The sequence below is a fragment of the Eublepharis macularius genome, chromosome 6 (assembly GCF_028583425.1).
Source record: "Eublepharis macularius isolate TG4126 chromosome 6, MPM_Emac_v1.0, whole genome shotgun sequence".
Classification (NCBI taxonomy): domain Eukaryota; kingdom Metazoa; phylum Chordata; class Lepidosauria; order Squamata; family Eublepharidae; genus Eublepharis; species Eublepharis macularius.
The window spans coordinates 36,041,997-36,163,892 of NC_072795.1; the positions used below are offsets into that span (position 1 = coordinate 36,041,997).

Here is a 121,896-nt window from a genome sequence, read left to right on the forward strand (position 1 = left end):
GGACAGGTTTTCCACAGTCACTTGCATCTCTGGCTATCCATCGTGCTTCATTTTTTATGCTCCTGACATTATCAACTCAGTTCTAAAAACCCCCCTGATTAGAAGAGAACCAGCCAGGCCTGTTCTTGCACGAACAGCCCGGTGAAGCTTTTCATGGCCTGCATGTAAACACTGCTGCAGATCAAATTGCTTTTAAAGGGACCTTTACAAAGGCCAGTTTAAAAGCTGACAAAACTAAATGCTGTATTTTGCATAAATGTGGCCATTATCCTTCCAATACATGTAATGAGGAGAGGGAGAGTTTGGGTTGCCAACAGCAGCTCAATCTGCAGAAATTAGTGGACAAATACATTTAGTTGTGGGCCATGCAAAGTCATGTACACTGATATCTACACATCAAACCTCTGTAAAAAGAAGAGAAGCAGGCCAAGCTATTTTTTTTTTGCCAGTTGGCAGCCCCAGTATGATGGAAAAACTTGAAACATGCCAATAAGTTATGAGATTTTTGCTAAAATAAATTAATGAATGTGTGTGTTGGTACAAATTCACAATTTTTTAAAATATGCAATCATGATAAACTGTGAAACAATGACCAGAAAGAGAAATGGTGAGAAACTTCTGTCTGCACCAATTCAGCACAGATTGCATTTCTTTAATAAGTACAATTACTTGGAAGCAAGTTCTACTGAAATCAGTGGAACTTGCTTTGATTATTATGTGTTGAACACATAAAGCTGCCTTATACCAAGTTAGACTATTCATCTATCTAGACCAATATTGCCTAGTATGACATGCAGTGGTGCTCTAAAATCAGCACAGCAGAAAAGGTTTTTTTTTCAACACCTCCTGAGATACCTGCCTAAAGAGGTCAGGAAAACTCCCACTCTCTGGGGTTTCTACAAACTATGCAAAACTGAATTATTCAGGAGGGCTTTTAACTCTGGAAATAGGTCTGTCCTGTAAGAAATTGATCAGACAGCTGTCTTAGTAAAGGGACAGGACCTATAGACCACACTATTGGGTACTATCTGTTGGTATAGATATGCTCCTACTTAGAGTTTGTACATCGTTTAATATGTTTGTGTCAAATTGCTTACGTTTTGTTTCTCCTATGTTTCTGTATTCAGTTCTATGTTTGTTTTCAATTTTTTGCAATCCATAGCTCATTGTATTGTTTGTTGGGTTGACCAGCTGTTGATCGATTACACTGTGTAATCGATCAACAGGTGGACTATAAATAACAAACAAACCTGAGAACTATCACATGCAGGGCAGTATATCTGAAAGCTTCCTTCTTACCCCAGTGGACATAGCTGTAGGAGCATCCAGAGGCATGTATAGTCAGTTAACACAATTCTAATATTTGTTTTAAGAAGGAATGTGAGGCTATGTATCACCCCCACCCCCAAACACAATAATTTGCATCCCATTCTGTTTGTGCTATAACTACCCATAGTGATGAAACACAGTATTACATCAGTCCAGTAAGTTGCTGAAACAACAGTGACTCATTTTGTGATACTGGGCCTTTTTTTAAATTCACCTGTATCTCAGGTCATAATCTCAGATTGTAAAATTGTAGGCAGAGCAGGTGTGTGAATAATGCCTAGCAATTTCAAACCCTAAATAATAACCTTCAAATAATTCATTGCAAAAGTAATTACACTGGCTGCAAGGAGAAAGTTTTGCGTTTGGGGATTGGGTCTTATCCCTCAACAGGGAAAGCTGAGGTCGACACTATTAAATGCTCTACGAGCAAAGGAGAACAAAGTGCTGGCTCAGCCTCTTCTACAAACACATTCCGCATTGTATTTCTACTGGTACATCTTAATCTGCAAATCTCTGTAAACTTGAGCAGAGTCCAGGCTGCCTTTAGATTTGATTGGAGGGAATCTGACACAAGCAAAGAAAAATAATATTAATACATTCCTGGCATTGAAAACCAAGGCCTCACTTAGTGGCCAACTGATTGGCACTCAGATACCTCACAACTGTGAGTGTACCTCCACACCAGATAACTGAAATTTGGCACACACCTAGTCCAATACATCCCAATGACTCCAATGCTAAAATACAACATGGGATACTTCTTATCTGCAATGTGCAGCACAATGTCTATCCCCTAAAAACAGACCATAAACTGGAATACTCCTTCCCCACATACATTTCAACAATACTTGGATCAGAGAAGACAGGATTTGCAGTGCAAAATGTAAACTGTACTAGAAACAAAGCCCATTGTGGGGAAAAATACAACGGGCTCTAGAAAGGGGTTGGGCGGGCAGGCGGGCATTCCCTCCTCCTCCATCACTGATCCTGGCCGGATGAAGGCAGGGGGGCGGGCATGACTACCTCCTCTGCACCTGATCCTGGCCAAGTGAAGTGGGGCGGGCATTGCCTCCTGCTCTGCACCTGATCCCGGATGGATGAAGGGGGGCAAGCATTACCTCCTGCTCTGCACCTGATCTAGGCCAGGTGAAGGGGGGGCAGGCTTTGCCTCATGCTCCACTCTTGATCCTGGCCGGGTGAAGGGGGGAGGCATTGCCACCTGCTCTGCTGCTCCTGATCCTGGCTGAGTGAAGGGGGGAAGGCATTTCCTCCTGTTATGCACCTGATCCCAGCTGAGTGAAGGCAGGGGGTGGGCATTGCCACCTCCTCTGCTCCTGCTCCTGGCCAGGTGAAGGGGGTGGGCATTGCCACCTGCTCAACTCCTGATCCCAGCCGGCTGAAGGTAGGGGGTGGGCATTGCCACCTGCTCCGCGCTTGATTCCGGTCACATGAAGGGGGACAGGCATTGCTGCCTGCTCTGCACCTGATCCTGGCCACATGAAGATGTGGCGGGCATTGCCAGCTTGCTTTTCTCCTGATCCCAGACGGGTGAAGGGGGGAAGGCATTGCCTCCTGCTCTGTGCCTGATTCCAGCCAGCCGCCTGCTTCATGCTTGATCCCGAATGGGTGAAGGGGGGTGGACATTGCCACCTGCTCCGCTCCTGATCTCAGCTGGGTGAAGGCAGGGTGCGGGCATTGCCATCTGCTTTGCTGCTGATCTTGGCCAGGTGAAGGGGGGAGCAGGCATTGTCACCTGCTCTGCTCCTGATCCCAGCTGGGTGATGGCAGGGGGGGGGCATTTCCAGCTACTCCACTCTTGATCCCAGCTGGGTGAAGGCAGCGGGTGGGCATTGCCACCTGCTCTGCTCCTGATCCCAGCTGGGTGAAGGTGGGGAGCGGCTTCCTGCCAAGGCGTGCTCTCTGGAGATCTGGCTGCCTCATCTGGGCTTCCCTCCACAGCAGCGCCCTCTGGAGGCACACCTGGGTAGGAAGTGAGTTGTCTTGAATGCTCTTAGTGCTTTATATAGTAGGATTTACTAATTCTTAAACTGGTCCATATTTATGGCGGATTATGGTGGTCAAGTTTTAGAAATTTGCTTGTTCTAAGGTTGCAATGAGAACTCCTGGAGCTGAGGAACACTCATTTCAGACCCTGTTTTCTCCAGAGTTGGGGAAGGGATAGGTATTTTGCCCTCTCCTGTTTACTCTTTGACCTACAGGCTTGCAAAATGGAAAGTGTCAAAACTGCGTCCACAGGTTCAAAGACTAGTTTGAGGATAATGGCAAATCTCCCTAACATGCTAGTTTTATGTGTAGGGAGTTATTTAATATGAGAGATCAATCAAATATCTGATTCCCTTGACTGTGGCAACATGAAGCATTAACCTAGTAACAGATACTTTGGTGAGGCTCCTGGCTGTGGCTCTATTATGTTCAACCGTATTCTGACATTCTTAAATAATCCTCAGTTTCTTGGGCACCCTCCTTCCCCTTATAATCCCTCCCTAGCTGCCAACAAACCATTGTTTGCTCTTGCATTGGAACTGGCAAGTGGCAGCTTGTGGTTCCTCACCAAATAAGAACTACAGAACACAATCAAAGCTTCTGTTTTCCAGTTTGTTAGTTTGGTGACAACCAGGAAGTGTGAGGACGTGAGAGAGTGTTTGTGTGTGTGTGTGTGTGCGCGCGCGCGCATGCGCACACACGCATGCCTGAGGATTAATCATGTAATATCAAACCACAATTTAATATCTGTTTGACATTTGAACCATCAGTATCTAGCTCAACAGTGAACATTCAGTCTATAGCTTGATAAAAGGGAACCCTTTCCCTAGAACCATTCATTCATCCTTGCAAAAGCCCTTTTTGTGCAATAATAGAAATGTAGTCCTAACATTCATCATCTTTTTCCACAATACCCATACTTCATTACATAATACAATGTGGCCAAAGCTATCTGGCAATTATACATTAAATTGATTTATTTACTTCATTTATAGCCCTCCTTTCTCCCCAGTGAGATACTGAAGTGGCTTAGAGCATTCTCCCCTCCTCCATTTTACCCTCACAACAACCCTGTGAGGTAGGTCAGGTTGAATGTGTGACTGGCCCAAAGTTACCCAGCACATTTTCATGGTAGAATGGTAATTCAAACCTGGATCTCCCAGATCCAGGTCTTACACCCTCAACATTACACCACACAAATCCTAACTTCTGAGTCTTTTGAGTTAGATTATAGTCATAAGAACACTTTTCTGGGAGTATGACCCATTGAATAAAATGGAGTTTACTTATGAATAGACCTGTTTAGGATTGCTCTCTTAGTTATCTAAACAGTAACCTATGTTACTGTATGTATCATGACACTACGCAACTTCCTAATTTTGTTCTTCCAATGAATATATATGCTAGTGTATATGCTGCTGCTGACCGCAACCACTAATGCATAATTACAGCTATAACTGCATAATTGTTTAGAGTAAAACTACATATTATCTTGGCAAATGAGTTTTCCCAGATACATAGGATTACAACAATGTGGGAATGCCATGGGGCAACTGCATGTCAATCAGTGGACATCAAATGTTTGCCTCTTCCCATGTCCACCAATTTTTCCCTGCAGATGATTAGCAAATGTTCACCAGCTGAGGACCAAAATTGACATTACAATGACCATGGGTTTCCCCTGTGGTCACCAAAGCCATTTTACAAAAGAATTTGATCTTTTAAAACTGCAATGAGGGCCCAGTCTTAATCAGGCCTATGTGCAGAGGGAACAGCAATCTTGATCCTCTCCCTCTATACCTTTTCCAGTACTGAAGCAGCCAATGGGGGGGGGGGCTGTTTCAGCTCTTGAAAAGGTGTGTGGGAGGGGGAACAAGATCACCCGGCTCCCCCATGCCATCAGGCCCTCACGGCATTTTTCAAATGGTCATATTCTTCTGTGAAACGGTGTCAGCCGCCACAGGTAAAACCTAGTTTGGACCTGACTTTCCAGTTTTAGAGCCCAGTAGGGGGATAAATAGAAAATTCTTCTTTGTGTACATATAAAGAAGAATTTGTGGAGAAGGTAAAGATGAAGCAATATGTCTTGAGTCCATTGAATCTGCCCTGGAACTTCCTTCTACTGCCTGTTAATATTATAAGGAAAATAAGACATGTTCCTCCTAACACCTAGATCCACTTCAAGACTATGCTTGCTATTACTTCTCTCGTACTTTTGTAGTGCAAACCTTGCTGAATTAGCATTCTTGCATAAAATGGGACATACTTAAGACTTCACTCATGAAATTCTATAAACTGAGCATAATGCTAGTGTTGCAGGGATTTTACAACAGCATCATGAGTAGTGCAAATCAGTACCCAACTATGCACATATTTTAGTTAACCTTTACCTTAGAATATAAAGCATCAATGGAGATTTTATTTAATGCAAAAGATGAGCAAATCAAAACAAGACTGAAATAGAATTAACACTCATTTGTGAACAAGCAAATTTCTTACAAAACAATTTCCCAAAACAGTTCCACAATAGGACAGAAAGACACACATAAACATGCACAAACAAACAAACATTTTAAATAGGATATGGAGATCATCAAACAACTTGCACTGCCAAGTCTTGTATCCTCCTTGAAATTGTAGATCTTTTCTTCCTCTTATGTTTCCAGTGAAAAGGAGTAGAAAATGAACTAAAAAGAAAAAAAAAAGGAAGTCAAATAAAGCTGACTGTTTTTACTTAATCGTGCATGGTGAACAATCACTAAACTTGTCAAAAGGACATTTTTGAGGTACACAAACAGAAGAGCAGGCTCGACACGTTACAGATTCTCTAACATGAATATTTAACTCATTTTAGAAGTACATCACCTTTCCTTATGTTTTATATATTTTATGTGGTGAATATTTTGTTCCTATTGCTTTCAACAAGCTAAGTGGACTATATTCCAAAATCCTGAACCTACTCACAGATTCTGTATAGATTTTTTTTAAAATGCGGCAAAGCTGAGTCTTAAACTACCGCAACAAAAGTTCTCCGAGAATCATAAACAAATTATTATAATCTGCATTTGAAGCGATGTCTGTTTATAGGGTTAGCATCACAAAGAGGTATAATTGGCAAACTAAAATAGTGGGCTGGATCCTGTCAATCATTTCTGTGTGTGCAAAGGGGGCGCAATTCCCCCCTCCCATGACAGATGCCCCCAGCTCCCCCCTTGTGCTGTCCCTAAGGTCACCTATCCTCAGGAACAGCACTTTGAAGGGTATTTGGGGCTGTAGCAGGAAGAGGAGTCAGAGAAGTCACACTTCGCTGGCGGAAATCTTTCCAGCAGTAGTGATTTCCAGCCAGATCCAAGCCATTACATACAATGTACTCCAACCCATACATAATGAAGAGTCCAAAAGGATTCAATACACTCCTACCCTAACTTAGCTATTTCTACCACACACCTTTGTAATCATGAGTATATATATGAACTACTAACTTGTAAAAGGAGGATCACTTTACAATAATGAATATCAAAGGGGAACCATTTAATAGTATTTTAACAACATCCACAATGGGAGATAAACTGTAAAAAGTACCATAGCAGGTCACATCATCAAATAAGCCAATAAAGATCAAATACGTTTTATGTAGAGTATTCTGCAATTTTCTTGAATTGTCAAATGTGGGCATGTTCTTTGATATTAACCACAGTATTGGAGGTTTTCATTATTTTGGTTTAATTATTCTTTTAAAAGTAGAGACTGGAAACCACTATAGTCGCTACTGTAGGAAGAGCGTGGGACATAAATACTTTTAAATAAATAAATATGCGTACAGGAGCCTTAACAAGAAGCATCAGCGTTTTCATGCTCCCCGTTTCCCGTAATTCTCTTTAACATATGAAGTGAGACTTTCACATCACTTCAGGCAGTGAATTACAGAGTCTTCCCCATCACTGAACACTTGCACATTTCACTGAGGAGCTGATGGAAGATGTCAAAGGGCCACTTTAGATGTTTAAACAAAGCACAGGGAGAACAGGAAGCGAGAACACTTCATGTTTTCCCTTCACCACCATATCTTTGAATGGCTGGTCATTTTATAGTTGTGTTCCTTCTTGATTTTCACTACAAAATGGCTCATCACTGCATTTCAGTACAATAAAACATGACACGTTGCCTTTCAGGCCCAAGAAAATGCTGCAGCCAACCTATGGATAATGACTGGCCCTTGGTTTCCCTGCTCAAAGATGCTTTATGATACATGGGACAAAAAAATTATGTATTATCATGATAATCTGTACATGGTATTCACACCAATTCTTACATGGTTATCATGTGCACCATAGAGAGGCGATAAAGTGCAGAAGGAAACGAAGTACAGTTTCTCTTACAGAAGACTGCAACTCCCACACTGTTTGTTCATGTGAATGTTAGAAAAGTAGGACTTCTTGTTCCCTGTTATCCAGACAGTATGGTTACTGTGCTGCAAAAAGCAAAGCTGATGAGTCCTACATACGAGCCTCTTCCATTAAAGAAAAAATAAGTGTATATTCCCCCATACTTGAAGTGTGAAAACAGTAAGGGTGCAAGGGAATAAATACTATGGAAGCCTATGGAACATACTTGTTCCCATGTGCAGGATTGTGCTGCAAGACATGTATTCACAATAAAACCTGTACACATCACCATTTGTTTATGCCCAGGCAAATGCAACCCAGATCTTCAAGAGGGGAGATGATCAATCAAAGAAGAAATTTCCTGGTTGACTTGTTATAGACTGGGCGGTGGGGGGAGGGGGGCTGCACTACCTTAAAAAAAGAAAGGCTATAGGTGTGAGAAGGCCTTTTAATGGCCCCTCCCATATCTTCAACAGCACCAAAACCTAGAGACATAAAATGTCTGGAAATCAGGGTGGGGGTGGATTTGGGGGGAAATTGAAATATATGCAATTCTTATTTTACAATCAAACCTAAGCTTATTTTACTGCTTTAAACAACAATCCATCATTTATAACATAGTTGGCATATACAATTGCACTACTTAGCATATTTATGAAATTTAGAAGTAAAAATGTCTGTTTTCTACAAGCAAAACTGCAAATATACCTGATGCTTCAGAGAGAGGGGGAAGGGAAGTGGGGGAAAGAGAACACTGCAAACTGCTGTACACTACTCGGTATGGCACATGTATCACAATTTTTTGTCACTTGATAGGGGAGAAAATAAAAGTTTAAATTAGAAAATAAATTTTTGGTAATCAAAAAAGAATGTATTATTTGGACAGGAACAGTCTTCTACAGTCAGTATAGGTCTACTAGCATATTTGGATATCAAAGAGAACTTTATAACACTGAAAATACTGAACTCTTCAGTAATGTATTATCAAATACATTATAGCATACTGTTGCCCAAATTATTCCCATTTAAACAATGAACGCATCCTTTAAGATATATTCTATATACCTATGGCACATATAGAAATTCTCATTATCTAATGCTTTAGGTTGTCTTACACATACTTTCTTATGTTACACATTTTGAATGAGTAACACATTGTCATAAAAATATTTTACTTATTCCAAAAGAAAACATTTTTTAAAAATATTCCATGGGCTTTTTTTAGTGCTTTCCAGAAATATTTAATTTTTATACTAGAAACACTGAAAAAAATCTTGAATTTTTTTCCCTCAGAATTTTTCCTGTCCCCCCCCCCTTCCGTGCTTTCATATCATATGTCTACCAAATCCTACTAATGTTGGGGCCCATTGTTAGAGTATTTCCCAGGTCACTTACAAGAGACTTACCTGTCCAAAGCAACTATCTTTGAACGCATCAAACTGTAAGAGTCTTGTTCATGAAATTGGATCTATCCAAGCCATTCCGCAAGTAATATATGGCAAGTGGGCAGGAATAAAATGGCCGGACTCCTTTAACAAATGGTAGGAAGCATTTTCTGCATATGCTGTACGTGTATGTGTTAAAGGGCCCAGGAGCTAAAAGAGGGACCACATGACTCTTTGTGCCTTCCCAACTGGTGCTGTGAAGGTGCTCACCCATCCGTGTTTAATTGTACAATGGGAGTAATGTTTGTCTAATATTTATGCTTTCCTAGATTTTTTCCCCCTCTTTGGAAGAATGCTTTGCCTCATATTGCTCCCTACTCTGAGATACAACTGCTGCCTCGCAGGTTTGAATATTCTAACGAAGAGACACCCACAATCCTGTGTACATTTCCTTGGGAATAAGTCTTGTTGAACTCATTGGAAACTATTTCCAGCTAAATATGCAGAAGACTGGTCTGAAAGTCTTAGCATCAGCAGAGAGAAGTGAATTTTGCTCTGAACGCCAATTAATTCAAATGGAAATTTAGAGCACTCAATACACTCAGAGTCTCACTGTAGAGAAGACCATGGAGATGTAACATGTGGTCTTTATTATTAAGCTCCATTTTATTCCAGCCACAGGAGAATACGCCTTGTGGTTTAGCCCAAGCAGAGATCTCCTTGCAGGCTAGATGTAACCATTTAATAAAATGGAACGGAAACAAGGAAGAAACAGACCAGAGCAGCAGACTAAGCGTTCAACACCCCTATGACTGGACTGTGATTCCAGCTAGGCTAGCTTTTCATTGCTTGACATCATTCAGCCAAATACCACAGCTTGCAACACTGCTATGTGGAAGTCAGTCCGAGGGGGTACTGATTGACAAGTACCAAAAATCTGTGTAGCCATAAAAAGTTACGTATTATTGTTGTTCTTTAAGCTAATGTGCTTTGGGGCTGTTGAATGACTGATTAGAGATGAATTGGTGGTTTCAGCAAGTGTGAGCAGAACTGCATTAGCCATGGTAGATAAGCATAATGATGCTTCATAAAAAATAAACAACCCCTTCCTCTGAACTGCAAGCAGAAATTCTGATTGGAATCTGACATGACCCTTGTTCGATTAGGCTTAATTACACATCCAAGGAAGAGTGGACCGCATTTGCTGTTCATGTAATATACAGCAAGCGTTTCTCATGAGCAGACAGGACACAGTGAAAAGAACACAAGTTTGTGTGATGGAAAAAAATTAAGCTGAAGACCAGCCTGAGAAAATCTTAATTTCACAAGCATTATTGGCAATAGTCAACCTGTTGTTCATATAAAAGTAAGATTCATGCATCTATTTATTCACCCTAAACAGTGGGAAGACGTAATGCACAGCAGGCATCTCTGAGCTGCAGCTGGCACCAAGAACATCCGGTTCATTATGGACCTACAGTAGCAAACTTTTGGAGAGGGGGGGGGGAGTGTCATTTGAGATGTACCTTTTTCCTGCACTTCCTCACTCCTTGAGTTTTGACAGTTTCCCACTATTATTTATTATGCCTGAAACTCACTCTTCTTTCAAGGAACTCAGGGTAGCATATATGAAACTATATTTTATTGATGGCACGTCTAGGACTTGGGAGGCTCTTACCAAGTCAACCGCAATGGTTGTCTTAACATGAAAGGGGGGGGGGTGCAAGCTGACAATTCTCTCGTTCTCTCATCTCACACTCTGGGATGTTTCATATAAAGTGAGAATAATTCCGCTGCTAGGCCAGTGAGATCTCTGCACTGAGAAGACTTGGTTCAAATCCCCATTCAGCCATGTAACTTACTGGGTAGCCATGGACCAGTCTCTCTCAGAACCTACCTCAGGGTCATTGTGAGGATGAAGCGGAGGACAGGATGACCATGTATGCTGTCCCAAGCTTCTTGGATAATTGGCTGGATAAAGCTCAGGGAGAATGACAGGCCTTTACTGGACTCGAAGGCCTGGGAAACACCTAACCCTCACCACTTTCTGGAACCCACCTTGCATTTTTCCCCACACAAGACCCTGTGAGATAGGTTAGGTTGAGAAACGACTGGCCCCACTGTCACCCTCATGTCATTATTCGCATCCATCCAGCCCAGCCTTGTCCCACACCGCCTGTCATAGGTGCTGCCTTTTAGAGCCAATCTGTGAATCAGCTGTCTACTAATAAGTCTCTTGTTCATAAGTGTCTTGGTATTATTATTATTACAAATCAGCCTGTCAACATTTGAAAAGATTAACTTGGAGATCAGGGAGCTGGATCAAGCATAGCATTTCTGCTTGCGCTAGAGCTCTTGCGTAAGCAAAAATGAAGAGACCGCAGTAGCCACCTGAGCTAATTCACTTTCATTTTGTCCCTGTTATGCTTCTGCTTGCACAAGATCTTGTGGAACTAATTCCTGGGCACTGCTAGGAAACTGCTCGTGTTGCACAAGCTCTTGTGCACAGAGAACTGTGCTGAGTCTGTTTATTTTATGACTCATGCACTGTCCTGCATTCAACATACAGTTATAAAGACTTAAGGACATTTCCACCTTTGATAGAAAGGATGTAATTTTCCGACTGTTCTCCCTTGGTACTGCAGATTTCCACTTTGGCTCCTGTGCTGTTCCTCAATGCCCGCAGACCTCAAGGAACAACATTTCAGCATGCCCAGCAGGCTGCAGAAAGAGGGGGAAGTTCCACTCTGCGAGGTTTGCTCCACAAGCAGGTCTCACTGGATAGCGTTTCAAACCTATTGCTAATACCCTCATCGATAACATGATCTAGAAACCTACTGCAATTAAAAAAGAAAAAGAAAGCTAAGGAGAGGTTTAACGTACCACACTGGTGTCTGAGGATGAAAAGGGTGCGTGAGAGGGCACATGACCTGCCCCATGTCATTGTAACAGGGTGTTCCAAAATTATCATAGTTCCTACAAAAAAAGACTGCACAGCTCTATTGTGCAAGGAAGCGGCAAGAGTTCCTCTAGCAATGACCCTGTCCAATGGCAGCTGTAGTCACTGTGCCTGGGAAGTGAATATTGACAGAGCCCCTGCTTTGTTCTCAGCACTTTTGCAGCTCTGTTGACTTCAGTGAGGTTGCTGGGAGAGAAATGACAACAGAATTTGATCTTAAGAAAAGAACCCTACTCAGTATGCACAAAATACCTTTCAAACACTTCCCATTTAAAAGAACAAGCTACCAATGATAGTGGGGGGACTTGCATGATTCCTCCCCCTGCCTCATAAAATGTATTTACCACTACCATTGGCTATGAACTATTCCATAATGACAAGGGCTATTTTAGTAGTAAAAAAACATCTTGCCCCATGACATATTTTATGCTCTATGAATCCAGCCAAACTCTAGAGAATCTATTAGCTAATGTACTCTGCTCAGTATCTCAATGGCAGTCATAATCAATTATTAGAACTTTAATACACTGTAATTGTACTAAACAAGCTTACTATGGCAAATTGTTTATACCAGAGGGTGGACTGTGTAGCAGAACCCAGATCTCTGGTATATGAAGTGGGTAACTTTATTCAGCATTTGATCAAGTGTTATCAGTAACCATATCAATGCTGTCATTAACTTGCCTCACAACAGAATCAGTCATTTATACAGATGTTTTAATAGGTAAAGCGCTTTTCAATCTTTTATCTTTTTTTCACAACACTATGAATTGGCTATGAGAACAACAGGCAGCAAATGGTGCCCTATATCATTCCTGGCTAATAATACAGCTGAGGTTCCTCATTACATAGTCACCGAGTTCTTGAGCTGGATGATGAAAACAGGGTTGTATGTACCTGTAACTATTGTTCATGGGGTTCTTCTGTGCAGGCACACATCGGTCTTCGGTTTTGACACAACTTGGTGCTTAGTGGTCACATTTTTGTCTGTCGCAGAATATGCGCCTGAGAAGACTCTCCCACAGGGCAGCCTCAAGCCTTTTGAGCTCTCTCATTTTGAAGCTTTGGGATGAATTGCTGACAAATGGAGCAGGCGCCAACCTTATGCCCTTCACCCAGACACAGATCATGCTGGTTAGAGTGTGTCATTCATTTTCATCTCACATTGGGAGCTCTTTTTAAATAGGGCCTTCTACACCATAGCGATGGAGCCCACAAACAGAACCACAAACTCAACTGGAACAGCTTGATAAAGTCCAGTGTGGGACTGCACAGAAGAACGACGAACAAGCCTTCTTTTAGGAGACAGCCCTGTAAGCAGTTTAAGAGCACAGTCATGTCTCCCCACAGTCTTCTCTTCTCCGGATGAAACAGATTCAGTTCCTACCTTTCCTTGCAGGATTTGTTTTTCAGACTCCAGAGCATCTTGGTAGCTTTCCTCTGAACTCATTCCAATTTATCTGCATTTTTCTTAAAGCTGAGTACCCAAAACTGAACACAGTAATCCATGCTAGTCAGATCTTATTTGGAGTGCAACCATTATTTCTTGTGACCTGGATACTCTTTTTCTAAAATAGCATTAGCTTTTCTTTTCTTTTCTTTTCCAATTATATGACACTGTTGACTCACTACAATCCTGAGATCTTTTTGTGTGTACTACCTCCAAGCCAGGTATCCCCTATCTTATACATATGCATTTGATTAGTTTTGCCTAAATGCATTTGTTTTTGTTGATTTCATTTTGTTAATTTCAATCCAAGTTTTCCATCCTTTCAACATCATTTTGAATTTTATCCTCTAAGGTGTTTGTTATCCCTCCCAGCTTTGTGCCATCTGCAATTTAATAAGGATTCTCTCCATCCCTTCGTTCAATACACTGATAAAAAGATTGAAGAATACCAGGCTCAGGATAGAACCCTGCAACACAACACACAAGACCTCCATCCAGCCTAATGAAGTGCAATTGCTAAGCACTCTTTGAATATGGTTCTCCAGCTATGATCGTGTTATTGTCTGACTCGTGTTTATCAGATAACTCTGTGAAATAGATTATCACTTGGTCATTCCTCTACCTCCCTGGTAGAGGTTCTTTCTCTAGGCATCTCATCTAGTCTGCTTGACTCCCTCTCACTGCTGCCAGCTCCCCTTGCTTCCCTAAAAGCACTCCACAGCCAGAGGGAGCGGAGTGCACTGGCAGCGGCAAAAGGGAGCCAATTGTGCCGGTGGTGGTCAGAAAGAGCTGGCAGCGGTGATTGGCTCCTTGTCCTTCCCATTGCCACCAGCATGCTCAGTTCTTTCTGGTTGCGGAGTGCTTTTAGGGAGCAAGGGGAGCACACTAGCAGCAGAGGGAGCTGGCAGCAGCAAACGGCTCCTTGTCCTGCTTGCCGCTGCCAGTGTGCTCGGCTCCCTCTGGCTGTGGAGTGCTTTTAGGGGAGCTGGCAGCGGAGAGAGGGAACTGAGCAGACTAAACGAGAAGCCCAGAGAAAGAGCCTCTGTCACTACACTTCCCGTGGAACCTTGTGGAAAACCAATGCGTATCCTCCACGCGTCAGGCATCTTGTCTGTTTTGGCTCTAAGCTGCTAACACTAATTCCTAAAATGGCCATCAAGCACCAGCCAGCAGGAGAGCCCCAGCTGGGCACTAGCATTAAAAAAATAAAGTGCTGCCTGCATTCATTTCATTTCCCTAGTCTTACAGTGACTGAATTTTTTTAACCCTTTGACTGAAAATTCTGCACTTGCCACCCTCCTTGTTGCAGTTTGTGTCCTTTTAGAAAGTGAGAATGGCTTCTGTTGCAGACCTCCCACCCCATCGGCCTGTCATTATTCCCTATGGAGAACTTTCTCAAGGGGGGGGCGGAGTTACCATTTTTCAACCAAATGACACCAAAATTGCAATGGAGCTTCTTCTGCCTGTCTACAAAAGTTTCAAGCAAATGAGACAAAGGGGGTTAATTTTACAGACCCCAAATTAGGTCACTCTCTGCACAGTTACACTAAGTTTTCTTCTGCTGGTTCCTAAAAGGCCCATTAAGCAGCAGCCATCAGAGAGCTCCAGCCGGCCACTAACATTTAAAAAAACCCTAACCTGTTGCATTCATTTCGATTTCCTACTTTTACAGTGACTGACTGAAATAGTTTTTATCTTTCTGCTGAAGACTGCATTTGTCATCCTTCCTTGTTGTGGTCTTCTTGGTTTTTCCCTGCACAGTGAGAGAGGCTTTCTTTGCAGGCCCTTCCCTGTTAGTTATTCCCTGTGGGAATTATTCCCTGTGGGAAGCTTGGGTGGGGGACCTGGACTCATCGTTTTCCAAATGTTATCAAAATTACAGCAGAGCCTCTTCTGCCTGTCCAACAAAGAATCCCTGAGTTTCAAACTAGTTGGACAAAGGGTTTGAATTTTATGGGCCCCTGAACAAGTTCAGGCTTCCTATTTTCACAGGGGGAAAAGAAACTGCTATTTTCAGGGGAGGGGAGCTGCTCATGCTGCAGGGTGATAAGCATCAGAACTTGAAAAAAGGGGGGTATTTTCAGGGAGGGTGTTTCATTTCCCCAAACATCTTAAGATTTGTGTTACCATTCCATAAAAACCAAGGTAATGATTTGAAACAGTAATTTCTATGTACATGTCCAGGAATTCTGTTACGCACACTCCTAGTTCTAACATCAGCTGCACTCACAGTTGGGTTTTTAGAGAGTAAAGTTCAAAATACATGGGTTGCATCTAACAAATCAAGTTCTCAGGATTAATTTTGTCCATAGGATCCATCCCAATGTAATGTGATAGGCAAAGTCAAACCTCTTGAACACTGTGATTTACTTTTATTTTCCTTTATAAATTTCCAAAATTGAATTTTACAAATGTTGGGAAGTCAGAAAATGTCTTTTCCAAAGCTTTGCTTCTACTTGTAAAATAATAGACCTCAATTATGAATTCAGAACTGCAGAATCATCATAGTTTTATTATGAGTGCCAATGCACCATTATTCTTAGTTCTTGCTCAAGATCTTATTCACCCAGACTGAAAGCACAAACTTGTAGTCACTTAAATCAGTTTCACTCTCCACTTTTCTAAACCACAAGTGGTAAAAAGAACAGCGGAACAGGAAACACAATGTGGTTGACAAAAAAGTTTCTAAAGCAATTTCACAAACGAATGCAGGAAATAATGAAGCAAAACTGAATGTATGTTGGTTTTCTGGTAAGACTGGGAAACTTCGGGACCAGGGGTCAGATAGATTCGCAATGCAGTCCTAATTAGAGTTACTCCTGTCTAAGCCCACTGACTTCAATGAACTTAGAAGGGTGTAACTGCTTAGGATTGCACTGTAGGTGTTTGTTACCAGTAAATGTAATGATTCATATTCCTATGACCTTACTATGCCTCCTGGTTGCTTCCTGGCCTATCTCCATGAGCCAAACCACTCAAAATTGGTCTTTCAAAGTGATATGGGAGGCCTGATTCTACAGGGAAAGAATAATAGGGCTTTTCAATACACTCCTGGTTTTCTTAGCAGTCAATCTGCAAGAACTGGAATTGGTTTGGGTACAGTTCTTTTGCGCATCTGTCCTCCCATTGCATTTTTACAGTTGTAGAGTTGGTTAAGTAATCAGGGTTTTCAAATGAGAGTGCTGTCATCACTGGTGGCATCACACACCCCTTTTAGGGCTAGTTTAAAAAAGAAAAAATGAACACATGGAGAAGTCTTTGCATGGGGAAGCCTAAAAGAGAACCAGTCCCACCATCCGTACTTAAGGTCCATTCACTCCCCCCACCCCCCAGCCCCCAGCCAAAACTGAAAAGCTCTCTTCAGGCTGATCCAGGGCTAGGAGGTAGAGGCTGGCACCGGTGTGGCAAACCAACCTCTGTTGGGATGGAGCCTGGAGCAGCAGCTATATGCTTTTCAAACAGTGCTGCTTTTTCTGGTGCCAGAAGTGGTCACGCCCCTGTCCCCTCGGCCCTAGTGCTTTTGAATTATTTTAAATTCATCATTTCATAGTGTTATATCAAACTATGGTTGTAATGATACATGCAACAGATTCTTTGAATTCCAATCCTTCATTAAAAAAAATATTAAGTCTCTAACCCATTCCATTGCAAATATAATGCCTTTTTCCTTATATTTTTGCAAAAAAAAGGGGGCTAGATATTTACTTTTCTAAATGAAAGCTGGGAATTAAGAGAATCTGTTGCATGTATTGATGCAATGGTAGGTCATATGTTGTTATGAAAATGACAATTAAAAATGATAGAAAACAAAAATGGGAGGGGGGAAAGGAGGGTGGGAGATTGTTTCAATGATCAAAAAGTAGGTTGGAGATAGTGGGGGGGAACAGGCTGGACAAATAAAACTGGAAGAAACATTATGCATGAGGAAAAAGGCTCAAAAATCAGTTTCCAGAAAACAATTAAGGTAAAAGTATTCTCAAAAGAACTGGAAAAAGAGAGGGGGGGAATAAAAAAAATTGAAGCAAAAACTGAAGCAAAAAAAGTGCACACGGAAATCAGGGGATAAATTGAAGCAGTATGAGGTCAGAACTGATAGGGGGAAAGAGTATGGAAAACTCCATACTAGTGAAAGCAGGGGATGAAACCATTATAAATTTGGATTCACTTGTAGTTCGGGTCCATCAGTATTTTGTAACTCTGTGGTTTGGTTCCAGTTGAGCCAGGCTGAACTGGTTCAGATGCACTTCATGTATATGTTATAAAGCCTTTTAACTGCAGTGAACTCGCATAAAATAAATACAATGATAAAATATTTAACTTGAGAAAACGTATATAGCTTTCCACCCACAGGCTATATCCATGCAACAATGCCACTTCCAAAATGACGGTGTGTGCGTGTGCGTGTGCGTGCGTGTCTCTCTCTCTCTCTCTCTCTCTCTCTCTCACACACACACACAGGGAAGAGCAGCCATGATGTAAACCAGTGATACAGCCATATTTTTAAAACTTGTACAGTACCAGGCAGCTCATCATATATACAAAAAAACCCAAAAAACAGAGCTGGAATGGGTTTAGAAAGGTGGCTAACACTGGTATGTCTTCCTATGAAGAAAGGCTAAATATATGAAGCGTTTTTATTTTAGAGGAACAGAAAAAAATGGGGGATGTGACAAAAGTTCATAAAATGGAGGAGGTGGAGACAGCAGACTGAGAACAGCTGTTTTCTTCTTTCTTAATACTTAGAAACAGCCAATGAAGTTGATTGGCTGTAATCTCCAGAGAAGTAATTCATACTATGCATAATTAACTTATGGACCACCAGATGTGGTAGCCAGCCACTAGCATAGGGCTGAACTAGACATCCAATTCAGTTGGGCCATTACAGTGCTGTGGAAGAGTTCCCAGAAGAAGCTTGGAGAAGTACTTTGACTGCTAGTCCCCCACTGTGATAATTTCAGGTAGGCAGCCATGTTGGTCTGCAGTAGAAAAGCAGATTGAGGATATGAGCTTTTGTTGACTCCTGGAAGCTCATGCCATGGACATCAAAGGTGCTACCGGACCTGAATCTTAATCCCATTACAGTCACTTTGTAGATGTCACATCTAGGTTGGTACTCAGTTGGCTTTTATAAATTTAGGGATTATGGTGATCTTTGTCTGGAACTGTACTGCAAATGAGAGCTCATGTGATAGTATGCTAAACCCCTCCACTTGGCTTAAAATCTTAGCCGATCCCAGCTAGTGCCAAGTTATTTTTGTGCCAGCTTCCGAACTTTTTTTTTACCCAGGATTTTTGTTAGTTTTGGAATTGAGCTTTTAAAATATTCTGCTCCAATTACTTTGCCCTTCCAAAATTTATATTGGCACTGCTTAGAGATTGCTCAGTATTTTTATTGCTCTTAAACTATCTATCATTAGTTATGTATAGCTCACCTTTATATTACTGCTGGTGCTATTCTTAAGATCCAGTTATTTATACTGATTGCTGATTGTAAGTTTAGTTTTTAATTGTTCTTTAATTGCAGAAAGTTGGCCTTCAGTACCACTGGCAGTGAGAAGTAGACCAAATGTATGGTGGACAGGTCTCCCCTTATCTCTCTTCTTAGCTGCTCCCCCCCCCCGACCCCATGAGATGGCGGAGGGAGAAGTAAGGAAACTAGCCACTAGAAACCTATAAGAGGACATAAACAGCCAATGGAGAAAGGTCACATACAGATTTCTATCCCCCTTCAGCTTACCTTGTTCTGTTGGGGGAAGGGGGGTAACCTTCAAAATTTTCAACAGGTGCAAGATTCACAGGGTTAAGGTCCAGTAGCACCTTAGAGACCAACTAGATTTCCAGGGTATGAGCTTTCAAGATATGATGAAAGGAGCTTTTACTCTTGAAAGCTTATACCCTGGAAATTTAGTTGGTCTCTCAGGCTGGCTGTGAATCAGCACTCTGCTAGTTCAACTCCTACTGGTGCCATGAATTCTGCAGGTGGCCTTAAGTTACTCCTCACAGCCTCAGCTCCTCCAGCTGTATTGTGGGAATAGCAACAACACTGACTTGGTTCACCATTCTGAGTGTGGTACTCATTTGTCCAGAAGGGCTATATATAATCACACTCTAGTTATTAAGGTGCTAGTGGACCCGAATCTTGCTCTTCTACTACAGACCAACATGGCTACCCACCTGAAACAACATTCACAGGGGCCAACTGGGGGTAGAACGGACTGTGTCAGGGGAGAGCAATTTTCAAATGGTTTCCAGGCGCAGACTTTCTGCAAGGGGAAGGGGGGTAGCTGAGCATGGGAAAAGATCTAGCCCAACTGCATCTCTTTTGTAAATTCCTACTGGCACAAGTTTTTCAACATAGGGAAACATTTGTTAAAATAAATGATTTCCCTACCTGCACTCTAAAGCGGCACTATCTATTAGCCAAGGAGCCTACCATTTCATTCTGTTGCATGTGGAGACCAGGCCAGAAAGGGGCTGCTCTTACATGGCAATCATGTAACTCTGAGAAGGAGCTCAAGGACATAATTTGGACTAGCTGAACACTTTCCTCCCCTGAACAAACAGCTGATACAGGGGGAAAGAAACAGAAGGATGGGTATGTCAATGGCTCCCTTTCCTCTGTGCTGCCTACTATCCCCTTGACCATTACCTTGCTTAATGCTAGGGGAATTTTAGAATTTTCCAGTCACATCATGGCTTACATATGGCTACTTTCGATCTAACAGTGTAACACAGCATTAAATCTTTTGAAATTCCAAATTTGCTCAACATTTCCTTTACTTTTTTCTTGATTTTCATTTGAGTGAACCAGTCTGAATACAGGGCCAAGAAAATGCAGGAAATAGAACTATCAACTCGCCCTTCTCTCTTTTTCCTCCAGTGGGGAAACAAAATGTCTCTTCCTGTGCCTGTACTTAGATGGACACTCTTTTTACCATCTTAAAAGGATGAGCCTGAAGCCTGATACTGATTGAAACATTTTTACCTGACCTTTCTTTGTGGTTCATGGTAGCTTACAATAGTAGATTAAAAACACAAACCAAAAAATCCTCCCAAATTCCTCCTTCCCCACCTTAAAAGATGCCTACTGTTCAACAACCCCCCCCCCCCCGGCCAACAAGCCTTGCAGCACCTCTTGAATATCTTCAAGGTGGGGGCTCCCCTGACCTCCTCAGGAAGCCCATTCCATAGAGCAGGGGCCACAATGGAAAAGGCCCAGGCTCTGGTCGATGACAAACAGGCTACCCTAAGAGGTGGGATCACCAACAGATGACTGCCTGAAGACCGTAAGTGGTATGCACAGGGACTTAATGGAAGGAGGTGGTCCTTCAAATATAGTGTTGGATTAGGATACTTTGGTTCAATCCCCATTCACTCATTCAGCTCACTCCAGGTGAGCTGGCAACAAATGGCCACTTCATTCATTCAAGGGCTTGTAGAAACACAGGTTACTCGTGCTATACCAGCTTCTAATGTATAATTTCTGCAAGTTCTGCAACTAAAGACTCCGGAAATTGGCTTTAGGTTTCAATATTTTTGTCCAGAGGGAGTGGAGCTTCCCACCTGGACTTGCCACCCCAGGGCCCCCTGGACGCCACTCCAAGCTGGTGGGGGGGGGGGAGGCATGACAACCGCCAACCAGGCCAGCGCCAGGCTGGGAGGGCCAGCAGGAGGTGCTGGTTCCAGTGGCGCCGCAACTCAACTCCCAGCTGGAGTGGGGGGAAGGCCCATCAGCCTACCGCTCAACTGGGTTGGGGAAGGCCTGGTCGCCACTGCGTCCTGACTGCCAGTGGGGGTGGGAGGAGACCCTGGCAGCAGCTTCAGGATTGTGGGCCCCGCAGAGCGGGGGGGGGGGAGGCTGTAAGATGCCCTCAATGAAGAGAGAGCAAGAACTGCTCAAGGTCAAAAAGATTACAACAGGAACAAACACCTTCCATTTTCAGTTTCCCACCCTGGGTTCAAATAACAGAAACACTCCCAACAGCATCAGCTTCAGCTGCAAGGGGGTATTGAATATGACAGTAGTTCACCTGGCTGGCTTCATCAGGGAAGGTGTGGCCCCATTCTCTCATGAATTCTGCTGCTTGCACTAGGAAGTACCCCAACTCATCTGGGTCCCCTTCAAAGCAGGCTTCTAGTTTCTGTAGGCCCCACAGCAGCTGCAGTGGAGGTCCAGGGATCAGCCCAGCTGGGTGTACAGGTTGGGCCAGTAGGCCAGCTGATACTGGTGCTTCTTGCCCATCTGGGGAAAGGATGGGCAGCTGGTCTTGTGGCACTTGTGCGGCTTGACCCAGGTTGCCGCCTTGGCTTCCCGGCGGTGGACCAGGTTGGAAGGCCATCTGCATCATCTGTTGAATATTCTCCATGAAAGCATTCAAGTCACACCTCATCTCCCCCAACTCGGCTCAGATCTCTTGCACTTCTTCAGCAGAGGGTGCTTCCAGTGTTCCTCTCCCTCCTGATTCCTCATCACTTTCTCCTCCTTCCTCAGGGAGGAAGAGAGGGAGAGAGAGAGAGAGAGAGAGACACCAGCGTATCCATCCCAATGGAGTGGGGGGGAGGGAACCCAGGGTGTTGTCAACCTCCTTTCTGAGGCCAACCTGGGAACCATCCTAGAGGTAGCCAACCTGGAGAGCCAGACCTCCCAGGCTCTGATGTCCCCCAGGGAGAAGCCTGGCAATTTTCAAGCAAGGCTCTTGAAAAAATGGCTTCTGAAGATAACCATGGCTTAAGTAACACCAACTTTTGCCTAATATTGGGAAGGGGAACAGATGCTTCTATAATTACCTTAAAGTTGAGTAGGGCAGAGTGCATGCATATGTATGGGTTCCAGGGGAATGAATGCAGGGAAGCATTCAGATTTGCATGTTCATATTCTTGCATTCATATGGATATGTATAAAAAGGAAAATGTTTAAGTTGGAAATTGAGCTCAAAGTTGTGTTTTCCCGCTGCCCTTAGAAATCAATATAGAATTGGCAATGCGACCCCAGCTCAAAAATAGTTCCTTTACGCTCTTAAAAGCATTTTGTTATAAAACGGAAAGCAGTAACAGAAACAATGTTGTAAGTGTGGAATTTCCTGCATTCCTTTCTGTTAAGAGTCTGAATCTGTAGTTCTCTTTTAAATTAGAGTTTTTTTAAAAAATAAAAGTTAAAACAATTGAGATTGCATAGTTGGGGGGGGGGGGGACAGGAGCCCCATGGCACAGAGTGGTAGGCTGCAGTATTGCAGTCTCAGCCAGGGACTGGCGAAGGCAATGGCAAACCACCCTGTAAAAAGTCTGCCAAGAAAACGTCGTGATGCAATGTCCCCCCATGGGTCAGTAATGACTCGGTGCTTGCACCTTTACCTTTTAGTTGGGGGGGGGGAGCACAATGCTATTCCAGAATGGCTTAAATAAACACATATATGTGTCCAATGCAAGTTAGTAAAAAAGTGTATTACTCTGGTTTTGGTTTACTTTTGAATGTCAGCGGCATTTTGTACATAACCTACTGCAGTGTACTGTAGATTTGCAACACTTCTCTCCTCTCTCTTGAACTGGATCTTGGCATCACTCTCAAAAACTGCTTTCAGGCAAGTATTCCTTTATGCATTTCTGCACTCCTTTAGGCAAACCACTTATGCACTCTCTCTCCCAGGGCAGGTTTGCTTTCTCTTTGAAGTAGGTTACTTGAATAGCACACTTGCAGAAGCATGCTTTTGAAAATGACTTTTAAGAAAGACTTTTCTTTGTACTATAATGATACATAGTGCCATCCAGAACTAAAATGACTCAAACCCAAAATAAACAAAAACACACCCAATATGATTACACACAATTATTCTAATAGTGGCACACGTGTGGGTCTGGCATAGGCACAGATTTAAAACTCTGAAAAGTACCTTTCCAATGATACTGTTGAAATAACTGTACCAGTAAGAAGAATTAGAAAGAACTATTGTAATACAGACACAGCCTCTCCCTCCTTTCCCATGCCACTTTTCCAAAGTATGGGTTGATGCATTATTTTTTCAGGGACATCCTCTAAAAGATTTTGGTATTTTCCCCTTCATTGGCTTTCACTGCTTCCTTTTCTTTATAGATCCAGAGGAGTTAGCCGTGTTAGTCTGTAGTAGCAAAATCAAAAAGAGTCCAGTAGCACCTTTAAGACTAACCAATTTTATTTTATTGTAGCATAAGCTTTCGAGAATCAAGTTCTCTTCATCAGATGCCTGATCCGAACTGGTCAAATACAGAAGAGGAGGGGAGGGGAAAGAACAGGACATATATCACAAGAAGACAGAATGCAATTAGTGTGAAGGCAATCAAAACATTCCTTTGCTTGTAAATGTAAACATCTCCTTTTGGTGTGGAGTCAGTTTGCCGCAGTGAAGGTATACAATTCCTATGTAGTATAAGCCCTCGATAACCACAGCTCTCCCTGCCAGCTGCATCTGACAAAGAGAACTGTGGTCCCCGAAAGCCTTCAGCCCCGAAAGGCTGCTGAATTGGAATTCATATGCAAATTTGACTCTGTCAAGCTGGGACTGAATAGAGACTATGAATGGTTATCACATTATCACAGGTAACAGATTTCCTTTACAGAGGCGTGGTCTGGGGGAGCCCAGAGACGCCTGGTGTGGGCTTTGTTTGTCAATTATCTCAGCCTGAGTGCCTGTGGGCTTTCGGGGACCACAGTTCTCTTTGTCAGATGCAGCTGGCAGGGAGAGCTGTGGTTATCGAGGGCTTATACTACATAGGAATTGTATACCTTCACTGCGGCAAACTGACTCCACACCAAAAGGAGATGTTTACATTTACAAGCAAAGGAATGTTTTGATTGCCTTCACACTAATTGCATTCTGTCTTCTTGTGATATATGTCCTGTTCTTTCCCCTCCCCTCCTCTTCTGTATTTGACCAGTTCGGATCAGGCATCTGATGAAGAGAACTTGATTCTCGAAAGCTTATGCTACAATAAAATAAAATTGGTTAGTCTTAAAGGTGCTACTGGACTCTTTTCCTTTTCTTTAGAATCTCAATAAACGGAAGACTCAGGTGCCCCCCTTGGTTGAGATCTGAGACACCACTCCTAGATTTTACAGTTCTGTACATGAAATTGTGGGTCTCCTCCAGTTTTTCTTCTAGGAACATCTCTTCCCAGTTCTGTTGCAGGACACAGAACTGTTGCTGCGACTTCTGTCTGCCACCTTCTTTCAAGGCAAGCAGAGGATGGAGATAGAGGACGCTTGCATTATGCCACCTACTCTGCAAGAGAGGGAGGGAGAGCAAGGAACCTTCCCCTGGCCCACTTGTGTTTTATTTTATGCTTTTGTTAATCATCTTGAGTTTCTTTTTCAACAAATAAACTCAAGGCAGTTAACAAAATGATGAAGTATAAATGGCTCAAGGGAAGGGTCCTCCCTTTCCTGCAGAGCAGCTGGTATGATAGAAATACAAGAAGCAAGGCTTACAGTGCAATCCTAAGAACACTTTCCTAGTAGTAAGCCTCAATGAACAGATCTGAATAGGTTCCTAAGTAGATCTGCTTAGGAATAGCAATGTTAGCTTAACTGAGCATAGATTTAATGCCCACAAGGCTCAACTGAGCCATGTTCTCCCATTCCTCACACAAGAAGCATGCGTGCAAACAGTGCAAGGAGAATAGAGCCACATATGCCCCTTATCTACATCCAGCTCCTCCTCCATGTGCTCTGCAATTTATTCATGGCTCTGGAGCACAAGTAACTTGATTGATACATGGAGGGAAAGGCTGGATGGGGTTATAGAAGACGTACATAGGCTTTCCATTCCTTGCAATACTTACTTGTCCTGCTTACCTGCCGTCTGGCTGGCCTACCTCTCTGCACGCACGCACGCACGCACACACACACACACACAAGTGGGGAAGGGGTAGGAAACCAGGGTCCACTGCGCTTTGTGGAACTCTGTACGGAGAATGCTGACTGGATCAAGTCCATAGTAATTAGCTGCTATAACAGAAGCAAGCAAGAGAAGGAAGGAGAGATAATATTGTATTTATTTGGGGGCCAATGAAGAGGCAAACTTCAGAAAATGCTAAACAAAGCTGTATTTATTCCTTTACTGAAATATTCCAGATTATTACCTGCCTGATGTATTTTGAATATTTTATCAATGGGAAGAAGTCACTTTCTTGTCTCCTAGATAAGGCTACTTCTTTTTTCTTGTGAAAGAACACTTATCTTTTCCTTCCTGTTTATTTCATGGCAAAACAATAGATATCTATCAGCATGATTATTCTCAAAGACTGATACATGCAGTCATCCATTGACACACATCTCATTTCTGACAGAGTCATCCCACAAGGTAACTCAGTTTCTGTGGTCGCCGCTGCAATAAGTGGGCTACTTCATCATTAGGAATAATTTCAGCTCTAAACAACGGGCAGAGCTAGAGTTGATCATGATTCCACAACAGCAATACAAATATTTGGGGTGTTTTTTCACTGTGCTATCATGAGCAGTTCTAAGAGTTCAGGCAGCTTAGGTATTAAAGGGCTAAGTATTGTGTGTGATCATGTGAGAGATGCCCCAGTGGCTTTTTTTCAAAAAAGAAAAATTATTTGGGAACAGGGAAACCTACGGAAGCAACAGGGGAGGAAAAGGGGTGTTTAACTGTAGCTGTTTCTTTACTCCAAATTGCCTCTAAAATGTACGTTTCCTTTCACACAGTTCAAAATGCGCATATGTGAAGAAAACACAAATTTAAAAAACTAGAAGGGGAAGGAGAGCCACTTTAATTAAAACTGGAAGCATCTTCCCCTATCCAAAATTTGCCCTTCTAGAAACAACTTTTCTGGGGGGAAAAGGGTTGTGTACTGCTACATACCTTTGGGTGGAATGTGTAATTTGCTCTTCAGAGAGAGTGAACTGGAAAGTTTCTAATTTCACCCCAGCCATGAATTTATTAAGTGGCCTTAGGCAAGCCACTGTTCTCGAACTTCAGCCCCTTCCCTCCTCTGCAACACAGGGATAATACTGGTCTCTCTCATAGAGCTGTTATAAAGATTACTGAAAGTAATGCTCTGAACCCTTGATATATACTCTATTCAATGCTACTGGTTTCAATGAAATAGCAAGGTTTGATTCTATCAAAGTCAGCCATCAATGGCAAATAAAACCTAGTTCTTTTTCAGGAGATCTTTCCTATGAAAACAAAACCATTCTTTATAAGACTTTAATCACAACCCAAGGTTAATGTTGCAATGATGAACAGTCAACAGTATCTTGTAAGGGGTGGGGGGGGGGGAAGAATTGTTATCGTGAAGATTGCTGCTGGTGCTCTAGATATGCAATGTGGTTCTTTTTTGCATATTCATGTTTTCCTTGGATCAGGGCCTTAATCCACAAACTATAAAGATCAACATATTTGTTTCAATTGGTTTAATCTCTTTGGCTTTAATTGTACTTTCCTAGTTTGAGAAAATCTGTATTTGTTTTATTACGTGTCAGTTTGGATTTCATTTGAGACATCTGCAACACTTACCTATCTTTCTTTGGCTACACTCAGACATCACGACACTACGCTCTAAGGGAAATGAACACAGCTTCTTGCTCTGCTCTTGTCCTGCTCTCTCCTCTCTGTGCACAGAGTTTAATGCAAAAGTTCCCAGTCTGATCAAGCTTCACTCACCATGCAGTCTTGAATGCAGGTACCTCAGGGAATTAGAGTCTGTTTATTCCACACATCCTGGCATTCTAAGCTAGGATCATGTAGGAAACCACGATCCACAGAAATGCTTGAATTCAGACATTTTATTTGATTCATTTATTTATTCGATTCATTCATTCATTTATTTATTTAAAACATTTATTATCTACCTTTCTACCATGCAGGACTCAAGGTATTTAAAACATTTATTAGCCCCCGTTCTACCATATACACTAAAAAACAATTTAAAACACAGTTTATGACTGCCAGTAACTAGAGAAAGTTAATTAGATGCAGTCCTAAATAACACCATCTTCAGCTGCCTCCTAAGACCGACAGTGTGGGGGCCAGGTGCATGTCCCTGCTGAATTTGTTCCATAATTGTGGAACTGCCACAGAAAAGGCTCTCAAGTAACCACCAACCAACATTCTTTGGTTGACAGGACAGTTAGGAGGGCCTCTCACTGTGATCTTAACTCCTGGGCAGAAACACATGGGAGATGGTGAACCATAGCTTGATCAAACTGGAAAATTTTATATCAAGATCAGTGAACAACATGAAAAACAATGAGTACACATAAGTGCGGCCACAAGCTGTGTTTGTGCCTAAGTGGAGTTTAATTGCAACTTGTCTGATATTTAAACACAAAACTGGTATCATCTGCACATCTGTGAAGATGCATCATGCTATAAACTGAAAAGATGCCCTATTTTAATGCAGACCAATGAAAATTTGGACAAAAATAGGGCACTTGTGACTATTATTGTTGCTAATGCAACAGATTAATTTATTTCCTTGCTTTCAGAACCTGAAGACAAAAAGTCTGGGGAAAGTCAATGGATGGTCTTCTTTAAACAGGTCCCTGTAAAATATTACAAGCATTCAGAATTCTGGATTGGTTCTTGCTTATGTTGAATTACTTTTCTGAACAAAACTTGTAACACTTCATATCCTGGAGCATCTCATCCCAATGATCCCATTCAAGGTTTACAAAAAGATCTCTCAAGAAAGCACCCACCAAACTTATTCAGGATGGTGCCGTCTCCTGCACTGTTCTGAAGTTCTAGGGCTCTCCGGTGAATTCAGCTAAGAAGCTGAGATTCTAAGTCACAAAGCTACTTGTTTTTTGGAACAAATATCTGTGAAGCTTGACAGAAAAGACTCCAGGATGCAGGACCGAGCTCAGGGATGCACCCCTAAATTATAGTTGGAAACAACTGAAATAATTCAACTTACCTTTCAGTAAACATGCATAAGGTTTCCAGTGATGCCTGCAATCTGCCGTTAAATCAATTGCTCCCAAATAAACGCGCTTATGAGATCAGACTAGAGAACAAACAACTAACAAATGTACATCTCTATTCCACTCCAACTCGCAGCCAAGCGAGTTCAGGTCGGATCCTCCTGAACAGCCCAACCCCGGGTTCCAAAGGGCTTGCTCCCAAGCACACGTGTACAAGATTACACGCTAAAGCAACGCGAAACGCCCTATCCCCTTGTGCTTCGAAGGATGCAGGCGGGCCACTCAACAGGTGAAGCTTCCTCCATCCTCACTGCATTTCGACCTACCCCACGGCTGCGAGGGGGAGAAAGACCAAAAGAAAGGAGGGAGGAGGCAACCCTGAGCAGAATACGAAGCGTGAGGACAGGCCTGAACCCAGGCACGGTAATCAGTCAAAGACACGACCTCTCCACCCCTCCCCACGCACGTACCCTTCGCTTTCCGCAGCTGCCGCGACGCCTCAGCCGCCGGAGCCCACCGCGCAGAAGGCGCCAGCTGGCGTCCGGCTCCCCTCACAGCGGCGGCCCATTCCCCTCCTCCGCGCCTCCCGGCCTGTCACTAGCGCAAGGCGGAGCGCACACGTATCCCTCCGCCCCAGCAACAACGCCACTAGCCTCAGCAGCCGGCGGCAGCGGCGGAAGGATACTCGAGAGCTTCCAGCCAAGAGCCAAGGATTTTTTCCCCTCCGCCGCCCTCCCCCTCTCTAGTTCTCCTCACGCCGCTCTCTGCTGCGGTCGGGCGCTGCCCAGAGGCCTGGCTTTCCAGTGAACGAGCAGGCGGGCGGCCATCACGGTAGTTGCCAGCGCCTCAGGTGGACCCACCCCCTTGGCCCCTTCCCCCGCCCGCCCGCCTGCCGCCGCCGCCCTTCCTTCCTTCCCCGCCCGCGGGTGCTGCTCCTCGCCCCTTCTTTTTCTCTTTCCCCTCCTTCCTCTCGTCCTCCCTTCCCTCCTTCCTTCCCGCCCGTCCTCCTCCTCCTCCCGCCGCCTGTCGTAGTCCCGGCTCCCCTCCGCCAGGCGCAAGCCGAAGATGGCAGGCTGGCAAAGCTACGTGGATAACCTGATGTGCGATGGCTGCTGCCAAGAGGCCGCCATTGTCGGCTACTGCGACGCCAAGTACGTCTGGGCAGCCACGGCTGGGGGCATCTTCCAGAGCATTACGGTAAGGGGACCAGCCCGGGGGTGGGGAGAAGCGGTTGGGTTGGAGGGGGAGCGGGGATCCCCGGGTGGGCGCCCAGGGCGGCACCGCGAGGGAGCGGGCGACGAGCCCGCAGCTGCAGGCGGCGGGAGTGAAAGAGGCGCTTAAATCCCACACGCGGGGTTGCGAGTGTGACCCGTTCTCGCCGCTATGCGCCCACATGGGTACGAGGACAGGGTCTCTCTCTCGCCTCCTTTGTAAAACCTTCTCCCCACCTCAGCAGGAGTGGGTCGCGCTGCCTCGCTGCGGCCTGCCCTTTCCTAAACGAAAAAGCGGCTGGAGGGTCCTGCCTCCGCCTAGGAGCCGAGGTGGGCGGGGAGCGGAGGAAAAGCAAAGAAATCTCGGAGCTGGAGGGAAAGGAGAAGTGTGCGGGGGGGGGGGGCGGTGAAAGAGCCGGTGCTTTCCCGCCCCCCGCTCACGCTGTGAGCCCTGGGCTCCTTATCCCCTCTAAAGGTGGTAGGGGGTGGGGGAGAGGAAACCGAGTGGCGCAGGCGAAACCCCGCTGGGCACGGGCGGGTGTCCATGGCTGCTCTCTCCTTGCTGCCCCCGGTGAAGATTATGACGGCCGTAAAAGCGCTTTTCATAGGAAGGCTGCTGGGAGAAGAGGGCAGCCTGCATTGGCTAGGCCTGGGAGCTGCTGGGGCGCTCCCCCCCAGGAGAGAGGGGGGGGAGGCTCTTTATCTTTCTAGGCAGGACCTGGGAAAAGCCGGGCGCGGAGCGGCTTGCGTTCAGCTCTCGAAGGCGGGAGGGGGGAGTTAACTCGGGGCTCCCTCCCCAGCTTCACATGTAAGCAGGGCTGGTCTGGGACCGGGATGTCCACAGGCCCAGGCTCCTGGGGGACCATTTTGCATGCCAGGCTTGGGGTGCTTAATTGTGTGCGGGGAGCGCGGGGGGCTGGGTGGGAGTGAAGCACGAGCCGGCAGTTCGGCCGGAGGAGGAGAGAAAAGGCCGGGCACAGCGAAAGGGGGGAGGGGTGATTCTTGGAGAGCCTTTGCGTAGGGTTCCTTCCACTCAGGTCCTCGCTGCTGGGTAGGGATTTACGAATCTAGCGTAGGAGGCTTTTGTGAATCCGTTCCTCGCCACTGGCTCCATGTTTTTCACCTCCAAGATGGCGCACTGCCGCTGATTTTTTTTAACCCCTCCTTTTCTCCCTTATTTCCCGCGATATTAATCACCTCTCTTTCTGCACTGCAGTCTTTTCTTTTCTCTTTCTCTCTCCATCTCCGCCCCCCCTCCCCGAGCTTGGGTTTGCCACAAAGTATATGATCCTGTGAGGAAGACGTTAAAAAATAAAGGTGGGGGGAGCTTTAGACGGTTCCTTGTTGAGTGTTCCCTTGGCTATATGGCACTTTAAGCCTGTAGTGTTGAAATGCATATCGGGATTATATAACTTTCTATAGGACTCGCCCTTTCCTTGCCAGTCCATCAGATATCTAATATGAACTTTGCATTACAATTGGGGTAGTTACTGGCAGGCTCTTCCTTCACCCAATGCCATTTTGGCTAGCTGCCTACTTGTCTGTTTATGCAGGCAATTTTCATTTGGAAAAGCAAGCTCTGTCTCAGTAAAAGGCAGGCAGTTCTTTTCTTGCCAGTAAGTACCCCTTTGTGGGAGTAATGTGAGCACTGCCATGAGTATGAGTTGAGTTGAAGCATGGCTTACCCTGTCTTACCTGCAGCAAGCATAGGACTAGGTTTAAAAAAGCGGTGTCCTTGGTAGCTGCTGAGCTAGTCTGTCTCACTACAGCTGGGATGTTAATAGGCAAGTGAGCTCCTGGCTTATGGTTGGGAATGGCTGAGGCCTGCTATGACTCTGCAGTTCTGCTGGAAGGAGACGCCTCTTCCATCACACAGTGTTGGAACTCACTTTCTTTGGGCTGCCTTGCTGCTTTCCCTCTGTTTCTAAGACCTCTGTTGTATCAACAATTGTTCGTCCCAAAGAAAAGAGGATTAATACTCCTGCCATTACTCAGCTGCTGCTACATAGGGAGTTTCTGAATTTTTCCTTGACTTGGGAAGCAGTGCTGTCTGTCCCCCCTCCCCCAACCCAATGTTTTCTGTCTAAATGGCCATGATAGCCTTGGAGTAACTGAAATCTGAACTCATGCTGTGCTATCTGCTTGAGAAAGCAAAAACAGACAGGACAATCTTAGCTACACGTTGCTTCAGAAGCATGGCTTTAATAGCATCCTAAATGCCTCCAGGCAGCCCTGTAACTATAAATGATAGAGATATTTGGCATTTTATGCCAATATTTCATTTGAACCAGCGTAGATCCTTTACAGTTCTGTTTTCTTGGCCTTATCAAGGAGGGTCCTGCACAATTCTCTCCTTTGTATATTAACCCAACTCCAAGGTCTGTACCCCCTTCATCTGTTGTATATTTGGTCAAAATGGCATAGTTGGATGCTGTTTTAACTAAATAAGGACAGTTTGGGTGTCTGTTAAGCATTAGTTTGAGTTGCTCATCACTTTTCTTAAAAACTAGCGTCTGAAGTTTCTTGTGCTCTTTCTGCTAGCCAAAAAGGAACAGTAATCTATGCTTGTTCAGTGTATATGCATGTAGAGTCTTGAGAATCTGTGTAGGAGACTTGGTCTAAAACTCTTTGGACTTCTCTTTTGACAGCCTGTAGAAATAGATATGATTGTAGGAAAAGATCGCGAAGGTTTCTTCACCAACGGTCTAACTCTTGGTGCAAAGAAGTGTTCTGTGATCAGAGATAGCCTCTATGTGGACGGTGACTGCACAATGGACATCAGGACAAAGAGTCAAGGTGGCGAGCCAACATATAATGTTGCTGTAGGCAGAGCTGGCCGAGGTAAGCTTAAATTCTTCTAATGGAAAAACATGTTGGCTTTAAATAATTTCAGTTGCTATTGACTTCATTAACCCAAAAGATCTTTCTACAAAATGATCTTGGCTGTCAAAGATCTTTGTGAGAAGCAAGACTGCATTCTTAAAGGGTGAAATAAATATACAACAAGATGCAATTTGGCAATCAAAATAACAGCCAGTATGTCCTTGGACATGCGTAGTGTAGTTGCTGTATGTCCAGGGAGGGTGTGTACTTGCTCTGAAAGTTTGTTTGGTTGTTTTGAATAAATAGTTCATAGACTACTGCTTAGTTAAAGGGATTAGATCAAGATGGGTAGCCACATTAGTCTGTAGTAGTAGAAAAGAGTACGAGTCCAGTAGTGCCTATAGGACTAACAAAATTTGTGGTAGGACATGAGCTTTTGATCGTCACAGCACATTTCTTCAGTTGTGGCTCATGAAAGCTCATACCCTTGCACAAATTTTGTTGTCTTATAGGTGCTTCTGGACTCTTGGGCTTTTCTGCTAGTTAGAGTTATTTTTAAAATATAATTAATTTATAAATTCAATGTTTGTCTTTTCCTAACCTTGCACATCAAATTAACAATTTGAACAGATGTTCTAAAGTCTGTCTGACATAACTCTTGTGCATTTCTGCTATCAAACATACATGCAAACTGGATAATGCTTGAAAGGAAGGTTCTCTAACAGCCTGATTCTGCACTACTTTTATTGTTCACTATTGTTTTCAACATAATCATTCCAAGAAGTGCAGTCAAGATTGTGCTCTGAACTTGGACACTTGACTGTCCTTCAGCATTCTAACTTACTATGGGGAGAAAATGGTATTTCTTATTAAATGAACCCATTACTCAGATAGTTTTGAAGATTGAGTGTGAAGTCAATTACGTTGTATAATGCAAACTATCAGATTTTAGTTCTTGCAGTTCTAACTCTAGTAGATAAAATTTTTGCAGTTTGGAGTTGGATTAACTTCAGCTACAACTGGTGTTTTAAGGCACATATATTTTGTGTGTTTAACCCATGTGGAAAATAGATATATCTACCAATATATAGTGAGAACATAGGATTGTCTTCAGCACAGAACCAATGTATATCTTAGTGACACCTGCTGGCATGTTATAGTAGGTGCAGGTGGATGTTTTAGTAAAGGTCTTCAGGACACTGCTTATCCTGGCATAAAAATACATTTGGGTTATTTTTGTACTATGAATAATCGTTGATTGACGTAAAAATATTGGACCATGTAAAGTTGATGTAATGGGTACATTCCAGCTCTAAATGCTGTACTAGAATATGAGCTGCCATCTCTCACCATCTTTGCTTTATTTACCTTGATAGATACAGAGGTTTTTTTTCCTGGCCTGTGAAATGCTCTGTGATGCTTATTAAAAAGCTTAATGGCTGTTTTGTTTGCCAAACACTTGTTTGTATAAAAGCCTCCCCTTAAATTAAGACTATACGGAACACTGTCTTAATAATTGTTCTAATATACAGTATTGGAATATGCTTGTTGCACTGCTTTATTAAATGGTGAAATACTTCCTTGTCTAACACACTCCTTTTTAAAACTTCTTTTTCTTTTCTCTTTCAGTCTTGGTCTTTGTAATGGGCAAGGAAGGGGTCCATGGAGGCGGATTGAATAAGAAGGCATACTCAATGGCAAAATACTTGAGAGACTCTGGGTTCTAGTTGCTAGGCAGACTGTTAAGTATTAGGGAAAATTGCTATTAAACTTTCCTGGCAGCAAGCTACATTGTGGAAACTTTATTAGCAATGCAGGGTGATGGGGTATGAACCTGTGTCTCCTTTGTATCCCTCTGTTGGTGGGGAAAGGTGTTACTCTTTCTTTAATTATGTTCATCCTTGTTTCCTTGTGTACTCCAGCATTGGTTATGGTCATGGGAAAGGAAGGTGTCCATGGAGGGACACTCAACAAGAAAGCATATGAACTGGCTTTATACCTGAGGAGGTCTGATGTCTAAGCAGCCTCTCCCCATCCACATAGCAACTGTCTTCATCATCACCCTGTTGTGTTCACAGTACTACCAGAATATAGATGGTGGTTTATTTACACATCTTTTCCCTAATGTCATGGCTCCAGTTACCCTTTTTTGTTTGTATGTTAATCACTGTTGTACCCATGTTCTGTATCTGGCACCATTATTGCAACACCAAGATGATATGCATGATATGTTGAAGCCTTGGAAGGGGAATCATGTCAAGTCCAGGCTTTGCTTTGTCTTAGCAATTAAAGTGACATTGAAAACTAAACCAATTAAAAAAACTAAATAAGGTGCAGATTGTACAATCCAGATTGATCAATGCCTCTTCAGCACTTTGAGCATTTACACAGCTCATTAGTCTTCCTTCTGTAGAGCATGGTTGGGAGGGAAAAAGTGCATGCATATCTCTACTTTCTTCCCCCCTTGTCCTCATCTTTCATCTACTTTTTTGTTTGCTTCATCTATAAATATATATATATACATATTTTTTTTAATACAGTGCCTGGTTTGTTTAACCAATTTGCCGCTTGAAAGCTTTTAAAAGTGTTGCTCTAGTTTTGTTGTTGCTCTTCTGTGTAGACTTGCAAAACTCTTCATGTGTCTGAAGCACATCCTGCTTTTTACAAGGGTAACTGCAAAACTATGAAAGGTGCCGATGCATTTCTCCCCTCACCTTATCACCACCATCACCATCTTGAATGAATCCCCAGGGACATTCCATCACTGCAATAGCTCAGGCACGTAACTTTTTTTTTTTGCCAGCTCCTGTTCTGTAGTTGAACTGTATAAAAAAGGCTGCCATCATGGACTTTAGATATCCCAGTGTAACCATCTGGAGTGTGTCCGGTTTCAGTTTTTCATAGGACCAATTTTGATTTGCAGCATGGGGGGTTTTATATGAAACTGCAGTGTCATTGTAGAAAAACTGCCACCTTCAGCTATATACTGGTAGCCTAGACTGACTTCAGTCTGGCAGATCATTAACTGATAAATAAGACTTGCTGCTCAGATACCAATGTGTTTTGAGGGTTGGTAGCTGTAAAATAAAATGGTCCAAACGGATACCATTTCAGATCTAATTGTCATTTGGCCTGTCATGCCCTTGCTGCAGAAATTGTGGAGTAACCTGCCTTGTGCACTAGTTATTTAAAACATGTGTAACCAAATTGTCAGTTTGAGCACGGTACTAACTTGTATGTCCATTTAAAAGAGAACTGCAGAACTCTGTATACAAATGAGAAAACGGGAGATGGTCTTGGTTGGAATAACTGAGTTGGCTGTCTTGTGATGAATTTTTAATATGTATTCTGTGCCATACTAATGTTTAAAAAAAATGGAACTGTTGCTATTGTGAGATGGATTTTAACTGACAAGAATGGTTTCTTCTGAATGGCACTACTTTAGGGACACTCTAGTATTTGCTTCTATTGTTTGGGCCTTGTGGATAATGTACAGACTTAAAACAAATTCTTGTTGCTGATTTGTCCATTTCTTTCCCTGCACTTTGTTACATCTGGGATACAGTCTAACTCATCTGATTTAATATGCATTTCAAAAAATGCCATAACTATTAAACACCTTGTTTACAGACAGATGAAATAAATTTATTCCAACCAAATGAACTAAGTGTGTTTTTGTGATTTGTTCATTCTCCCACCCCCTCCAATTTTGGAAGACTTTTATAGTCGCCTCTTTTCTATGTTTGTAGTGCTATCTTGTTCGATGGCATGGTGTACATAACCTTGGAGCAGCTCATTGAGTGTAACAAAGCTACTCTGAACTAAGTCTTTACAGTGTAACCTTTAATGTAATAAAAAGCTATTACCAGGACTGTGAAATAGTTTTTCTAGATTTTGATAACAACATATGAATCCCTCCAGTTTTGAGAATTCTGTGTATCTGGATTGTATATTCATGCAAAATAATATGTCTGCTATTATACAAAAAGTATTTCTGAAGTATTCCCTTTTTTGTCTACAGTGTCTTGTGGAGCTACTATTCTTGTTCTTATGGGAATCAAGTTGAGTTTTCTGCTAGTGAGTTTTCTTTGACCTGTACATTGGAACACAAAGCTAATGAATGCATGAATTATTGAATTGAAGGCTATCTTCTAGTTTAAATGGGAGATAGTAAAACTCAGCTTGGGTGGATATGAGATTTGTAGACTGCTAGCTGCAGTGGTGACTGTCTTCAGACTGATCAGTTGCCTCTAAAGATCTCGTTATCTCCCAAGGACCGTCTCTGTAAATCTGTAAAACCCTTGATGTATTCTTTTCCAAGACTGCAGCTTTATCTTTGTTTCTCACATTGATAAGTGTGTTAGTCTCCTGTATGTATGTAAAGCCTGTTAGTTTTTTCAAGTAAAATTTTCTTCCACTCTCCAAAAACTGCTTAGAGGCAGACTGCCTACTTTAAATAAACAGGCATTTATTTAAATACTTTCCTCATTACCACCAAAGTGGTTCTAAATTTGCCAGTGGAGCTCCATTATCCTTCTAGCCTAAGAGATGCAGAGAAATCAAGTGTTGTTTGTGAGTTCTTGCAAGTACAACTATAGTTAATAACAGGGCAATGCTTAAGATGGCTGCAGGTGCTGGTAGCTTTCTCTAATAACAGACAAATTGCAGTGCTGTTTGATCTTAGAGATTCTCTTCCTTCTATAATTCCTGTAGCCTATATTCCAGTCCAGACCAAGAAATCACAGTGTACGCATGTATTATGACATCCACTACATACTGTAATCCCAGTTCTTTAGTTATGTCAAGACCTGCTTCATAAGATGTTAAAGTTGGATTGTCAAAGTTGCCTCTTGAACATTTTTGAGTGGCCTTATAAAACAAGACATGCTTTTAAAAAACCTTTCAGCCCTCTCTTAAAAGCTATACTTGTAGTTTATTGAAGTTTGTAAATCTCACCTAATTGAGATTTGGAATCAGATTAAAATGGAAAGAAGGAATCTAGCTAGACATGAGCAACAACACATGAAATACTATTTTCCCCACGTCCTACTCCAAAATGTAAATGAGCTTGTGCCATTCTCATTTGAATCTACCTGACTTCTCAAGATACCTTTTCTCCATTTCCTTGTTAACAAATCATCTGTACTTTGTGAAACTTGCTGTTGAGATTTAAATGATACACTTTTCTGGCATGTTTTGCAGATAGAGATGCATTGATGGGAGATCATCTTTGTCGATTACTAGCTGATCAAAATGAGGTTGTTTGAGTTGAATGAAGGCTGTTCCTCATCTGTAACATTGTATCATGCTAAGTCTTTGCTCTTTCACTGTGTTCTCTCTGGTGTGCAGTCTTGCTAACTCTACCCTTTGGCTCATAGATTGTGCCATATCTATTATGGTAACCATTCCTGTCTCTGGGATGGTTCACTCAATAGCTATTCATGTTAATTGAATCTCCCTTTTTAGTATGAAAAGGTGAATAAAGCATCCTGGTGCCTGACATCTCATTATACTCTGATTGCCCTCAGTTTTTTTTCAATGGTGATTTTTTTTTTTTGTAAATACTTAAGGGCTGGATTGTGGATAGCTGGATTGTGGTTACAACTGATTTCACCATTGCTCTTGCACATAGTTTTTAACTACTACTACTGTCTTGGTCTGACCTAGCTGTGTCTGATGTGAAGGTTTAATAAGCTTAAAGGCAGCTTGGAGTACTCGAGAGTCTACGTTACTGTAGTTTGATCAATATTATGTTTTAGCTGATTCTGTGATGTTTCTTTTTATGGCATAGTTATTAATGGATTGTTTTCAGTAAGCCTCTGCTCCTGTCACTCAGTTGGGCTTTGAACTTTAACAGTGGCTTCAGCTGGATTTCATTGTGATGGATCAAATAAAGTATGTAATCTGTTCCCTTCCAACAAAGGGAGTAAGACTTCATATGTTTTGCTGGTGATCTGTAGGGGCTTGAAAGTCTGGAGAAGGAGCAAAAATGGAAACCTATACTAACAGGCAACCTTTTTGAACCAGCAGCCCAAAAAACTATTATTTGTGAGAAGATGTTGGCTGTCAGTGAAGGGTGGAAGCAAAGGCAAAGGTTGTGCTTGGCTAGATGTAGTAGGCATAAACATACTTTCAGTTCTGTTGCCAGAGCCTTGAGGACTCCCCTCCAATACTTGGGCAGAAAACTCGCCCTGTGAGATGAACAAAATGGTCTGGCCTGCTTCTATTTAGTACTTGTTGCTTGGGTTGTCTACCCCTATTTTGTACAGTTCTGGTCAGTGCTCATTGTTTAAGCTACTACAATGTGTATTCCATGAGGCTTGTAAGGTTTCCCTTTGGAACAAATGATAAATTGCATAGCACTCCTTAAACAGTGGTATTATTTTGACCAGCTATTGTATAGGATTAAGGAGACTTCCTGTTCTAAATGGTTATTTGTTTTTTGTAGTCTGCCTTTCTCACAGAGACTCAAGGCAGATTACTCAGTTTAAGTACAATCAAGCAGAAATCTGATACAGAGCAGAAAAAATGCTAAAACAAAACAAGTAAATTGACACGACATATTAAACAATGTGGAACTATCCAGTAGGAGCCTACTTACAGTAATGGAGAGTTATGCAGTAGAATAATGACTTTGCCAACATATTTCTGTGGAGCATTTCCCTACAGCTCAGACCTGTTACTTGTGTAAAAAAGCTCTCCTGAATAATTCAATTTTACATAGGTAGTGGAAAGCAAGGAGAGACGTTTTTCTGACCTTTTCAGGCAGGCCATTCCTTAAGGTGGGGGCGGCCACAGAGAAATAAGCATGAACTGACAGCTGTTGATATTACCCAATTGCAGAATGGCACCTTCAGGAAGCCCTGGTCAGATGAGCAAAGCTGCTGTGGTGGGCCATAGGGGGAGAGGTGGTTCTGTAGATATGAGGGACTAAAGCCATGAAGGGCTTCGTCTGTTTAAGCTTGCTTGAGTATCTGTGCAGATGAGAACATAATGGTTTGGAGATGGTGAGATGCAGCTCAGAAGAGGCCATCCTGATCTTCCAAAAAATCATTTGGAACAGAGAAAGAGGAAGATGGTAGCAGGTCTAGAAACAGTGCCGCAAAATATGCATGTACTGGGTGTTTGATTCTTTCCACCTACCTGACAAAACATTTGTGGTTTATGAATGCTGGGAGGAGAATGGGGAATGCCAGCCATTAATACCCCATCTATAACTAGTCAGGGCAAGATCTATGCACAGGCCACCGCAGGTGCATTTTCTAATGCCTTAATAAATAATAAATTAAAACATTAAATTTTATGCCGCCATTCAGGATGACAACACCCACTCAGAGCGGTTTACAAAGTATGTCATTATCCCCACAACAAAACACCCTGTGAGGTGGGTGGGGCTGAGAGCTCTTAGAAGCTGTAACTCACCCAAGGTCACCCAGCTGACTTCAAGTGGAGGAGCAAGGAATCAAACCCAGTTCTGCAGATTAGAGTCCTGTGCTGTTAACTACTACACCAAACTGGCTCTATCTAGAGACTTCTCCCCACGTGTTGGTAAGGTTATAGCAGACATAACCTAATTTACCATCTGGGAAGAAAACATGCAAAAAGGACAGTTGCTGATCCTTTTTTATGCTGATGGGGACTAGTTACACTTGACCAAGTTGTGGGAGGAAAACGTCTTAATAGCTTTGTAAGACATGCTAGCAATTTGGATCTGCTTGTAGCATAGCAAAAAAGTGCTGGGAGGACTTTAAGGTGCATGGAGGGGAGGGTGTGTGTGTGTTGTAAATAAGTGCATAACATTTAAGCCCCAATGTAGCATATTCATCAATCATCATGCCTATGAACTCAAGAGTCAAGAATCATGAGCAGGTTTTCTACTTACTGAACAATTGTTTAGAATGCTACCTGCTGCACCTTTTCTTGTATTCCTTTATTTTTAAAACTAGAAACCTTTTTCTAGAAAAAAGGAAACCTAAAGATTCAGGGAAGATGTCTAAAATTCTCCTAATGGGCTATCTGTATTCCACCCACCCAACACATGATTTACAATCCTAATATACAAGCATAAAGAACGTGCATGCCTGACAGGCTGTGAATGTGGATGTTCATTATTATGGCAAAGGAATGAGAGTCTGGTGTAAGAGCATGAGCAGGAAATGCAGAAAACAGGTGAGGATGGACACTTCATCCAAGATGTCTGAGCCTTGACTTCTATGTTCACAAAGGCTAGTCAGATGTAGGGGGATTCCGCATGATCAATTTTGATCGGACTTTCTGAGCAGTCATGCCGCAGTGGAGTCCTACGAATCCACTTCTCCCCGATTCCACGTTAGGCTTTTGTTTCGCACATTTCATTGGCTCAAAGTCCATCAGGCGGAATTTTTGACAGGATAAAAATCGATTCCTCTTCACTTTTTCCGGGGGAAGTGTCGAATGATGCACATCTTCATTCTCCCCTCCCCCAAAAAACGTTGCTACACATAAATGTTGCATCAAACCAACACATTAGAAAAAAATTTCTCACAAAAAACCACTACCCATAAACGTTGCATCAAAAAAACATATTGGATAGGCCAGAGCACTTCCCGCCGATATTGTGGAAGAGTATTGGCTATTGACATTTGAGGGAAAATTGTTACCAACGACCCCGCGTCTCTCCCACTTTCTTCGTGAGCAGTGTGATTTAGTGATAGGTGTTGTGTTAAGGACTCTCCCTCCATGAAATGCCTAGACCACTAGTTGAACGCTGAAGTCCCTCCATCACACTTTCACTCTACCTCAGAAGCTGCCAGCTGTCAGCGAGCAACAAGTAACAAATTTGGCGTGTTGTAAAATGGACCTGTTATTGGTCAGCTGTTGTCATGTGACACAGGATATGTTTCTGCATAATTTGTAGAAACGTTGCAACGTTTTACGTTTTTTTCTAAAAAAAAAAAGGGAAAGGGTAGTGGGTGTAGCTTAGAAAACATGATTGGCCAATCTAAGTTGATTTGAAGGGCGAGAGAAAAGGGCAAGGGTGGGGAGAACATTGGATAATGAATTCCGCATGATTAAAATCCCTAATCTGCTGCGCATGGACAAATAAGTCGGGGGAAAGCAGGATGGAAAAAAAACGGACAAAACGTGCAGTGACTTCAAATCTGCTGCTAGGATTGCCTTCCCACGTGTGGAAACAAGAAAAAATCGAGGTCATTTAGAAGCTGAAGCAGGGAAAACCATTCGTGCAGAATCACCCATAAACTTGTTTTTGCAGTTAAAATGTCTATTCTAAATCTCTAAGGAGCTGAACTTGTAGCCACAATGTAGAATTGTTCTATATGGACATTGTTCTATGTGAACATTGTTTTAATGTTCTTTATGGAAAACGTGTTCTCTCAACTTTATTTCACCGTACTTGTGGGCCTGTGCTGCCTATTAGCACTGTTCATTTCTTTGGACTTTATCTTGGCAGGCCCGCAACTGCAGGGCTTCCTGGTCCGGAGTGGTGCTTTATTTGAACACTGCGGTCAGGCAAGTTGTTTAGCCCTTCTTGTCTTGGGTTTGATGAACTAAGCTTAATTTGCAGTTCCTGTGTGACTTCAGTGTTTACTTCAGTTGATTCATGTATGGGATTCTTGTGCTCACTGTGCATTCTTTCGCCTTGCAAAATAGCCCCTTTCTGCCTGCCATTAGACTTTAGGTTAGGTCCCAGCTCTTGAGCTTCGTGCCCCCCAAACATATTCAAATACTTATTTCCATCTGTCACACCTAGCTTTCCTCCTGTAGTCTTGCTGTTGTATGTCTCACTTTAAAATGGTTTTATGCAGGCCATTGTTAGTTTGTACAAGTATTTAAAATATTTTTTAACACCTGATGTTAACTGCATTGACAGTTGTATACAGGTGGTTCTTCAGGGTTGTTGCTCTTCTATGCTTGAGTATGCACCAAACCCTTGCTGTTTTGTAACTGACCGTGGTGTGCCTAATCACAGATGTCCATCCAGTTTAAAAAGAGAGCCTGTCTGTCCCAATTCTTCTCCATCTGCATATAGTAGACAAACCTGGTAAAATGTATTTCTGGTTCCTTCTGGGATGTCAGCTGCTGTGCTATATGGAATCACCCACAAATTCCCTTGGTTCCAACATTAGGTAATGTCCCCTGTGGCAAGCAATAGTTTTATCACCATTTAATATAACTGATACATAAATGATTACTTAAAACGTAATGGGTTGTTATCTGATGGCTTTTAAAGGCATTTGTATCTTATGCTGCATACCTTTAGTGTGTTAAAGTTGATTGAGAATGTTTCCAACATTGATATTCTTAGATGTGCTGACTCTGCTTTAACTGATTATCTACTGATCAAGGATCTGAAGTTAGCTTCCCCTCTCAGTTGGAGGGCCAGCTAGAATATCTGGTAATCCTAACACTCTTGGTTAGCTAAGCAGCTGGTGAGGGCTCTCTAGCTCTCCAGTGAACTTAGCCAGTGACAGTTCAACCCCGAAGTTTTCATCCTCAAATCAATAGTGGCCGTGCTCTTCAGATAAGTCTGGTTTGCAAAGGACATGCAAACGTCTGGATGCATTCCACAGGCTTATTTAAGCAGTACTCCAGTAACTTCCGTAAAGGTACCGTAGAGTAAAAGGGTTTTATGCCTTACAGAGAGATAATGCATGTTCTGTCTTTTGTGAGAATATTAGTTGTGTGTGCAGATGATAATGAAAGAGGATTTGGTGAAATTAGTATTGACTCATTTCACACAGAGTCAGTTTGATTCTCCCTCTAGATGTAACCTTTCCTTGGATACTACAGCAGTGCTTCCTGCAGGAATGATTTATCCCAGCTTGTAGGTTGAAGACTACTAGTAGCATTTTCATTTCTGTAATTCTGATGATGCTGGTAGGGCTTTCCCCTGGAACAGTATAATAAGGGGCGGGGGGATGAGCACTTATGCTGATGGAATAGATGTTTAAGGCTTATTTTTGTTCTGTGCAAAACCGAATGTGGAAAATAGTGCATAACTTAGAACTGGGCAGTTTCTAAGTGACAATATGTCTTTACTAGTCATGGTCTGACACTGGGTATTGCTCATGAAAGGCAAAAAGTGTTAGGTATCAGTGTACAACCAAGAAAACATGGTTTCTATTTCAGATGGAGTTTCACAGGTGATTCTTCATAAGAACATACAAACAGCCCTGACAGATCAGATCAAAAGTGCATCTAGTTAAGCATCTTATTTGTTACAGTGGCCAACTAGCTGCCTCCAGGAAGCTCATAAGCGAGGCATAAAAGATGTCTGTCCTTGCTCTTGGCTTCCAGCTGTTCAGAGAGACTGCTTCTGAGGATGGTTTCATTTAGACATGGGTGGGTGGGGGGGGGAACGGTTGAGCTAGCCTCTGTGAGTTTGCTCTGTCAGATCTAATTATGCCTTGCACATTTTTACTGTATTATGTCAAAAGCTTATTTTATGTCCAAATTGCTGCTAGAGCACAGCACAACAAAATATTTGGCAAACTTTGGTCCAAAGGGGGTTTTGGGTAATCAAAATGTTCCCTCAAAGACCTCCCCCCAATTAATACTTTCATGCTGGTTTGCTGTGACTTGTATGGTCCTTTTTTAGTAGCAGGAGTTATTTTAAGTGACTCTAGAGCTGATCTGTTCTAATGAAGTAACATCATTATTAGAATGAATTGGCTTAATTTCTAAGAAAAAAGGTGCTGCATCAATAGCCAACTGAAGCTGGAAAGTGCTCAGCTGAAATACTGCCACTGAATGCAAGGGGTATTAGGATGTGTTGAATGTGTGCTCTCCTATATGAAGCCAGCACCAAAAGCACACTCCCTTGACCCTAGCTTTGTACTGAAAAAGTTCTCTACATGTCAGTGGTGTGATGCATTCACATAGAATAGAGTGACTGCTAAAGTGGAAAACATGTTTATTAACATTCTTTCAAACTTTCCTATACAAGGCCATATAAAAATTTCTGCAGTTTGATTATACAGTAGTGTGGTTACTTTCTACATAGTTACAACTGTATATAATTTAATTTTTTCATGATACACTGTAAGTGGAATCCTGTTAAATATTTATAAGCACTCATTTTCAAACCCAATACTTGAAGTATGATTTCTCTGTGTGCATAGTTTTAGCAGACGAATGCAACTTCACATGCTCCTTATTAAGAGGTATATTATTTGTGAAAAGAGCACACACAATACAACTCAGTTTTCTATATGTGGTGTGACTTGGGTGTTTTCGTTTTGGTCATCCGTCCCCCCCCCACTCCTATTATGAAAAAATTTAGTTGAGTTGATAATAGTGGTATGTGCTAAAGAATACACTGTTCTGATTAAGGCCAAAACCTTTTCTCAAGAAAATAAAGTGAGGATTGAACTGCGCAATGGGATTACTGGAAAGGCTCTTTCTCTAGAGAACAAAGCTCTTCTGCTGAAAATGATCTTGATAGAATACTAGAGAGGCTCCATTTTTGTGTGTAATATGTGTAATAACAGCTTTTCTGTGAAAAGTTCTCAGACATACCTATATGCTTTTTTTGTTGGGTTTGTGGGGTAGCACTCAATATACATTTGATAAATCTGTCAATATAACCTCTGCTTACCTACATATTGTATGTAGAGAAAAATATTTAAGATCTTGGCTTGACTCCATTTAAAAAAGATGCTGACAAGTGAAGTGGCATCTGTATTTGTGTGCAGTGACTGGAGCGCCTGTTGTTACTCATGACTACTTTGAAGTCCAGTTAAAATGCTTGTCTTCAAAAGACAAATACGAACAAAACAAAAAAGGAGAAAACGTAATGAGATTAAACTATACACTATAGGATAAGCTGCTTACACTGAAGCAACTGGAGGGTCACAATGTGCTTCCCCTATGTACGCATACATAAAGTAGAGTTCTCTGGCCAGAGGAGTTCATGTAACACTATTTTGTTTGCAGTCCTGAAGTTCAAACAGTATTTGCAACTCTGTAATCTTGTTCAACATTGGGCTGAAGCTGGACTACTACACTCTCTTCTGTTGCTCCATTTTCGGCGTCGCTACTGTCGATATCTTCCTCCTCCTCCTCCTCATAGTCTGAAGACTCTGTCATGTTTGGATGGGAGTAAGACTCAGACATTGCCCCAAAAGACTGAGTACTGACCGAAGCAAGTGGCCTAAGCAAAGGAGTATTCTCAGAGACTTCATTTTCTTCCTGACTGCTGTCTGTTTCAGAGTCTGAATCACCTTGGGAAGGAACTACTTTTTGTTTACACACAGGGCACGTTTTCTTGGTTTTAGTCAGCCAGGGATCCACACACTTGCAGTGGTATGCTATTGGGGAAAGAAAACAGGAGGGAGGGGCTGTGAGTTTTAATTGTAACATTTTATGGGAAATATGCATGTTAAATAAGAGCACTCTTGGTTCTGGAAGGGAGGAGCTGTGTTCATATATAGTAACTTGTACAAGGAGGTCCACTTTGAAACTTTTAGATGTTGAGTGTTAAACCCTTGCTTTTTAATTCATAATACCTGAAAATCGGGCTTCATTTAAGAGGTACAAAATTTAAAATGGTGTCCTTGACTGTTCCTGTTTCCGGGTGCTGGTGGAGATTAGAAATAGCTTCATTACACAATGATGCTTAAAAGTAAGTACTGTACAAAAAAACCCCTTCCTGCAGGCTTACAATTTTATCCTATATAGATTTGTATCTCTACATGCTATGGTGACAAGCTGAACCAGAGAAGCTGCTTAGGATTCACAGGTGCTAGACAACGTAACTGCCAGTCAAAGATAGCAGAATTGGGCACAGGGAGCAATTTCCTATATGTAACAGCCATATCTAAATGCAGTTCAGCACCAAAATGTGCAACATGTTTGTGGCTTAAGCTATAGCTCTGCTGGGAATAATATTTCCAAGTGCAGGTTTTTAAGTGTACAGATTTTATAAAAGTAGGTTTCTATTGTCCATTATTTTTCATGAAATAGCTACCTTCCTGATAAACCAGTTTTTTATTGATAGGGTGGCTTTTTTAAACAGCTCAACTCAGACAAAGATATTTCACTTCTGCCTTTAGCAATGATGTCATTCAGTCCATGGAAGCAGTCACAAAGCATGCCCCATTTGAGAACCATATGAGAATTGCCTAAAGCTGTATAAAATGTAGCCTCATAGGTTGGGATAAGGAGGTAGGCAAATCCATTGAGGCAAATTAACCCATTGAGTTGAAGTTTACAGCTGTTGCTGAGCTTGAGAAACAATTCTGAATATTTTGGCTTAAAAGTGTCATTAGTAGGGGCTGTGCACGGGTGGGGATATTCAGTAAACCCGAAGCGGGAAACCGATTCGGAATACCCCCAAATCCAAAGTGGCAAGCCACTTCCGATTCGGGGTTCAGGAATCACTTCGGAATGCTCCATAAAGATTTGGAGCATACTGAAGCGAGGGGGGGGGAACTCCCCACCACCACCTACCACCCTCCCTGGGGCAACCCCTCTACCCCCACCCCCCTGGGGAGACCCCTCCAACCCCCACCGACTTACCTGGTGGTGGGAGGGTCATCAGCTGGGTAGCGGGCCACTGCCATGGCAGCAGCACAAGGCAGTGCAGCCTGGAGCCAGCCAGCTCCTCTGCCACCGCGGCCGGAGCCGCCTCCTCCAGCCCTTCCTGCCCCTCAAATGGCTGCAGTGTGCTGGTGGCTGGCGGCCATTTGAGGGGCAGGAAGGGCTTTCTCCGCCTCCTCCGGCCCTTCCTGCCCCTCAAATGGCCGCCAGCATGCCATGGCCATTTGAGGCTAGCAAAAATGTGGGCAACCTCCCACAGGAAGCATTCAATATAGTTAAGTAATTATTCAACCAGATTTTTATATATAGGTTTCCAATATTTAAAGTGCAAGTGCTATAATAAATTTTAGTGCAAGCTTACAAGTGTAAACAACTTATCAGGAAGACAATGAATAAATCACACTATAGCAGTAACAGAATACACAGCAGTAGCTAGAATACACAGCTGCCCAGACCGGGTTTCCAAACCGATGAGCTCTCCATGCTGCTGCTGCAACGGTTACTCTTGAGAAAGCTAGTGCGAAATCTGTGCTTTAGCCGGCCCCAGATCAGGTGCTGAGAGGACTGCTTGCTCAGTTTTTACCCCGCGGCTTTTGTCAGCATCGGGAGGAGACATTGAAACACATGGTTAAAGGAGAAAATAAAGAACGGTGACAGGTTTTGGAGAACAACTTCACCTCACCCGGTTGTTCCAACTTTATGGACCAAGACTATTCATGGACTGTTACTGCTATAGTGTGATTTATTCATTGTCTTCCTGATAAGTTGTTTACACTTGTAAGCTTGCACTAAAATTTATTATAGCACTTGCACCTTAAATATTGGAAACCTATATATAAAAATCTGGTTGAATAATTACTTAACTATATTGAATGCTTCCTGTGGGAGGTTGCCCACATTTTTGCTAGTTTCACTAGGAAGCAGCCATTCTCTTTATTTGATGGCCATTTGAGGGGCAGGAAGAGCCGGAGAAGGTGGCTCCGGTCTTCCCCACCACCCCACAGGCTTGGACAGTGGTGCGGCGGTGGCAGAGGAACTGGCCCAGAGCCACCACAAGCATTTACGAATGCTTCAGGAAGCCTTGCTTCAGTATTCCGAAGCGCCCCCGCTTCGGGAATACTGAAGCTTTCCGAATCAGGTCCGCTTCGGGTATCTTTACCCTAAGCGAAACCCGAATAGCACAGCCCTAGTCATTACTGAAGTCAGTTTCAAACAACTTGGCTCTTTCTACCACTCAGCTCATCAGTAAAACACACAGATTTGAGTCCAGTAGGACCTTAAAGAGCAGCAAGATTTTCAGGCTATAAGCTTTTGAGAGTCAAGGTATCTGACAAAGTTTATACCCTAAAAATCTTGTTCTTAAGATGCTACTGGAAACTAATCTTGCTATTCTACTGCAGACTAACCCACCTGAAGCAAGACACAGAATTTATCATCAGTCATCTGTTTATTTAATAGCAGCAGCGTGCTAGGTGGCTATACAGAATATTATGTAAATCTACATCCTGTCTTTATTTCATCATAGAAATCATGGCAGTGTACATCAAATTCCTAGGTCTGAACATACCTGCTTTGGGTAGCATCATGGGCCTTCTGACCATATCTTGGGATCTACATTAGCACACAAGGTAACAAATATTGACCACCTTGAGACTGAATGCTAACATGAAAAAGACAAGTCTGTGCTCAGTTTCATTATCTTTTGTGATTCAGAAGCCTAGCAGTGTGCCAGAGATTACTCAAAAAGGTAGTATTTGCTACCAGTAACATAGTTTTGACCAGTTTTTTGTTGCTATTAACACCCAACTCAACTTGCAGTTACTTTACCATGAGAGCATGGAAGGATTCTGAGCTTATCCCCGTCTTCATATTCATCCAGACAAATGGCACAAACATCGTACTCATCTCCTGCAGCAGAAAATATTGAATAAAATTCAGCATTAAGTGTGAGGCACCAAAAGGAAAAAACCCCTCCCCACAGGGAGCTTCTTTTTGAATGGCCTGGGGCTGTTGTTGTAGCAGCCAAGACAATTAATTTGACACAGTGTTGAATACTTTGTTTTTCTTGAACTGTGGCTTACCTGCTCTTTAAGTTTAAACTCTTAACAATTACATTTTTTCATATTTTCTTATACAGGGTCCTTTCTCATAACATTTTAAAGTGTTTAAAAAGCCACCTTTTCTATAGTAATACCAAGAACTACAAGCCTTGCTTTCAGATTGTTATCCAGCTTGCCTGTGTATCCTGCCTTTCCTTGAAAAAGTTCAGGATGAGGCAACCATGTCCTGCTTCTCTATTTGATCATCACAACAACGCTGTGAGATAGGTTAGGCTGAAAGAGTGGCTCATGCATTTGAATTTAAGTCTCCGCAGTCCTTTCCAACACTAATTGCTAAATAACACAGATTCTCAAAAGAAATTGGTAGACCTTAACTCAGAACAGTAAAGAACACAAATCGCAAAATATAAAAGGGTTTGTAACTGGAATAAAACCTGCCATGCTGTTCCAGTCATGATTCCACCTAGCCTGCAAGAAAACCAGAACTCTTGCTTTAATAGCAGAGATCACCACTGAAGATTCTACAGTTGGCTACCTACAGCATAAGAAACTCTTTTTCTGTCAGCAAAAGGATATAACTTGTACAATATCGCTGGTAGCCCAAGCTGGCTGTTTAATTTTGTGATTTTATTTTTCATTGTATTTTTAAAAATATTTACCTGTCTTAGATAACCTGCTGTGTCGAAGAAAGAGAGGCTTATAAATGCTTTAAATAAATAATGAATAGAGGGAAGCAATAATAATGGCACATGTAACAATCTTATAGCTGTTGATTTGGAATTTTGCAGCTGATATTTTGTAGGAATGCAACCAACTGGGGGCTTTCCAATCAAAGCATCAGTGAACTCCCGGAAGCAAAAATCATCTTCACTAACAATGGAGGCTGGCCATGAAAACCATTATTCAGTTTTACTTTAGGAAAAAAGGATATATTAATGAAACTGAGGAGGGATTTCTGGCTAGCATGGATAACCTTTAATATGTAAGTAGAGTAAATATAGGAAAATAAAGAATGGTGAAAAAGTAAAGAGATTGGCTAAAATCCTATTTCCTCCTAACTGTTGTCTCTTTTCAAACTCTACATTCTTTGGATTTTCTGATTTTTATAGATCAACAGAAGTTGGTCGTGAACATATTGGCATTTTTTCCCTTTACTTTTTAAGCATGAATAATTCTATGTATCAATTATGTGCTCCTTTAAGTTTGCAACTTGCCTTTTCCCAAAGGTTCAAGCAGAAGACCTCCCTACCGCCACGAACAAAAGAGATTAAGGTATAAGCATAATACAAATGCCTTTTGGACAATTACTTAATCCTAAATAGTAATAATGTCAGGAACTATGAGAGCAATCTTAAACAGTTCAGCTCAGAAGTAAGTCCCATTTTATTCAATGGAGATAATTCCCAGGAAAGTATTCTTAGAACTGCAGCCTTAGTCTGGTATGTTGGGAAAAGCCTGTAACACAAAGAATAAGAATGCCTAAAGATATTTTAACTTAAACCAGAAGTAAAAGAATAGCAGTACTTGCATGAACTCCTCCCTGTGTTCACTCCTAGAAAAAACATAGGTCAAGCCCTTCTACTTAAACAGGACAGACCCTTCTAAACTGGTTGTAGTCATACTTTTTGGAAGTGAGGATTGTTTCCCGGTCACATTACTCATTGAGAAACCTGTTTTCCACTGTATGTGTGGCAGCTAGTCATTGCCAATCTGAATATAATACACCCCAATAATACCCCATTTTAGGTGAACACCTTACCAGTCTGTAAAGCTGCTATACATTCCAGTTATCTTAATGACATTTACATCAAATTAACAGATCATTATACTTCTCTCATTTGTCCCGATGATTTATGATATTAATTTCTTTTTCTAAAAAGTGAACTCTGTAACTAAAAACAGAAAAGGAAAATGCTGTCAGTTTCTATTGTTTCATTTCTTACAGTTGTACTCCTGAGCTCCAGCTCACTGTGCCAGCAGCACAGGTATCCCATAATTTTATTTGCAGCTTTCTTCATTCCTGCCACCATAACAGCAATAGTGTTAGAACATAAAGGGACAACTATGTATAAATAAAATGTTCTAATGTTACTCATTTGTTCTGTTGCTGCTCAGTTAGCAAAATACCTTATTCTGACTGAACAGCTAGCACAAATAGTACATTAGAATAATTTATTGTTTTTAATTGTCTGAACAATTGACATGTTAATGATAGTATCAATGAAACTTGATGAATTAGAATAAACAAGATGTTAGTGAATCCAATGAGTAGTTTAATACACCTTGCAGCCAGGCAGATGGCCTAAGAATAAACAATAATTAGATAACAGCCAATCTCATTTGAAGGAATAAATCAATTTATAAACACCTAACAAATAGCAGAAGTGTACTAACATTAATGTATAATAATGCAAATACTATGTGCTTCACTGCTCTTTTCCAATACCCTTAATATAATTGCTATAATGCAGAGTAAAATTCAACATTTCTTCACATTCAACTAACACTAACCAGATTGCTTCAGCCTTCATTTTAATATATGAACATATGGTATCCATCCTCATCTTGTAACCCGAGTTACAAATTTGTTGCCTATCATTAACCAGTTATTAGTCTGATGCAGATTATGTAGGACAATAAACATGCCTTTTTCTGTACTGTGTGTAGGGATTTAAACCATCAGCCCAACCCAGAGTGGCCTCCCTGTTGATTTCCATGAAGGGAGATTATCTGAACACACACTCCTTTTCAGGTGAAAAACCACACTGGAAATATGGAGGAGGAATGGCACATATATGAAAGGCCTGCATGTTTATGTGGGTTTGCACACTCCAGTGAATATCGCACATAGGCAATTACAGTATTCCTACAGAAACAGGACACAGGTATACTGATACCAAACTAAATTACTTTTGAAGTACATATTAAATACCCCAAAACTCAATGGGAAAACTTCTTCACATTACACATTTTAACAACACCTTGAAATCCTGCTCATTTTAAATTTTAAGAAATGTATCCCATTTCAGACAAAAGAGAGGCCTGATTCTCCTCTGTCATTATTGATATACAGGTATAAGGCCTTTTTCAGCACTCCTTAATGTCAAATACTCGAGTGCGGCAAATATGTTGGCTCAGATTTAAAGGGAAAAAGTTGTTAGGGAATAGCGAGATTCCCTGCCTGTTCTAAAAAGTTTGACTAATTAGTCTCAACTGAATGCAAAGAATCACAAAGCTTTTAGGCAATCAGAGTGGGCTGCACTTGAAAGAAAACTAGCAGTGCCTAATACCAAGATTACAATCCTCTGGAGCTGCTGGTATGTTTCCCATCCAAATAACTGTGTGCAAGCCCTAAAAGGTTAATCCTTCAGTTTCAACAGAGCTGAAGCTGTTGTTATTGGTGCTAATGGATTTTGCATTAGTGCCCTGGGAAATCTTATCTTCCAAAAAAGGGCCATCAATCAAGCCATTTTGATTCCTCTCTTGCCAAATCTGACAAAGAGCTAATTCAGTCCTAGGTTCATCCATGATGCAGTTTTACCAAGGAAGCAACATTATGGACAAATCAAGCTTGGCTTGTCTAGACATCTGCACACACTAGGCAGGCACTTAATTCAAAGTTGCTTTGAAAAATAAAAATCCAACTGTTCTCTTATTTTTTCCTGTTTCAAGGGGTTTTTTTTTCATGACCTTCCTCTACAAAGTTACATAGTTTTACGGAGAACTTAGCTGGTTTCTTAGCATTCAGAACTGAAATTACCAGTGAACTATTTTCTTCCTTGATGTTTTTATCTAAAGCTATTTGAAGAAACTGAAAATGATTGTTCTCTAAAATAAGAACTGCTTCCTTACCTGTTGAAACTCAGAAAAAAACGGCTCACAAATCAGTACAGGCATTAACTCCATAAGTATCCTATGAAAAAAGTATTATTTAAGAAAGAATGTAAAATACTAAACTGATCTTCCTAGGCCCCTAGTAGAGTTAGGGATGTTAAAGTGGGTGTGCGGTGCATCTAATTTAATGCAAAAGAGAATCTTTTCTTTATTTCACAGATTTAGCCATCTGAGGAAATAGTTCCATGTACAGAAGTGGGCTTTAGATTTGTATTGGTTGAATAGCAGTAGCTTGTGTCAGATGGCAAGATACTTTTGAAACTGATCAGTTCTCATATGATGTTTATGATACTGGCATGGAGGTCTGCTATTGGAATAAAAACAGGAGGCAAGACCACTGGACATACTAAAGTGATCCTTTGACAGCTGCATCGAATGTTTTATGTTATTAACAGAGAAGTCCAGAAATCTAAACCCACTAATTTCAAAAGTTTTACACTGGAATAATTCTGTATAGGGCTACGCTCTAAGTGCATGAAGCAATAACATCTATTCCTTAACTCAGCACAATCCTAAATAGAGTTACTCCAGTTTAATCCTACTGGAATCAATAGGCTTAGACTGGAGTAACTGCTTAGGATTGCACTGTAAATCAAGCAGATTGAAGAAATATAGAATACTCATTATTTGACAAGATACCACGTGCTTATATTATAGTATATTTGTAGGACAGCGAAAATAATTAGGCATCACTTTTGAAACATCAACTTTTGAAGTGAACTGTTTGGTTTCTGTCAGTCACTTTAATTTTGATGTGACAATTATTTTGTTTCTGCCTATAATGATTTTTCTTTTTGTTTGTATTTGTTTTTAAACCTTTTTAGCCCTTTGGACCTTTAATCCAGGTCCTCCTTACTTTATCTTATAATCAGGAGGGCTCTGGTCACAACCAAAGCTTCAGATGTTCTCTACTTTACTCAAGATTTTACTTCACGAACACCTTCCCTTCTGTCTTTGTGTGATCTTTATATTACTGCCTCCCTGACTCCCTCAAAAAGTTTTCACTGCCACCAAAGGCCTTTGCTTTAGTCCTCAGTTTAACTGGTAATACAGGAAGCCTTGCTATAGGTGGTAGTTTGACAGAACAGTCAGCACTTCAGGGTAGTTGTGAGGGGAAAAAAGGGATCTTTCTTGCTTAAACATAAGTATAATCTATTTATAAGAATGTAAGCATGATGGTTGCAAAGTTTATTGGTTTCAGAATAGCTCTTAAGCTTGGTGGTGTCAAAAACAATTACATATTTTTAAAGATATGTTCACAGAGTAATTTCCCACACAGGTCTTCACTAACATAATAAAGTCCTCTCATCCTCACAAACACAGATTCACTCAGGCCTTTTCACACTGCTTGCCTGACCTGGGTAGATTAATCTCTCTCTCAAATATACACAAATTGACCCAGGTGCACAGACACAGTCTGCCTGACCTAGACAGAATTAGGCTCTCAGGCTTCCACACAAGCTTGCCTGATTTAGCCAGAATCCTCTCTCTGAAATATACAAAGGATGACTTAACCAGAATCTCATGGCTGGTTAATTCTCTCTCAGAAACACAGACAGGTGTGTAAGAAGATCTGTCTTGTTTATTCATTACTCCAGTCTCTGGATTTAAGTATGCTCAATCAGAGCTACTTGGTTATTAGTATATATGATGATGATCCATAACCTGTGACTTACGACTGATCTTACTTTACCTCATTTTCATCTGGCAGATACAGTTTCCTTAAGACCATCAACAAAATTTAATTTAATTTATTATATTTATATTCCGCCCTCCCCGCTTTCGCAGGCTCAGGGCAGATAACAAATACAAATACCATTAAAAACACCATAAAAACATTAAAAACGTTTTCTCTTGCTTTTTTCTGGACTGCTCCACAAAAATACTTCAGGAAGTGTCTTTTCTCCATGCTTCCTGGGTCTCTTCTTTCCTAACACAGGGACTTTATCGGCCCTCCGATTCACATAGTTCAGACTTCAAGTTAAGCTTTTAACCATCACAGTTAACCAATCACCAGAAAAAGTACTACCAATCATATCAAAGTTCTCCCTATTTTCCAAACAACAAGAACTACATTGTGAATACTGCTTTTACATTCAAGTTTCACTTATCAAATGTAAAAAAAGTCCTACCTGACCAAAGCACCTAACATCTAAATGAAAATACATCCATCCCCATATTTCTATTCCTCAATAATTGACATTTCCCTAAAAAAATACCAATCCCCATTTATTTACAATTACAATTGACCAAACAACCAGTATACTGAGCAAAGTTGTCCATTACAAACTGCCACAGAAAATAACAGAATGGGATTTAATTCTGTCTTTTTCTTCTGGCTTGCGTCCAGTATGCGCTATTACAGTATTTACTTAGCACTTTTAATGTGGAAAGTGCCTTATGATCTTTGTAATTTTTTTGTCCTTTGAAGCAGATAATTATCTCACACTGTACATATGGCAAATTGTGGCTGAGAGTATAAAATTGGTATGATGATGCAAATGGTTCCATTATTCAGAATTTCACAGGATACCTTCAGGCAAGTCACCTTCAGCCTAACCTGTCACGAGATTTTTCACAAGGATTCAAATCTGTCAATAAATAACTCAGGAAAAAATGTAAGAAGACACATTTTGGCTGATTTAAGGTGGCTTGAGGAAGAACAGAAGCATCGGATGGAGTCAAAAAGGAGCCTGGATCATACTTTTCCAGCTAATGGGGAGCAGCAGATTAATATTCTTCTTCAGCCCTTGGTCTGACAGGGAAAATTCTGATTCTGCCTCTACTGCATTTAGATCTCTGTTCTACAGACCCATCAATAATGAATTTAACACAACACCTATTCTGTTGTTACAATGGACCCTCAATCAAATATTAATCGCGTTTCCAAAGGTCTGTACATTTAAACAATATTTTGGTAGTGTTATTGAATTCAAATGGATTAGAGCTTAAATGTCACACAGCAGAGATCTCCAATGTAATTAACTAATAATATTAGAAACAGTCTTTACAATAAATACAAAATAAAATAAAATTGTATACAAGGAACAAGATGAAGACAGGCAAGCAACTGTGAAGTATGGAAACTTTTCTTTGAGTTGGGAAGGACTTAGTTCCACCCACTGAACAAAGGCAGAAAAGACTACAAAATATCTGAGCCTAGCACAATCTAGCTGGAGAGCTGTTTTAATCTACTGTTAAACTGGATTATGAGTTCATAAGAGGTTGTGGTTGTAGAAAACCCCCAACAATTTTAAATAAAATAAAAATTAATCTACCCTATGCTGTTTGTGGCTGTGTTCATGGCAATAGCAGTTTATATACTGCTACATTTATTATTATTTATAGTCCCCCTTTCTCACTGAGATCCAAGGCAGATTACACAATGCAAGTGAAATACAATATAATCAACAGCTAGGACATTTGGTGAGCAAAGTACAATAATGAACCACAGTTCCTTATTTCTCAGTGTAACTCATAGATAAAGACAACCTAGAATCCAACTGTTTTGGATTATGGCAGATCTATTACCATGAAGGGAAGAATTTCATCCTCCCAATAAGAATGGGCTGGGGGGAGGAGAGAAATCTGAATGGCAATCCTGCCATGTGTTCCCTCCTAGACAGCAGAAGAAGAGGATGCAATGCAACCCATGTCTCCACTTGCTAATTCAAGGTAAAGGGACTAAACAGACAGCTTGGTCAATTTACACCAGGTGTCAGGAACCACACACACACACACACACACACACACACATCTGCAGAAGTGGCTGACAGGATTTGTTTTTTTTCATGGAAAGGAGTGCATTTGGTTGCTCTGATCTTAAGATACAAATACACTCATATGGCTCCCAAAAAATCTGAATGAAGTATTTTGAGCCTGGATATCATTCTATCTTGTGCTTTCTTCCTCTGTCAGTTCTTAGGCAATTAAAAATATCTGCCATTCTATTGTAAGAACTCAGCAGGAGATTTAAAGCTTTTTATAGACTTGTCTGCCTAGTCAAATCTGTATATACTCTAAAATACTACTCTTTGTAGGATACCCACTGCATGTAAAATGACCCACTGGATTACTTCTGACAATATGTGATTCTATGAAAGCAGCAGCAGCAGCAATTTGTGTAGGCTCCACAGCTATTTGTACAACATCTCATCCACACTCTATAAAGAGAGGATCACCACAAACACAATGAAACAGCTTGCTTAAAGAAACACAAAAGTATATTTCATTAAGTATCAAAATAATACTTGTTATATTTCTCTTCTTAATTAGTTTCCATTAGAAATCCATAACTGGGAGAGAAATTAACCTTGGCTTCCTTTATGCAGAATCAAGCTTTTACAGTCAACGCCAAGTCCCCGAGAAAGAAAAACATTCAGTAAAGTTTATTCAATGTTATGGAGGTTAAATCTCATTAATTTATGAGCAACTGATTTGCATATGATACTATGTACAATTTCAGCTGAACATCTGCTTTGCAAGCAGTACTAGTAGTGACACTATCAATAATGCAGGTCTGTTTATTAGGACACAGAACATGTTGGGTGCAGCTCTGCCCCAGAATCCAAGCACACTTGTAAGCCTTGTATATTCAACATGTTACTAGCAACTCTTGTAGTTACATCAGTGTCAGTGAAATTCTCCCCTCAACTGTTTGTATATTACAAGATAGAATGAATTCTGAATTCTGCAGAAGTTGTTAAGCGAAATGATTGACAAAGAGAAGCATTTTTGTATGAGAGCTGAAATGCTCCGAATGGTTACAAAAGACACTGGAACTAGGAAAGGGTTACTATTAATATAATGCAAAAGATAGATGGGGAACATGAACAAATCAAGCACAAACCAAATGGAAGGCCTTGACTCAGTTTTGCAGCTGATTTCTAATACAGGGCACAATGAACAGCAACACAGCCCTTCCTTTTTGAAGCAACAGTCTAGTGGCCTGAAATGTCCCTTTCATTAAGCTTCATGTTATTATTTAAATAACAAATGATCCACTTCATATATATTCTTTATGTGTTACTGCAGTTGGTTTGCAAATTAACTGCTTGTGCAAGATCTATTCACACAAACTGTGTAACAGGGGACAAAGGGACTCAAAGAAGATCACAGCTCTTTTGCCATCATAATTCACGGAACCCAGATTTCACAGAAGTGTACTCTTTTGACAATGCGCTGCTTTTATAAGTAGATAATAATAATAACATTAATAATAACATTCGATTTATATACCGCCCTTCAGGACAACTTAATGCCCACTCAGAGCGGTTTACAAAGTGTTATTATTACCCCACAACAACCACCCTGTGAGGTGGGTGGGGCTGAGAGAGCTCCAGAGAACTGTGACTCGCCCAAGGGCACCCAGCTGGCTTTGAGGAGGAGTGGGGAATCAAACCCGGCTCTCCAGATTAGAGTCCCGTGCTCTTAACCACTACACCAAACTGGTGCTCAGTTACATAAGTAGCTATTTAAAAGAGTGATCCACCTCCAATAATATATGAACTAGTCCTCTAGCTAACAGTGCCAAAGAGTTTAGTTCAATTAACAGGAGATCTCCAACTCAGGTACTCAGATATTTTCCACTCCTGTTACTTGATATGCCTTAATTGGAGAAGCTGGAGACAGAACACAGGATGTCATACATGCAAGCTCTGTACTCTACATCAAAGCTGTCCAGGTTTGGAATCTCAGTGTTTTGGAAACCGTATGTCCTTTCTGGATTTTAGACAGCATTTAAGATCAGTGGACATGGACTGTTTAACCAAGTCTAAAAAGTCACACTTACCTTTCTTGAATTTATGTACTGGCAGCTTCTTAAGCTGATCTTTTTGAAGCCGATTCCTTCTTGCTCTATGTCGGTCCTGGACAAACTTTGTAATCTTGAAAGACAGACATAGAATAAGGAAACGTAAGATTAATGGCAGAACAATCTGCATTACTTTCTGAGAACCACTGTTCTATAGATTAAAGCATGTTAAGAAGAGATACTGAAGAACTTTGCTAATTTGTGGCTCTGCCATGCTTTGTAAACCTGGACATTTTACAAGAAATGCTGACACACAAGATCTCTTGGGCTCATAACTTTAAAGGGATCATTTCGCAATCTGCTTTTTCCTCTGACTTCTATACACTGGAAATCAAGGTTTCTTTTTACTCTTAAGTAAACATGTGCAGCATCAGGCTGAACTAAGGAGGAGGATGGTGATACTGCTTATCTTTCTGGCAGCAAACTTGATTTCCCTAGCCAGAGTGATTCTCAGAGAAAATGCAAAGAGGTGGATGAACACTTAACTGACAGTAAGCCACATTCAGCATGATGGGACTTACTTCAAAGCTCAACATGCACTAATATTAAAATTAAAGGGACAGTGAGAAAAGTGGGAATTCTGAGTCATCTGAGTAATCTATTTGAGATTTATAAGCACTTGGATTGTTTAAACATCAATCAGTGGAGAACTGAAGGAAACTTGCCATGTCTCTAATAATAAACCACACAAAAACTGTGACAATCATAGAATCATAGAGTTGGAAGGTGCCATACAGACCATCTAGTCCAACCCCCTGCCCAGTGCAGGATCAGCCTAAAGCATCTCTGACAAGTATTCATCCAGCCTCTTCTTGAAAACTGCCAGTGAGGGGGAGCTCACCACCTCCCTAGGCATCTGATTCCACTTTTGAACTACTCTGACCATGAAAAAGTTTTTCCTAATATCCAGCCGGTACCTTTTTGCATGTAATTTAAGCCCATTGCTTCGCATCCTACCCTCTGCTGCCAACTGGAACAGCTCCTTGCCCTCCTCCAAATGACAGCCTTTCAAATATTTAAAGAGAGCAATCATGTCCCCCCTCAACCGCCTCTTCTCCAAACTAAACATTCCCAAGGCCCTCAGCCTTTCCTCATAGGGCTCAGTCTCCAGACCCCTGATCATCCTTGTCGCTCTCCTCTGCACCCTCTCGATTTTGTCCACATCCTTTTTGAAGTGAGGCCTCCAGAACTGCCCACAATACTCCAGGTGTGGCCTGACCAAGGCAGTATAGAGAGGGGCTATGACCTCCTGCGATTTCGACGCTATGGCCCCTTTGATACAACCCAAGATTGAATTAGCCTTTTTTGCCACCGCATCACACTGACTGCTCATATTTAGTTTACAGTCCACTCTTACCCCAAGCCCCCTTTCACATATACTACTGCCCAGAAGTATATCCCCCATCCAGTATTTGTGCTTCCCATTTTTGTGGCCCAGATGTAATACTGTGCACTTGTCTTTGTTGAATTGCATCCTATTCACAGCTGCCCACTTCTCCGTAGTATTCAGGTCTTGTTGAATTTTAATTCTATCTTCTTGGGTGTTTGTTACTCCTCCCAATTTGGTATCATCAGCAAACTTAATGAGCAGCCCTTCCACTCCTTCATCCAGATCACTGATAAAAATATTGAAAAGTACCAGGCCCAAAACCGAGCCCTGCGGCACCCTGCTGGACACCTCCCTCCAATCTGATGAAACGCCGTTGACCACCACTCTTTGAGTGCGGTCCTCTAACCAGTTCCCTATCCACCGAACTGTCCTATAGTCCACTCCACAGTCTTCCAGTTTGCCCATCAGAATGTCATGGGGGACCTTATCAAAAGTTTTACTGAAATCCAGATAAATCACGTCAACAGAGTTCCCCCGATCCAGTAAGCTGGTCACTCGATCAAAGAAGGAAACCAGGTTGGTCTGGCAAGATCTGTTAGGAACAAAACCATGCTGACTTCCCTGGATCACTGCGCGGTCCTTCAGATGCTTACAGATTGATCCCTTTCAAATCTGTTCTAATATCTTCCCAGCAACAGAAGTCAAACTGACCGGCCTGTCGTTTCCTGGGTCATCCTTCTTCCCTTTCTTAAAGATTAGGATAACACTTGCTCTTCTCCAATCTTGTGGCACACCCCCAGTCCTCCAGGAGGCCTTGAAGATGATAGACAGGGGTTCTGCAAGTTCTCTAGAAAGTTCTTTCAGCACTCTTGGGTGCACCCCATCCGGCCCAGGGGATTTGTATTCATCCAATGCAGCCAGATGCCTCTCCACAACCTCTCTGTCAATGTCAATTAGCCACTCAGGTGTCCTGCCACATTTTCTACTATCTCTAGATGTGCCTGAGTTCTTCAGGGAGAAAACAGAGGCAAAAAGTCATTAAGCCTGTCTGCTTTTTCTCTGTCCTGCATCAGAGTTTCTCCATCTACTCCCAACAGCGGTCCAATTGCCTCTTTTACCTTGCGTTTGCTTCTCACAATCTAACAAAGGGAATGTTAATTTTATATACATCCAATAATCAACAGCCTAAAACATTTCATCATCTTTAGATGGTTTAATAGAGGTGAGCTACAGACAGAAATGCATGCAGTTGCTGTGGGTTTTATACGCAGAGGATCCTGTCTTATGTGAGCAATTCAAACAGTTAAACTTCAGATCCACTCAAGTTTTAGGATACATCCAAGCTAACATCTCTGGCTTGGCTTCTGTTAGACAGACTGGGAACCACAATCCAACTATCCACTACAGCATAATTAGCATACTTCTTGCTCATATTTTGAATCTTCAAGGTTGTTACACAGTAATCCAAAATAATATCCTTGATTCAAATAATCAAACTAGAAGTGACATTGATTCAGGATAACTAATTTCAACAAACAAATAGTACCCTGGGACTGCTTGTATTGTAACTAAACCTGAGAAAACTCTTACTACAGTTAAAATCATTCTTGATGTATTGTCGAAGGCTTTCACGGCCAGAGAACGATGGTTGTTGGGGGTTTTCCGGGCTGTATTGCCGTGGTCTTGGCATTGTAGTTCCTGACGTTTCGTCAGCAGCTGTGGCTGGCATCTTCAGAGGTGTAGCACCAAAAGACAGAGATCTCTCAGTGTCACAGTGTGGAAAAGATGTAGGTCATTTGTATCTACTCAGGAGGGGTGGGGTTGAGCTGAGTCATTCTGTAAGAGTTTCCCAGGGTGTGGAATGCTAATGGCGGGAGGCTTCACTGAATCCTGAGGAGGTTCTTTTGCATATGGATTGGTGCTTGATGTGCTAATCTTCTCTGCAGGGCTATTGTCGGGTGTGGAGTGTTTTGTTGGCCTGGTGTTTTTCAGAACTGGAGCCCATGCTCTGTTCATTCTTAATGTTTCTTCTTTCCTGTTGAAATTTTGCTTATGCTTGTGAATTTCAATGGCTTCCCTGTGCAGTCTGACAAAGTAGTTGGAAGTGTTGTCCAGTATTTTGGTGTCCTGGAATAAGATACTGTGCCCTGTTTGAGTTAGGCTATGTTCAGCCACTGCTGATTTTTCAGGCTGTCCAAGTCTGCAGTGTCTTTCATGTTCTTTTATTCTTGTCTGGATGCTACGCTTTGTGGTCCCGATGTAAACTTGTCCACAGCTGCAGGGTATACGGTATACTCCTGCAGAGGTGAGGGGGTCTCTGCTGTCTTTTGCTGATCGTAGCATCTGTTGTATTTTTCGGGTGGGTCTGAATACTGCTTGAAGGTTATGCTTTTCCATAAGCTTTCCCATCTGATCAGTAATTCCTTTGATATATGGCAAAAACACTTTTCCTGTAGGTGACTGTTTTTCCTTGGTTGTTTGATTCATCCTGGGTTTGATTGCTCTTCGGATTTCATTTCTGGAGTAGCCATTTGCCTGAAGTGCGTGGTTTAGATGATTAATTTCCTCATTGAGAAAGCGCGGCTCACATATCCGTCTTGCACGATCCACTAATGTTTTCATTATGCCTCTTTTCTGTCGGGGGTGGTGATTGGAGTTTTTGTGTAAGTACCGATCAGTGTGAGTTGGTTTCCTGTAGACCTTGTGACCTAACTGAAAGTTTGCTTTGCGGATGACCAAGGTATCCAGGAATGAGAGTTTTCCCTCACTTTCTTTCTCCATTGTGAATTGTATGTTCAGGTGGATGTTGTTGAGATGATTCAAAAACTCCCTCAATTCTTCCTCCCCATGGCTCCAAATGATGAATGTATCATCCACAAACCGGAACCATACACTGGGTTTGTGGGGTGCTGATTCTAGAGCTGTTTTTTCAAAATGTTCCATGTAGAAGTTTGCTATAACTGGGCTGAGTGGGCTCCCCATGGCCACCCCATCCATCTGTTCATAGAATTCGTTGTCCCATTGGAAGTAACTGGTTGTCAGACAATGATGGAATAAGGCTGTTACATCCTCTGGGAAAATCTGATTAATCAGTGCAATAGTGTCTTTTACTGGAACCTTGGTAAACAGGGATACAACATCAAAACTGACAAGTATGTCTTGTGGATTGAGTTTCAGAGAACTGATTTTGTTGATGAAATCTGCTGAATCTTTGATGTAAGACGAGGTTTTCCCGATGTGGTCCTGCAGGAGATCTGCCAGATGTCTAGCGTAGCATCCAGACAAGAATAAAAGAACATGAAAGACACTGCAGACTTGGACAGCCTGAAAAATCAGCAGTGGCTGAACATAGCCTAACTCAAACAGGGCACAGTATCTTATTCCAGGACACCAAAATACTGGACAACACTTCCAACTACTTTGTCAGACTGCACAGGGAAGCCATTGAAATTCACAAGCATAAGCAAAATTTCAACAGGAAAGAAGAAACATTAAGAATGAACAGAGCATGGGCTCCAGTTCTGAAAAACACCAGGCCAACAAAACACTCCACACCCGACAATAGCCCTGCAGAGAAGATTAGCACATCAAGCACCAATCCATATGCAAAAGAACCTCCTCAGGATTCAGTGAAGCCTCCCGCCATTAGCATTCCACACCCTGGGAAACTCTTACAGAATGACTCAGCTCAACCCCACCCCTCCTGAGTAGATACAAATGACCTACATCTTTTCCACACTGTGACACTGAGAGATCTCTGTCTTTTGGTGCTACACCTCTGAAGATGCCAGCCACAGCTGCTGGCGAAACGTCAGGAACTACAATGCCAAGACCACGGCAATACAGCCCGGAAAACCCCCAACAACCAAAATCATTCTTCTTCTAGAAAACTTTTACATAAACCCTTTAGGTACGTCCCATCTGGACACTGCTCAGATCCATACCCAAGTATCTTCAATAATGCCTCCAATATGATGAACAATAATACTTAGTATTTCTATAATGCTTTTTTAAGTGTCCAAAATGTTTCCCAAATTTATTCCCCTCATTATCTACCTTTCACCCTTTTGCACAAAGGCAAAGACTAAAGGAGAGTAGCTTCCATCAGAACAGTGAGTGAGTTCATGGTAGAGGTAAGATTCTAACTGGGGACTTCCCAGTTCATAGCTCAGTCTCTTACCCACTATACTATACCAGCTCCCCTTGAGCAGCTCCATTAATGATGGCTTATATTTTTCTTCTAAGAGCTGTTTTAAACATTATGGATTTTCTACACAGAAATCACTCCTATTGTGAAACTGTGGTCAACTCCTATATTGGTCAATACATCTGATGAGACCCAGAAATAAATGCAGCTTCTCAGCGTGTGTACCTGGGGCAGCCTCCCCCACCCCCAACCATTATTCCAAGAGGATCTCACCACCTCAGTTTCACAGACCCTGGTCTGAAATAGTTATTGGTTGAACAAAAGAAAGCAGGCCAGACAATAGTTTTATTTTCTTATTTGCTCGCAAGGCATGATTTCCCCCCCTTAAGTTCTTGGTGTACATCCTAAAAAAAAAGACAGGGTACAAAGGATGCCCAGCTTTATCTCAACAGCTTGTTCTGAACAAGAACAAAGTTTATTGTATCTATTCAAAGAGAAAGTTTTCAGCTCAGAAAAGAACACATGACAATACCAATGGAATGTGACAAATAAAGAGGATTTTGGTATGGTTGTGCAGGTTTTCACTTTATACCTGGGATAAGAATAAAATTTCTGATTCCGCTTCAGTCAGAAGGCTGTTTGGCAGTAAAAAGTGGCTGAAGTTTAGAGGCTCCATGGTTTACAGGCTACAGAGCAGCTTTATCACAGGGAGACCCTTCTGTTTCCACATGTCTGTTTTAAAAGTAATGATCCTCCCACCCTCACCCCCAGGAGAGATAAAGCTCCTCAACACCAGAAACCAACTTTCTCAAGGGTTGAAAAAGATTGCCAGAGAAAGGAAAAAGCAAGGAAGATTGTGACTGCTAGCAGCTTCCTGCTGACTGATCATTGGATCCAGAAGATTAGGGAAATTACCAAGTAAACATTTAGTTCAATCCTTGACATACTGAACATTTTTAGTTCTTCAAATTACCCTTTATGAAAAGATCTCATAACTTCTCTTCTTAGTTCTGTTAGATCAACACTCATACAACACAGAGAGTTGGATCCTATGACTCCTTCCTGCCAGCACACACAAAAACCCTTTCATTGGCTGTAACTGCTTTGTTGACTCAAGCAACAGAAAGAGTGATTTTGGCTGTTTTCTCTACCTCCCCACTGCAGCTGTCCATTTGGCATAGCTTTTAGCCCATGCAGGTCCCCTAAACTTTGCCATCGTGAAGCACTATGCCTTGGACATCTTAGACAGGAGAGAGGCTGCGGTGGGGACAGCAGTGCTACAGTCAATTTTCACTTGAAAGACATTGTCCTCCACCCAGGTAAATAGCTTGTTAATCTCCCATGTGGGACTGCACAGGAAGACTGACGATGAAAAATAGTGTTGCACTTGTTGTTCATCGAGATCTTCCGTGCAGGCACACATACCCTCCTCCTTCACCACTGGGCCTCTGTTTGGGGGTAGTACGGCAGCAGAAGAGGAACTGAGGGTATCTAGAGGCTCTCCGCCCTCCTAGAGGCCATTTCAGCGGGAAAGTGGCTGTGCATATGCAATGGAGGGCGGGAGCTCCGAATCAGCAGCCCTGCACGTGTGCAGTCCCATGTGTGCCTGCACAGAAGACCTTTTTGCCATATAAACTCATTCTTTTATGTGTGTGTGCAGCTTTTAATTTTATGTGTTCTGTTTTTACTTTGTAAGTTATATAGGCAAAATAAATGTAAACCTCAAGTCTATTTGTGGGAGAAAGTGTGGGACATAGTTTTAATAAAAATTTTGTGCAAACTTCATTTAAGGGTAAATGTAAACTGTACGTATCAGTAAGCTTGTATTAAATACATAGTTTAAAATAATATATTGCAAGCTACTCAGAAATAATTGTAACATGGCCAGCAGGTACTAAATCTAAATCTGGCTAGAAGTAGCTACTAAGGAAGACTTTATGAGCACAAGCCAGTGGACTTTATTGGTCCCTCTTTGGTTTTCCACAGACAGAATGAAGCTGTTCTTACACAGTTGTGGTTGAAAACCTAACAAGGCAATACATTTCTGGATGAAAGTCATCCTTGCTTTCGCTGATTTCAGAATGGCTGCAAGAAGTGGAGCCACTTCATATGTGACGCAAGACTAAAAATGATTTTAGGGATAGACATGTTTTGAAATAATGTGATGTTTCACCAATGTAGTTGCTTTGTTGGCTGCTCTGGGCAGCCATACCTGCATCTTCTTTGCCAGCTGCCGGGCTTCTTTTGCTGAATGCCTCAGACAGCCCCACCTGGGGCTGCTTTGCTCCCAGCCTTCATCTGGCTCTTGTTAGCTCCTTCTAGCCTGCCTGCAGGTTGAGGTGTGGCCCTGTGCTGCCTTTCCTCCACTACAGGTAAGGTTGCCGGCCGGCTGGCTTGCTGCTGGCTGGCCGTTCCTGCATCTTGTGCCCTCTCCCACCAGTGGGGTCCCCTCCTGGCTGTCCTCATTCCCCCTGTCTGGGCTCCTAGGCTCCCACCAGAGGGTGGGGCTAGCTGGCTTCCACCTGCTTCGTCTGACCCTCTGAGGCTTTGGCGCTTCTCTCCCTCCCTCTATTGCTGTCGGGTTTTGGACCAGGGTGTCAGCTGAGGCAGCTGGATAGCTGTCTCCCAGCTATTTCCTGTCCCTTCCTCCTGATAAGTCCAAGGGCTGGGCCTCAGACAGTGACCACTAGAGAACTACCTTCTTAGCAGGGGGAAATAAATTGTTCTGACCCTTCAAAAACAACTTCGAAGTATGGTAGGAGAAAACAGTCTTATTGTCTACTGGTGCATGGAAGGCAGAAATCACTGCCAAATAAACTTTAACAGAGGAGTTAGACAACCCTGTGTGTTTTAGTTCCAACAAAACCTAAAACTGTAGCTAGAGGACAGTCAATAGGATTCAGTCCGTTGTGTTCCACCCAGACTCCGAATCTGTCCCATTTCAGGCTATACGACTGTCTGGTTGACAAACATCTGGCATTAAGAATAATATGTCACTGCATCAGAAAGTGACCCTCTTATATTATCAGCCAGGCTGTCAACTTGAGTTTCTGGATGTCGTGATGAAGAACCCCATTCCATGACAGGAGATCTGGATTTGCAGGTAAGTGACGAATCTGGGTCTTCAGTTTTAACAGCCTCTGGAACCATGGTTGTCTTGGCCAGAATGGGGCTATGAGTATTGCTCGAGTCTTGTCCGTCTGCAGTTTGCTGACCACCCTGGTCAGCAAAAGTATAGGTGGGAAAGTGTAAAAGAACTTTCCAGATTACCGGATTTGGAAAGCGTCTCCCAGAGACCTGAACCCTTGACCCCCCTCTTGAGCAATACAATTCCGGTTTTCGATTCTCCTCGGATGCGAACAAATCCACATCCGGTGAACCCCAACTGTGGAATATAGCATCCAAATAAATATCCTTTATTGCTAATTCATGTGAGTCTTTTCCTACTCTGCTGAAGTGGTCTGCGATCAGTTGTCTACCCCCGGGATACGGACTGCCTGCAACCAGGCAGAGTGTTTTATGGCCCAACTCCAAATAGTCATGGTCTCTAAACACAGGCTCCTCGACACTGTGCCTCCGTTTGTTGATATAACACATCACCAAGGAGTTGTCTGTGAGGACCAGCACAGACTTCCCTGCTACTACATCTGCAAACAAAATTAAGGAATAACGTATAACTTTCAGTTCTAACAAATTAATGTGGTTATTCATCTCGTTGGGACCCCAGGTACCATGAGCACAACCGTCACTGCAGTGTGCTCCCCAACCAAGATTGAATGCATCCATAGTAACAAGTCTGTGGATCTATGGTCAAACTGGACCCCTTCTAACAGGTGAGCATCAACCGTCTACCAATGTAAGGACCTTACAACATCCCTAGGTATGCTCAGTTTCCTTTCCTGAGAATCCCTTTCACTGCAGAATGCAGAGATTAACCATAACTGCAAGCATCTCATTTTCATCCTAGCAAGAGGTACCACTGCTGTGGTAGAGGCCATAAACTCTAGCAATGTGGGTATCTTTCCGGCAGACTGAAATCTGCATCTCTGAAACATTCTTACCATCCTTTTGATCTTTTGAAGCCTGTCAGGTGGAAGAAAGGCCTTATCCAATACACTATTAAATATCGCCCCAATGAATTGGACTTCTCTGGAGGGCACCAATTTAGATTTCTTTTGATTTACAAACAATCCCAAGCTCAAACAAAGCCAGAGTGTTAGAGAGACCTGCCCTGAACATCTTGTTCAGACTGGCCCACTAATAACCAGTCATCCAAGTACGGATACACGCAGCATCCCAATGATCTTAAATGAGCTATGACCACCGCCATGCATTTCCTAAATACCCTTGGGGCTGCAGAAAGCCTGAAGGGTAAGACTTGGTACTGATATACTTTTTTATCATATGTGAACTGCAGATATTTTCTGCGTGTCTCACAGATGGAGATGTGAAAGTATGTGTCCTTGAGATCAAGAACGGTGAACCAGCGCCCTGGAGCGAGTAAATGCCATGACCATGTGCAGTGTCATCATACTGAACTTACAGACAGAAATAAATTTGGTCAGGTCCCTCAAATTCAAAATTGGTCTCTTTCCGCCATCTTTTTTGTCAACCATAAAGAATCTGGAGTAGAAACCCTCCTTAGATTCACCTTCCCTGACCTGCTGTACTGCCCCCTTGCTCAGGAGACCCTCAAGTTCTGTCCCCAGTTCGGAGCATGTGTGTGTATCTGAAAATTTAGGAAGACCTAGATGAGGGAAACATTCAAACTCAACTTTATAACCTTGATAAACAATTTTTAGAACCCATGCATGAAAAGTAATAATGCTCCAAACAGAGTAATAACTATGTAATCTATTTCCAAACACTGGCTCCGGCTCCTGTTCTAGTCAGAATTGCTTCTGGCCATTGTTATGCTCCTTAGGGTGCTGCAGCTGCACTCCCTGGCTCTGTTTCCTTCTCTGGAAAGATCCCTGTGGTGTCGAGTAAGGCCGTTTGACTAGGATATGCGTATCCCTGGAAAGGCTGGTACCTATATGCCCTACTCTTATACTGTTGCTGTCTGAACTGTCCTCTTCCTTGTCCTTGTTGGGAATGAGGAATCACTCCATAGGACTTCGCAGTTAGGCGGTCCTTGAGTTTCTGGGACAAATATTTGTCCGTTTTTTCCGAGATCAAAGTCTTTCCCTCAAATGGCAAGTCCTCTACTTTGTTCCTGGTCTTGACTGGGAGTGCTGTAGCCCTCAGCCAAGCATGCCATCGCAATACCATCACGGAGGCCATTGTTCTCACTGCTGTGTCAAACGGATTTCTGCTTGTGTTAATCTGGTGTCATGCCAGTTTAGTTGCTTCCTCTTCAATGACTCTTGCGAAAGACTTTTGCTCATCCTGCAATTTTGCATGAAAGGCTGCGGCCTTGCTCCATAGGAAGAGCTAGTATGCTCCAATCATGGTCGTATAATTGGCCACCTTTATGCTCAAGGCTGCCGAGGGGTAGATTTTCCTGCCCACTGTATCCAGTTTCTGGCCCTCCTTGTCATACGGTGCGGAGTGGGGTATCTGAAGGTGGGCTAGGGCTCCCTCTCCTCTGGAAACATTCCTCAATGGTCTCTGGTTCCAACAACTGGTATGCCATCCTAGAACTGGAGGAGTGGCATCTGCTGACCGGTTCCGGTGAAAAGTCTCTGTGCAGAACGTCAGTCAGGAAAGTACACCTGGTGTCCACTGGATAGTCAAAGGATCTTCTGTGGGACCATGACCTCTCATCGCTAGAATGGTAGCCCTCTACCAGGGACTGGTGGGACCTCTGCCATCTGCGGGGAAGCTCACTTTCCTCTTGCGAAGACTGGTCTGCCCACGATTTGGATTGAGTAGACTGCAACTTCAATCTGATCAATGGCGTAGGCGGAGAGTCAATTATGAGTATCTCCTGCTGTATCCATTGCTCCCTTGGAATTGAAGAGGAGAGTCCACAGGAATGCAAGTGCTTCATCTTCTTAGACCTTTTCTGAGGCAGTTCCTCTCCAGCTTTGACCCTTCCTTTTGGAACCGCCCGAGACTCCTTCGGCCTTTTCTCTCTCGACTTTTTTTGTCGAGTTTTGGTTACCGGATCCGATCTGATTGGTGCCCTCAGTTCCGGATTTGGTTCCAGGGTCAGTTCCGTTGGACCCGTATCAATGGTAGGAGTTGAAGGCTCTTGAGACTTAGGTGCCCTTGAACCTGAGGTCAGATCCAATTGCTTCACAGCCTCCGAGGAGCCCAAAGGAGCTTGCTCCGTGAGGTCTTCGAACCTGATGTGCTCAGTCTCGGAGTCGAGGCCGGTGACAGAGTTGGCGTCAGACCCGAGGCCTCGGACCCACCAGCCTGGGCAACTTTCTTAGCCTCCGTCAGGGTTTTTGCCGTATCTAATTCTTTCTTCCACAGGGAGGCTGTCAGGTGACCATCTCTCTCAGTCCTTGCCTTCGGGCTGAAATTAAGACAGTGCCTACATGATTGGGTGTTATGGGTTTCCCCTAGGCACATCAAACACAACAAATGACTGTCTGTTCTGGTCATTTTTCCATTGCACTGAGTACAGTGTCTAAAGAGAGATTTCTCAGACATAACGATCAAGTTGACAAGATAGAAGTAAAGATCCAACTTATGCGTAATGATCAGCAAGAACTTCTTCGACCGGCAGCAAAAGAGGAACTGAGGGCATCTAGGGGCACTCCGCATTCCTAGAGGCTGTTTTGGTGGGAAAGCAGCCGCGCGTGCACAATGGAGGGCAGGAGCACCCCCTAGTGGATTTTCAGCAAAGGTAACCTCTGAATCAGCAGGTCTGAGCGTGCACAGTCCTTTGTGGGACTGCACACGAAGACCGACGATGAACTCTGTGGTCAACAGAAATGAAAAGCCTCATTTCTAGATGCATAATGTAAACGTTCTAATTGCCAAGGGCTATAAAGATTTCAACATTACAACATTTTTGAGGTACCAAGCTATCAACTCAACACACCAAATGGATGGGCAACTCTTATAAACAAAAATGTCATGTAAAAATAGAAATCCCTCTATGATAACTGCATCATCTAGACTAGATTTTATGCAGACAGAGCCGAATACATTAAGTCTCCCTCTTCTACTGAAGCTTCTTATTTTTTTCAGTGCAGTCTTTTACACAAGGAGATGACTTCTTCATTAAACTAAATACGAACATTCAGCAAAAACTTTATTTGAAACAGCACTTATGTAGGGCCCTGGATTGGAGTGAGAGAATAATGAAATTTTGATTTGGCAATTTCTGAGAGGGTGATTTAAAGATCTTAAAGTACAATTTTCCCAATACCATGAAAATTCTACTTCTATCATTTCTTTTGAAACAAACAAACAAACAAACAAACAAAACCTGGTAAGAGCATGATGGAGAGTTATACCTACCATAAAAATAACTATAAGTATGAGACAGATCCCCACAATGATTAGGAATGGGATTAGGTAGTACTCCAAAGGGAGGTTGAACTCTGGGATTAACACAATATGGCCTCTATAAAGAAAAAAAAGGAATTGATTTTCAAATGGTTTAAACCCTACCAAATATATTTTCCTTACAAAAGAAACCTCAGAGATACATAAATAATTAAATCAATACCTTTGCACACTCAAAACATACAGGGTTTGATCCAATGACTGTTTTACTAAGTGATGAGTCTTCTTCTGACTGAGCAAGGCTCCCTCCTACAGAACCTCATGCTCATCAGATAGAGCAAGGCTCTGTATTATATTTTTTAAATAGTCAATCTTTTAAAAATTAGTTTAATCTGACAATGATTAGCAGTATGCTAACCATACTAAGAGATCATCCTCTTTATGTACACACAACAGGAAAATAATTTTTGGCATTGGTCAAGCAGCACTTTTGATGTATCTATTTCTGATTGCCATGGTAACCAGATTTTATATCCATAGAACAAATCATTCTATTGTTGAAGTGAGATATACTTAAATACTTCAATAAAACGGATTATAATAATCTTTTCAATCTGTTTGCTGATGATTAATAAAAAGAATTGCTTTCAATTGTTTTAAACACAGCTATAAATGGTTTGGAGAAAGCAGATAACAATTAAGCCTGCAGATTCCCAAATGTGAGAGATATAAAGTGAAATAAATGTGCAGTTTATACACAGAAATATACCTTTTTACTGTAAATATGTCAATGTGTCTGGCATAAATCAACAGTTATGATTATTTAATTATAAAATTAACATGCAAAGCACACCTCTTTGGATGACAGTTCAGAGCGTACATTCTACATATTAAATGTAGATGACATTTCTTTTAAGTGGACTTCTAATATACAACAAAAAGGACTGAAGGCTCAATAAAATACATAGTATATTCATTTTGAATGGAGAAAAAGATAAATAAGCAAATCAATATATTACAAAGTTCTGCATCAGTCCTAATAAGCATGGGGCAAATTCCAATGCAGATTCAGTGCTGCTGGGCTAGGAGTGGGCAGATGAAGCAGTAAAGGGAGGAAGCTCAGGCAAGAAGTAGCCAACCAGCCTCTGAAAAATATTTGGTTCTCTTATTCCTTCTCACTGCTTTCTGCCATTTTCCTTTCTCCTCCCATTTAGTACCAGTAAACTTTCTTTATATTTGGCTTCTAGAGGGACATTCTCGTATAAAATTCAACTGCTCATGTGCAATGTAAATATATCTGTCAAAAATGGACCATAAAGTGTCTCCCCCCACTTACAACGCCAATATAAAAATATTACAAATTTAGGGTTGGATCCAAGCTAGCTTTTTAATTCAATCTCATCCTATTCCCCTCTTTACTTCAGCCCCCATCCCACATGGTTTTTGTTTATATGCAGGCCCAAGGACCCCCAGCATAGTCTTTACTGGTGATCGGGGGGAGGGGGGGGGCTCATTCCTTTTTCACCAGCTCAAAAGCTGGATGAATCAAACCCATTGAGTTCTCAAAAATATAATGAAATACTCTGACTGGCCTTGACTAGTTAGTAGCTTACAGCACTGATCAATACAAATTAGATAAGATTTGTGTGTTAGTGCTGTCAAATTAAGTTCAAGGTAGGGCTGTGCTATTCAGATTTCGCTTTGGGTAAAGATACCCGGAAGTGGACCTGATTCGGCAAGCTTCAGTATTCCTGAAGCGGGGCCAGCATGCTGGCCCCTCTTCGGAACACCGAAGCAAAGCTTTCCGAAGCATTCAAAAATGCTTCGGAAAGCTTCGGGGCTTGTTTAAAGGGCCCCGCCGCTGCTTGCAAGCAGTGGCGGGGCCCTTTAAACATCACCCCCGCCTCCCTTGCGGTGGCTCCGGGCTGGCTCCTCTGCTGCCGCTGCGCCGCCACCCGAGCCTGCGGTGTGGTAGGGAAGGCCAGAGCTGCCTCCTCCGGCTCTTCCTGTCCCTCAAATGGTTGCAGCGTGCTGGCGGCGCGGTGGCCATTTGAGGGGCAGGAAAGACTGGAGGAGGTGGAGAAAGCCCTTCCTGCCCGTCAAATGGCCGGCGCGCCGCTGCCGCGCCATGGCCATTTGAGGGGCAGGAAGGGCCGGAGGAGGCGGCTCCGGCCTTCCTCACCACCCCACAGGCTCGGGTGGTGGTGTGGCGGCGGCAGAGGAGCCGGCTGGCTCCAGGCTGCGCTGCCTTGTGCTGCTGCCGCTGCCATTGCAGCGGCAGCAGTGGCATCCCGCCACCCAGCTGATAACCCTCCCGCTGCCAGGTAAGTGGGTGGGGGGTGGAGGGGTCTCCCCAAGGGGGTGGGGGGTAGAGGGGTTGTCCCAGGGAGGGTGGTGGGTGGTGGTGGGGAGTTCCCCCCCTCGCTTCAGTATGCTCTGAATCTTCAGGGAGCATACCGAAGCGATTCCCGAACCCTGAATCCAAAGCGGCTTGCCGATTCGGATTTGGGGGTATTCCGAATCGGTTTCTAATACCAAATCTCCCCACCCATGCACAGCCCTAGTTCAAGGACTTGAGATACTCATGTTAAAGTTTCTGAATAGAAAATATTCTCACTTATGTGCTTGCCACAGCCACATTTTCCCTAAATAACATCTAAATACAAATTTTTATTACTGATAAATCTCTCATCTACCAAAGGTAGTAATGTTTGAAAACTCAGAACAGGAATAAAGACTTCCCCAAACAACAAAAAGAAAACTTTGCATACCCATTCTCGTAAGTGTATTCTTCTTTAAGGGAATTAGCAGATGATTCACCAATAAAGACAGATGGAATGTCAATCTTCTTTAAAACCTCAACTATTTAAAAAGAATAGAGAGGAAGGAAAAGACTATCAACAGCATATCAAACTAATTTATTCGTATGCCACTAGTTACTGTTGTTAAATATAAGCAATTCATTGTGCACAGACACCTTCTAATACAGAGAATCTATACGGTAAAGTACAGTCCAAAACTTCATTTTTCTGTATGACAGGGTTTTAATAAACTGTCCATCTTTTTAAAAACCCTCTTTCCTACTAATACAGCAGTTTCTAAAGGCTTCTATGTGCCAACAGAGAATCAGACTCTTCTAAATATTTCAGAAACAAAACATTATTTGTTTTTATCGTATAAAATAAATGTCTCAGCTGGTGCACAATGGGCACCTTAAGGAAATATAAATAGCATGCTAAGTTCCTTCTCTGCTTTCTTCCTCATGAAACAGCTCTATTCCTCCTCCTCCTATGACTCTCTAGTTCAGAACACCACTGCCCTGTGTCCACTTTAGACACCTCTCTTTCAAACAGCAGATGTACACATCAGTGGCTTGTGAAGTGAGAGCTTCAGGTGTGATGAAAAACTGGGGGGGGGGGGGTGTATGATCACATTATTCTTGTTCTTCCTGAATCTGTATTATGTTCAAAGGCACTGAATAGTTTCCAAAATTACTGTTTTTGTGCAGTCATATATCCTGTCCTGTCTTGGGTCTTGGTGTTAAGCATGGAAAACATTTAAATGTTTGCCAATACTTCAGTTACTAGGGATGTGTTGATATTAGCCTGCATACCTTGCTTACAATTGGGCACTGAAGAGAGAAAGTAAGAAGCACTGAAGTGTAACTGCTATTGCGCAGACAGCCACTGTAGGAAAGGGGAGTTTCAGCAGTCTGCATATATAGGAACAGCAGTTTCTGAAACTGTTTCAAAGCAGATGGGAAGGAGATGCAGAAGGGCAAGTAACAGGATGTACAAAAGTCTCCTACACTTTTCTGCCCAATCCTCTAAAGCGCCAATTTGCAAATACAAGTCCATCTCCGATGTGGATTTTTGTCTGAGTAGCCATTTAAGATCTAAAAATCCATTTTTAAAACACCAGTAAGAAAACAAGTTGTGAAACATGGCCCTGAGAGGACAGCACATACATGATGTTTGTAATAAAACAGTAAAAAGTCCAGTAGCACCTTTAAGACTAACCAACTTTATTGAGGCATAAGCACAGTTCTCGAAAGCTTATGCCTCAATTAAGTTGGTTAGTCTTAAAGGTGCTACTGGACTTTTTACTATTTTGCAACTACAGACTAACACGGCTAACTCCTCTGTAATAAAACAGTTATCTATAGCTATGCCTCAATTGCCTTTCACTGATTTCAATTTTTTTAAAGATTAAAGCTATACTTTTAGCAGGTTTACAAACCCTTACTCAGCTAACAGAGCAAGAGTTGAGTGAATGAAAGCAATGGGTTGAAATCAGACCCTTCACTTATGGAAGCGGTGGCACGATCCAAGTTTTTTTAGAGATGGAGACTAGCAATAATTTACTGACCCAGATCGGCAAAAATATATATACTGTATACCTAGTTTAAAAATTCACAAGCATCTCAAAAGGTTGAACAATGGTTTGGACGTATGGCTTTCATAGATTCCTCCCTGATTGGTGCCACAGAACAAATATCTAATAGTTATTTCAAAAAACAATTATAGCACGTTCATACTGATCTTGGTAATCCCCAGTGCCTCTTGGACCAGAAGCAATCTACACATAAATTGATTGATATAGTTCCAGTGCACCTTGTGGATATCAGACCTCCTGAATTGGAATATCTGGGTGAAAGGAGAAAAAGACCCTTATACTGTAATGCAGCAATGCCCAAAATGGCATCCAATCTGGTCTTCAATAGAACAGGAAAAGGAATCAGGGACCTTCAGATTATTCCCTAACAGCTGGCTATCAAAGCACCAAGCCCATTCCAGGAAGGGGCATCACAGACATCATGGAAACCTTACCCTGTGGCTGTTCAGGAAGCCAACCCTCCCCTCTGGAAACTAAAACTGCAGTGCCTCTTCCCCAAAGCAAAGAATCAATCCCAGCTTTCTTCTACCTTCTTGGTACACAAAATGCTTCAGAAGAATCGGTTGTGATTAATTTTGCAATTTTGCAAATTAATCTCGATTAATTTGGCCATTTGATTTCAATTACAAATTGATGATACACACATCCAGAAATATTGGAAACTTAATACCAGAATACAGAACCAATGAAGAGGTTTGTGTGAGTGCACTTACCATGTGAAGGGATCCATGTAATAATTTACATCATACCACACAATATAGGAAATGATAACATCAGAGTAGAATTGATAGATATTGGTTTCTGAATGTGTGGGTCTGTTTATTGCTGCAGTGTGTATTATTGACCACTGAGAAAGGCCCTTGGGCCAAAACACGTATGGTCTTGTGTTGGTCATTTGACATGTTTATCAACTGTATTTGAAGAATGTTACAGCTTATCTAAAGTTTTCCTATGTAGCCTGACAGTCAGGCCCTTTAATTTTTTTTTAATTACTGTGTACACTGTATAATAAGTATTTATTTTGAATATATTTTATGGTTTTAGCATGACCCTTGTAGCATATATACTATAAAATCACTTTATCACCTATAATTTATTGTTTTTAATTTAGCAAAATCAAATTAAGCAAAACTAATGTAGGCTGAGATTTCACCAAGTGCTAACAGTGTACAGTATCACTCCATTTTTTGTAGAGCAAATGATTAAACAACTGCTTTAAAATGAGATCAATTTCTTGATCAAGTGAAGAGACTGCAATGGAAAGTAGTGTTCATTCATTCAAACTGAACAGGGGCAACAGCTGAAATGAATATTTAAGCTTTTCTGCCTATTATATAAATGTATCTTCTTTTTCAAAAACAGTACTGAAGACAGATCAAAATTTTATTTAGTATCTAAATAACATATTAAATAAGACAAATAATGGAGTTCCACAAGAACTGTGGTAGTATTTTTCTTATTTTTTAAATAAAAGAAAAAACGTCACAAAAAACAAGGCAACCACTCTGATTCAAAATATTTTTGAATTATTATTTAAAATCCAAAAAAAGGATCCAATGTTCTTTGAATCTAAATCAGAAGAGAAAAGGAAAAAAGGCCAAAAGAAAAGGAAGATGTTATAGTTGGCTTGTTCATTTAAACACAGCTCTCCACAGATGTGAAAAGATCATTTTAGTTTCTTAAACATAAACCCAATAGCCTCGATCCTGTCTAGAAGTTCTATGGGCACCAGCAGGAATGGCAATTTCCATAAATTCCACCCTCCTGCAGCAGCCTATAATCTATAATTTTGGGGGGGATTTCCAAAAATACCTTGGCAGGGAATAAGTAAAAAGCATTCTCCCCTTGTGCCTGTGGAAATTCTAGGAAGGATTCAAAACTTTCACGGTTTACTCACAGGGCAGTGTATGCAACATCTGCCCCACATGCCAAAAAACCAACTGTTGGATACGTGGGCTGGATGAAGCTGGAGCCACTTCCAAAGTATTCTAATGCTGGGCACTATTCAAAATATTTTGGAACCTCGAGCAATACAGACGTAGGGACACATGGAAGAGTATACTTGTATACATTTAAAGTTGCTGCCTAATAATCTAGAAAGGATTATCACAAGAGACATCAATACACAAACATTACACAAACTATCTACCCCATTAAGAGGGAGAACTAAAAGGACTGCTTTGTACAAGAACATAAATCCATATAGGTACAAATATATACAATATATAACAGACAAAATAGATGCTGTTGGCCAAGATGAGAACAGGAAAAAAACAATTGCTATTGGACAGGAGAACATAATGGTTTTCAAGCACAAATGAACTGATACCTGTACTTACTGTCTTTGGATCCCATGCTAATGAGTTCATCAGAATCAACATTATGAACTATGGCTGCTTTATAGCCAGCTCTTTGTGCATTCAACACCTGAAAGCCAGAAAAAAAATCTGTTAATAACATAACTGCTTTTAACTTCAACACCCCCACTTTGTGCATACTGTCCCTGCACTCCGATTATTATAAAAAATGCCCATCATTATGATTGTTGGTGTTTGGGTAGGGAGGTAGGGCATTTTTACTGTTAAAAGCATCTTGGCGATGTACCAAGGGCAGAATTTTATTCTTTTTTTAATTTTTAAAACATTTAAAAAATTCTTAAATATGACAACCAGTGCACTTCTATGGGTTCCTGGCTCGACTTGAACTCAAATTACAGTCTGTGTGCAGCAAAGAACGGTAACATGAGAAGTAATAGCATGCTAATCTACAGTATGTGTGTAGGATATATGTAAAGACTGAAAAGAATTTTGTATCCTATGAAATCTTTCTGTCCATCTGTAAAAGCCAGTTCCCAAGGTTTTATCATACTCCAGCACCATCCAGAAACAAGCCTAGCTGCCTAATCCTCTCCTGGGTTCTGTTTCTTGATGGTGCTGTAGTATGATAAAACCTTGGGAACTGGCTTGTCATATTTAAGAATTTTTAAAATTATAATAATTTTGCACCCAAGAATTGTTTTCCACCAGTAGAAGGATATTTTTGTCAGAAGGGGGCGGGGACAAGCAATTTTAAGCAATCCTTCTCTCCCGCTGTAGATCCTCTACTTTGGTGTTTGTGAGGATCCTCTGACTCTCTGGCACAGAATTTTGGAGCACTCAGTAGACTGCAGCAGAAGAAAGGAGGCAGGAAAAGCTCAACCCAAGAACTTTGCTCCACTTGCAGTTTACTGAATACAACCCCAAGGCTTCAATAATTCTGTATACCTACCCAGTAGAGTTTATCCCTAGCCTCTCTCACAGCACAGCACAATGTTTTTGTCAAAACAAGTCTGTGATGTAACATGGTGGCTGTTACTCATAGAAAAAAAAGCCTGAATCTCATTTGAAGCTACAACCAGCCCTTCAATATGACTAGAGTTCTCTGAATTATGGCTTAAATCTCAGGTATCTTGCACTGGCTTTCTTTTCTTCTAAAAATCACATGAAAAATTTAAAAGAATTTAAGCAGAGTCAAGCATATAAAGACAGCCATGTGATTAAGCAGAATATTGTTAGTAATAAAATGTTTATTAATAATTTCATGAACACATTGAATTAATTAATTTGAATACAGTAGACGTGAGACCACAATACTAAATGCCATCAATTATAAATGTTTCCTATTAGTCAGTGGAATTCTATCATACCTGTAGAGCCCTTCTACACAACAGCTCTGCTTTTTTTGAAGCTGCTAAATCTGTATAGTCATTGATTCAGCCCAGTTTGTGTTTTATCCTGCCCTGTGATTTTCTTCACATCAGTCGTATCACCCGCTTTTTAAAAAACAACTCTTTATTTTATATTTTTTTCAACATTAACAAAATGTAAACTTTTAGCACCAAACGAGTGATTTATATAACAACATTTAAGACACTGAGCTAAACAACCTGAATACAGATTTTTATACCATATACAATTAATATAAAAGAAAATGCTTATTTTTTTTGGTATAGAGTTGTCATTTGTAGCATAGCTGGTTACATATTCAAGAAATGGGGACCATTTTTCTATGTATGAAGATTCACAATTGGGATTATTCATAGATGTTATCTGATCAGTTATTTTCTCCATTATCAACCTTCAGCAACCACTGTTTGTCAGTGGGAATCTTGTCTGTCTTCCAATTTTGAGCTAATGCAGTCTTAGCTGCTGACAACAATAAAGAAACAAGATCTTTTCTCAGTTTTGAAACACCATTATTGTTCCATAAATTGAGCAAGATAGCGCCTGGAGATTTTTCTATTTTGGATCCTGTGATCTTTTCTGTAACTTCTAGAATTTATTCCAGTATTTTTGTACATGCAGACAGGACCACCGGCAATGATCCAATGTTACCACAGGCTTTCCATCAACTAGGACTTGTTTTTGCTTTACAATAAAGTTTTTGTGGTGTGAAATACCATCTTGTAAAGATTTTTGTCTATTGCCTACTTTAATAGTCATTTTATTCCTCATTTTTATAGATCAACAAAAACTACGCAGGAAGCCACCGTGTCAGGATGATATGCAGTTTTGTAACATGGATGTAATGAAGTGCTGGACACCAACCATCCCAAAGAAAATGGTTTGGGTCCCACCAACTTTGTTGCTCAAGTTTGCCCAATCTCCCTTCTTATTACAGCCCACATTCCAAATGACTCTGTCCACATGGGTCCAATGATTCCCAGCATAGTTTTTTGGTGGGCTAAAGGGACTCCTTCCCTTTTTCAACCATCAGAAAAGTTGGCTGGAATGCAACCCAACACATGTTTCACACTAGTAACTCTTAAGCTTTCAGTTATGAAAGAAAATCCTCTTTGTTTCAACCATCACCAGGTAACCTCTCGAATATGGAGCAGATTCCATCCTCACAGGCTACAGTGACCTCAGACAATTTAGGGCACATTTAAACTACAAAATGTACATTGTTTTATACTACTTTGTGGCTTCTTCCATGTAATCTTGAGGACTGCATTTTGGTTAAAATGCTGAGAATTTTCCTTAGGGAGTCTTAATTTCTTTCATTCATTCGAAGATATTTATAACCCCCTCTAGATTAAATGATTTCAAAACAGTTATTCCACAGGGACTGCATCACAATCAAGAATTCTGTGGAAATTTTGCAGTGTCATTATACTAGTTGAAGCGTATCTGTAACCAACATTTTAAAAGTTCTATCACTAGAAGCAGGGCCACACCCCTCAGAAAATTCGTTCAAGGTCAGATTTCCTGTAATTAATTAGCTCATTCTTTTTGCATAGAACAAACTGGACTTTACCTACAACAGGCAGCAAAGCCTCAATTGTAATCTCAAAATCTCTTTAAAAATGTAGAACACAGTGTGCCAAAATCAGCAGATCTGCAGGAGTAACTGATCACCATTTACAGAGAATTTCCCTAATTTCAGAGATTTTTGTGTCATTTTCTCCTATACACAAGAAGATTGTGTTTGGGTTGTGTTGATTCACCTACTATCAGTTCACCACGCACGTCAGACTGCAATATTTTCACATATGCATATACTCAGAGTCCCCAAATATCTAAGTGTAAGAATTCCCCACTCTGTCCCCCATCCTCCAAATCTGCATGTGTGCCAGGTACTACAATGTTGAAAAAGTAGTTATTTTGGTGTTTAGAATGTATTTAGGAACTATAAGAAAATAGCTGACATTCCAACCCATATTGTGAAACTATCTAATGTATGTTGACATTAGGGTGTGCTCTACCACCTGACCAACCACAGTATTGCTAATTACTGGGAATACACAGTTCAAAGAAGTTTGAATATATAATACACTGTAGATTATATAATGCGAATCAAATATTTTTTAATTAACATGATATGGCAACAAGAATGAGCTCCTGTTTTATAGGAAACCTGATCTTGAAGAAATCTTTAGAAGGGTATGGTCCTGCCCTCAGTAATTAGCAGCACTATCCTACCTGACTTCAATGGGCTTAGGAGGTATAACTCTGGTTGGCATTGTCAATTTTAAAAAAATGTTGGATGTAGATATATTTCAATATGTGTAATGACTCTGGCAAAATCTATGGAAAGTTGCTGTCTCACTTCGCGCATTAGCCTTCAGAACAGGATTCAGAATACCAAAACAGCAATTAAAAGCCAACTTGAATTTGGCACATGGAATGGAATTGTAGAAATTCCCCCTACAGCAGATAGTATGACACCAGACAACATTTTATCTGAAGCCCTCCCACATATCAGTTCATTCTGAAGCTAAACTAAGAGGGTTTAAACCTCTAGGGTGAGTGGATATTACACATCCAAAATAGCTGCTGCCACCACCACATAAAAGATGCCGAGGAGTGGTTAGAAGAGCCTCCTCCCTTCCGTTTGGCTTAATCATTCCTTTCGACACTGCCCTAAATCCAACCCTTTCATTGTAATGTTATATGTTCAAGAGAATGTTCCATTGTCACCCACAACCTCTAGAATGGGCTCTCAGGAGTAGTGAGGAAGGCTCCATCCATCCCAGTCTTTAGGAGGGCACGCAAGTCTGTATTATTTGAGACAGCATTTTGTGGAAGCAGGTGGTTTTTCCTAGGTTTCGTTGTTTATTGTCAATTTGGATTGGATCATTGTCAGTTTCTCGCACAAACCTGCAGGATTTTAATCTAGTGGCACCTAAGAGACCAGTAAGATATTCAGGGTGTTCGCTTTAGAGTCAGAGCTCCCTTCTTCAGACACAAGTAAGAACGGAGATCCCTTTACATCCCAGCCAAAAGTAGGGATGTAATCAAATTGCACTGTATCTTTACATCCTGATGTACTCCTTTGTAATACCCCACGTACCTTACAGGCAGACTTCTCTTTGAGGGTGCAAAGTACAAAGAATGAATTTACTTGGTTAATTACTGTGCTGTTATGTAACTTTTACTTATTTAAAGAGGATCCATGTAGGACAACTTTCAGTAAACTGTTTCCTAATTTCTCTATTCCCTAAGTCCTTCCTTTTAGACTGTCAACTGCAAAAGTTATACCATGCTTTTTGTCCAATGCTATATCCATAACTGGAAGACAGAGACTTGGTCATCACCATTCACATCTGGGTGCTTTCCAGACTAAACTGTAAAATGTATGGACTCCCTTGAGTTAAAGAAAATTTGGTAGCGCAGAATGCCACAGCTTAGCTATCAGAAACAATCAGCATACCCATTTATCACCTCTCTCTACTAGCTGCCAATTTATTTTTGAGCCCAATTCAAGGTCCTTGGTTCTAATGTTTAGGACTTTAAATGGCCTGGGTCCAGATTATCTCTTCCTGGATGAACTCCCCTTAGTAAAAAGATCTATTAATGAAATCCTGCCATGGGTTCTATGTCATGACAAGATTAACATTTATGATGTATGCCCTTTTTCCAGAGCAGTGGAAGGTTCTTCCATGGAAGGTTAATAGACTCTCCTCCTTGTTCTACTTCTAGAGGCAGAATCAAGACTTCTTTTTCCTTGTGCCTTTGATGAGAGATCTGATGTTTTCCGATCTGTTGACCAGCTGCTTTACCTGATAATTCTATACTGATTATATTATTGCTTTAAAGCTTTTGTATACTGCTTTTGAAATTGTATACTGAGAAAGCAGTATAAATTTTTTTTACAGCTACGTCAATTTGAGCTTCTACTGGGGCAGAGAAAATATGCAAACTTGCTAATTCAGCCACAGAAATAACCAGGGACAGTCAGTCTTCACTTAACTGCAGAATTCCCCCCATGCACATCGATTAATACAAGTAAAAATGTTTTCATACCACATAATTACTTAAAAATCCACATGTAGTTGTTATAGATTTTCTGGGCTGTACGGCTGTGGTCTTGGCATTGTAGTTCCTGACGTATTGCCAGCAGCTGTGACTGGCATCTTCAAAGATGTATCACCGAAAGACAGAGATCAGCTACGATGCTACGATCAGCAAAAGACAGTAGAGACCCCCTCACCTCTGCGGGAGTATACCGTATACCCTGCAGCTGTGGACAAGTTTACATCGGGACCACGCAGGGTAGCATCCAGACAAGAATAAAAGAACATGAAAGACACTGCAGACTTGGCCAACCTGAAAAATCAGCAGTGGCTGAACATAGCCTAACTCAAACAGGGCACAGTATCTTATTCCAGGACACCAAAATACTGGACAACACTTCCAACTACTTTGTCAGACTGCACAGGGAAGCCATTGAAATTCACAAGCATAAGCACAACTTCAACAGGAAAGAAGAGAGTTTAAGAATGAATAAGGTGTGGTTACCAGCCCTGAAAAACATTAGACTAACAAAATACTCTACATCTTACAACAGCCCTGCAGATAAGATTAGCATATCAACCCCCAATCCATATGCAAAAGAACCTCCTCAGGATACAGTGAAGCTTCCCCTCATTAGCATTCCACACCCTGGGAAACTCTTACAGGATGACTCAGCCCAAACCCACCTTCCTGAGTAGATATAAATTACCTGCTAACATCTTCTCCACACATTGACACTGAGAGACCTCTGTCTTTTGGTGCTATACCTCTGAAGATGCCAGTCACAGCTGCTGGTGAAACGTCAGGAACTACAATGCCAAGACCACAGCCATACAGCCCGGAAAATCTACAACAACTAACGTTCTCCGGCCATGAAAGCCTTTGACAATAAATCCACATTTAATTACCAATTCCTAATTTATTCTTTGAACAGTACTTAGTGTTTCATGTCAAGGAATTCATGGTGATCTAAAAGGGTACTATAGAGAACTGTGCATTTTCAAGCATCAATTCATTTAAACTGCCCAGTCAGGAGCCCGAATTGACTGCAGTTGTACCCGTCTTTTCATTTAATTATCAGATGCAATTTCAGTAACAATTGACCTTGCCTAGCTGCTGTGTCATCACCAACTGACTGTTACTTCTTCTATTACTGGATAATTTTCAACATGCCTGGGGCTTAATAGGCATTCCTTGAGCACAAGTAATCCAACTCCCCCTACAACAGCGCCCTGTGAAGTTAAATCACATTTCTTTAGGCATGTGCTGTCCAACTGGATCTGTCAGTAGAATCAGTCCTATACTGAAGCTTCTTCTGTTACAGCAGGTTAAGTGTCCTGCTCTCTTTTCTACTACAGTCTAGAGATCACAACAAATATCTTTCTTAAGAAAAGGGCATACATCTAAATCATTTGGAAGATGCACAGGTTATACTTCTGCACAAAGCATAGGGGGAAACCTATCATTTCTGTTGCTATTAGTTATTTCTTAATGCAATAAAGATAGCAGGAGATTAAATTAATGGGCTATTGCTAGTTTCATTACTGCATTCCACTTTGAAATTCTATAGCAATATCTGTCCTATGCAGCTGCAATATTATTGACAAGTGAATGATTATGTTTATATTGTTGTCTTTGTACAACAAATCTAATTATCAAGATACTCTGAAATTAGAATATAATCAGAAGTCATTTAAAACACCAGTGATAGAAGAGCTAGAAACGGCAATTTTATCCTCTACCCCTTCTCGCTGCAGCCTCCTGAGCCGTGTGTGGGTCCTGAATAAACTTTTCTGGGGACAGAAAGGATGTTGGGATGGGGGGGAGGACCATGGGACTTCCATTTTATCCAATCCTATGATTTAATTTTTTCTAGTAAACTAATTCATTATCTTGGTTTTAAATTAATTCAAAATTTGTCTAGTTTAGCAAAGAAATTGTGCAGGGGGTTTTCAGAAGGTAAAAAACAGGGATAGATTGAATAGACTGTGTTAACTTGGAATGCTTTTGTTCTACTATAAATATATAAGTTATCTCAGATTCCCCCCGCCCCATTTCATCCTCTGCTGGTTGATTATAGGGAATTAGAACCAGGGTGGTACAGGGGTTAGAGTGTCAGTCTAGGATCTGAGAGACTACCACAGAAGCTCACAAAGTGACCTTGAGCCAGACGCATACCCTCAACCTAGCCTCCCTTACAGGGTTTTTTGGGACTATAAAATGGAGGAAAGGAGAACAATGTAACATGCTTTGGGGGCCCACTGTGGAGACAGACAGGGTATTAATTATGTAAACAAATAAATTAAAGAACTAGCAGACCCTTACCCACATTTGCCAGAGTAAACAGGTTAGAGTTACAGCTCAAACTCTGTAGAAAGCTGTACCTTGATGTGGGGCCAGTTTGCTCTTCCTAATTTACGCTATTATAATGATGCTGCCCCTATTCTGAACTGGTCAATGATTTCCACAAGTCAAGAATAAAGTTTAGTTAAGGCTATAACCATTATGCATTTTGGTACCATTGGAAAGTTCCTTTGGATAAAAAAAAGGACAGAGACAGTATCGCTGTATAGAAGAATACACCTCATCAGTTATTAAAAATATGGGACAAATATCATAAGCTTTCTCAAGTAATGATGTCTTCCACCTGGTTTATCTGCCTCGAGTTCAATGCTCTGTGGAAGCTGTTCCCCCCCCCCCGCTTCTCCATAGCATCATGGTACATTTGTGCATCTCTGGTGGCTTCCCTGGCTTTCCTCTCATCTTTCTCAAACCTGTTTTGTTGTGAAGGTTTGTAAAAGATTGCAGCAAAGCCTGGATGGTTGCCATGTGACTGTGAAAGTTTAGATTTTCGCAGTCCTGCCTACATGACAGCCATTTTCATGTCTAGTCTTCATGATGGCCATCCCCCCACCCCCACAAGGCTATTTTGTATTTTTTAATCAGCAACAGAATATATATATATATATATATATATATATATATATATATATATATATATATATATATATATATCAATCTTTGTATCAGATTCTCAGAATTCCCAGCTTTCATTTTTTAAAAAAGGATTCTAGCAACTTTTGTTAAAGAGATATAGGGGAAAGGCATATTGTAGAAGAGGCTAGAAATGTGTGTGTTTTTTTAATGAAAGTTGGAGATTCAGAGAACCTGATATACAGATTGATATGACATTATAAGCCCTGGTGGGGAAGATGTCTGCTGCCAGGGATCAGGGCAGAGAAATCTGTCAAGTAGAACTACTGTTGCCACTACACTGTATCAGCAAACATAGCAGCAATAGGAAACTAGACAAACCTGTCCATATGCGGAAAATACGCAAGATACGAGGGGGTACGAGGTGGCAGGGTGGAAAATCCACCAAGATGACATTTAGCCATCAAAACCAAAAAAAGAAGCGTGTATGTATAAATCAAATGTGCATGATACTTTTAAAGACAAATTTAAACCTTATTCTTAAACCACAGCAATGCCAAATTTTTAGAGCTTTTAAAAATGTTACTTACCTTTATGTCAAAGTTGCAATCAAGTCTTCTGATTAATACAATGAATGTACGTGAAGAATTGTCTTTCAGGGGTGGAGGAGTTATGGGTTCACATGCATTCTCAGGTTTTGAATTTATTAGAAACCCCTGGAAAAAGTTTCAAAGCACAATATCAGTTATTAGGTACAGTGCATAGTATATGCACTGTATATGCACTATATATATGCACTATATGACCATATTTTCAAATTCCAGTGCAACTTATGAAATTCTCACACAGGCTTCTGTTAGCAAAAACAATTTGCATAAATTGGCTTTGGCCACCTTGCTTAGTTCTTTTTAACTGGTTATTTCATAGTTGTGATCACTTTTCTCCTTCATGTTTTGCTAATCAAAATTCATATCATGATAAATCAGCTAATCTCTAAAGTTCCATAGCATTTTAGGATTCCTACTGCCATAAGCATGGCTGCTTTTCAAAGTTTTATACTGGTTTCTTCAGATAGCTCTTGTCATACAAGTCTGTGTTTCTTCACAACGCTAAGAAAGCTACCATATTAACATAACTTTCCTCCTCTGCAGAGTGGCGTTAGAATTAATTCAGTTGTGTTTGTTGACACAGATCAGGTGATATAGAACTATATCAGCTTTTAAATAGTCCACATTTTTTTCCTCATTAGGAGAGAGAAGATTGTTATCTCAGCTAGAGAGAGGTGCATGTTAGTTTCAAATGACAATGTTCAGATTCCTTTTTGGTGCAGAGACAGGAATAGGGATAACTGACAGTGGGAGCCAGGTAACAGGAAGAGAGATTCAAAATTTTAAGAGTATTCCCTCTTACAGCTAAAGTTATCCAATTTACATCTTCCAGTGCAATCCTAATGAGCTGCTCCACTCTAAACCTACTGAAGTCAATGGGCTTAGATTGGAGTAAGTCTGCATAGGATTGCGCTGTTGGTTTCAGTGGCAATAAGAAGCGCCCTGCTGAATCAGACCAGGGGTCCATCTAGTGCAGCATCCTGTTTTACACAGCAGTCAACCAGTTACCCTAGAAGGCTAACGAACAGGGCACAGAAGCCAAGGCATCCCTCTTATGTTGCCTGCTATGGCTAACCAACCAGTATTCATAGGTTTGCTCCTTCCGACTATGGAAGTTCTCCATCTATGAAGACTATGGAAGTCCTGCAAATGCAGTTGCTGAATACCAGGCTGGTCAGCAGAGAAACAGCAGATATGCATGCTCACTTCACACCCTACCATAAATTTTGTTAGTCTTATAGGTGCTACTGGACTCTCTCTCTTTTCTACAGCAATTAAGAATCTAATCCTGGATTAGAAGGCCAACAGGATCCGCATCACATATTGATGAGAAGAGTACTCTAGGTTCTTGGTGTGGCACCACAGATGGTGCAAAGATCAGTGTGGCAGCCATTCCCTATCATAGTTCTAGTCAGGGCTTTTTTTCTGGGAAAAGAGGTGGTGGAACTCAGGACCGCACAATGACATCACTTTGGGTCAGATGGAACAAGGGGGAGTTTTTTAAAGTTTAAATCGCCCTCAACGAAAATGGTCACATGGCCGGTGGCCCCGCCCCCTGATCTCCAGACAGAGGAGTTTAGATTGCAATCTAAACTCCCCTCTGTCTGGAGATCAGGGGACGGGGCCACCGGCCATGTGACCATTTTCAAGAGGTGCCAGAACTCCGTTCCACCACGTTCCCGCTGAAAAAAAGCCCTGGTTCTGGTTCAACAGTCATCCCTGATCAATGATTATACTTGGTCTTAAATGCTAGGGAAAAGTGGAGGATTCTGTTAATTTACTGTATACCTTATTGCCTAGCAGTCTTCCTATCCAAGCTGATTGGGGTGGTATTGCCTATAATGCTGCAGACCTCCAAGACAGACTCTTTTCATTCTGGATCCTGACCCACTCTAACATAGAAACTGTCTTGATCACTCCACCCCTCCCCGCCCCCCGCCATGCACAGGCATGGATGCACTGGTTCCACCCATCGATATACAATTGCTGGTTCATGAACACAGTGATTATATATGGAGGAAGAGTACACACATTTCTTGGGAAGGAGGTTTTGTACCAACACTGTAGCTTTCAAACATTCCAAACTGATTGCTCTGCACAGGTGCAAAATCCACCAATGTGATACAGAGACTACAAAGTAGTAACAATCATGACCACTCTCCCTCTTTACACATTGACAGAATGCATAGAGGGGTCGTGTACAGAAGACTACCATGTACTGGAGGGAAGCAAGGGGTGTGCTACCCATTGGTTATCCTAGATCTGTTAGCAGCATCTGATACTATTAACCATGGGATCTTTCTGAACTGTGGGAGGCACTGTTTTCTGGTGGTTACACTCCTTCCTTGAATATAGGTTCCATAAGGTGGCTCAAGGAATTTTTAGCTCTGTTCCCTGGCAGTTGCCTGTAGGGCTCCAATTTTTGCTCTCATGGTTTTCAGTATCTCCAGGAAACCATTGGCTGAGGATGTCAGGGAACAAAGCAAGGTGTATCAGTATTCTGGTGACATCCAACTCTTGTTTATCAGGGTTAGATAGGACAGAATGTATGTTGAAAAATGCCTTGAAAATGTAATGGGCTGGATAGATAAATCAAATCTCAGATGAGACAAGATGGAGATACTGTCAGTTGGAGGGGTGTCTCTGGATCATGATAGTGGCATATCTGTTCTTGCTGGATAGCAATCCTTCTAAGGGAACAGGTCTGCAGCTTGGACACACATTTTGATCTGGTCTTATCTTTGTCTCAAGTGTCTTAAGTGACTGCAAGTACCTTTTGTCAACTTTGGTTGGTGTGCCAGTTGTACCCTTTCTAGGAAAGGAATGGCCTGGTTACAGCTATCCATACTATTCTCATGCCAAAAGGAATGTATTGATTGCTAGTTTCTAGGCATAATTCAAAGAGCTGGATTTTGGGCCCAGCAAACCCAAAGGGCCATCCACTGAAATTTTCTAGAGTGTCTCTTTTCCAGATACTCCTACCTTCTGAGATAAGTAGTGTGCTACTTGAGGTTACAGCCTTCTCAGTGTTGATGCTATGTTTGTGGAACTCCCCTCTCTTAACATTATGTCTCACCTAGGACCTTCATTGTTTGGTGTATGTTTAGGAACCACATAAATCTTATTATTTCATTCAGCTATTGTTTGCAAATATTAGATTTGGTTAACTGTTGCTGTGTGAGGGTTATTATTGCAGCTCAAGTTTAACAAGGAGTTGGTATGGTGATATCTAGCTACCTTAAATAAACTCAAGTCTTCAGGGCCAGATTAATTGTACCCTGGCATAATTAAGGAACTTGCTTGTGGGCACTCAGAACCTCTTTCCATCATCTTTGAAAAATCATGTAAAATTAACGAGGTGCCACAAGACTGGAGACAGGCAAAAGTTTGCCCCAGTCTTCAAAAAGGAAGATATGGGAAAATACAGTTTGGTTTATCTAACGAGGATAACAAGGAAGGTACTTCAGACAGACTGTAAAGTGCTTAATTTGTAAGCATCTTGAAAATATTGCACACTTATTGGATGCCAGTATAGATTTGAGCCGTGTAACATACTAATCTTTTGATTAGGTTACAAGCTTGGTAGATAATGGGAATTCTATGGATGTACTATATCTTGATCTCATAAAAGCACACAAAAAAGTCCTCTATGATTTTTAGGATAGGTTACTGTGGACTTCAAAGCTGACTAGAAGAGAACCATACTATCAATGGGACTCCAACAACCTGAAAAGAAGTCTTGTTCTACGAAAAGAAATTTGTTCTATGCTAACTAGACCTTATATTGGATACTGTGTTGAGTTCTGGCACTGCACTTTAATGAAATATAGATAAAGTAGAACAAGTTTAGAGGAGGACAACAAAGATGGTCAGGGTCTGGAAAACAAGCTTACTGCAGAAAGATTGAAGATATTTGGTATATTTGGCCGGACAAAAAGAGAAGACTGAGGGGGAACACAACAGTGCTGTTCAAACACATAAAAGTGTATTCATAGAGAAGAGGGACAAATATTTGTTCTCCAGAAAGGAAAACTATTTCTTATGGGCTTAAGTTACAGGACAGTAGATTTCAGCAGGACAGTAGGAGAAACTTCTTCATGGTGAGAGCAATCTAACAATGGGAACAAATTACCTGAGGGTGGGCTCTACCTTGGTCTTCAAGCAGGATGCGCAGCCAATCTACTTGGACTGCTCAAGCTCAGGATTTCTTTCACTAAGCAGGGGTTGGACTAGATGGTAATCTGTCCTCTCACCCTCAGGCTGATTTAGGCCAAATACTGCTGTCTTCTTCGTTTTAAATATCTTTATACTGCTATATTTGATTACCGCCATTTCATTTTTAATGCAGTTTATGATAATGTTAATGCATTTTTGGGATTGTCTTTTTAACATGCTTACTATAAGCCATTCTAAACATTCTAGTAGTAGTAGTAGTAGTAGTAGTAGTAGTAGTAGTAGTAGTAGTAGTAGTAGTAATGTGCTATTTAGTTGCAACTGACTCATCGCGACCCCATTCTCAGGAGAGAACAGTAGAGATGGTTTAACAGGGATAAGTAGTACTGTTTTTCTGAATATCTGAACTCTACTGCTGTAGTTTCTCTCTTAATTTCTATCATGACTCCTATCTGTGCTGGAGATGTTTTAGGAAATGGTCAGCATCTTGAATTACAAATCTATCAGATTTGTATGCCTTTCTAGACATACACATAAGGCTAAAATAAGTTACCTCAAACAATAGCCGCTTTATGGCTCAGGGGCTGCTAAAGAGACATACCGAAGAGTCTTCGGTATGGCAGTCCTATCTGTAACAACAGTCCTTTGCACATCACCAATAATTCAGAATTTACATGCCTTTACTAAATTATCACCTCTGAATTTGAAAAATGATTTTAATTGCATTTCAAGCATTGCATTTTGCATTTATTCTTTGATACAAACAAAAATATCATAACAATATTTCTTCAAATGATAACCTCTGCTAGCTTAACACTCATGAAAGGCTAAAAATTGTTATCCATTATCCTGCTGTGTTTGGAATCCCCAGAATCTAAGCTTCACTTTTAAAAAAAAGCTACATTCTGCACCTATAGCTAAGCAAATATATCGATTGGCTCATAATTTCTGTATCTGGCTATACATCATCATAGAAAGCTATTATAATGCCCTCTGGTGGACAATACCTGGAAACTAGTACCATGTTGGAAAAAATATAGTATTTTGCAGTCCTGGCCCTGATTCAGAAGAGGGCAGGAGGAATAGAAAATAAGTTCATTGCTGTGAATGGTGGTATGTGGAGGGGAAAAGACCAACCCTTTTGATGGAAGAGGACCCTAATAATTCTCCTGTTTCAGTTGTATACATGGAACTATTATATGATATTATCTGTTGCCCAAGTTAGTATCTAATTAGGAAGATGTCCCCCAGCACCAATCAATCATGGATCCTCTCATGAAGTATCTTCACTGGAGTGCAACATTCTTTCTTAAGACTCCTACTGCCCTCCCGTGGAGGGAGGAAGAAAAGACTAAAATAAACATGTTATCTGTTTCCCTGAGGCTATCTTAAATATTATAAATACAACACAACCAATGTACAATATACAATAAGAAAAATTTAAGCATGTTTTTATTCTCAAGGGTAAACAAAACATCAGGTTTTTTTTGTTAAAAGCCACCAAAATTTGTCAATGACAAGCAAGCAGAAAATTGTGGTAAATATAATTTATCAGCTTCAGACATCAGGTAAGGAAGAACTTGAAATTTATACAAGTGCCACAAGTTCAAAAGCGATTAAAATCTTCAGACATCAAGATATGGTGTAACTTGTAATGACAACTTCTGGAGTATAACTGTGTTATTTTTCCAGCTCTACTTCACCTGGGCTTTAATCCAGAAAAGCACTCAAGTGTGTTCTTAAACATATGTACAGCCTCCCAAAAGTAATGCTTAAAGTTAAGCATATGGTAAAGTGTTTGCTGGACTGAAGCTTGCCAATTTTACAAAGTCTCAAAAGACAGTATTTCACTGAAGCTTTCAGCTACTTTCATAAGTAGCAATATTGTAGTTTTACCTTTCAATCACTGTGTTTTGTAATCCAAACAAACATCTTGTTCAAGCAAATTTTTAAGAGTGCATTAAATTCTTCTCAGTTCTTATGATTTCTTCTCTTCAAGCTTTCTTTGCTCAATTAAGGTATATATGGGGGATGTGGAAAATGTATAATAAAAGCCCATGCACTAAGTCAATTAGCTTATCTCCCAATGGATGTGTTTCCACCACTCAAATTTTTGTGTAGGAATTTAACTTGTATTAGTGAATGGGAGGAAAAAGTTAAAACTACTGGGGATTGGTGTGTTTGGAAAACAGCAAAAATGATCTTAAGAGTATCATTAGGCTTCTTAGCTAATCTTCACCTAAGGGTCTAATTCACACATGCAGGAGAATGAGGTAGAAAGATGGTAGAATTGCCTGCTGCCCTCTGTTTATGATTGCAGGTGAGGAGATGATGAAGGTCAGTATTTTAGAATGCTCTTTAATGTAAAGTTCCTTGCAATCAGAAAACTAGCACAGCAAGCAAAAGGAAGGAAGGTACAAGATTTTCACCCTGCTGTGTTAGCTTTCTGCCTACATGGGATTTAATGTGCAAGAACATTGAAAGCTGGAAACCATCACTTGCAGTTCATTCTTTCACCTCCACATTATACCATTTAATTCTCCAGCACGTATAAAGTGTCATTGGTCAGCTCAGCAGTTTTAAAGCATTTGGCTCTAAACCAGGGCAAATTATTTCTTTTAAAAAAACCTGCTACTGTCTACAAACGTGTATTTCATTGTGGCCATGGAACTTTTGGACATAAAACTATGCTTCAAAACAGAGAAAATGACTTCTAGATGCATTTTCCTATAGGTCAGGACCTTCCTATAAAGTTGCAAACTAATGTCCAGTCCTCTACATATGCAGACTCTCAGCTAGCTAATGCATAAACGCTCCAAAGGAGCTGTAAGTCTTCCCATTCATTATTCAATTTTTTCCCTCCATTTACAGAGGGTCAGCATATGCAGGAGAACTTCCCATCTCTTGCTTTTGCCTACAGTGCTTAATAATGCTAACAGCAAGGGAATAGCATTTCATTGTCTGGATCTACATTGTCATAATCAAAATGGATTTTTTTAGAGGTTGAGTTCTTTTGCTGTTCCCACCCTTAATATCCCCCCCCCCATTTGTTCCTATCAATTTTGATTTGTTGTTTTAAATTTTTAAAATCCTGAGGAAACAAAAACCACATGACTGCAACTGTATTTCCACCACTTTCTCAGCAGCTCATCACAGGACAAGTCCTATCAGATGATATAGCTCAAATTGCCTGTACTTCAGATTTCTTCAGCCCTGTCCCTACTGTGGTTCAATAATAATTTTAAATTAAGTAAACATAGTACCTCGGAAGCCAAGGTTAGCAAAATTTTGCTGAGACCCAATCATTTATTATTTATATTGTGGCATTAATACAACCCAAACTCAGTGTTCCTAAGAAGCATTATTAAACTTAACCTTGAGTTTGCTGCAGTTATATTAAATCTAAGCCAATATCTAGAGAAGCAAGAACTCTCTGAATGTGTTACATTACAAATACAGGTACAGCATACCACATCTTACTCCTGCCCTTAAATATTGTGTGCTGGGACTTGACGGACACACAGTTATTACAACACAGACATAGTCGTATCAAGTAAAAAAAAAAAAAAGAACAAGTTATGCATGCATTTAAAGCAACAGCACTTCAGCTGTAGGTTATGCACAAAACGGAGGAGGATTAAACTTAAGGAAAATCTTGCCAGAATATCCACACCACTCACTGAAAGAACAGCCAGAATGCTGCCTTTGAAGGTGCTTCCAAGCAGTTTCAGAACTGGCAGCCTTTGTAATCTCTCCCTGTTCTCTGCCTGAGGGAGGAAATCACAAGTGCAGCAGATGACTGTGCATATGCTGCTCTGCTCATGGCTACCAAGAACAAGCTGGTTAATGGGGATCTGAACAGAACATGCACCACTCTGTTGCGGGACATGGCCTTGCATCTCCAGCACAAATCTAACAACTCTGGCTATGGAATTTTCAGATTAAAGCAGAAGATAAGTTGTGAAGACAAAGCAAATTGATCTAGGGATAACAGGAAATCTAGGAGTAACTGATTATATAAAAATACCTATAATTTATGTAGGAATGGTTAACTTAATGGAGATGGACAGAGCTATCCATAAAACAGACCTCAGACTACAAATAGACCACAGCTGGAAAATTAAATCCCCTAATTAAAAGCCTACATTTTTACTAAAAAAAAAAACCCTTTCAGAATTGTCATGCAGAGAGCACAAGCTCTGAGCTACAACTTAGAATAATTTGTTTTACTCATCCAAAGATGGAATCCTAAAACTGTGAATCTCTTTTGCAGATTTAGAGCCAATGTCCTGGCGATCAAATACATATAAATGATAGTTGCAGGGGGTTAACTTCTTCCCAGAGGCTGTGCCTTTAACTGCAGCATGACAGAAGAGAAGTTCAGCATGTATTGCTCTTCCCAAGCAACTGAATTTCAGACTGTTACGTGATAAGCTGCAGAGCCTCTGATCAGAAACAGTGAGAAGACTAACACTTCCAGACTAAGATATATGTTAATACTCATAAAGCTGCAAGTTAAAATAACACGCATTTATTCCTATTCTTCTACTTGCTGTCACTTACCTTTAAGCCTTCTGACGGCAACCTGTAACCAAACCTTGCTGGCCGGTCATCAAATGTCTGTGATGTATTTTCAAAATTATACTGTATACAAAAGAAACACAAGTCAGATTTGAAACTAGATACTATGTACCAAATAAGAAGATAGTACAAAATTAACATATAGTGAACATAAACAGCATATGCTTTATTTCCAACATCTGATTCCTCCAATATACAACAGCACCTCACCTAACCTTGGGAAGAAGAACTGATTATCTCTTGCCCAAGAGGCTAACAAACAAGGGTAATGGTGTTCCTTTACTCACCTACTGACCTATTTCAGTTTCAGTTCCTTGCACAGCTCAATCACATTAAAATCCCCAAGATTCTCCACACCCACAGATGCTTGGCATGACCTAAAATCTAAAAAGTATTAGGAAACACTCTAATACCTTATCAAAATTGTTTTCTTTACAGCAAGATCAGAATTTGAATTCTTTGATAATATTGTGCCAAGCTTCCCCCCCCCGGGGGGGGGGAGGCGTGTCTAGATATGCCTTAACAATGAAATAGAATAGACTAAAGTGGAATAGACTAAAGTGATATTTTGTTTTTAATCTCACTTCTCTATCAATGCCTCATGAAAATAAGAGTTAACAAAATCCTAGAATTGTGCAGTACACGATTCTTTTCTTATATCCTTCCCCTGTTTCTGATCAAAGAAAGAACACAGTAAAATCCATTTGGCAGGAAAGAAGCTTGGCTGTTTAGGAAACTTATACCAGAGCTAGCTGAAAGCATATTCTAGCACAGTCATGGCAGCGGACTCTTGCTATTAACAGAGAATGTCATCAGACAGGAGGATCAGCACTCCCAACAGACCTGGAGAAAAAAATTCTGTCCCTTTCAAAGAGACTTATAGAAAGGGGCAACTGAAGCTTTTTGTAGTATGGAGATAAAGGACATCACCAGATAAATAACATCTCATTAAACCTCAAGTAAAGGGTAAGGATGTTTTTTCCAGGCCAGTTGACTTGGCAACCCTACAGGGGAATGAGAAAGGAGAACCTGGAAGTCAACTTTTTTGAAGAGGGGAGGGTGTAGTCGCTGGGCCTGTCTATATTTTTAAAAAATTCCTTGGACTGAACCTAGGCAGAATGGGAAAGGCCAAAACCAGGAAGCTTGCAGGGAGGGGCAAAGAACTGTGGGAGAAAAGTCCCTTTGGGGAGAATTATTAGTAAAGGGATAGGGGGGAAACTAGGAGTAGATTTTTAGGGATAAGAACTAGGTTCTCTATCTGTGTATTATTTTAACAAGAGAAACAACAGCTTTACATTATTTCTAAAGAGAGAGATGCTGGGGCTTAGGCTGTATGACAGTCATGTACACCTGAAGAGCTAGGCCCACGGCAGAGCACATGATAAAGATTTATTAAGATTACTCATGGCGGAAAAGGAGAAAAAAGCTAGTCTTCCATGACACCAGAACTTAGACTGACTTTAAAAAGTTGATTGGCAGACAAAAAGAAATGATTCTTCACACAATAAATAATTAGAAAATTCAATCATTGTCAATGTGGCATAGCAGTTAGCTAATTTCTGGGAAACTCAAAGCTCCACTCTGCCATGGAAGCTTGCTGGGTGACCTTGAGCCAGTCTCATACTCTCAGCCTATTCTACCTCACAGAGTTGTTTGGAGGATAAAATGTAAAAGAGAATGATGTAAGAGAATAAGGACCCTTTGAGGTGGGGCGTAAATTAAATAAATACATTAATATGTGGTGATGGCACTAGAGCAGGTGGTTTTAAAAGGGCACTTCCATATTTGGAGACAGTATGTCATTAATAGCAGGTGCTGGTGGAACAGCAGAGGGAAGTACTATTGCTTCCTTGAGCAGCTTGTTCATTGCCGAGGAGTTGGTGGTGGCGGGGGGGGGGGGGGAACGGACTAGATGGAGCTCTGCTATGATCCAGTAGGATCCTTGAGATGTCTTTACAGTCTCTAATTGTCTCTCTCTCTCTCTCTATAACATGAAATTATTTAGTAGTGACGCAAATGTACACTTTTCCACAGCTGCACTTTCATTTATGATTTCCAGGGCTCAGCCTGGAAAACAAAACCTAGTGTGCTTCTTCACACTGAGTCAACAAATGAAGCCTAAGGCGGGATATCTTTTTCCTGAAGGGTCTGAGCTTGCTTTTGTTTTGTGTATTTTGAGTATGACTGCGAATCTTCGGCTTCCTAAGAAGCAATAACATAAAGGAGAGCATGCATATTGAAGGAAAGAGGGACATAAATAGTAAATTGATGACTAGTGAGATGATAGGGCTTAAAAAAGTACCACACACACCACTGTGGACAAGAAGAGTTCTGTGATGTCAGCATCAAAAGAGCGAGCTGGATATGTAAGGGGAACTTTGAAACAGTAACTTCCATATCAATTTATGTACTTGATAATTAAAAGCAATATTTCAAACATTATGTAGGCCTTTACTTATTTCTAAAGCTAATTTTCAAGTTCTATGCAGGGCTTAATTAATGTAATCTACCTTCTATGTAATCAGCTCTTCTATGATTTGATGGCAAAGACTCATACCTTAAAATAAATGCACACTGGCCTCCTGAGCAAGTAGGTGAAAAAGAAAAAACAAATGCAGAATACGAGCCTACTGAAAACTGACAACATATATCTTGCCATCCTCCAAACCCAAAAATCACTTTTTATTCTTAGTTTACCATTTCAAAGCCAGCTGAAATGTTCCAAAGAAACCACAGGGAAATTATGTTCTCATGCTAGCTCATTTTAAAAGCCTAATTCCCTAAGATAACTCTGGAAATACTATTTCATTATTCATTTAAAAAAATTATATACAGGATTTTACAATACTTACTGCTAAAATGTCTGCCTCCACAGGCAACAGGTTTAAGAAAGCAAACAGCTGGACTGTGAGAATGGTGTAAATCTGAGTGGCAGACAGCATTAGCATTCCTATCGACAGCAGCATTTTAATTAAGTTCCTGAAAAAAATAGAAGAGAGTCAGGACACAACAAATATTTACACCCTGATCAAAAAGACATATATAGTTGCTCTGGTGCCTAAAATGTCTTGAGGCTGCTTAATTACAGCATCATCTTGTGTAAAGCACACAAAGCAAAAGGATCCCAGTGAGGTATTTCACATTAGCAATCCTGTTATAAAAACTGATTTACTAGAGTTAGCCAGGTGTTAGCTTTGGGATCTCGTAATATGCTCAACAGAAGACGAACGGTCCTCAGTCCCGCCCATCCTGCATCCTCCTTATCCCCACTCCACTCACTTTCTTATCTATAGCTTCACATAGTCTGCTGCTGCCACTGCCAATGCTCATTATCATTGCCCCAACTTTCTCAGTTAAAGAAGATCATGAGCTGACCACTACCACTGCAAAAATGAATGCTGCGATGAAGCACTCACACACCAGTCACTGTGCTTCATCCTGAGGGCTGCTCTGCCAGTGGTGCAAAGAAACAAGGCCATAAGAAACATTTCTTTACAAGCTAAAAGAAGCGCACAAGAAATGAGGTGTTTTGATTAGTATGCAAGAACTATTAATTTTTAAATTTAACTCCTCTGTATGTTCTGCTTAAACTACTGAAAGGTAACATCTGACCTTGACTGATGAAATGTATGCCCTCACCCTATCTGCTGATACAGATAGGACCCAAGGGTGTCCTTGGGTGGAGACAATAAAACACAAAAATATTAATGTAATTAACACACACAGCTTAAAAAGTAATTGAAATCCAACTATTTTAACTATCAGTTTGTTACAATAGTTAAACCAGAGTTCATTTCAGTGGCTACATAAATTCTTTAAATAATCCTATCTCACAGCCTCTCTGGAAGGCTCTGGGAGTTGGTTGTAGGGGTGTGCGCTTCGGGTTTCTAACCCGAATTGGGCCCAATTTGGAAAGATTTGGGATTTCCAAATCGGGGCCAGCAAGTGATTCGGGTTGCTTTGGAAGCTTCAGGGGCCCAGGTTAAGTTTAAAGGGCCCTTTTGCAAGCAGCAGGGCCCTTTAAACTTCAGCTGGCAGGCGGGGGGAAACAGCTGAAGTTTAAAGGGCCCTGCCGCTTGCAAGCCCATCTTACCCTCCACCCCCCACTTACCTGGCGCTATGGAGGAGGTGGCCCTTCCACCTCTCCGCTGGCCTCCGGTAGCGGTGGCAACCCTCTCTGTGGCTGTGTGGCGGCAGCTGTGGGGAAGGCCTTCTGCCCACATGGCTACTGGCTGTGCTGGCAAGCCGTGGCAGTGGGGAAGGCCTTCTCTGAGTTCCGCCCATCAGGTAAGTGGGGTGGGGGGATGGGGTTTAAGTGAGGGGGTGGGTCTCCCCTCCCCCCTCATTTCAGAATGCTCCAAATCTTTCTGGAGCATTCCAAAGCAACTCAGAAACCCAAATCCGAAGTGGCATGCCGCGTCAGATTTCAGGGTTTTCTGGATCTTTCCCCCCAAATCTTTTTCAGGTGCACACCCCTAGTTGGTTGCCCTCCTCACCCCCTCGAACAGGTGGTTCCATAGCAGTGAGGCAGCAGAGAAGGCCTAGGCCCAGCCATCACAAGCTGTATGAACACTTAGGGAAACCTGTTGAGAAGAATGTAATCATAATAACTGTGCTTATACACCGCTCTTCTAGATAGTGTCCCACTCAGTAGTGAACAAGTTAGTGTTATTATTATCCCCATAATACAGCTTTGTAGCTTGGGCTGAAAGGAGTAGCTTACCCAAGGCCACCAACTGAGTCCATGGCAGCAGCAGGTTTCAAACCAGCAGTGTTGATGTGCAGCTGGACCACTTAACCACTGTGCTACACAAGCTTTGCTGCAGCTCTGCTGTAACTGTTGCACGCAACACTGGAAGACACAATTAGGAGTGTGCAGTGCCAGTAATATTCAGGTTTCCCGCTTCGCTATTTCCAAAGCAAGACAAAGATTCAGAATAAAGCGATTTCCAAAGCGGCAAGCTGCTTTGGAAATCACTATTCAAGCCACTTCAGGTATGATTAGGAAAGATTTGGCTGTTATTTTCAATGGGGACTATGCTTCTCGCTTTCCAGGGGCCTGGGGAGGAATTTTCTTTCCGAATGGGGGAAAAACAAGGGGTCTTTCTAGGTGGCTTGGGGTGGCATTTTGCAAGCAAAATGCACCAAATTTTCAGGGGATCTGTTCCTACCTGTCTTCCCATCCCCCCAAGTTTCATGGAGACTGGACTTTGGGGGGCCTTTTTATGGCCTCCCAAAGGAGGTGCCCCTATCCTCCTCCACTCTCCATTATTCCCTATGGGGAAAGAGAAAACGCAGTGAGTCAGTAACTGACTCTCCTACTAGTGTCCTGAAGTCCAGTGGTGAGTCAGTCAGTCACCAGGGAATCCAATTCTTGCAGTCCAGAATCTAGACGAGTCCACCAGAAGGCCAGCCAAGTCCCAGGTCACCACAGAGACAGAGAATTCACGTAGTCTCTCATGTCTCTCTCTAAGCCAGGAAAAACAGAAGCTCACTTAAGGCAAGCCTCCAATTTAAAACCCTGCAGCATTTCAAAAAAGGCACTCTCCTTCTAGAGAATCCCATTGGCTGGAAGGAAATGCTGCTGCAGGATTGGCCACTCCTAACTCCCCCCTCCCTTCTCTGATCTCCCTCCCTCCTCCCACTTGTTCTCCTAGTCACCTTCCTGTTCAGGAAAATAGGCAGGAATCTCATGAAAGCATTTTTCTTGCTGTTTGCAAGCCACTTTGCAAAAAAGCAAGAAAATTTCTGCTTTCAAGCTTCCCGCCTTTTTTTACAAGAGGGGAGGGGGCAGGAGGAGTGAGTCACTCCTTCTACCCCTCCCCTCTTGTAAAAAAAAGGCGGGAAGCTTGAAAGCAGCAGAACTTTGCTGATTGTCTGCAAATGCAAACAGCCAGCAAAGTACTGCTGGCTGCCCCCGAAGCTCTCCGAAGCAACCTGAATCGCTTCAGAAAGCTTTGCTTTGTTATTTCCGAATCTTTACGAATCGGGCCACATTCATGTATTTTTACTGAATCTGATTTCCGAATTGCACACCCCTAGACACAATACTTCAAAAATGCAGGCCCAAGGTCATGACAGTGTGTAAATACAAGCACTAGGACCTTCTATTGGACCCAGAAACAAATGGACAACCAGGAATGAACTTTATGATTGGTGTAGCATTGTCCTGATGGGCACAACCTGAAAGAGAATGGGCCACTACATACTGCACCAGTTAAAGTTTCCAGTTAAAGTTTCCCACATAACATTTTACAGTATTCTAACCTTGAAGTTACCACAGCATGGATCAGCATGCTATCAGATGTCTGTAGAAATGACAATGATTTCCAAACTAAATACAGCTAAAGAAAGAAATTTTTACTAATGTATAAAACCTTTTTTTCTAGCAGGAGGCCTGGATCAAAAAGAATTCCCAAGCTTTTAACTGAGTCCTTCAATGAAAACTGCAGCTAATCAACATTGGGGAGAACTACCACATTCCGTGCAAACATCTTATTTATCAGCATCACCTCCATCTTATCTGTTTTCAGTTTCTAGTCTCCCTCAGCCAACTGACTACCACATGCAGACTCTGGTTCAGTACACAAATGGCAGCTCCTGGCAATTTAATTTTATTTACTTCCTTCCTTAATGCCCCACTTTTCTCCCCAATGGGAATTCAAAGTGGCTTACATTGTTCTCCTCTCCTCCATTTTAGCCTCATTACAACCCTGTGAAGTAGGTTAGGCTGAAAGTGTGTGACTGGCCCAAGGTCACCCAGTGAACTTCCATGGCGGAGTGGGGATTCAAACCTAGTTCTCCCTGATCCTAATACAATTCTCTAACCACGGTATCAAAAGGACTTAAACCATTTAAATACTCTCCCATTCTATGTGTTTCAGTAGTATGGTATGGCCCACTGATTCAAAAGTGGCTAAATGATTTAATGTGTGTGGCAGGAGTACATTGTCATCCATTAGAATATACAGGTCATTCACCAATGCCACAAGCAGTCACTGTCCCCAAGCCAGGTCTCAAGCCTGAATGATATAGATCAAACATTTTATCAGCACACAGAGCAAGTTGGCTTCTAAGACACATTTAATTATGTCATTTAAGTTCAAATAGGCAAGAGATATATAATTCTTCCATCTACTATTCTCATTTAAACTAAAGGCTTCTAAACACTGATTTATCAACTGAATCTAGTTTAATAAAATTAAAACACACCACTGTGACAACCTGTATTTGCAGTGCTCACTCACAGTGTATATTACAAACTAGAATTAGTGTATTATGCCACAAGATGCTGCTGAACTGAAATGATGCTGGCAGACAGATTCACATTAAGCCACAATGAAAATATCTGAGAGCTGATACAGTATGCAACCAAGAATTACAGTATGTTGACTCAAACTGAAAATGGTCCTTGCTGAGATGTAGTATCACAAGATTTAGAAGGTGAAAACCTGATTGTGACAGAGTCTAAGGGCACGGACACATTAAACCTGTTCTCCATAGCTGAGACAAAGAAAAACCTAGTGTATTGTCGAAGGCTTTCACGGCCGGAGAACGATGGTTGTTGTGGGTTTTCCGGGCTGTATTGCCGTGGTCTTGGCATTGTAGTTCCTGACGTTTCGCCAGCAGCTGTGGCTGGCATCTTCAGAGGTGTAGCACCTCTTCAGATGCCAGCACCTCTGAAGATGCCAGCCACAGCTGCTGGCGAAACGTCAGGAACTACAATGCCAAGACCACGGCAATACAGCCCGGAAAACCCACAACAACCAAAAACCTAGTGGTTTACTAAGACTTCTTCAGGCATACTCAGCCAAGGTTTAAAGTACCCAAGTTATGTTCAGACATCACAATAAACTATTTGGTTAAACTACCATTTGTTGCACAACCTCTGGTTAGCATAACACATATACACAACATACCATAGTTTGTTCATAAATTTCAGTTAGCTTGTGGTGTGCTTAATTTCCCATCTCCAGACATAACGCTATCCCAAAAGCCCTTGCACTACACTGCTAAGCTGCTGGCAAAACCTCTTTCTATATAAACGTGGATTACAATAAATAGAAAAGGGGCAAGGAGGAGACACCTGGGGTCCATGACAAACCTCCTTCCCCTCATTCTTAGCTAAGGATTGTCCGTTTCACTAACTCAGTCCCTTCTGTCTAGCTGATAACTGAACTGCTGAATGTTTAACTCTGAAATAAATGTTTTACCATCCCCCCCTTCTTTCACTGCTATGCTCCTTTTATATCCCCACCCCTCAGAGGTTGAAGACAGTGAAGCACATTCCTTCTTATTAAGTCATCACTAGGACGGAGAAGGTGTGAAGGCAAATGGAAGAAGGGAGGGAAGAAAGCACCATCAATAGATGGTGTGATACAGTTTTCTGCTGCTTTGTGCATCCCTTTCTGTGTGAAGAAGCTAAGGGAGTAGATTCTGAACAAACTGGACTTTCTGCATTCAGACATCATGACAGGGCACAGCAAGCGCAAACCCCAGTTAGCTGGGTGGCCTACATTCAGTCATCATTACATTAAACCAAAGTTTAATCAAACCATGGTTTGCGGTATCTGAATACAGCCCTAGCAGTCCTTCCCTCAGTCCTAATTCTCTAAACCTGCTCTTATTCTCTAAATCTGTTCCTAGAGCAACTAGAGTAACCTTGGGCCAACAGATTACAGACGGATCTTTCAAAAATAGCTTTCTTGAATGAATCAACTTTAGTTCTTATTGTTTACTAGTGAATCTCTCTTTTTCATTTTATTTTTTATTTTTATAAAAACATGTAAATAAGTGAGTATTTCTAATGTTCTGTGATAACCATGAAAATATTTAAGGTATAATCCCATCTTTAACTTTATAATTCCACTTCATTACAGATATTGATCATTTCCTGATAAATTTATTCAGTTGTGCATTAACATCTTCAAGACATTTATGTATAAATTAACATACTTAAATGCAAGTTTCCAAATTTTCAAACTAGTTATATGTAGGAAGTGCTTCTTATGATTTCCACAGGGAAGTGATACACCATTGTGCAGCTGTTTATTATTATTTCCCTATCTGTGGTTAAGACACTTGCTTTTAAATAACAGAGCAACATACTTATGGTGTTCAGCAGTAAATTGTATCCAGCAAAATCACAAATAATATTCAGAATCTGTTGACACAAAGGATGGATATTAGGACAGGTCCAAAATATAAGTATGAGATCTGCTTGACTTCAGGAACATCTCCAACATGCACTAGTAGACCCTGAACATATGTGTGGCAACCTATTAGGTATTAAATATCATCTGTACCTATTTTTCATAAAATGTACCTTCAGATCAGAAGATACTAAATTTGAGCCCACATGCGACCACATTCAATTCCACATTTCCATCGATACTTTTATTGACATCATTTTCCAGCTTTTGATAATCATCAAAGCTGATGTTTTCCGTTTAATATCAAACTGTAGAAACCCAGATGTTTTCTTTGATATTATTTTAAAGTCACATGTCCATTATCTTCCTCAAGTTCATCTATTTATTTTTACTTTATTTAGACCCCATCTTTCACCCCAATGGAGATCCAAAGTAGCTTACACATTTTCTCCTCCATTTTCTCCTTACAGCAACCCTGCAGGGTAAGTTAGGAGGACCATGATGGCTCAAGTTGAAAGCTGGGAATTCAGAGAACCTGCTTGTCAGGTTCTGCCACGGGCACCACTATACCAGGCGTTGGCACAGCTGTCCTTGATTCTGGGAGGCCATCAGGGCTGTTCAGGTTCTCGCTCTGTGGAAGGAGGGGGAATATACATCACCCTCACTCCCTCTCAGTCCACTCGCAAGCCTGCTCAACCTGACAGAGTCCCGGCTGCCTCCCCTTAATTCTCGCTCCCCAAAGCCTCCACCCTCCTCATCTCCTCCAGGCTCGCTCTTCCTCCTCTCCTTCATCTCTCTCACTCTTCCACTTTCCAGCTTCTCTCCCACTCTCCTAAACTCCACCACGCTCCTACACAATCCACCCCATCCTCTGGGTGGACTTCCCTTATATCCCTTCACTCATTCCCGGCTCTACCTGCCAGCCACGCCCCCCTCCCAGCACTGTCCTACAGCACATCCCCCCCCAGCACTGTCCTACAGCACATCCCAAAGCAGCTGTATTTGGAAACTGCTGCATCATACACATAGCAGCAATACATACTGTCTTTCTAGATTTGCAGCTTTGGTGAAAAATAATTTAACGTTTGATGTCTGGGTCTTCTTCCTCTCACTCACTAATAAGAAAGTTGTAGATTTCATGATTATCTTTTCAAGAGTCTTGGGTTCAGCAAACCAGAATCTAGTCTCTTGTCTATCAAGCCATCATATTCTGGTCACACCAATGAGGAGCTGTAGAAAAAGCTCCTCATTAGAGTTTGCCTTTGTGGTTTCTATTTTCATAAGCAGACTAACTGCACTGAAAGCATGTTGTCTGAACAAACTATACAAAGTTCATCTATGAATTGCTGGATTAAGGGACAGCCTAACCACTGCATTTTATGTGCTGAAGCACATTGGTTGCTCTTTACAATCTCACATTGTTGGGTCCATTGGTTGCTATGGCCCCTAAGTCCAGTTACCACCACAAGCAGCCAGAGAGCTTGAACTAGTCTTAAGTTTGATTGACCCATCTGATTATCTCCATCCTTGTCATATGCCCTCAAACTCACTATCTTGTGGATCTTTTCAGCCAGGAGGATTTGTTCTTCCCTCTGTATGGAGATCCCTCCAAGTTTTACGATTCCAATGTATTTGTTTGGCTTAACAGTTCCAAAATAAAGACGAGAAATTATGCTTGCAAGACTAAATGAACTACCTTCTGCAGTCTCTGAAGGCTGCATTTTGGGTATACCTTTCTCAAATAGATATTGTGGCTGTGGTCTAGGTGCTGTCAAATTTGTAACCCATGTCTTATTTGAATGTCCTTGGTACAACAAGGTGAGACAGAAACGGATCAAACCCCTGACATTACACTGGACAGAGTCTAGACTAGATATTTTAGTTCCTAAATTGCTAACAGACTTAAGAGTGGGAAATTTACTCATTTTAGCTAAATTTTTAGTTCAAGTCATGAGAATTTGTGCAACTTTTTGTAGTCTGCGTACTCTGGCCTGAACTCTTCCTTTCTTCCTCATATTTTCAGTTATGTTTGAAGAACACTACTTAAGACTTATAAGTCAGAAGAGTAAAGAAAGACAGAAAGACAGACAGATCTTTTCAGCCTGATGCAACATCTACAGAATAAATGTTGGGACAATCTCACAATCTTCTTATGCTAGAGACTTGTCCTTTAAAGTAGGAAAAGATACCACAAACAACTATCAAACACAGCTTATCTCCAAACCCCACAAAGCTGTCTCTGGAACAGAGATAAAACCTAAAGCAAAGTATATTCTTTTCATGCATTTCTCCAAGTTTTCTAAACCTTTAAGAGTCTGTAGTCCCATGGTACTAAAATTAGTAAAGCTGTCGCTTGGTAGTTGCCCTTACCAACTACACTGGCCAAACACACATAAAACCAGTCATTTAATGACTCTGCTTCATAGATGAAGCCCCATAGTACAGCTGCAGGGTACCAAAAGAGTCTGTAGCCAAACTCGCAGGTTAGATTTTAGTAGGGCAAACTTTAATAAATGTAAGAGATATGATGAGAGCTATTCCATGGACAAGAATGCTGGAAGGGAAAGGAGTGATTGAAGGGTGGGCTCTCCTAAAAGAAGAGCTGCTGCAGGCTTAAGCTATCATCATTCCAGCAGGACAGAAATGCGGTAGAGGATATAAGATGTCAATGTGAATGAACAGAGAGCTCTGTGGTGAGCTAAGGAGGAAAAAGGAGATTTCAAGGAATGGAGGTAAGGAAATGCATCCAAAGAAGAGTACCTAGGAATAGCCAGGCACTGTAGGGCAGCCGTCAGAGAGGCTAAAGCTCAGAATGAGCTGAGACTGGCCGGGGGGGGGGGGGGTGCCACAACAAAAAGACCCTCTTCAGGTAGAGGAGCAAATGGAAGGTGAAGGGAGCGATATTCCAATTGCTGGGTGAAAATGGAGAAACTCTGACAGAGGACCGAGAGATAACAGAAAGTCTCAATCTCTACTTTGCCTCAGTTTTCTCCCTGAAGGAGAGAACAGGACCAACTAGAGCTGATAACAGGCAAAGTATGGCTTCAGGGCTGCTGGTTCACATGAGCAGAGAAGTTATGGAGAAGCACCTTGCTGCTCTGGATGTGTACAAGTCCCCTAGGCTAGATGTACAAGCACCCAAGAGTGCTTAAAGAACTTTAGAAATAGCTTGCAGACTTTTTGCTGATCATCTTCCAGGTCTCTTAAGAGGTCAGGTGATGTGCTGGAAGATCGGAGGAAAGCGATTATCATCCCAATCTTCAAGAAAGGGAAAAAGGATGATCCTGGGAATTACGGGCCAGTCAGCCTGACTTCTGTCCCACGGAAGATACTGGAACAGATATTAAAGGTGTCAATCTGCAATCATTTGATGGACAACATGGTGATATGGGGAAGTTAGCATGGATTTGTCCCTAACAGGTCCTGCCAGACCAACCTCATCTCATTCTATGATCAAATGACAGGATGAGGGATACACTTCTGGGTAGCAGTGTGTGTGAACAAGATCTTGGGATACAGATGGATTGGAAGCTAAATATGACCAGTCAGTTTGATACAGCAGCAAAAAAGGGGAATGCAATCTTGGGATGTATTAACAAAGACATAACATCCAAATCACAGGATGTCATTATCCCACTATATACTGTGTTGGTCAGGCCACACCTGGAGTATTGTGTACAGTTCTGGAGGCCTCACTTCAAAAAGGAAGTGGGACAAATTGGAATGGGTGCAGAAGAGAGCAACCAGCATGATCAGGGGCCTGGAGCCCAAGCCCTACAAGGAAAGACTGTGACCTGGGAATGTTCAGTTTGAAGAAGAGGAAGTTGAGGGAAGATATGATTGCTCTCTTTATATTTGTAAACAAATATTTCACACACACACCTTTTTTCCCAATGGAATATTTGGGAATTTGAGGGAGCACTAACAAAACCTCCAATGAAATACTTCTATTTTGGAATGAGTAAGATACTTTTTAATATGAGGTTCTATTCTGAAAATGTATAGCATGAAGAGATTTATGTAATACAAACTGCAGCTTTAAGTAATTTCTGTTTATACTATAGTCAAAACCATTTTTTTTTTCATTCCAAGAATATACACATTTTTGAAATGTGAATTACTGTGGCAACAATTAATATGCTAAATAAAAAAGTGTTTGATGATCAGGTGTTTAATGAACACATTAAAGAGTTCAATGTTACAAAATTTTAACTAGATATCCAAATTGCATGAGACTGTCTAAATAATACGTTTTTACTACAGGATTTGTTTTCTAATTTCTACTTCTTTTTTCTCATCTCTCTCAGATGGTAAAAATTAAGATATTTGTACTAAGGGAGTACTGGGTGCCACTCCTAGAAGCTCTCTCTCAAGTACTGGGTAAATTTGCAATTTATTTGTGAAAAACTACTAGTACTATCTTAAGCAGAGTTACACCCCTGCAAGTCCATTGAAGTCAAAGGGCGTAACTGTTCAGGACAGCACTGTACTATTTTACATTCCAAGTTATAAATTAAGAATTTCATGTTGTCAAAGCAGCAAAATAAATTTCGGTTTGATAGGAACATAAGTACTGCACATATTTTTCTGGGAAAACATCCCATGGCTGCAAAATTTCAAGAAATTTTACTTCTCTAAAAGCCACTGGTATTGTAGAAGATATAACCATATAACTTTCAGATATATTTTAACTAAGCACTACCAGCTTCAATTGCTTTGGGTTTTGCTGGTGGATGAAAGCTATAAATGTTTTACCATGGAATAAAAACATTTGTTAGCTTATACAAACTAAAAGGAAATGCTGTTCTGAAGCCCCCTCCCACCAAAGTTGGCATAATTTGGAGTATGCATATATTTAACCTTCAGTTCCAGTCCTACCAAATAATCTGGGATGTGCCTGTGTAACTTAATCTATAATTAACATTTTAGAAAACCAGCCTACCAATTAACTTGATTAGAACTTGCAACCTCAGTAGCAGTGACTATAGCTTCATTTGCCTCTATTTTTCAAACTTGTTAAAAGATTTATATTTGCCTTTTAAAACAATATAGTAAGCTGGCAAACAGATGCAACCATTACTAAAAAATTAGCAGAAAAAAGAAAACCTCAGCAGCAGTTAAAAATGCACAAACCTATAAACCATAAAAGTTCCAAAAAGGGAAGTCCTCATCTTAGCCCATTAGTAAGATAGACATTGTGATCAACAAGGGCAGAAAACACCAGTAGTTCAGCAGGCAAGGCACCAGGATTCTCGGCAGCATGCCCACACCATCTAAATTCCCTCCCCCTCAAGCCCAGCACTGCCTTCTCCTCTGTCCTGAATGTAACCCCTAGCGTTTTTGCAGGGATAGGAAAAAACATCCAAAACACTTTGTCTCTCTGCTCCCTCCCATATTATGTAAATGGCAACTGGACGACTCAGAGTTAAAGGTGGTAGACAGATTACATCCTCATGAAATGTTGTTCTCAAGGATAGGGCTTCACTTTTCACTACAGGAGTAAAATCACAGCCATTTACTTATGAGAGAAAATAAAGGCATTGACTCAAGAATACCACTGAGATGGACTTAAACTGTTCTCTACCCTGGTGATTTTAACACTTACCATTGGAAGAATGTTTTTCCCCTTTCAGTTGTGTTTCACTGAGCAACAACAAGAGCAGTGTGAACTGAGCCAGACTGTCTCTACTTAGTTCCTTTCCAACTGCATAAGCCTTCCCTGGGCTATAGTTAGTCCTATTTGAATGTGACCAAAGGCATTTTTGAGCCCATAGTTAAGATGGTCTTTAAATCCAGTATACTAGGATGCTTCTCTATCCACTTGTTTTTGTCACGCTCATTTCTCACTGCGTTTTTCTCTAAGGTATAATAAAGTCCACAGTGCTGCAAGACCTGCACACCATACTGGAGGTCAGATCGCTCTATGATGTCCACTCAGAAGGTAGACAGGACTTTTCTGATACTACAGCAGGCAGGACATGGAGCTTGCAAGTTCGGTTACCAAATTCTCAAGGCAACTGAAGGTCATGCTCTCTAACCAGCTAGGCAGCTTAGTTTTAGTTTCAAGATTCTCCCAAGTGACATAGCACTTTGTATCACAACAGAATCTACCACAATTGTCACAGGAAAATACCTCCACACACCTGCCATTCCTTTAAGAAACTTACAGTGCAATCCTATACAGATTTACTTCTAAGACCATTCTGTAATATCTATACACATTTCCCTGGGCAGGGGGGGGGTACTCGCTTTAAACAGCAAAATGGTATGGGGGAAACAATTAAAAATCCCCCAGCCGCCACTGCCTGCAGCTCTGATCCAATCTGGAGCATCCTGCATCTGCTTTAACACAAGAGCTTGTTACATATTATGCAATGGCACACACTAGTCATAATATTGTAATGTGGACATCTTTACTGAGATTTGTTTCTTTTGCAGTAACTGGGATTCTGAAACCATGGTTTGTTCCTTATTAAGAACAAATTACTGAGAAAGAAACAAATCTGTCAGCGATGACTTTAGTATTCAATCACTGTGCATCGCACAAGGGAAGGAGCGAGACAGCATGAAAACTTGCAGATTGTTTATAACCTCTGATCTGAGTCTGATCATCATTCTGCAAAAGTGTGCGCTGTTTGAATCATGAACCAATTAGGGGGGAACTTAGCAACATGACAAAACTTCTTCTGCTACTGGCCACCTGGTATCCCTGCAGGAGTTTCCAAAACATAGATAGTTGCCATTCCATTGCTTTATTCAGTTTTAGTGTCATTTTTGAAAAATACTGCACCTTTAGGCCGCCTGTGGTATTCTTAGATAAAGGCCAGAAACCGAACAGTTCAGTGAATTGTTCAAATTGATAGAAACTTTAACCAGCATGCTTAAAATTTAATTTCATTGTTTCATAATAAGTTAGCTAACTTATTTTTGTAGTAAGTATATTGCCAGTGTGATATAATGGTTAGTCTGTCAGACTAGGATCTGGGAAACCCAGATTCAAATCCTCACTGAACCTGGGCAGATGACCTGGGCCTATCACACATCTTCAACCTCTAGAGGATAAAAAGGAGAGAAGACAATGAGGTAAGCCACTCTGGTGAGAAAAGTGGGATATAAAGGAAGTAATTAAATAAAGATATCGACCTTTTGAGGATTCAGGTTTCTTTTTTTGCACTAAAAAAGTCAAAGCTTCGCCCCAACCCCAACCCCTATATTTGACAGTCTTTTTGGACTGGTCCACTACTCAGCTTCAGATAGGTAGTTGATAATAGTAACAGTATGGAGGGTAAGTCGCTGGAGACTCTCAGATGGAGGCTCATAAACTCTTCCTCAGGCCTACACAATCCTGAAATCCTCCCACTTTTCTTAGCTTACTTTAGTATCATTGTGCTACTATATCACTCCATCCAGTTTCAGGGTAGGCAAATTCAAGACTCCCTAGTGAATGGAGAACACAGGAAAGATATGGATTTTTTAAAAAACAGAAATGGGGGGCTTCATCCAGGGTTTTGAACCTTGGATCTCAGGAAGCAGTGGTTAAAAACCAAAACTTTTTAAAAATTAAAAATCTGATTTTTTAAATTTAAATCAGATTTTGTTTGATAAAATGCTTTTTGAGGAAAATGCTAAACTATACTTAGAAAGATTTTAAGATACATTATAGCCCTAAGGATTTTCATCATGAAATAAGTATTAATTTTTAATTATGTTGTATGAGACTATATATTCATGCAACATTTTATAAACTCTATAAATGAATTCCATTAATCCATTCATTAGAATCCCAAAGTCATGCTCTCTTTTACAAACTATTTTGGGTAATTTTTCTCTGTAAGATTATTGTGGGTAATTTTTCTGTCTACAAGATACCATTACAGATGCTTGCCTTTGTAGTTCTCCAAACTGTGAATTTGAGTCTGCAGAGGTAAAATGCCTCTTCTTAACAGCAGAAATGTTTTTAAATAAGCATATAGTTTAAAAAGAGCTCTCAATCCTATTGTTCCTCTGCAAATCTATGTACACAGAATCAACCCCTTACCTCATAAGCGCTAAGTTTTAAGAAGTTAAACAGACAGAAGATAGTTTGGGATAGAATTACGGTTGCCCAATCTCCTTACCCTCCTGGGGGGAGGGGACCTAACACTTATTGTTAGTTATCCTGCCAGGGCAATGAAGTCCGTTGAGGAAGTGATGTAGTTGTGCCCATGGGGAGCGCACTCACTGCACACTGGTCCAGGAAGTTTTTTGCCTCCCAGGTCTGTTCCCTGGGCCTTTCCCCCATCCCACTAGCCACGTGAGTGGCGGCAGGGGGCAGAGGCTGGGAGCAGGAGATCCCCTGCCCCCACTGAGGGACTGACAGACCTATATAGAATCAATCTGGATAATGTTAAGAGCTAAGTGTGCTGAGGGACAGGCAAGCAGTAAAAATTAAAGTAAAACTTTTTGAGCAGAATATTCTTGAAGTCTTGAGATCTTCTTGAGGGTAGCCTGAGATTTATCATATTATTGTTTCCTTTGAAGAGAAAACCTATGATGGCAGCAGGCCATATAAAAGACCCAGGTTGGAAATATTTTTCTTTAACCATATTAGGTAATAAACATTGATCTGTGCCTACCACAGATTTGGAATCCGGCTCCTGACGTTTGATGGGGTGCCGTTAGCACCTGTCTCATCAGTCCAGAGTCTCAGAGTGACACTGGATTCCTCCCTAGTAATGGAGGGCCAGGTCACGGCAGTTGCTCAGTCTGCATTCTTCCATCTTCCGATTGGCCAGGAAGCTTGCGCCCTATCTGTCGACCCACAACCTAACTATAGTGATCCATGCAATGGTCACCTTCAGAATAGACTACTGAAACTCGCTCTACGCAGGGCTTCCCTTGGGCCTAACCCAGAAATTACAGTGGGTCCAGAACACTGCTGCACATGTCCTGATGGGCACACCATACAGGACACATATTACTCCCATCCTGCAGCAGCTGCACTGGCTCCCCCGTGGAATTCCAGATCAGGTTCAAGGTTTTGGTTTTAACCTTCAAAGCCCTAAACCGGCTGGGACCAGCATACCTGCGGGACTACCTCTCCCCGTATGTACCCCAGAGAGCATTAAGATCATCAGATAAGAACCTACTGGTGGTCCCCAGGGAGGCCCAGCTGGCTTCGACCAGGGCCAGGGCATTTTCAGTTCTGGCCGCAACCTGGTGGAACTCTCTTTCGGAAGACATTCGGGCCCGCCAAGATCTCATATCCTTTCAGTGGGCCTCTAAGCACAGAGATTTTCCACCAGGCGTACGGCTGAGGCCAGTCTTTAATCGTTTTAGGAGCCTCCCTACCAGTCTCCCACCAGGGAGGCAATGTAATCATCTGCCTCCCTATAAGTGCAGTCACTGGAATATTATAAACTGTGCCCCCCCTTTTGTTTTCCTTTGTTTTATATCATGACTGGGAAAACTGGAGGGGCCCCGCCATCTGAGATGTTGTTTTATATGTATTTGTTGGCTGGTCTTGTGACCGTAATAAACCTTTAAATATCTATTTGTGCTTTTTTTCTTTTTGGACTTTTAAATGTATTTATATGTTTTAATGCTTACTGAGCATTTTATTGTAACCCACCCTGAGCCCGTTCACAGAGAGGCAGGCTAGAATAAATAAATAATGTTTAAAGAAATACAAGGATGCATATGCTATATGTTATTGTTTTAGTTAAATAAAACAATTTAAAAATGGTTATTATTAATGATTATTTTTCTCCTTCCAATAGAGCAGAAAAGTTGTCCAAATGTGAATGATTAACCTATTAACTGGAGATAGTTCACCTCACAATGGTTTCATATCTACCTATTTCAAATGGTAAATAACCAAGCAATCATTAGTTTTCTGATATAACTGTAAAACTTACCTGATAAGTTATTGTTCTAAAAATGAAACCTTCATTTGGGTTGTAAATATTAAGGTTATAACAATCAGCAAGAATGAGCCTTGATGTAGAAATCACTGACTAGTGATTTAAATCAAATCCACTCTGTCAGGAGACATCCCTCAGTTCCTTGAAGTACCATGATAGCAGGTCCAACAAAGGAAATACATGACCTAAAGTTTAAACCTAAAGTCCTAAACCATCCAGAAGCTTACAGCTGGTAACAGCCTGGGGGAAACTGTCCAGATCTTTAACAGAAGTGAACAGTGGAAGTGAACAGCTGAAGGTTTTCATGGCATGGAGGTAAATAATGTCCCATCAGGCCTTTAGTAAGGGGACAGGACTTTTTTTTTCTCCAGGTTGTTAGAAATCTACAGAAGCTGCATCTAGAGAATTAGTAGCTACATTTGCAAAAGCAGAAAATTAAGTGATCCACAAGTACCAAAATCAAGCCTTTTTTCTTTATATATTTTCCTGCATCTTGACATGAAGGAAGAAGTTTTCTGTTGCATCTGAGATCTATTCTTAATCTTATGACTGACCTGAAGCCCTTCCTTTGTATCTATGTGTCTTGTAGGTAACCAGTAAATTTGACCTTTAATCTGTTTATATCTTTGCTGCCTACCACAGAAAGCTTTTACCGATGGACCCCCTCTACGGCTGATGATAATCCTCCTATGCTTGCAAATCCAATGATCAGACCTCATAAGAACTAAGCATCACTGAAGGTCAGATGACAGTTGGGCAGGGATCTCAACTTTGTTGCTCCAGTAATGCATAAGGAGCAGCAATCCTTTACATGGGACATATTAAACAGCAGAAAGACAAGCTTAGTTCAGAAAAAGTTGAACTATATTGTACCAAAACTTTGGAAAGCATGCCCAGAGGCAGTAACCTAATCTGAAAACTGTAAAATCTGTTACATTTGGCAAATCAATATTGGGCCTTAAACAGGGATAGAATATTGAACTTTTCAAGTGAACTGTTCTACAGCTTTGTTCCAAAAGGATTTAGTTAGAAAACAAAGATAATGAAAGCACATACTTCCACTGCAAGACGGACCTGTGGACTCTTAACCAATTATTTACACAAGTTTTGTGTAAGCCTGTTGATTGCTTCTTATCAGGAAATGCACCCAGATAAGGACACCCAGCAGTATCTGAGCAAATGGCAGTCTACCAAGCACTTAACTGCTAACTGTAGAAATAAGAGCTCAGTGCTCTTCAGGTTCTAAAGAGCAGTGCATACAAATAGTATAGAAAACAAAATACATCAAAACATCTTCTCGCTATCACTTCTCCATCTAAGGCTGCAATCCTAAGGGTACTTTCCTGGGAGTAAGCACCAGTGAATAAAACGGAACTTAATTCTGAGTAAACCTACTTAGGATTGCTCTCTAAGTGTCTGCTGTTGTAACCATACAGAAGGAAAGTAATTAGGAAAGGCTGCTATTCAGTAGGGGGAGGATGCTAAACAATTAGCATTAGCCCACTACATTATAAATGGAGATTAAGTTTTCAGTTTATTACTATTATTCATAAAGCACCAAGCATACTACTGCTGGTGCCATACAAAGGCAATTCCTGCTCTAAAGAGCTAAAATTTCAAACAAATGAGACAAAGAAAGATGAGGGGTGTGTGGCATCTTTAAGGTAAAAGAAGTTTTTACTCTAACATAAGCTTTAATGAATGTATACACAGACAAATGCTTATTTTAAAACCATCAGATGACAAGCGCTTGCATTGTCCTCATGATGTGCAGCCAGAGTGGCATGGTGGTTAGAAATCTAGATTACAATATGGGAGACCCAGGTTCTAATCCCCACTCTGCCGTGGAAGCATGCTGGATGACCTTGGACCAGTCACACACACTTAGCCTAACCCACCTCATAAAATGGTTAAGAAGAGATAATGGAGGAGGGGAGAATGATGCAAGCCACTTCAGGTCCCCATTGGGAAGAAAAGCAAGGCATAAATGAAGTAAATAAGTAAAATAAATTATCTGAGATTGCTAAATGCAGAAGAAGAAATTACTAGATATTAAAATTAAGACAGTATATGAAAATAACCCATACAATTCAGGAAGGAATTTCATTTAGATTCTGACTACATTCTTATTATGAGGACACCATGAGAGAAGCTAAACAAATAATCATACAGCACACTGAATGCTGCACCAATGTAACATCACAGGTAAGTGTAGAAAAAAAGTCTTCTGTGTAGGCAATTATCTGCTAAGGAAAAAAACAAGCAGGGCCCCAAATGAAGCTTTTAGTGGTCAGATTTCTATTAGATTTTTATTCCACACTTTCTCCAAGAAGCTTAGAACAACACACATCTCCCAACAACACACATTTGCAGCCTTACAGCCAGATTTCTGTGTTCCAATGGAATGGCAGCCCATCATCATAAATAAGATCATTAGGGTTGCCCAATCAGTCGATGGATAACACAGTGCTGGATTAACACAGGATGACCTTCAGAGATGACAATCTCCGTAGTCACTGCCAGAATGACTGTATGTTATCACCATGTCTGGTGCTGGGGCCGGACTTATGGAAAGCCCCAGGGACACCCACCCCAGAAACTAGGCTTGCAGCCCCCCAGCCCAGCCCTACTACCCATAACACTCACCCAGCCAGGAGAGGACAGACGTCAGAGACACCAACAAGGGCCAAGAATGCCAAAGAAGCCCCAAGTGCAGAAAGTTCAGGCAAAGCCCCAGGTGCAAAAAGCTCAGGCAAAGCCTCAACAACAGGAGGCAGGCTAGGTGATGCCTCCTGGGTCCTAATGAGTGCAAGTTACCCAGTCAGGGCTCCAGGGCAGCCTTTTCCCTCAGCCCAGGGGAAGAACAACAGCCCACCCAGGAGGAGAAGAGACAGAGGACTGAGGCAGCCAGCCAGCACCAACTCAAACAGCAGGCCAAAGGTGGTAAAGGAGGCACTAGGCTGCACTACCACCCAGAGGCTGGCAGGCGAGGTGCAGCAGCAGAACAAACCAACAGGCAGGCTAGAAGGGGTGGGGAGTAGCCTGGAAGAGCCAGCAGCAGAGCAGCAACAGGTGTGGCTGCCTAAGGCAGTCCAGGCAGCAGCTAGGTTGTTAGGGGCGGGGCTAGGAGGTGGAGGCTGGGATTGGTGAAGGGATAAAAGGGGAGCCCCCCCACACACACACAAGCGTGGTGGAAAGTAAGGAGTCAGATGAGAAGTGTGGAGAGACAAGAGTACCTGGTGAAGGCAAGGACTGCAGTTAAAGGGGCAGTGCTGACCCCAAACCCAGGGGCACTAACAACCCAGAGGGGAGAGCATCACACACCAGTATTGGAAAAAGATCAGAAATGGTATCTTCAGATGCATGGAAAACCCAATTTACACGGCATCCTGAAGGAATATGGGAACCTCCTGTAAGTGAAGTCTTCATTCCATCTCAAAGTTTTAAATGGCAGAATATTAAACTAGGATCTATAAGATCCAAGTTCAAACGCCCACCCTGCCATGGAAGCTTGGTAGGTGACCTTGGGACAGTCATATACTCTCACCCTAACCTACTTCAGAAGCTTGTTGTGGGTATATAATGAAGAAAAATGATGTAAGCCACTGTGACTACCCATTGTGGAGAAAGGGAGGGTATAAAAGAAGTGTGTTGTGTGTCTGTGTGCTTGTGCTGAATTATTTTATAATATTTTAAAGTTTTAAATTTAAGTTACATTTGTTTTAAATTTTTGAAATGTTTTATCTTTGAATGGCAGCATACAAATGCTTTAAATTAATATATAAAACGGAAACACAAACATAGCTCCTTAAAATCCAAATCAAGAACAAATTTATGTGGGTTTTTTAAAAATCAAATGCTAAATCACCAGTTGGTTGGCTTAACTTGAAAGCTAACCATCCCACTCATCCTGAACTCAAGAGGTTTGACGGCACTTTCAAATGATTCACAAGCTCAGGTGTTAAGTTTCTAAGAATGGGAGCTTAGTAGTTGCAAAGCAGTCACCCAAAGCAGCTTCATATATCCTTGCTGTTTAAACACTGTATTTAAAAGTTATTGTCCAGACATAAAATATATGGAACAAGGCAGACCCTTAAATACCTGGAGCCCAAGTCATTTTGAACTGTGTAAATCAAGTCAGGCATTTGATCCATGCCAGAAAGAAATGCTAAAGGATGCTAATGCAAACACTGCAGTTTTGGTATCATTCCACACTCTTCAGGGGTGCAAGTCACTGCATTGCACACCTAATGTCACCAAGGAGCATGTCAGTTATTTTACCCTCAACACACTTTACTGTACAGTCTCAGATACACAAGATGAGCATCTCAGGTACCTGCCCAGGGTGCTGAAAACAAGCGAATGGAGTGACTCCGGATTATGAGTATCAAAGTACAGAGCTGGCCTATAAACATACCAGCACGATGAAGCAGCGCACACGCCTCTGTGAATCTCCTATGCGAACACTTAACACTACAACGCTGTGCTCAGACTACTAGGGGGCTAAGAGGAGGGGTTGAGGGGGGGGGGAGTCCCGTCATCATCACAGGCGTTAACGACATCATAAACATCACCCCATCAACTGAGTGCGGCTTTTATATATCAGATATATCAAAACACGCCCACGCCTGGTTTGCAATCGGGCATCCGCTCTTTGGCAACCGAACCATCCTGGGGGAAGTAAAGGAGGAGAAATCATAGCAGGCTGGTGATCACCCGCGGATGCCAAGGCAAACTTCAAACAGGGAAAAGGCAGAGAGTGGAAGCAAGAAAACACGCGCACGTCCCCAGAAACGACAGCTGCTGCACCGAGGCTTCCCGAACCCTGCCCCTGATCCGCCCTAAGCATACCCGAAACGGAGAGTAGGGTTGCCACCTCTCGGTTGGGAAATTCCTGCGGGAGGGCAAGGTTTGGGACCCCGGTGGGGTATAATACCACAGAGTCCACCCTCCTAAGCAGCCATTTTCTCCAGGGAAATTGATGTCTCTGGCTTGGAGATCAGTTGTGATTCCAGGAGATCACCAGCCACCACCTGGAGGTTAGCAACCCTGGACTCGAGCCGCGATAACAAGGTCACGCCGTTAAAGGCGACTGGTGCGTCTGGTCCAAGCGGCCGGCTGAAGGGAAGCCCGCACCAAGCCTTGAGGGTCACTCCGAGCCGCGCCCTCCCCACGACCGAGAAGGCTGGCCGCTTACCTGAAGGGGAGCCGGGGCTCCAAACAAGGCGCGCGAGGGCCAGACTTTACCTCAGGCGGAGTCCATCATAACACCCTCTCTCCGCCCGTCAGCGAGCCAGCCTGAGGAGCGGCGGAAATCCCGCCCTCTTCTCGGGCGAGCCCTCGCATAGGCGGAGAAAGCTGGATGCCCGACGCGGATTGGCCATTGCGGCCTGTCGCTCAAAGGGTGGGCGCTGGGTGCGCACGTGACGGCAGCTGAGGAGGGAAGGGGCAGGGGGCGGGGCAAGGGGTAGGAGCGGTCCGAAGGATGCGACGGCTGGGCTGAGGCTCTTGCGGTGCACCGCCAGAAGGGACGGCCCAGGAAGGGAGGCGCCGGGGTGAGGCGCTACAGAGCCTCATGTGAGCTGGGCGTCAGCTCCTGAACGTGTTTTTCGACGCAACGAAAATTATCCCTGGAACGTATTGGTTACAAAATACACTAATTTTGTACACTAGTGAAGCGCTAATGGCTTCACTTTGTTGCGTGGCATAGGCTACAACGGGATAGATGAATAGTTTAAAAAATAGTTTAAAAAAACCATTGTGGTGGTGTCATTTGAGAGGCAGAGTAGTACCAAGGAGACCTGGGTTCAAATCCCCGTTTTGCTGTGAATCTTGCTGGGTGACCTTTGGACAGTTGCTTTTTCTCAATCTAACATTCCTTACAGGGTTATTGGGAAGATAAAATGTGGAAGAGGGAACAATATATGCTACCTTGAGCTCCTTGGAGGAAAGGTAAAAGGAAAAGGCACTAGAGATACATAAGAAGAGAATTAAGTGAGAAAGACATGGAAAGGGGTGGGGGGAACTCCTGCACAGAGAATGGCAATATTAGCGGATAATATAGGAGAAGAATGAACTACAGTTTAGTAGTAGGAAAATGGGAGGAGAAACGGTGATGAGAGGAATAAGGTAACAGTGAAGCAGACAGCAACTCTTTGGACAAAGAAAAAGGATGTAATCTAAGATACTGCACAATTAAATCCATTTATATTTATAGTAATTTTGTTGCGGAAAAGAGCCCTACTGAATTTAGAATTAACTAGATTACATTTGATTGATGGTTTCAGCCCTGATTATACATAATTTGTTTTTCCTTTAAAACACATACACAAAAACACTCTGTAGGTCTCATTATTAGTCTGAGCCTGCACTTTTGTCTGCAAAGCTGTTAAGGATGCCAGTAACACAATTAAAATGGTGAGAAAAAGATGGCTGCAGTTGTTAGCCATTAATAAGCCCACAATGTTGATCTGGAACAGCAGAAAGACATTTTTATCCCATCTCAGAGAAATACCAACTTCTCTGCTGGTAGCAAGGTTTTTATGTATTTAAATGTTTGTTGTAAGCCACCTTGAGTGCCATAAAGTAGCAAGGTGGCTAAAAAATGGAAATAAATAAGGAGAGATACTGAGAGAGAGGATGCCTGTTCTCACAGAAGAACCTTATTACCCAAATACGGTCTTTCTTGATCAACTAGATTCAGTGTATTCTTCCCCTAC

The 121,896-nt window shown here is 41.6% G+C and overlaps 2 protein-coding genes and 1 long non-coding RNA gene across 7 annotated transcripts; 1 reads left to right on the top strand and 2 right to left on the bottom strand.

Annotated features, from left to right (window-relative positions):
- Positions 1–5,732: 5,732 nt before the first annotated feature.
- Positions 5,733–29,097, bottom strand: LOC129331871 (uncharacterized). The gene is made up of 2 exons (XR_008597293.1): positions 28,903–29,097; positions 5,733–6,020 (listed from the first exon to the last, which is right to left on the bottom strand). It is a non-coding gene; the product is annotated as an uncharacterized LOC129331871 (long non-coding RNA).
- Positions 29,098–29,200: 103 nt separating this feature from the next.
- PFN2 (profilin 2) lies at positions 29,201–36,129 on the top strand. 2 transcript variants are annotated; one of them, XM_054982495.1, is made up of 3 exons: positions 29,201–29,629; positions 32,292–32,484; positions 34,096–36,129. In XM_054982495.1, exons 1-3 carry the CDS (start codon positions 29,498–29,500, stop codon positions 34,191–34,193), a joined length of 423 nt encoding a protein of 140 aa, XP_054838470.1. In that variant the 5' UTR covers positions 29,201–29,497; the 3' UTR covers positions 34,194–36,129. The 2 variants fall into 2 exon arrangements, with proteins under 2 accessions (XP_054838470.1, XP_054838471.1); XM_054982496.1 differs by having other exon boundaries at positions 34,389–36,129.
- Positions 36,130–44,363: 8,234 nt separating this feature from the next.
- On the bottom strand, positions 44,364–120,468 carry RNF13 (ring finger protein 13). Of its 4 annotated transcripts, none has more exons than XM_054983485.1 (10): positions 120,375–120,468; positions 98,976–99,102; positions 96,106–96,186; positions 87,352–87,477; positions 78,392–78,479; positions 74,429–74,519; positions 71,670–71,775; positions 58,753–58,846; positions 48,835–48,915; positions 44,364–45,776 (listed from the first exon to the last, which is right to left on the bottom strand). In XM_054983485.1, the coding sequence occupies exons 2-10, from the start codon at positions 99,087–99,089 to the stop codon at positions 45,412–45,414; spliced, it is 1,146 nt and encodes a 381-aa protein (XP_054839460.1). In that variant the 5' UTR covers positions 99,090–99,102; positions 120,375–120,468; the 3' UTR covers positions 44,364–45,411. The 4 variants fall into 4 exon arrangements, with proteins under 4 accessions (XP_054839460.1, XP_054839461.1, XP_054839459.1 ...); XM_054983486.1 differs by having other exon boundaries at positions 120,425–120,440; XM_054983484.1 differs by lacking the exon at positions 120,375–120,468 and adding an exon at positions 100,847–100,917.
- Positions 120,469–121,896: the final 1,428 nt, after the last annotated feature.

What these genes read in the sequence shown, in the direction of transcription:
- PFN2 (XM_054982495.1), top strand. Translation starts at nt 29,498, where the DNA reads ATGGCAGGCTGGCAAAGCTACGTGGATAACCTGATGTGCGATGGCTGC. An exon ending in GCATCTTCCAGAGCATTACG is followed by an intron (nt 29,630 to 32,291) that starts GTAAGGGGACCA and finishes CTCTTTTGACAG; the next exon opens with CCTGTAGAAATAGATATGAT. An exon ending in TGTAGGCAGAGCTGGCCGAG is followed by an intron (nt 32,485 to 34,095) that starts GTAAGCTTAAAT and finishes TTTCTCTTTCAG; the next exon opens with TCTTGGTCTTTGTAATGGGC.
- RNF13 (XM_054983484.1), bottom strand. Translation starts at nt 100,869, where the DNA reads ATGGACTCAGTTGGTGGCCTTGG. An exon ending in ATTGCAACTTTGACATAAAG is followed by an intron (nt 78,480 to 87,351) that starts GTAAGTAACATT and finishes TCTGGCTTTCAG; the next exon opens with GTGTTGAATGCACAAAGAGC. An exon ending in GAATACACTTACGAGAATGG is followed by an intron (nt 71,776 to 74,428) that starts GTATGCAAAGTT and finishes TTTTCTTTATAG; the next exon opens with AGGCCATATTGTGTTAATCC.